Source organism: Balaenoptera ricei, chromosome 11 (assembly GCF_028023285.1).
Source record: "Balaenoptera ricei isolate mBalRic1 chromosome 11, mBalRic1.hap2, whole genome shotgun sequence".
NCBI classification, from domain to species: domain Eukaryota; kingdom Metazoa; phylum Chordata; class Mammalia; order Artiodactyla; family Balaenopteridae; genus Balaenoptera; species Balaenoptera ricei.
The window spans coordinates 52214136-52336031 of NC_082649.1; the positions used below are offsets into that span (position 1 = coordinate 52214136).

A 121896-nucleotide genomic window follows, 5' to 3' on the forward strand; every position below is an offset into this window, starting at 1 on the left:
GACTGGAAAATTGATTAGAAACTTTCCGAAAAGTCAAGTACTGATTTTTCTTTTCCTTGAAAAGAAACTATTTCGGGGACTTCCCTGGTGGCGCAGTGCTTAAGAATCCGCCTGCCAATGCAGGGAACACGGGTTCGAGCCCTGGTCCAGGAAGATCCCACATGCCGTGCGCCACAGCTACTGAGCCTGCGCTCTAGAGCCCACGAGCCACAATTACTGAGCCCACGTGCCATGACTACTTAAGCTGGCGCGCCTAGAGCCCGTGCTCCGCAACAAGAGAAGCCACCACAATGAGAAGCCCGTGCACCGCAACGAAGAGTAGTCCCCACTCGCCGCAACTAGAGAAAGCCCGCCCGCAGCAAGGAAGACCCAACACAACCAATAAATAAATAAATAAATAAACTATTTCTACTGCAATTTCTAATGCCAACTATGGCTTCCTCTAAGTTTTCTCCTTTTTTACAGAGAACTGTATTTGCTTCCCAAACAACAAAAAAATCCAGTGAGATACACACCTGATATAAAAGTATCCACAAGTCCTTATAGTACCTCTTTTTCAGTGTTCCTACTCATCTCCAAAAGAGCAAGGACAGGATAGGAAAGACAGCATTTAGTTTTTCATGAAGTGTAATTATTAAAAGAGATTAATCCTGGAAATTATGCTTTTCTATGGTAGTCCTTAATGCTTATGGATCAGGAAATAAAAGAGCCCACTACTCCACAAACATAACCAACCTATATAAATAATGAAATTACTCACACTGTGAGGCCGAGAGCATACTCCATTCTCTGTTTTGGATTTGCAAAAGCGAAGGTATAAGTTCGTGTGTCTTGGGAATGAATGATGCATAAGTTTGAACCATCAGGAGGGTTTTTCATCATAGCTGAAGCCATTTTATCATGTAGAAATTCCTTTTTCCTATTTTACGTAACGAAAGGCCATTCTTAAGAATACGTGGTCCGACAACTAACACACTCTCAGGATTTGTTACTTGTCTGTGATTTATACTGACTCTGCCTTCTGTGATCACCTGATACCCTCAGGGACCATCGGGAATGGCATTTACTTTGCAGCAAATCTAGGATGCTTGTTCCAGGGTCAAGAACTAATTCAGAAATGAAGCTTCTTTCAGCAACTCTTCTTTCAGCAACTCTTATAACCCTCGATCGCACATGACCTCCAGTGCATCTATGCTGCTAAAGGGTTTGTGTGCACCTTTTAGCAGAGTCCAGCGCTTCTTGTTCCTCAACGAGCTTTGTGACTTATGCAGCAAGTCGTTTTTGAGGACCCCGCTTTTCTGGCTCTTTGACATGTAGCTGCATTATGTGGTCAATCTCTGCAAAGGGCAGAAAAGTGAAGAGCTTCAGGGACCTTTCTACCCAATCATCTTGCTGCCTGACAAAAAATCGATACCATGAGCCAAACAGCGTTGCCAGCAGACTTTCCCAGTTTTGCTCCAGCTGTAATTAGAGGAACAGAGATTCCAAATATTATACATCTTCTCCAGTCAACTTGTGGATGAACTCAGATTCGGACATGATATTGTTTAGTTGATCAGATCCACCCAGCTGGACCCGGCATCCATAACGATGGAACATGTAGTAGAAATCAGAGGCCTGGAGCACCTGGTATTAAAACTCGGCCAAACTCCTGCCTTCGAGGCTCTTGAGGTTCAGCCGCGCGCCCATGCGGAAGTGGCCGAGCACTGCCGCTAGGGAGTCCACCTGGGGCTGCTTCCGGTACCAGGCGGGGTTGTGCAGCACCATGAAGCTGCCCCAGGTCTGCCCATTGGTGAACAGCCGCTGGTGATGAGCCTCGAGCCCTCGGAGCAGGCGCGCGCGCCGCTTCACACAGGCTCCGCGTCCAGCGCCTAGCGCTCTGCGGCGCCGCAGCTTTGGTCTCGCGGGCGCGCCATGGCTCCGCCCACCAGCGTGGTCACGTGGGTGCGCGCTCGCTGGAAGGGAGGCCCCAAAGCGCCAGCAGGTGCCCTACAGGAAGCCAGTCCGCCGCGGGGTCGAAGCCGCCGTGGATGGCCTGGGGAAAACTGCTTGCCAGGCCGCGGTCAAAGAGCTGGGGGAGCTCTGTCTTCGTTCCTCTCTCTGGGGAGAATTCCTTGAACCGACCCCGAGCCTTCTGCACCGCCAGCAACCCCTGGGCGCCCAAGTGGGCTTTACACAGCCCCGGGGCAAGACCCCTGACCGGCCTGGGCTCCCAAACCACCGGCCCCAGGAAATGCACCGCAACAGGGGCGTCGCCATCCTGGCCGCAGCAGGAAGGACATGCTGCCTCATGTGGGTTTATTTTTTGTTTTTTTTTCTGTTTGTTAATTTTTATCTTAGATTGGAGTATAGTTGATGTACAACGTTGTGTTAGTTTCAGGTGTACAGCAGAGTGATTCAGTTATGCATATATATTTATGTTCTTTTTCAAATGTTTTTCCTATTTAGGTTATTACAAGATATTGAGTATAGTTTCCTGGGCCATACAGTAGGTCCCTGTTGATTATTTTATATATCGTAGTGTGTGTATGTTAATCCCAAACTCCTGATTTATCCCTCCCCCCAGCATCATGTGGTTTTGATGAGAAATAAGATCACATGTGTAGAGACTCTTGGCAAATTGGCGAATGCTACCCCAATTTTATTTTGAGGTCTGACTAAAGATTGTACACTTCGCCCAGAAGTAGAATTTTATGTACAGAATTGTTTTTTTTTCTGTAAAATATTCATGTAGAAGATGTGAGTTGAAAACTTTAAAAAGTTCTGTGGTAAAACGATAATCTCATTTTCTCTAGTTGGAGAAAAATGTCTTATGGGTGTTCCCTATAAGAGAAGCAATATGTTTCGTTGGAGCAGTTGGCTGAGATGGAAGAAAGGCAAGCATAATAAAAGGTGCCTATAAAATCAGTCAAGTAAAACATTAAGTGCTGGAAAAAGAGCTCAGTGTTTTAATTGTCTTTCAGGAGTTTGTTCTGGGTGTGCAGGCAAAATGATAACGGCAAATTTCAAAGGCAGCCTCTCTGAACGACTTCCTCTGAAATCCTACAGAACTGGTAGCATTCTGATAGTCTCTAGGTGAGAAATGAGGACGCAGAGCAGGTGGTTGAATGTTATTATGACTTGGAGATAAGCATATGCCTTGGCAACTCTAAACAAGAACCAGTGAGTCTGCTGTCAACTTCAGGAAGGAGGCAGCCCTTTGAAATGCCTGCAGCGCATGCTTTCCCAGTGATTCAGCAGGTTAATAATTAATAACATCTGAGTCTTGTGCAAATGATTACACAAGAGCACTGCATCCCACTATGAATTCTTCACCCCTGATACACTCGGGCCGAGTGTTTTGTTACCAAATACTCTCTGCAATCATTCTTAGCCATTAATCTAAAGTTTCTGTGTTTGTAGAACTGCTGTGAACGGACCAATTTGTCATTGACAAATATTTGGTTACCTTCGGTTGATGAGAGAAGTTGGAAATGGATCAGAACTCCAGGTCTTGCCACGTCCTCACTACCAGGTAACGCTTCACAATAAAAGTGGGTCTCAGACCGAATTCTGCTACGTGTACAAATATTTGTCAGCAAATCAGCATTGGCTTCCTCTGTGGGAAGGCAAAGACTCTGCTCTCAGTCCTTTCATATATTCTGAAAGTATTTTGCAGGAAATGGTCACTCCAGGAAAATGTGACCATTTTCTAGCAGTGGAATTCAGTTAATCTGAGATCAGGGGTCAGACTCTCCCAAAAGTGGCTGAACACAGGATACTGGGTGAGGTCCAGGGCACCACTCCTTTAAGCCAATCTCCATATCCTGAGCACCAATTATTTCACCAATGAAAATTCACTTCTGATCTTCTTTTTGTCAGTTGACAAACCCTCTGGAGTTAATCAGAGATAAAGATGGCTTGGGAATTCCCTGGCCATCCAGTGGTTAGGACTCTGTGCTTCCATTGCTGGGTGCCTGGGAACTAAGATCCCACAAGCCATGTGGTGCAGCAAAAAAAAAAAAAAAAAAAAAAAGATGGCTTAAATAATGGCAGAAGCTGCTTAGGGGGTACAGTCTTTTGATAAGGGCTTCCTAAAAGCTACTATTACCTTCCCAATACTTATCTTTAACTAGGGTACAAAATTTTTACCAGAAAATCTCAAATAGTCATTGAATCTAATTAGCACACATGCATGTTTTATGCTCTGAGCTGTGTAATAGCATGAATTTGAAGTACAAATTAAATGTAGCTCTTAAAATGGTTACTAATCATTTCTCTGACACCAGCTAAATAAATCCACCTTAAGATACTTATATTTTTTAAGTCATTGAACCTGTACTGTTAAGCGATTTTGTACTTTTGTGAAACGAACAGTTAGAACAGTTTGTTGTAATTAAAGTAATAACTTTTGTTTGATTAAGTTTCCAACTTTCAAGTCTTGCAATATGTTTTAGTTAATAACTATTCAGTTGAGTGATTTTGAAGATTGGAAAATAATGTCAAAATGAGAGGGAAGTTGTCCGGCATTTCTTAGGAAGCAAGTATAGTCAGCCCTCTGTATCCACAGGTTCCAAATCTACAGATTTCAACCAACCACAGATGAAAGAGACTTGAAAAACAATTCCTGAAAGTTCTAAAAAGCAAAACTTGATTTTCCTGAGCTGTGGACAACTATTTACATAGCATTTACATTGTATTTACAGCCATTTACATAGCGTTTACATCATATTAGGTATTATAAGTAATCTAAATATGATTTAAAGTATAAGGGATGATGTGCACAGGTTATAAGCAAATATTAAGCCATATTATATAAGGGACTTGAGCATCTGAGGATTTTGTATCTGAGGGGGTCCTGGAACCAATCCCCTGTGGATACCAAAGACAACTGTATTGTTAGATAAAAAGATTTAAAGCTGTTTTGTTTTAATTTTACCTTCTCAAAAACTTAAGAATTAGAGATGGATGTTTTACTAGGATAAAACTGATTAACGTAATTGTCAAACACATAAATCCTTTCTCCTGGGTGAAATCTATCCTCATTTGTACCATTTTTACTTTGGGAAGCATTTTTCAGCATTTTAAGAGGAAGTTTATGCTGGTGTTTAGATCCCTTGACAAGCATTTCTAGCCTCATTTGGTCATCAGGCATTGAGGGCACCACAGATTTTATTTCCCAAATTCACAATCTGCAGACTCTCAGTTCTTGAATATTATATATTATGGAGTTTATTCAATGAATCATCCTCTCATTCACAGGTATTTATTAAGCAACAAATATGGATCAGGCACAGGAAGCTAAAGCTATGAGAAACGCAGTCCCTGCCTCAAGAATGTCACAGTCTAGTGGGGAGACCTGGAGGTAGCTGGTGTGATGGCAGTAGGTGACAAAGTTGCTGAGAGCCTGGGCTCTGCAGCCCTCTTGCTGGGCTGGAATTCTGGCTCTGTCATGACTTAACCTCCCTGGGGTTCAGTATCCCCACCTGTAAAATGGGTACGATAAGTACCTACACTATCACCTGCATAGGACTGTTGTCAGGACTAAAGGCAGTTATTCATGTTAAAAACTCAGAACAGGATCTGTCACATAGTAATGAATGTGTGGACAACACGTGTTGGCTACAGTTATTATTAAGTGTAGGGTACTTGGGAATCTGCTTCCGCAAGAGTCCCTCTGGTTCATCCAAGTCAATTCAGACACCAATTCCCTCCAAACTGAACTCATTACCTTTCTTATCTAGGACTTCCCTTCATTCCTGGTCATGACTCTGGTAAGAGTTGTTATTTCACACTTCTTTTCCTCACAGAGTCTTATGCCCTCAGATGTATCTTTCAGACTTCCCAGTCACTAATTTGAAAATCTTATATGATTATCTCTGATCATCTCCCTCCCCTGATCAAAATCTCCTTCGATGTCTGTCATCATCTTGAGTATAAAATACAGACTCTTCAGTCTGACATGAAAAACAGGGCCTCCCAGAGCTCAAGTTATCCTGGGTCCCTCTTGGGTTTTGAGATGCCTTATTCATGTGTAAAAATGGAGAACTGCTAAAATAAAATCTCAAAATTTTGGTACATTTACATGTTTGCAACATATAGTAAACAAATACAAATGAATATCTATTTATTTATGACAACAAATGCATAAACATACAATTGTGTAATTCACAAGATAATTGGAAAAACCTTACAGATCTTAACTGATAGTTGATGTGGTTCATATTTGGTACACAGGTTGACAGCCATTGGTGACTGGAGCACCTTCCTCTTTCCATATGATCGGTGAACTTCTTTGTATTAGTTAGAAATGATTTTTGACTGGGACTAATGAGTTGCGCAGTATCAGTTTATTACGTCCCTTGATTCTGCCATCTGGATTGGACTCACCTTGCTGAATCTGTTCCCTCTGCGTTTGCTGCGGCTGGAACATCCAAGATAGCTTCGTTACTCACATGTTTGGTGCTTCAGCTGGGGGGCTGGGGTATCTGGTGGCTGACCAGCTGTCTCCTTCTCCATGTGGTTTCATGTGGCTAGCTTGGGCTCCCTCACAGCATGAAGATCTCAGGGCATGTAGACTTCTTACCTGGTAACTGGTTTCTGACAGAGGAAGTCACTCTTTGAGACTAGTCCTAGAACTGGCGCTGTGTCATTTCCATCATATTCTGTTGGTGAAAGTAAGTTACAAAGCCAGCCCGTTCAAGGAGAGGGAAAATAGAAAATAGATCCCATCCCACCTCTGGATGCGGGAAGCAACATGCGAGTATGGTGAGGGGAGGAAGGGATCGCAGCCATCTTTGAGGACTTTCTACCCCAGATAACGTCCGCATGGAGATAGTTACTGTACTGATTCAGTGGGTCTACTCTGATACTTTTGGCTTCCCTCTCATTGTTGAAAGTTTATTGCATCTCTTCTGTTTCAGCCTCCCCTAATCATGTTCAAAGGTAGGAAACAGAAGTAGTGAGGGGCACAGTGGCTTTCCTTGGTCGCTTCTTTCTAACCACGTAGAGAAGAAAATCTTTCTCACAAGCCCCGATCAGATTTCTTCTTATATTTCTTTGTGCAGAATTGGATCGTATATCTACCTTTAAAAGGATGGGTCCTTTCCCTGAGATGTAGTTAAATTTACATCCTAAACAAAATTGGACTTCTGAGAGGAATATGGAAAGGGGAGAATAGATTTTGTGCAAGCAAGTAACGATGCTGGCCATGTTCTGTAACTGCATATATAACCAAAATTGTAGAACAATTATATAATTGTATATAATTTCAGATAACACTGAAATATCCAAATTAGATATTTACCATCTACTGTCCGCATAACAAACCCCATGCTAGTGTTTGACCATGAGAACCCTTTGCCCCTAGTGGGAGAAACTACATAGACATGAGGCAAAGAGCGTGAATTCAGGGAGGGGTGCAGAATTGGGGCCAAAACATTCCATCTAAAATCCCCTCAAATTTATACTCCAGGCATTCTGAAACCTTTGCATTTCCTTACCCACTCCAAGCTCGCACGTCTTGTCTTTAAACTGCTGATCTGTGTACCTGTAGCATCCTTCCTCATGCCTTCACCTGACCATCCTTCAAGATTCAGCTCAAAAGGCATTTCTTCCCCTGGGCCTTCTCTTATTCTCAGGCTGGGTTAATGGCCTCTGTTGCCTGCCTTCTCCCGTGGTACTCTGAGCTCATCACTACTGTGATAATCGTATTATCAGATTTGTTAATACTATTTGTTTACTTATATATGTTTCACATCAGATCATAAGGACAGCCTAATGCCCTGCAATTAAGGCTAGGAGTACATTTTCTGAGTCCTCATATCGTCAGCACTTAAAGAGTATTTGGGTCACAGTAGAGAATCAAATGCTGGTTGACTAAATAAATGGCTGGACAGTAGCTTGACATTCTATCCTGAAGGCAATGGGAAGCCACTGGATAATTTTAAATGTGATTGTTATTTTTGTATTTTTGGAGGGGAACATTTTGGTAGCAGTGAAGGATGTAGTAGAAGGGGTGAGGCTAGAGAGGCAAGAAGATCAGGAAACTGATGTAAGACTATATGAAATAACAGGAGATAGAACTAAAATAATGTCAGTGTTGAGGATGAGAACAGAGCAGACTCAAGCGATATTTAGAGAGTAAAGAGATAGATCCTAATTCCCAGTTAGTTCTGGAGGGTAAAATAGAGGCAAACTCTTAGCTGATTTTTATGTTTCTGCCTTGGGTTACCCATTGAAGATAGAGCCTTTTCTTGATGTCAGGAATGTACCAAGGGGCGGGTATTCTGGAATCCAATTTTAGAATAATGAGCATGTGGTACCAGTGGAACACCCATGAAGAGAGTTGAGTAGGCAGTTGGAATAATGGTAGCTTAGGTGAGAAATCAGAGCTTGATAATTAGATTTGGAAATGATCATAGATTAGTGAAGCCATAGAAATAGCTGTGTTCCCCAGGAGGAATGAGAGAAGGGGCAGAGAACAAACTTGGTAAGAACTAGCACTGACCAATGAGTGGAAGAAAACAAACCTGTAAAGATACTGAGAAGGAACATCTGGATAAGCATGTAGGAAATGGGGTGGGCTAGTTTGCTAGGGCTGCCATTGCAAAATACCACAGACTCGGTGGCTTAAGCAACAGAAATCTGCTTCTCACAGTTCTAGAGGCTGGAAGTCTAAAGTCAGGGTATTGGCAGGTTTGGTTTCTCTGGAGGCCTCTCTTCTTGGTTTGTAGGTGGCCTCCTTCTTGCTGTGAGTTCACATGGCTTTTTCTCTGTGTATTCACAGCAGCATCCCTGGTGTCTCTTCCTCTCCTTATAAGGACATTAGTCACATTGGGTCAGGGTCCTACCGTCAAATATAGTCATGTTGGGTAGGGCTTCAACCTGTGCATGTTGGGGGATACAGTTCAGTCCATACCATGGGGATACAATAGCAACATGGCAGTCAAAGGAAGGAGGTGACATGCTAGTATCCAAGGCACTAGACAAGGAAGCTTCCGATTGAAATGTGCCCATGAGTTTTGCTGGTTGCAGACAAGGTGTGAGCTAAACAAAAGGACTTTCCACTGGACAAGGGGCTGCAGTGGCTGATTAATGAGTAAGAGATGAGGAAGCAACAGCAAAGGGTGGTCTGATCATTCCAGAGTCATCTCAAAGTACTAGGGTGACCAGGCCCATCAGCCACCTGATCAGTTTATCATAGAGTGGAGACTCTGGAGCTGGACAGGCCTCATTCACACCCTAGCTCGGGTCCTTACTAGCCCTGTGACCTTGGCCAAATAGTTAATCTCTCTAAACCTCAGTTTCTTAGCTGGGAGGTGAAGAGTAACGTAGTATTGTGAGGATGTGCTCCAAAATGTTAAGGGATTATCTTTGGGTGAAAGGGTTAAGGATCCTTTTTATTTTCTGCCTTTGGCTTATCTGTATTTCAGATTTTTTCTACCTAAAGTTAACATACATTACTTTTGTAATTTAAAAAAGTTATGTTTTCTCCAAAAGAAACTATTCATGCTTTCTGTAAACGTGTGGCAGTTTCTATGAATATCTGTGATGAATTGCAAACAAGGAAATGGATTAGAGAGGGACTCTCGTTTTTCCCTCTAGTGAAGACAAGAAACATACGTTGAGTACTGCAGGGCACAGAATGGGGTTCACAGTTGAGAAAACAATCTGTGCTTTCAAGGACTTTACAATTAGTGGGGTAGAATTCCCCCAAATAAATGAGTAACGATAATGCACTCCATGCCAGAACAGGACAAACATTAAAAAATAGGTTAAATAAACTAAATGCTTCTGGGGTTCTCCCTGGGGGAGGAGGGATGACATTAGGCTGGAGGAATCACAAAATGTTTCCTGGAAGAGGTAGCATGCTGGATGACCTGAAAGGTGGGGAGCGTTCCCTCACAAGTTCACTGTTGTCTCAGTGCTATTGGTCTGCTTCACAATGGAAGGAAAATTAGCCCAGAGATAAGAGATAAGGATGCAGAACGACCAGTTCACATGGAGAGGAATCTCCCTGTCCACTGCTTTAGTTGCCAGTAACCTCAACAGCCATATGTCAGAAAGCACAGGGGAGTCAAAAGTTCTTGCCTCATCACAACCGGGAGATGCAGGACTTACAGTAACCACATTTTGATCCAGTCCAGTTGTTTTCTGTGTGTGTGTTCAGAGTTTGTAAAACTGGAAAAACGAAGATATTCCAGCTGTTTAACTTTCATTCCAGTTGGTTTTTATTGTTTTACAATTTGATGAGAACTTAAAAATTACCTTCCTTGTTTTTCAAACCCTGAGTCACACTTTTATCTTTTTGTTTCCATCTGCAAAAGGCCCAGTTTTTGTGATTGTATCTTAACTGCCTGTGTGAATACACAGAAAATTATATTAAGTTAAATATACAACTATATGTGAAGACCATGGCTTAAGGGTATCAGACTGCTCTTTCAGTGAGAATTCCTAAAGGAAGTTCATATTGACAAATTTGTAAGATTGTCAACTTGCAGTATACACGAGTTTACGTGTCTCTGATTGCACTTCAATGCTCTTTGAAAGATGAGTTTGCACTTGGCAATGCCAAAGTCAGACTCTCAGTTTCACAGGAGATTGAGGATGAAATTGGAAATATTAAAGGCAAACAAAATTAAAATCAACATTAGTCTTATATGATGACAGAGACCACCAGTTAAATATTCCACCCTGGAATCAAATACCTCAAACCTGGCCTCTAACAATGTAAAATATCTGTTCTTTGCAATAAATATAGAAAAGAAGGCCTTTGGAATCAATTGGGCATTTATTTGCCTCAGTGTTTCTGGGAGTAAGGAAGTGTATGTATACTGTCCAGAGGAACTGGGTGAATTTAGAAAAAAAGAAAAACAAAACCAAACCACAGACTTCTCCATTTTTAAGAAAAGGAAGTAGTATGACATCATCCTCGGCTAAAATCTAGCCTGTTTATATCTCAGTTTGTTAGGTAATAGAATGCCTTTTCCCGAGTTATAAAATAATTAGGATGATTAAGTACAATTTTCTTCTGAATCTTGATTACCTCATTCATTCATTCATCCAACATATGTCTATTAAACACCTATTCTGTGCTAGGTCCTGGGAATACAATAGTGAATGGAGGAAAAGATATAATTCCTGTCCTCAAGAAATTTGGACTTGATTTGGGAGAAGGGAAAGGAGGTGTAGTAAGTGCTAAAAAGGAGAGGCATATGGTGCCAAGTGGACCCATAATAAAATGTCTATTCAGGGACTTCCCTGGTGGTGTAGTGGTTAAGAGTCTGCCTGCCAATGCAGGAGACATGGGTTCGAGCCCTGGTCCAGGAAGATCCCACATGCCGCGGAGCAACTAAGCCCGTGAGCCACAACTACTGAGCCTGTGCTCAGGAGCCCGAGAGCCACAATTACTGAGCCCGTGTGCCTGGAGCCCATGCTCTGCAACAAGAGAAGCCACTGCAATGAGAAGCCCGCGCACCACAATGAAGAGTAGCCCCCACTCACCGCAACTAGAGAAAGCCCGCACGCAACAATGAAGACCCAATACAGCCAAAAACCTAAATAAGTAAATAAATAAATAAATTTATTTAAAAAAAAAAAAGTCTATTCAGGGAGGTCAGGGAAAGCTTGCCCATCAAGGAAGTCATGATTCACCCAAGGAAAACCAGGAGAGGGCTGGGTGGAAGGAAGGACAGAGGAAGGGAAGTGTGCCCCAGGGGAAGGGGGGAGGCTCTGTGTGGGAGGAACACAGGGGTGCATTCTAGGAATGTGGAGATCCTCTCATTGGGAGAGGAGAAACCCAAGGTTACAAGAGAGAAGGGGCTCAAGGCACCTTCAAGGATCTCATTTCTATCCTCTGTCTCAAGAGCAGTGGGAAGCCATCAAATGATTTTAATAGAAGGGTTGGTATAATCAGGTTTGCCTTTTGAAAATTTGACTTTCGCTAGGTTTTGAGAAATTGAGTGAAAAGGCCCAGAATGGCCCTGATTGGGGGTGAGTGGCTGGGAGACTCCTGCTCAAGGGGTGGTGGTGGCATGGGCAGGGCCTGTGGAGGAAATGGGGAGAAACAGATTTTGAACTCAACTTTCCTCCTTTGCTCAAGTGGCTTTGGCAAGGAGGTTGGTGGGAAGGAAGATGCCCAACCCTGCTGATTTCACCCCACTTCCTGCATCCTAAATTCAAGAGCTAGGAAGTGGTCTTTTCCTAAAAGTCAGCTTCTGTGTTGGGTGGAACAATGGAGACAAGACTTAACTTCCAGGATCAAGCAAAAGAACTCTCAGATTGACAGGGAAGATTTCAGGGGTTGGGTTTCCAGGGAGAGCTAGTTGCCTTTATTCCCAGTAAGCCTGGCCACCTGCCTCTGCAAACAAGCTTTGTCTCAGATAAAGGAGTGTATTGTGTAACCTGCTGGAAGATCTCCTGACCAGAGAGAGGGCTATAGTGAATCTAACTCTTTGAGGGGGCTGGAAGTAGGATGAGCATATGAGTCAATATCCCACCAAGACACATGGGAAAGAGACAGGGGGTTCTGTTAATAATTCAACTTTGAAACAGATGTACACCAGGATAGTTTGGGGGCAAACCCGGTCACCTTAGCAAGAAGAGAAAGTTGAAAGTTCGTCCTGTTCTGCTCCCACCGATGTCCCCTTTTGCAGGGGAGGGGCTCAGAGTTCTGTCCCTTCACAGGCAGTGTTGGAAGGCAAACCCTGGCACTTAGCTGACTCCCAGGCCACTTTTACTTTCACACTTTCTGCCATACCTGATACATTCTGAAGATAACATTTCCCATTACCATTATCACTCCGGGATGGCTTGCCGTTTATAATTGCTCACTGAGTCACCCCCAGGAAGAAAGAGGCGGCTCAAAATGGGAGGCACCACCTAAGAGCTTATCAGAAATGCTGCCTCTTAGATGTACTGAAGCAGAATCTGCATTTTAACAAGATTTTCAGGGGGTCCATGAGCACATTGAAGTTTGAGAACAGACTTCTGGACTTCCACCTACAGTAAAATAAACATTTTACAATGTGATGGTTTAGGCATACACAATTGAAACAAAGTTTAATGAGGAAATACTTTTACTACTTTACTTGAAAAAAAAAAAGTGCTCACAACTTAGACTTCAGCATCCACTCTTGGGTCGCCACTTGGAGTTTGAAAACCAGCTCTGAAGCACTTAGGAACAGCCCGAAGAGGGTTGTGGGGAAGGGGAGGATGCTGGTGGGGGCGCTTTGGAGAGCGCAGACACTCTCTGCGTTCAGTGACTTTCTGGAACGTGTGCACTTAGTGCTCCGTAGTCAATCTTCGGAGCGGGAACGCGCGAGGCCGCTGAAAGTTTGCCAAAGCCCCGGAGGGGCCGGTCCCGGGGACGTGATTGGCAGCTGCGAGGGAGGGCGAGGACCGGGAGCCGAGACGGGGAGCAGGCTCGGGGCGGCGAGAGGTCCTGCCCAGCTGTTGGCGAGGAGTTTCCTGTTTCCCCCGCGGCGCCCGGGCGAAGTCGTGAGTCACTCGCGCGCCCGACCCGACGACACTCCGCGCGCGCACCCGCCGGCCGGGCCGGCCTCCCGCGCAGCTCCCCTCGGCCGCCGGGCCCCCCGCGCCTCGCCCACCGCCACCCTCTGCGGCGCCACATCTGGCCGCACCGCTGCCCCGCGCGGGTCCGCAAGGCGCGGCGCGGAGGCGCGGCGTGCGCGCTCGGGCCGGTCTATGCGGAGCGGCGGGGGCTGCCATGGGCCGGGGGCTGCTCGGGGGCCTGTGGCCGCTGCACATCGTCCTGTGGACACGCATCGCCAGCACGATCCCGCCGCACGTTCCCAAGTCGGGTGAGTGGCCCCCGCCCGGGCTTGGCGCCGGGGTCCCCGGGGCCCCGCCGGGCTGCGCTTGACAGTCGGCCCGGGAGGCGGGCGGAAGCCGGGACGTGGCCCCGGTGCCCGCGCCCCAGCACCCTGCGCTGGGACGGGTGCGTTTTTCTTTCCAAAGACTAGGAAAGTAGTCTCGGCGGGGGCGCGGGGCGCGCCCGGCCCCCTTTGTGCGGGCAGGAAGGGCGCTGCGTCCCGGGCCGCCCCCACCCCCGGAAAGGGAAGTTTGAGAAGTTGGTGATCGGCGGAGGCAGGACGCGGCCCGGGCGGCCTCCGAGCGAGCGGCGGGCACACCTGGTCCCCGGCCCGGGATCGCCCAGTGCCCCGAAAGGGCAGGGCCCCCATCCTCAGCTCTTGCCCAGGGCCACATGCCCCGGACCTGCTTTTTGGCCCGGAGTTGCTGCAGCAAAGTTTCAAGGAGAAGGGCGATTGCCAAAGGAAACTTGTCTCGCTCCACTGCAGGCTGGCGTGGATGCGGCAGGGAGTGGGGCTTGTCAGGTGGAAGGCGGAGTATTATTTACTGAGTGCCTGCTAGGTGCTAGGTGCTGGAGATGTTGCCTGGAGCAGGACAACCCCGTCTTGCGGTCTTGAAGGTTCTGTGCAATTGTTTGGTGTAAATGAAACCGGAAGGGTTAAAATCATAAATCCCCCTGCCCACCTGATCTTGGTGTCTAGGAGGTTTTGAGGGGAGAAAAATGCAGGAATTGAACTCTTAAGTATTTGTTATGTAAAGTACCGAACCCATGAGACCTTAGAAGTTAGAAATTTTGTAGCTCTTTGCTACAGAACTGAGAACCTGCATCTGGGGTCTGGTAATGGAGTCTTTGGAGTTTTGGGACCTTTCTGGGCCTCAGTCTCCTCATCTGTGAAAGGACATGGTTAGATTTGGATCATTTTACGTTCCCTTCATCTTTAACATCTTTTGTCTCTCTACTCCTGTTTGGTAACTTGGAGATGCCCTGTGTGGATTTGGGATGAAATGTGGAGGATCTGACAGCCTCCGTCACTCTGAGGCACACGTTCTGTTTACCAAGGGCCAGAGGCAGACTTACCTTTGGTCTTGTCTAAAAGAAATATGGACCAGTTTCTACACGGGACATTTCACAGTTCTTGAAGTGGATTGAGAATTTTTGAAAGTTATATTTTTTTACTGAAGGTGGCATGGAGATGGGAGTTTTCAAGATAATGAGGAAGGACTATTGTAAACAAAAAAATCCTAACACAAATTTGAGTTCTACAGTCTAATAAAGTTCCACTGTTTCATCCTTGGAAGCTTTCTTACTTTGCAGTACCAGATGTTCGACTCTCTGATTATATACCAAACTCTTAAGAACTGAGTTATATTTTGCTAATATTTTAAACGGCACCCTTAATTTTCAGTGTACCTTAAAAATCGTTAAAACTTTGGTTTTAGATTACGAAAGAAGGAAATTAGCGGGCCCTGATTCTGTTAGTCTTTGCTTAGGAGGATAAGATTTATGATTTGCAAATTCCAGACTCAGTAGTTCATGAGTCAATCTCAGTTCATCTATATACACACTTTTAAACAATTAGCTTAAAAGCCAACTGGCTTTTTATTTGGGCTTTTAAACAGTGTTACAAAAGCCACAGATTTCATATTTTTATGGAATTAAAGCCACAAAATGGTTGAACTAAGGAATCATTTTGGATTAGTATTCATGTGAAATTACATTTTGAAGATAGTTGAAGGTCAAAGGTAGCTATAATGGAGGTGGGAAACCTAATTCCACTTGCATTTCATTTTCTATGGAAGTAAATGGTTTCAGGATTTTCCTAACGTAATTGGTAATCTGTCACTACATTTTTCAAAATATATTAATGCATGGTAAGGTAAGAGGAAATGAGATTGTTCACAGCCTTCTCTTAGGTTACTTAAAAAATCCATCTTATATTTAGTATATTGACAAGTGAGCCAAGGACTTCAGTATAAGAGCAAACTTCACTAAGATACATACTTAAAGATATTTTAGTTTTTGTTTTTGACTTAGTAGATTCACTCTTCCTAAATGCCCAAAATTAAGCAATTGCTCTTTGGGGGAAAACTCTAAATGTTTGACAACTCTTCAGATCTGAAAACTATAACTTTTACTTTTCGAATACCTAACAGGAGATCCTTGTTGAGGACTCAATGTTGGTAAAAGTGTTGTACGGATAAATTTCTTCCCCCAAATCACTGCTGATTTTGTCAGGGTTCTGGAAACTGCTAGGTCCAGAATTTGATCTTTGGTCTGTTTGCTTTTGTTCCCAGAAAGCACATTTTTTTACCTCTAGGCCATTTATTTTTAACCAGTTATGGTTTCTATAAGATACTCATCACATTTTGGATTCCTTGCCTTTATTTATTTATTTATTTATTTATGTATTTTTGACCACGTTGGGTCTTAGTTGCTGCGCACGGGCTTCCTCTAGTTGCGGCGAGTGCGGGGGCTACTCTTTGTTGCGGTGCGCGGGCTTCTCACTGCGGTGGCTTCTCTTGTGGAGCACGGGCTCTAGGTGCATGGGCTTCAGTAGTTGTGGCACACGGGCTCAGTAGTTGTGGCGCACGGGCTTAGTTGCTCCGTGGCATGTGAGATCCTCCTGGACCAGGGCTCAAACCCGTGTCCCCTGCATTGGCAGGCAGATTCTTAACCACTGCGCCACCAGGGAAGTCCCTCCTTGCCTTTTTTTCAAGGTAACACCCCACCTTGAAATGATGAGTCCTCATTGCTGTCTGTGGAGCCGGCATACCTGCTACATGGTCTCCATTTCAGTTATCAACACAACTTTAAAAATTTTCTTTTTTTTTAACCATATTTTTCCAATTAAGAATGACACTTCATTGGTGCCATTGCAGAAAGTGGCCATTACCCATTTCTTTCTTCTCAACAGTATCTATAGAATGTCACTTTTTGCCAGGCAGGAGGCTCAGACCTGGAAACAGTATTCTGAGTGAATAAGACAGGTCTGGTCTTTGCCTCCGTTGAGTCTAACATATGGGGGGGGGGGGGTGGTGTTGAGGCCCAGAGAAGGATGTATATTTTAACCCTGTGTACTTGGAAGCATTATTGACTCTAGACCCCTTTGTCAAAAGCCCACTCTGTTGGGTGTTGAGTGTTTCCTTCCATTCCCTCCACTGTCCCTCTGAACGTGTTTTTCATTGATCTATTCTTTTCTGTGCCTGCCTAATTCCGGGCCCCCAGTTGGGCCACCTCACTTTTGTTCAAGCTGCTGTCTGTCTGGAACTCCTGCTACCCTGGATAATTTAGATTCATCTTTTAAGACTTGACTTAAGTGTCATTCTTAAGCAAACCTGCTTTCAACGCCCTGGGTGGAGCTAAAGGTTCCCTCCTCCCGGGGGCAGGCCTCTCTTTTCGCTGCTAACAATAGTAAGACAGAATTAGCTCTTGATGAGACTCCCTTACCCATTCTCTCAAAGGCACTGGGTTTGTCCCACTCATTTCTCTGTCTCCAGGGTCTCTGGCAGTGCCTGGCATATCACTTAGCACCCAGGAAATGCTGAGCTGAGCCTCCGTTCATCCTCCTAGAGGCACTGAAAGTCAGTCGAGCATTTCCACAACCAGGCAGTCACTATTTGTTGGGTGTTTGGTCTGAATGGTAAAATCTTAACTGAGAATAGTTTGGCTTTGATCTCAATAGGCAATTTGGCTGTTTTATACTGTGTTATTGGTTCTTTTATTCTGATGACCTATGGAAAAAGATGACAAACATGTCAGCTTCTGACAAACATGATGGAAAGCTGCTAGAAGTTTTCATCCAACCTCTTTAGCTGTACATTTGAATTCATGTAGGGCAGTCAAAGCCATTGCAAAACTTTTTCAAAGTCTTACCAAAGACATTTGCCAGTGAATACTGAATCTTCTCTCTCTCTTTTTTTTTTTTTCTAGAAGGTTGTTGAAAGGAGACTTTCATTAAAAATGAAGTGCCAAAATCTAAACTTAGCTTTGAAGTTTCTTTTTTCATCAGGGTCTTCTGTTTTGGTTTATAAGCAGTGAAGTGAGTTGGTCTAAGGGAAGTGCAGACCTGGGGCAGCTGCTATCTGCAGAAGAGCAGTGTGGCTATTATTTAGGTCTGATGCAAACCACCGAAACAGTTTAAAATAGGGTGTGGAGGAAAAGTCCTTCCTGGCTACAGCATGACATTATTTAGCCAATTTCCACAGAAAAGCATAACTCTGTCACCTTGTTGGCTTCTGCCCTCGGGGGCCTTCTGTACAGCTTCAGCAGATTAACTCATGATTTTCAGTAGAAATGATTTAGCAGATAGGTATTAGCAGCAAGAACGCTCACCATTTGTTTTGCACTCCTTCTTTCCCTTGTAATATGTTGCTTCCTACCTACTTGTGGCTTCTGACCAAGGCAGGATAACGATGATTCTCCTTCTTGCCTGGCGTGTCATGAGGGTTGGGAAGCCAAGCAGGTAAATTGGCTCATCTCAAGGACAAGTGGGGAGAAGGGAGAAGTAACATTTGAGAACCTGTTCTGAGCCAGCTGCCTGACATTATTATCTAATTTAATCCTCAGAAGAAACCGACAAGATAATTTTCATTACCTTTATTTTATAAATGGAGAAGATAAGAGTCTGCACAAGGCAACTTGACGTTTGCCTCTGTGTGTGTCTGTGTGTTTTCTAACCTTGTCTTCCTTGTGTTCTGCTCGGCCCTTTTCCTTGGTGTATCTGTGTGTATGTGTGTTGGGATGGAAGTTAGGGAGTGAGTAAAGGGATATCATATTCTAGAAAGGGGAACTTACCATCTAATATCCATTCAGTGCCCCTGAGATCATGATTTGCTTTGCTTGCATGATCTGCCTCCTTCCTGATTGTCACCTGATTGTCATTGTCCTACAGAAAATCAGGATAGGGTAGAGTCTCTTTGCTCAAGAAAACTCTGCTGTTCCTAGTCTGATAATGGCGTCATGGTGGTGGGACCCACTGCGGGTGACCTGTGCCTTGACCATTGACAGCAGCTGGACATGCGCTGTTTTCAGAGATATATACTGGCAACCCCAGATTCCAGGCATGTAGGACCAGCATCTGTGTACAGTCCTCGAAGAGCTGCTGGGGAGGGTGGGAAGAGTAGAATTTATCCAGTATCACAAAGGGGGATGATTTTGAAGAGTAGAATTTATCCAGTATCACAAAGGGGGATGATTTGACTTTTAGAAAACTTGTAGGTGGTTAATATTCTTCTCCTCCCAAAAGGATCTGTCTTTTATTTGCCATAATCAGCTTTTTAGGTCTTGGCACTCAACATGGAGCAACTGCCTCCTTGCCTGTGGTCAATTTAGGATCTCCGGCTTGGCCTCTTTAGGGTTTCCTAGCGTCTGTGTTTTGTTCACAGGGCTGAAGCTATAGATCATTAGAATGGACTTAGCTCAGGGCAATTGCATGTGATGGGTGAGATTGTATCTGGGGAAGGCTGCCTGCTCTCAAGATAAGCGACTCGTTTTTATTTTTGCTCCTTTCTGATGAGATATTCCGCCCCCCCCCCCCCCCAATTTTTCTGCTCAGTTAAAATATAGGCCTAGTATACAGGCAAAAGGAGCCTCTGCTCTGGGATTTAGAGGGCACTACTTTTATTGTTCTCTGGTCAGCCTCTGTCTATGGGGTGAGGAGACTCCTGGGCCTCTGAGTTCAAAGTCTCCCCTTTATAGATCAGTTTCAGGTACCTGGAAACCCAAAATATGCTGCTCAGATGGCCGTGGACCAACTTTTACAGCCTACATGGACCTTTGGACCCATCTTCCTGAGGGCCATTGTAGCCACTGGTCTGTGGGCCTGAGGGGTGGTGAAGGGACAGCTGTGAATGTGTGGGGTGTGGGGGTGTGTGAGTGTTAAAACTTGGGTGTTTTACATGTTACAAGGTCCCTCTTGGTGCCGGATGGAGCAGCCACTGGAAAAAGGAAGGTAGGTTGTTGGCCGGGTCTGGGACAGTGTTTCCCCAGTTCCAGGGCTGGTCTCTGAGCAGGTCAAGAGTTTGAAGTTGAACTTGGTCTTTTCTAAGACGTTATGGAGGTGCATTTGTCAATCAGGGTAGAAGGATAAAACCTATTTTATTGAACAGTTTGTCAGTGTGATTTATAACTTTCAATATTCTGACCTGTGGTCTGTGGGCCACCATTTGTCCCCCCGCCCTGGGTCTTCCAACACTGGGGATTGATCTGCACCAACAACACGCCTTTGCAGAGGTGTTAGGTACAAAATTAGTTATTGTTGATTATATCATATTTTCCCCGGAGTAGAGAGATTGCTCATTAATGAAAAAGCTAAGAGTTTGGCTGTAATCATAGTGTCGTATTTCCTTGGGGAAATTCAGTTTTTCATGGCTTGTCTTTTCCTGCAGGAAACTTCAGCTGTATTCATTTGACTTGTTCTATCCAGGATTTCACTTACACTTACAGTTTCTTTAAGATTTCCCAGTGCCTTGGTTGCATTTTCTCTGGGTATTGGGAACATGAGGCAAGGTGCAGCTTATCTGGACGTCTTCTTCTCTTATTGTAAATGTTTTATTTGAGTGATCCATGGCCTTCTCAAGCCTTTTTAAGGAAACAAGAATATCAGAACAGATAAAGAAGTAAAAAGCTGTTAGGATACTATACAAGGTATAGGATTGTGAAAACTGTGCATCGCAGGGAGCTGGGGGCTTGGCAGAACAACCATGAGTGTCTTTGAAGGAAAATACAGAGTCAGGTTCGTATTTTCAATATTTGCCACTTTATCTGTTAAAGTTGTAAATCGTCATGGAGGATTCATTTGCTGTGGCAGGAAATTCACTCTGCTGCTTTGTGGATGACCGCTGGTGATCCTAAAACTCTGCAGAACTTTCCTATGGAAGGAGATGACAGTGGCTCATGCCCCTCTGAATGGTGTTACTATCTTGAGGAAGCTTCACTCGAGAGATTTTGTGGGCAGGTTTCCTGATAATGCATAGTAATGATTGTAGCTGCACTAACTGCTGCTGCCTGGACCATGCTGAGCACTTCACGTGTGTTATTTAACCTCCAAACAGCTCTGCAAGGTCGACTTCATAATGCTCATTGTAAGTCCTCTAGAGATCAGGGAAATTAAAGCCACTCAATTAGCAAATGATTAGGCTGGGGTTGAACCTGAGATGGTCTGGTTTGGGGACCTAGACCCTAAGTGCTAGGCTCTACTGCACCAGGCTGCCTCGATTGATACAAACCACTTCTCCATTATAGCGTGGGTGCTGGGAGACTCTAGGGGTTAAGAGAAATAATGGTAAGATCCAACATTTTTCTAATGCTTTGGTGTTCTTCATACGTTATCCCATGTAATTTGTTTAGGTAAATAAAATAACGTTTGATCCGTACACCAGGTAGTCAAATGTTAGGCCTGTCTTGTGACCTTGATGGGAAAAATGAAATATACACATCAGGTGATGCAGTCCTGCCTGAATCATGGCATAGTTATGCCATCAAGGAATTTAGTAGGTATTCTGAATAGAACAGGCACTTTATTTGGAAGAATTGGGGGAATTCAAGGATGCATAAGTAGGTGGGGGATATATATGGTGTGCCAAGGTGGATTTACCATGATGTGGTTGGAACCTCAAGGCTTCTCCCTGGTGCAGGCCCCCTCCTGGCTCTGGGAGGGGCCCTGGCAATGTGGTTAACGAGTGTTATCAAGGTAGAGAATATTTAAGACATCTTGCAATGCCCTGAATATTACAGCTCACCTGGAAAAGCAACTTCATAGAGGTTTTCCCAAAACATTTATATGACATTACTTATAATGAGTTATGAAGCTGGAAAAAACTTCCAAGTTATCTCAAGAATAAATTACAAATTCTGATCAGCAGTTCTAGAGGAAAGATTGAATTATTTTAAATTTTCCCTAAAGAGAATATCGTGAAATATCATTGGAAGAGGTGATCAAAGAGAATGTAACCAAAAAATGTAGCAATAATATTTCAGAGGTGTATCAGGCAGTTAATTAATAAAAATATTTGTTTTCTTTTAACTTTTTTATTTGTGGTATCTGCAGCCTCTTAAAATTTGTAATGTGTAAGCTGCCACTCTAAATTCTAACTATTCTCTTTCATACCTAAATTTCTATTCTTAATTTTTATATTCTTTTTCTTAACGAGTGCCCCTGAAATTTATAAGCTTCGACTTCCACAATACCTGACTACATGCCTAATGGCAGGATTTGCTGGTTGGCTTAGAAAATAAATTCAAAGTGCTCCTCACCGCCAACCCCATCCAAATACTCTGGGGTCTGCATTGTTACATCACCAAACCAAAACGCTTTTTTTTCCCCTAACCTCTTCATCATTTTCCTAGTTTAGAGGCCCCATACCAAACAGAAAAGAAGTTGCAAATGTGTAATGATCACAAAACCTTGATCTTGAATGCTCTAATCCAGCTCTGACCCTTAGTTTGAGATTAAGAATCTGCCTCGGAGACAGCTGGTGAAGATTAAACCCTGTCATACTAGCAATCAAGGTGTCTGGGGGACCTGGTTACCTCCTTTGGTCTCCCTGGGTCTCATTTTTCTTCTGTGTATAGTGACAAGCATTGAACTAGATGAGATTTTTACCTTTTTATGTTCCCAAATGTTTAATTCTGGATGTTAGTAAAGGAAATCATTGTTGTTGACTTAGAAAACATAATCCTTAGCTAATCAAAATAGAAAACTATCGAAAGTCATCACAGGTTGGAACTAACAAATACCACAAACATCCAATTGGAGTTTGTTGGAGACAACTGCTGTTTAAAAAAGAGAGAAGCCACGTTTATTTTGGAATGTTCCTAGTGCAGGTGCCTGAGCAGACGTCCTAACTAAAGGGCATGTTTACTGCAGCTCCCACTTTCTCCTTGCTGAAGAAAGGCTGTCTTGGTTTGGGTGGGAATACCATTTCCCTCTGGTTAATTACGGTGTTTGCATCCTCTCCTTTCTTTGAGCTGGTGAGAATGTCTGTGAAGGGTTTTCCTAAGTTAGAGAATTATGAAATGCTTTGCTATGTCTAGGAAAAGAAAGAAAGCCCTAAAGGAGCGTCTGCGTTTTTTTGGGAAAAAAAGGAAACTTGTCTGAATATAGTCTTGTCTTGCCTTTCAAAAATTTCTCCACCTCTTTTCTTAAAATATTCTCAGAGAAGACAGAATTTGCTCCACATTGGCAGTTTTCAGACTGCTGTTTTAGGCAGGGGAGTAACTGTGAGTCCTATAATCGCATTTGTATAGTCAGCAGTGGAGGACTCTTCTAACTATTGCTTTGAATGACGGTCTTGTTGCTACAGCTCACGTTTATGTTTTATTCTCTAAAACCCAGAGTATTAGGCAAAAAAAAAAAAAAAAAAAAAAAGAGAAAGACCATATGTGAGAAGGGACAAAAACACCCAAGAGTAACATTTTGTATTCACTATTCTGGAATCCCTTGAAGTTCATTGTTCCTAAAATACTTTCTAACACTCTCAACACACCCTGGGCACTCTTACTTTTTTTCTTATAATTTCTTTCTTGTCACCTCCTATTTATTCTAATGAGCAGCGGGCCAGCCAGCCTTTTCCTCTGTTGCCCTCTTCTGTTTTCCATCCCCTCCTCCTGCAGCCCTGCTGGCTCTACTTTCTCACTCTCCAGGAGCCTCATTCTCCTTTTCACATCTACTTTTTATGACTTAGAGTATGCCTTGAGGCCCGAATCTTGAGCTCAGAAATGATGCCTTTCTACCATCCCCTGATAACAGCCACTAAAGATGCTCCAGCACTTTACTACTCAAAGGGTGGTCCAGCCGCCAGCAGGATCCGCATCACTGAGGGTTATGGGAAATGCAGAGTGTCGGGCCCCTCCCCAGACCTATGGCATTGAATCTGCATTTTAACAAGACCCCCGAGTGATTCGTGTGTGCATTGAAGTTTGAGAAGCACTGTTGTAACAGCATGAAAACCTTTCCACAGGGGTGTCAAGTGCAGAGATTTCAGTGTGTCAGGTCAGACTTGTTTCTGTCACTGAGGAAGAGAAGGATTCAAGGAAGGGTAGCTGCCCATTTTATGAAGGTGCTTCGACTCCTCCTCAGCTACAGGGCCCATTTTAACTGGGGGTAAGTAATGCTCTAAGGCTAGCAGGAGAGAGATTTGCTGAGGGCGAGTCAGTTAACGAGTGGGTTTTAACCCATCTCTTTTCCCAAAGCATCCTTCTAGGCTGCTTCCTCCACTCAATGTCCCTTGACCACCAAGTGTAGCTCCCAGGAATCCTTTTCTCTGCTGAACTCACACCATTCATCATGTTTACTCCTTAGGTGTTTAATCACAGACCACCTTGACATCTGTAGGCCTTAAATCAGTTTGGAGCTATTACACCTCGGCATTTCTTAAAATATGTCACACTCCCTTGTATGCAAAGTATGTCTCCAATAAATTACTGAATTAATGTCAGGATTTTCAGGAAGTGGTTCTACTTTTCAACATTTTAAAAAAAAATCTTCTTCTTTTGTCTTGAGAATGTTATTTGGTCAGTGCTCAGTGAGGACTCAATTTTTCTTGAATCCTTCAACATTAATTTTAGACTGTTCTGAGAGCCCCATGGCTGGCTTTCTCACTGATGAGCTTCTGTATTTTACTCAACATAAGGCCATGTTTGCACCTCAGTTACTTTTGTCTTCAAGAATTATGGGTCCCTGTCAGTTGCAACAACCGGTTCTCACAACTACTTTCTGATTTTTCCAAATAATTTTATTTCCTGACTTTTTTTTTTTCTCTTGACATCTTACTTGGCAAAAACAAAGACAGAAAATACTTCCCATTGCAACCTGGTCTCATGTTGCTTCTTGTTTCATCAGATCTCAACTTCAACTTATCAGAATAACTTTCAGATTTTAATACCTAGAGTCTCTTCATCAGACATTATTTACAACAGGAACATAGTTACAGGAAATGCAGTTTTGCTCTTATATTATGCTACCACAATGCAAGTCTGAGCTCCTGTTTTCTGTCATCTGTAAGGATCTCCTCGTTGGTTTCTGCCCGTGGACACCCTTCATCTCTTCAATACACAATACGTCGCCATCAGTTAACTCTGCCCCTCAGATGTCACGTTGAATAGGTGACCTGCTGGAAGCCTTCTGGGGATCCTCTGCATGGATCCTAGGTGACTGCGTGGCCCTTGCTTCCTTTTTGAGGTCAGGGCATCCCTGGCTCCTAGGACACAGAGGAGGGCCCCAGCGTAAGTTAGATCACCGGAGGCCTGGACGGTGCCAGCCTCTCCCCCAGCCCCCTTTCTGCCCTCGTGCATCCTCAGGCCCTGGTTTTACTCAGCTTTTCTAACCTGTGACTCCTCTGCTCCCCACGATTTTCCCATTCTCTCTTCATGCCCTACAGCACCTCTGTTCCTTTGAGCCAATGCTTGGCCGAACCCCACTTCTTCTGTCAGGTCTGCAGTTGGATTTGTCCTATTTCTCCCCTTCACAGCCTCTCCATCAGGCCTGGCTTCCTCTCGGGCGGCCCTGGTGGGAAGCTCCCTGTGGCTGGACGTGTGTGTGTTTTAACTCCCTTCCTAGGAGGAAAGCTCTTTGAGGGAGAACAGTCTGTCTGATTCTTCCCTGGCGCTCAGCATGCATTGTCACTGAAAGATTGTTGCTGTTTGGAATTCGTTGCTTTTAAAGGCCAGGGACGGTGCTTATAAATGCAACATGGGGGTGACAAGATTTTTTTTTTTTTTTGCTAGACTGCCTGCCTTTCCCCCAAGTGTGTTTTCAAGGGCTTTGTTATTTATAGCCACGTGTGGTGGTGTGTGAGAGAACCGTGGGCTTGTGGGAAATCTCGAACGTTCTGATTTGTGTAAGTTGCCCTTTACAGTGGAGGTTTTCTGTGTGTTCAGCCTTTATTTTCTGTGAGTTCAGGGGAGCTGCAGTCTGTGGGTGGGGAGGGCTGTTGTTTTTCCATCCATCACAGCCTGCCTTTGATTCATTTATCTTCTTGTGTGCATCTTTTAGAGGGCTCAACGTGTTATGACTGCAGAGGCCAGGAAAAGTCAGAAAGCAAATCACACCACCTGACCTAGGATGGTGTTTTTTGTTTGGTTTTTTGGTGTTTTTTTTTTTTTTTTTTTGCCAGTCCTGCCTTTCATTTTCTGACTCGCAGGTTATTTCCTGTGTTGGGATGGCTGGAAAAGGGGCCGTTGAATAGGGGGGTATTGGGGCAGTGGAGAGCGGCTGAAGACATCCTTCCGCCTGCCTGATGCAAGACATCCCACATACAAGGGGACTCCTGGTTGCACTTTTGGGCAAGCCCTGGTAAAACAGCACATGCTCAGGAGACTTAGGCAGGAAGGCTGCCTGAGGTGGGCGCTTAATATGGATGGGTCTCCAAAGAAGTCCTGGAAGGTCTCAGCACCTCCGTCACTGTGGCCTCCACAGCCCCCTGCTGTCTAGACTCCATCACTAGTGCGCTTCCTTGGTCAGCACGGCTTCCAGACACGCCTCCCCCCCCTTCCACCTGAGTCATCACCCCTGAACACCCCTCTGTGGAAACTCTGGGGCGGACTTCATAAAATTATGTAGACATGCATTAGCAATGCCCTCTCTGCTTTATCCATGGGGGAAAAGGAGGCGAACTAAGAAATTTGTGTCTTAATGTTTCTGTGGCACTGACTAGGCAGAAAATACTTTTTTTTTTTTTAATTTAATTTAATTTATTTTTTTATACAGCAGGTTCTTATTAGTTGTCTATTTTACACACATCAGTGTATACATGTCAGTCCCAATCTCCCAATTCATCCCACCACCACCTCCCACCCCACCACTTTGCCCCCTTCGTGTCTATACGTTTGTTCTCTACATCTGTGTCGGCAGAGAATACTTTTAGTTTGATGTACTGTTGGTGAGCTCTCAAAACTGTTGAAAACATGAATCTTCCAAGATTTTGATGGTGGTGTTGGTGGGGATGTGTGTGGCAATTATAGAATCACTTATATTTATTCAGCACTTTGCAAAGCAGTTTGTCAAACTCAGAGTGTTTCCTGTTACCAGTTTGTGAATGAGATGCTTCTCATGTCTTCAGGCCCCAGGAGGGAATCTGGTTTCTTAACAGTTCGGTGGTTACTTCTTGAATAACTGTTGGAGCCCCAACAAACTTGAACCCCCTCTGCTCTAAGCCTATTGGCTTTGCTTTTCTTTTGTGTAAAAGCAATGGACTGAATGTTAGGTGTCTATGTTACTTGTGTTCTGCCAGTCAAAGCAGTTTTGTTCTTCTCTGTATGTCTTTATTTACACATTTAGCTTTAAGTTCTGGAAAATGAAGCCCCAGACAGTACTTGACCTCTGATACAATGGTCTGTTTTGATGATGACCCGTACTCTAAAATAATTTATGTTCAGGAGAGTTTTTGGAGCAAGCCCCTGAAAAGTCTTGGCACTTTTCTTAAATCATCTTCCCGGGTTACACAAGAAGCCCATGGAAGCAGACATGGCCATCATGCTTTCTCAGTTGAAGGGTCTTGAAGTTATAAGAAAACCAAGAGATGAGGGTGGATAGTTGAGGATTGTGCTGGTTGAAAGCAGCCGCATAAACCTCAGGACACTACTGGCTTGTGTGCCTTTTATCAGCAGCGACCAGGGCTGCAATGGAAGGACCCTATTTCAGCAAACATTTCTGCCAACCGCCTTCTGGTGCGTATCTCTTGGGAGCATATACTGTGTCTTTCATTGTTAAAATAGCTGTTAAATGAAAATTAAAAGCACAACAAACGTTGTAAAACTAGTCATTTACTTACTTGTCCAGGAAGATGGAAAACTAGTGCCAGGGAAACAGAAAAGAGAAGTGATTTGAATAACTTTACTATCATTGAGACTGATGGGGGAAAGAACACCAGTGGAAAAAATCTAGTCAGATAACTTTGAAGAAAACATATTGACCATGTCTGATTATAATAGTTTTTTAATAATCCCATACGTTCATAGAGTGCTTTGTTATCTGTAAAACACTTTCCCTTGCCTGTCACCTGTAACCTTGGAAACAACCCTCTGAGATGAGTCTAGTTATCCCATTTGACATACGTGGAAACGGAGGCCCAGAAAGGTGAAACCACCCGAGGCATCATAAAGTGTCATTTGTCTTTTCATCATTTTACTGTTTTTAGTCATTGTATTCCCTCGCCGCTTAATTTCTAAGTAAATATAAGATCAAAACTCTGGTCCCATTGTGTTTTTATGTTTCCGTAACAAAAGAGGGGACGGAAGGGTTGGCATCAGAAGCCTCGTTGTTTTGCCTTGAACCTGAGAAGCCGCATTTAGGACTGGAGCATTACCTTCTGCCAGACATTTCTTTGAGGGTTTTGTCCACCAGTCTTACTGGAGTTCAGACTATGTCGTGAGTCATTTTCTTTTTCCCCTTTTCTTGTGGGGACAGTTTCTCTTTTAAACACCATGCGGTCTGCTTTCTGAGGGTTATGTCACCATTATCAGGAGGCAGATGTTGCCATTTATAAAAACCTGTGGCCATTGCCCCAGTCCTGTAGGTTTGCTCTTCCCCAGAGCTTCAAGGTGCATGACATGGTCAGGGGTATGGGGGTCTTTATGTAGGAAGGCCCAGAGGTGAAGGACTGTCTGGGGTTCCTTCACAGATCTTCTTAAAGATGGATGTCTGAAAAAGATGGAGGGAAGAACAGAATTGTTTAGACTGGCAGAACACGAGTGACATTAGACATGTAATGTTTGGTCAAATTACTTTGATATTAAAAAAAAAAATTACTTTGATATTAAAGAAGTTATACCTTGAGGAGTAGCGAAGACTGTGCCTGTGACTGTGACATTTTGAAAGGATTTGGTAAAAAAATAACCTCTTGGCAGAAGCATTATTCAGGCTGCCAGCACGCAAAGCTAATTTAGATTCCTGCTTCCTGCACCGTGCTCTATATAAATGTTATTTTCCCCACAACATAAAAAAAGAAGTTGGGTTGTGTTGTTGTTTTAATTAATGTCGGTTAAGGAAATGCATTGAAGCAGCCCTGTCTGTCACATGGACCTCTTTTTCTCCCCCACCAGATCCCTCAGGATGACTTCCTGGACTCGGGACCACAGATCATTCTGATCCTTCCTCCTCAGTGAATGTTTCCTAGAACAGATGAGCTTCTTTACATAATGACTGGGTTCATGAATTTGTATTATAATTGGAGAGATTTTCTTCAAACTATAATACATTTCAGTGTTACCTTTTATGCACTTTCTTTTTTAAAGGGATTTTGTAGTAAATCCTCTGGAATAATACCTTTTATATAATCCTTTTAAAAATTATTGTTTTTACATACTGATTCCTGTTAATGCAAATGTAATTGTACGAAGGAAAATACTCACATTTTGAACATTTCAGAAATGATCCTTTTTTAGACCTATCATATAGATGGTGCTCAATATATGTTTGTTTAAATAGAATGAAAAAGAAAAACATCCCAAAGACTAGGAAGAGAAATTACGTTGCAGGAACATGTTGACTTAAAACTTATCTTTTGTGTGTGTTTTATCTACTTAGCTTTGTGATTTTCTGAAGGAAAAGCTTATCTACAACTGTTAACTCTGATCTAAGGAACTGTGTATCTTATTAACTTCTTTGCTAGTTTCTCTAAAGGGAGATACACTTTCTCACGTTCGTCTCCTTGAACTCGCTGTTCATTTTGCCTCATGGGGTCAGAACACTTGAGAAATTCAGCTTTCTCAGGAAGCCTGCTCCTCAGATCTTTCAAACAGACCTTCCTTTAAGCTTATTGTCCCCTTGGTGATTGGCAGAGGATTTCCACCCTTTAAATGATAGTAACTTGTAAAATCTGTGCTTAAAAATTAATCTAAAAATGATCTTCCTGGAAGGAATTTGTACAATAGCAACCGAATGCCTTGGGGCCATTGTGTTTATGATCCCTGCCTCATCCCAGAAAGATTTTTTATGAGTCACATAAGATTGCTTGGGTTGGACTTGACCCTACCTGTATACATTTATAATAAGGTACAGTATTAATGCAGTCTGTGATTTTCCTAACAGCAGGCCGAGTGGGGAAACATGGCTGGTAGACCTGGCACCTCTGTCCGGTACTGCCATGCCTCTGTCTCTACGCCCTAAGTTTGTCCCCAGTGAGTTCTTCACTCCATATAGAATAAATCCTCCCTGAACAGTATTTATTTTTTTAATTCTGGCTGCACATTAGAATCATCTAAGGAGCTTTTAGATGCCTGAGCCAAACCCCTAAAAGTTCCGATTCATTTGCCCTGGGGTCGGGCCCTGGCATCAGTATTGTTTCAAAAGATCCCCAGATGATTCTCATGTGGAACCCACTCAGCTAGGTTACAAATGGAGAATTTGACCAAGGGGCTTACTTGATGTCTCCTAGCAAAGAAGTACCATTTTTCAGGTTCAAAAGCTCACATCTTCTGACTTTAAATCCTGTATAACAAGAGCAAGGTTTTGTTATAGAGCTGTAGGAGAATCAAAATCCCTTTAATTCTGGAAACTCACCTGCAGAGTGGGGTAAATACAGGCCTACCTCACCATAAAGGTGGTTAAAAGTCAAGGCCAAAGGAGGCAGAACTCTCTGGGTTGGGTTGGAGATTGATGACCTTCCAAAGGGGGAAATGGTTGACCTGCATCTGAAGGGCTAAGTACCACTCAGTGGCACCACTGTCCATTTGTTAGCCGGAGTCACGCTTCTGCGTTTGCCGCAAGGAAACAGGGGAAGCTGGGAAGACGCCTGCCTGTGGTGTGTGCCCGCCGAGCACACAGAGGCCGACCTCCAGCGCCCAGACCGCAGCCAAAGTGGGCATCAGGCCTCCTTGGAGAAGCCATTCTCCTGGTCACAGTCAAGCTCACAGCTGCTGGCAGAGGCGCTGAACTCTTTCCGGGGCCTGGGCAGGCACCTTGGGGGTGATCCCTTGGCCTTGCACAAGTAGATCTTGGGAGAAGGTAGAAATGCCAGGGGTGAGGAAGGCAGAAGGCGTTAACATATCAAAGGGTTTCTGATAATGGGTTTTTTAGCAGAAAGGTAATCAGATTATGGGGGCCTTCAATGCCAGGCCATGTTGTTTAGGCTTAATTCTCCAGTCACTAGCAAATCATAAGTAGGGGCATGTCATCCTAAAACCATTGCAAGGCCAGGAGTGTGTGATGTTCAGGCAGTGGACCCCTTTCTTCTTTTCCCATCATGCTCCTGCAATGAGCAGAAGGCAGGGGGGCCCGTCACAACCTCCCTACGCATCAAGTCAGCTCCTGGACCCTTATTTCTGACCCCATGGTGGGGCTAGGGTTCCACCAGCAGTAGCATTTCATGATTTTTTTAAAAATATATTTTTAAAAATTGTATTGGAGTATAGTTGATTTATAATGTTATGTAATTTCTGCTACACAGCAAAGCAATTCAGTTATCATATACATATTATTTTTTATATTCTTTTTCATTATGGTTTATCACAGGATATTGAGTATAGTTCCCTGTGCCATACAGTAGGACGTTGTTGTTTATCCATTCTATATGTAATGGTTTGCCTCTGCTAACTCCAAACTCCCAATCCTTCCCTTCCCCAAACACTTCATGATTTTTTAAAACAATAGTTCCTTCATTGCACCTCAGAAGATATATAGGGAAGCTCTGAAGAGTCCCAGAACCTTTGGTACCCCCACCTATCCTCAGGTTCCATCTAGACCTCACTCCACGCACAGCCTGCTGACTCCTCTGAAATATGGTGTGAAAAAACAAACAAGGAAAAAAACAAAACAAAATAAAACAAAACAAACAAAAAAAACAAACAAGGGCACAGATTCATTAATTCCAAGGGAGCACTTTCTTTTACCAAGTCTCACTCATAGATATTTTCCTGGCATGTCTGCACCACGGGTAACTCAAACATACACTTCATACTTTTAGAAATCTAAAGAATTTAGAGTTTCAATTGAGGAGAGCCTCAATGGTATCCTTTTATTATATCTGATGCCATTTGAATGGGCCTGAGCCCTGGGAGGTTGGTTTGATTGTACAACATACATAACCCTCTGCAAGGAATTCACTAGGGTGGAGAAGAATGCCAATAGCCCAGAAACGTGGTATTCAGGGAGCTTTTTACTTCATAATCTCTATGATGTTATTGGGACAAATTATGTAGCTGTCTTGGTGAGCAGCCCTGTTTAGTAGAACTTTCTGCAGTGGTGACCATATCTTATATCAGCACTGTCCACTGTGGTAACCATTAGCCACATATGGCTTGAAATGTGGCAGGTGCAACTAAGGAACTGAATTATGTTATTTTATTTCGATTAACTTAAATGTAAATAGCCACATGGGGCTATTGGCTACCATAATGGACAGGACAGTCATATCCTTGAAATTCCCATTCTCCTCAAGTCTTCCAGTGAGGATAATCAGGTCATTTCTTAGGGGAACAGATTGAATTATTTGCACCTTTCCATTCCTGTCCTTTGGAATTAGAGACTGTCTCTGTCCTGGATCCATGATATCCTAATGTTTATGGAAATACTCAATAGCAATACACTCTAATTATAATACCTTCTTTTCAATACACACTAATTATAATACCCTCTTTTATTATTATTTATTATCTGTGTTTTTAGTTTTAATCTTTAAAGGGCTGGACAAGTAGTGTTGTCTTGCAGGAGAAAAATATGCTTAAGGTCTCTGCCCATGGAGAGCTAGGGATCATAAACCATTCCTGCTGGAAAACCAGGTAGAGAAGTTAAAGAAGCAGGTAGAAATCTCAGGGAGAAAACTTGCTCTGAAGGAATGCTTTTCATTGGGATCAGCTTCCTTCAAAAGCGTCCAGTGGAAGTGGCTTCCCGGAGGGCACTGGGATTTTTCCCCTGTGAATAAATTCTCCCCCCTTGGTCACCTCTCTGCTGTGTTCTTCTGGGAACTCACCCTTCTTTGGCATGCTGTGACTTACACCCTCCCAAAAACCTTGGGAAAAAAAAAAAAAAAAGGCCAGTATTTTTCCTGAAATGTTCATTTCCTTGCTGTAGGCTTATGTGGGCTCTGAATGGAAACATGATCTGTGTGCCTCACTCTGGATTTGGTTCCAGCCGTTGAAATGGGGTTTAATAAGAACTGTTTGGTACCTTAGGAGTCAGACAGGCCTTATTTCGTGAGCAGTGTATTGTCTTGGGTAGAGGGGTTTGCATCTTGAGAGGTGGCGTCAGCTGACTTGAGCCCTCCCAGGTGCCAGCTTGTTGCAAACCTAGTTTGGTCCATTTTTTCTCACTTCTGGAACCTTCTGCGCTGCCGCTCACAGCTTATGGGTTTGCTCTGGAACTCTAGTCCCTATCCCTGACTGTCTTCTGTCCCTCCCTCACTTGTAATACTGCAGATGGCCAATCGTTTAATATAAAACACATTCCTTATGAAGTCAGGATAGTCAGGATGGAGCTTTAATTTCCAAGGACATCTTAGCCAGTATGCACATCTCTCCTGGGGGACTTCTTTTCTGCTTCTGCCCTGCTTCTCCTTCCATATCCCTTGGAGCCTTTGATTTCAGAGCTCCTTGGAAGCTGAGGAACCCAGGTTTTTTTGGATTTCTTTAGATCAGTGTTGTCCAGTTGACCTTGCTGCTGTGATGAAAAATGTTCTAAATCTAGCCTGGCCACATGCGACTACTAAGCCTTTGAAAATGGCTAGTGCTACTTAAAACTGGAGGTGTGATTTTATTTTACTTTAGTTAATTTAAATCAAAATGTCAGCAGCCGTGTGTGCTCCTGGCACCAGGTTACACAGTGCAGCCCCATATAATGTCCTTGAACTTCAGAACAGTGCATCGGAAAGAAGCACCTTCTCATGGCTGCCCCCGGTCCTCCACCTTTGTGAGCCAGCTCTTCCTGGGAAAGAAACTCCCTTTGACTTCTTTTTAAAAAATGTTATTGAAGGGACTTCCCTGTGGCACAGTGGTCAAGAATCTGCCTGCCAATGCAGGGGACACAGGTTTGAGCCCCGGTCTGGGAAGATCCCACGTACTGTGGAGCAACTAAACCCACGTGCCACAACTACTGAGCCTGTGCTCTAGAGCCAGTGAGCCACAGTTACTGAGCCCACGTGCCACAGCTACTGAAGCCCGCGTACCTAGAGCCCGTGCTCCACAACAAGAGAAGCCGCCGCAATGAGAAGCCCACGCACCGCAATGAAGGGTAGCCCTTGCTCTCCACTACTAGAGAAAGCCCACGCACAGCAACGAAGACCCAATGCAGCCAAAAATAATTAAAAAAAAAAAAAAGTTATTCAAGTATAGTTGATTTACAATGTTGTGTTATTTCTGTGCAGCAGTGATTCAGTTATACATATATATACATTCTTTTTCATATTCTTTTCCATTATGGTTTATCACAGGATGTTGAATATAGTTCCCCATTCTGTACAGTAGGACCTTTTTGTTTATCGCTCTGACTTCTGAACTGACTTCTTTATACAGCTAATGTTGATTAACCAATCCTCGAGGTTTTCATTTTCTTTAAACTCTGCCATGACTACTTATACCCTCCATGCCTGGGTCCAATACATCTTTTACCCCTATTTCCTCTGTGAGCATATTTTTATTCCTGTTCCAGCAAATATGTATTAATTTTTTACAAATGAGAGGAATTTATCAGGAGGGTAGAAGGTTTCTCTTGGAACCTAAGGAAGGGATATGAAACTTGACTTTAGAAGACTAAGGGAAACAGAAAACTGGAAACAGTAAGTGTTTATGGAGGACCAACTACCACGTGCCAGGCAGTGTTCACGATTCTAGAGCATGAAGTCCGTGTGTACAAGTGAGTAGAGAGTGATGGTTGTCATACCCCTGTCGGAAAAAGGCAGATGTCTGGGGTAAGAACGTTCTGGTTGGAGGGAACAGCAAGTTCAAATGCCCTAAAACTAGAGGCTGCCTGTCACCTCCCCACGCCCACCGTCTCTCATCTTTACTTCTCTCTTTTTACATTTATAGACACACGTTTTTATATTGGACTCCACAAGAAATGGAGCCAGACTACAACTCCATTGGTGTTGGTAAAAAGATAGGACTAAGACGGGTAAGAGACTGTGAAATGGAGTCAGAAGGTACTTTCTCGGTCACCCCCGGGGCCATGTAGCTTTTTACACATCTTGGCCTTCACTCCAGCACTGGGTAGGTTTAATGAATGAGATTATTTGACTGCAAATCAAAGACGCCAAAGTTAGCTGCATACAAGGGCTTGCTTAAAAAGTCTTCTGAAGAACTAGAAAGTATTGTAGTTTGACTTCCTAATCAAAGGTAATTCACAACATTTCAAAGTTGAAGTTGCGTACTCCACCCTTAGCCCTCGTACTGAATGGTATTTCAGTATGTAAAGGTGGCCATCGCCCATAGCTGGGAGCAGCCCATTGGATTCCAGTACCAAGTGAGAAGACGCACTTCCAGGGCTTTGTGGTTCTCATTTTTCCGTATTAAAATGACTGCTGGATGAATAAAGAAGATGTGGTACATATATACAGTGGAATACTACTCAGCCATAAACAGAATGAAATAATGCCATTTGCAGCAACAAGGATGCAACTAGAGATTATTATACTAAGTGAAGTAAGTCAGAAAGAGAAAGACAAATACCATATGATATCATTTATATGTAGAATCTAAAATATGGCACAGATGAACTTATCTACAAAACAGAAACAGACTCACAGACATAGAGAATAGGCTTTGGTTGCCAAGAGGGAGGCAGGGGTGGGAGTTGATGAGCAGATGCAAACTATTACATATAATATGGATAAACAACAAGGTCCCACTGTATAGCACAGGGAACTATATTCAGTATCCTGTGATAAACCATCATGGAAAAGAATATTTTAAAAAATTTATATATATATAACTGAATCACTTTGCTGTACAGCAGAAATTAATGCAACATTGTAAATCAACTAGACTTGGTTAAAATAAATTTAAAAAGTAAAATAGGGCTTCCCTGGTGGCGCAGTGGTTGAGAATCTGCCTGCTAATGCAGGGGACACGGGTTCGAGCCCTGGTCTGGGAAGATCCCACATGCCGCGGAGCAACTAGGCCCGTGAGCCACAGCTACTGAGCCTGCGCGTCTGGAGCCTGTGCTCCGCAACAAGAGAGGCCGCGATAGTGAGAGGCCTGCGCACCGCGATGAAGAGTGGCCCCTGCTTGCCACAACTAGAGAAAGCCCTCGCACAGAAACGAAGACCCAACACAGCCAAAAATAAAATAAATTAATTAATTAAAAAAAAAAAAAGTAAAATAAAATAAAATGACTGCTAGGATCTATCTTGACCCTACTGCAGCCTGTTGACAATCCAACATCATCATGTAAATGCTGCTTTCTCTTCTCAACAGCGTGAGTGGGACTGTGGGGGCCGGGAGGGCTATTGACTTCTCACTCATTGGAAGATAGCATCGCACAGATCGCAGCTACATACCTCCCCAGAGCCCTTCACACTGTTTACTGCAAATAACAGTAAGGTCATGACAGCCACGAGTGCTGCCCAGGAAGGGCAGAGACCACCTCACTTTCTCATCCAGCTGCACTGTGAGAAAACAAGCCAAGTTGCCCAGTTTAAGGGCAGATTCTCAGATTTTGTTTCAGATTTCCTACACTTTGTTGTCCTTTCTTGAAGGCTTAACAACGCTTGAAACTTGTTTCTTTTTCGTTTCACTTCCTCTGCTTGAACAACATGCAGGGGGAGGTTTAAAAGTGGTTGGTGTTATCTTAGAAACCAAACTGAATCTGAGCATGCTTTTTGCTCTTCTTACGCCAGTGAGTCAAGGGTCGTTTGGCTGCTGCTACTCCATTAAAAGTACCCCCTGCACACGAGTTCTAAAACTGGGTCCCTGCTAACATAATGCTGAGACTAGGAGTGCTTTTTACTTTCACTTCCTTAAAATTGGCTGTATTTCTTTTCCTTCATTTGCATTTTGGGGAGAATCAGCCTTAAATAGATGGCATTGTGGTTGGAGCTTGATTTTGAATTTTGGCCTTTAACTCAGCCAACGTTTATGGACCCCCTAGTATGTGGCCGACCTGGGCTGAGGCTGTCTGTCCCGGAACAAGACAGGTGACAGTCCTGCCCTCATGAAGCTGCCAGCCTCTGCCTGCCAGCCTCAGCTAGTTATTTAAACACTTCCCTGTTCTATAAATGGGAACAGTCATACCAATGTTTCATTAACTGTTTGCCACACGTAATCAAGGCATTGAGCAAGCAAAAGGCTGTTTTTGTATAACCATACCTGTTATTAATAGTTATCATTCAAGCTGATCCCAGAGAATGGATCCAGGGTAACCACAGATGTTTCAAATGCTGAAGGTTGTTGTTTGAAACTTTACAGTTAAAGTGTCTGTTCTAAATCAGAATTTCCTCTACATCCCCTGTAAAGTCAGAGGAAATGCCTACAGGGGCTGAATGGAAAGTGATCCTCTGTCACCTGACAGCATTTTCCTTCCTTCCAACCTTATGATGCACGAATGACACTGTACTTTTGTTCTTGGAAGACTGGTCAGCTGCCCTGATCAGGTTTAAGTCTATGCACATGAAGGGGGGATGTGGTCCTTCATCAGCATGTCGAGAAGTGGCACAGAGTGGATTTCTTCATTAGCAGAGAAAACAAAACAAAATGATAGTCTTGAAGCCATTTTTCTTATATAAACGGAATCATGGCATCTCGTGCTATTTAAGTAGGGGTGCCAGGTCAGTGCTGGGACATGTTTGAATTACTCAGCTTTCATGACTTTGGGGGTGGAATTGTGAATGTTTTCCAAAATGAAAAGGACCTTAAAAATCATCGTGTTCAACCCAGTATTTGACTGGCAGAGGAGGGGCTAACTGCCCTGGAGCTTGGAGCCAGCTCACCGTCATCTAGAGCTTTCTCTACTCCCAGCCTGGACAGTTCTCCAGTATGACTCTGAGAGCAGTAGCCCCTCATTAATTTTTACGAGACTAAATGGCCTCAAGGAGAAGAGATTAAGGACTGTTGCTTTCCATACATCTGAATGGCATTCCTTCTTAACTAGACACTTAAAAATCTAGTAAAGTTGCTGCCGGTGTCCTCCAGTTTTCTGGTCAGCTGTGAATCTAAGTGTCTTGGTTTTGTTTCCTTTCTTTCATTCTCAAAGAAAGCCAAACATAAGCTTATTTCAACATGTTAGAATTCCAGAATCTTAAGACGCCTCCTTGCCTCCCCGTCTCTGAGTGTCAAAACTCACTAATTTTATCAGCACATTGTCAGGTAACATACTAGGTGTCGCAAAGCCAAAGCAGATCAGCTCTGGCCTGTTGCATGCTGTGCAAGGGTCAGCAGAGGATTGGAAAACTGAACTTGATCTTCAACTTACTGCCTATTTGCGAGACCTAAGCTGGTTATGACCAATATTTTAAAACCAGGTTATTTGGTTCTAGAAGGGTTGTTTAAAGACCCTAAGCACTCCTGGGAACTTTACAGTAACAATGACTGATTTCATTCTATCTCTTTGAAAGCTTTGGATCATCGCAGTAACAAAAGTTATTATATTTCAGTTTGTTTACTCAAATGTCCTGAAAGATTTCTTAGAAGTCATCAAACTGCTGCATTCTACTGATAAGTGGGAATAGATTTACCAGACTCTTAATTGTCTTGTCATTGGCATGCCTTTCCTGTAATTTCCTTTTGGGAGAGAGAGCATTGCCTGCCCTGTTCCTTTTCTCGCCAGGGAGTGCTTATGTGGCACTTTTTACCGTCTAGACAGTTTTCACATGTACATCAAGCATGTTTTCTCTTTGTCTTGACCCTAAAAAGTACCATTTCATAGATCAAGAAATGGAGGTTACAAGAAGTTAAGTGGCTGGCCCCCAAACCTGAACTCACACTCAAGTCTTTGACTTGAGAACTCTTGGACTTTACTAACCTGCCCTTATTACAGATGTATCCTAAAATAAAATAAGTGAAGTAATTGCAGAGAACCAAAGCTGTCTTCCAAGAAACATACTGCTCTCCCACCCCTACCTGCTCCCCTCAACTCCAGCTGGCCACACTCGGTCTTTGCCTTCAGCTGGAATGAGTGTACAGCTCTGCTCTTAAACCTCTAGGGAAATCTCTGTTTTCTTGTTCATATCAGGAGGGATGAGGGCTTGCATATGACCTGTGGCTTTGTCTCTCCTTGGCTGTCTCTCGTTGACGTTCCATAAGTTACTTCACCTCTCTGACCCTTAATCATCTATAAAATGATGATGACAAAATTACATGGCATTTGTGATGAGTAAATGAACTAATCATTACAGCACTTAGCACTGGACTAAGCATTTGGTCTGCATCCAGGAAATGGTGATAATAGAAATTATTATCGTTGTTATCATCATTTATCCCACACAGATCTGATTTCTAAAGTAGAAAATTTTCCTTTTCCTTGAACTGAAATGTGAGTATCCACATTAGAGAATAAAATGCATATTGGAAAATATCCATATTAGAGAGTTAATCATGAATTTTTACATTCCTGTGAAACCTCTAATATGGGAAGAGAGAATTGAATGGGCATGTTAAATACTCACTAATGGTACATTCAGGTGGCCAAAGGGGCAGGGGGTAGGAGACACAGAGGAGCGGTGGGGATGAGGCCGACTTAAGGAGGGGGCACCGCCCCTCCCCGCCAGATATGGTTGTCACGGAATGATGTTGCCCACTGTTGCCCAGTCTTTTTATTTTCTTAAGTGGAGTTGGAAATCCAGCTTTTCATGTGACATCGCCTCATTTTCAAACTTGGTTCACATTTGAAAAAGAAGAGAAGTTAAGCCAAATGATACATCTGGGGGCTGTCCGCGCCCACCACCCCCGCGTAGCGATCTTGGCTGGGCTGCAGCATCTCCCAGCCTGGTCCAGCCCCAGGCTCCTTCGCTGCCAGAAACCAAGCCTCTGAGACTCACCATCTGAAGGAGTATCTCTCCCGAGTGCAGTAGTGTTTCGGCCCTTTTCCAGATCACAAATATGGGAATCATCTGCTTTGACTGATATTTTCACATACTTCATAAAACTGTAATTGAAAAACCTTTCCGGCACCGGGCCTGCATCAGGACACTGCAGCCCATTTTGGAAGAGAGGTAGGGAAAAACCACCACAGAAATTTAGAAATGTAAAGCTGGATCTCACAGGAGATTGATATTCCGACCAAATTCCTTGCTCAGTTGAAACAAACGGCTCAACCCAGATGCCTATTTTTCTGATTCTCAAATAGCTGCTACCTTTTAAAAAAATCCCTTATCGGATTTTGTATTAGTTCTGGCATTTTGCATTCAGTGGCCTCAGCATTTTGAGTTAAAGTATTGTTTAATTCCTAAATAAATAACTTAATGGAAAAGCATATCTTTGGGTAGACCGTTTCCAAAGTTCTTTTGCTAAAAATCATTTTTGTGCAAGTTTTTTATTTCCTGTAGGATCATAAGCATCCTGAAAAAAGAACCATGCCCTATTCTGTCCAACCTTTCCATAAAGGGTTAATTTGAAGGCTCTTCCAGAGCAGATAAATAATGCATGTTTGTTTATGTTGGCTAATATTTCTGGTAAGTAACAAATGATTTTAGCTGAATTGGAATGCGATAATGCTCCATAAATCTTGTGCTCATTATCTTGCCTCTATCAGACTATTTACCAATGTTGTTTTGACTGTCACTAAGAGAGTTAGTTAATCATCTTTTATTTTCAGTGATCTCTGGGTTATTTTCCTTGTTGCTACAGCCCACCATCCAAGTCATATCAACTGAGGGAGAATTGTTTTCTCAGTTACTATTACTTTATGTAAAGGGCCAACTTTAAAGCCCTTCCTAGCGGGAAAGTTATGATTTTGACAGACTATGAATTAGCGCCACAGTCTAATCTTCACTTGATGAACTATCCCGTGTGCATTGATATGGCTTCATTTTTTCCAACTTGTTTCCTCTTTTCCTCAGCCCCAGCCCTGCATGCTCTTGGGTTTGGGCTCATTTCAAAAACTATACAGTTAGGATTTGCCAGATAAATGCACTGTTAAAATCAGCTTTCTCAATGATAAACTAAAATTGGCAAGTATGGATGGTGGCATTTGTTGCAGACTGCTCACCTCTGTCCAGCTCTCAGAAGGGTGTTTTATGCATGAGATCCCTGTTAAAGATGAAGGATCTCTATTAAAGTTGAGAGTGCTAAAAGTGTTTCAACTCTTTGAACAGGGCACAAGTGCCTGTATTCTGAAATACTGCCTCTGGCAACAATATAGATATTTCCATCTGCAAGAATCATTTTAAATGTTTGGGTTTTGTCACCTGATATGTGACCTGATTCTGGGACATATATCAAAAAAAAAAAAAGCGAATTCAACAACTTGTTTGAGAGCTCAAACTGCATTTCATTGCTTAGTGATCCAAGAAATTCAGGGATAAGTAAGAAAACAGAGCATGCCTATTTGGGAGCTATTTGGAATTAGAGGGGCTGGGGAGTGTTAAATAGGGAAGATGCAGGTGAAACTCCTGCTCAGTTATTTTATGTTTGTCACTGGAAAAAGCAATTATTTTTCCATTCAGTTACAGCTTGTTTTATACTATATATAACTCCTTTAATATTTCCTTGTAAATCAAAATTTAAAAATCCTAGTTCAAAGGCACAATCAAGGGACTTCCCTGGTGGCGCAGTGCTTAAGAATCTGCCTGCCAATGCAGGGAACACGTGTTCGAGCCCTGGTCCGGGAAGATCCCACATGCCGCGGAGCAACTAAGCCCATGTGCCACAACTACTGAGCTTGTACTCAAGAGCCCACAAGCCACAACTACTGAGCCCGCATGCCACAACACGCTGAAGCCCGCGTGCCTAGAGCCTGTGCTCCGCAACAAGAGAAGCCGCTGCAATGAGAAGCCCGCACACCGCAATGAAGAGTAGCCCCCGCTCGCTGCAACTAGAGAAAGCCCGTGTGCAGCAACGAAGACCCAACACAGTCAAAAATAAAAATAAATAAATAAAATTTAAAAAAAGGAACAATCAAGTTTTCCATTTAAAGTACTGTATTGAATTAATCCCTTTGAAACATCCCTTAATTCCTTAATTTGCTACAAATTTATGTTTATACAGTTCTTCTTAAAACCATCCATAGTGAACTGTTAAACTTATGAGCCAAAAAGGCTAAAAAAAAGAAACCCTTAAAGCTAAGTTCCCTCAGTTGAACAAGTCAAAGAGGGTGGGGAATTATACACATAAATGCACACACACACTCTCACACTCACACACACACCTCTGCCTCCTTTCCAGGTCATTCACAGTTACCTATATAACAGTGAATTTAGGCTGGAGTTTTATTAAGAGGGTCTCCAACTGTCCAGATTCAGTGGTTTATTCACCAGCCCTTGACTTTTAAGTTTTTAAACCAGGCATTGAGTTTCTTCAGTTCATTTTTAGAAAGGAATAGTCCTATTATGAGACTAGATAGACAAAATTGGATTCTGTTCTTGCCTGTTGTGCTCCTGCTGGGACATTTTTTATGCCTCGTCTATCTTCTTGCCTGTTCTAAATCCAGTTTTGGCCAAGCCATGCTATGACCTGAGTACACACCTCAGACATCGTGTACCTCACCTTCTGTCCATCTGTAAAACAGAGGATGCGTGTTTGTTGAATAATTTGCTGTCTTCAGAGATCCTGCCCCTAGATTGTTTAGATCCCCTGTTCTGCTCAGCCTCTCCTGGTCTATGCTCTGTTCCCAATCAAATGCCTTTCTGTCCTCTTGTGCCTCTCAAAACCAGACTCTGGCCTCCCAGTTACCTTAGTGGTGGTTTCTCCAGTACTGATCCTGGTTCCCAGAGACTTTGGGGGACTTTCATTGGAGAAAAGCCCCTCCTTTCCTGCTTTCAATATGCTTATAATTATTTAAGGGATGAGGGTTAAAATACAATTTAAAAACTAATAAGGTATCGCCTTGTATTAGAAGTTCCAAGTATGCAATAGAAGTTCAGAGAAGGGAAATCTTCCTAAAGTATCTTTGACTTAATTACGAGGGTTTTTTTTGTTTTATTTGTTTGTATTTAGCAGTTGGCCAACTTATTTGACTCGCTGGGGAATGGCTTTCTTTCATGACGAGTCATGAAGGGCCCTGTGAGTTGTTTGAGTGGCTGCTTTGTTCTGGAGGGGATGGCGCGTGTGACAGGCCAGTAGACTGGTCCCACCGGGTCTCGGGGGCCATGGGTGTCTGTTGCCAACATCGCAGACCATGGCGGCTGGCTGCCACATGGTTGCCTCTGTGTCTGACTCTGAATGCCAACTACGATTAAAAACCTTCTTGCGGAGAACAAGTCTTTCCATTGTGGCCCATGTGGTGATCAGAGCCTCTGGGCCCACGATCGTTTACAAGGCCAGGAGCAAGAGAGGAGCAGATGGAAAGAACTGTAAGAGGAGACCATGCCTGGAAAAATGGTGAGGAGGAATCGGTATTCGATTTTGCTAGATCCAGAATGAGTGGAGAAAGGGAAGTCATGGCCAGCCGCAAACTGGGTTCTCCGCCGACTTCCTGCCCAAAGTATGGACAGGCACGAGCGTCAGCTGAGGACAGAGTCGCTGTCCTACCCTGGATGGTACCTGCGAGCGCCTGGCGAGGCTCTAGTGCCCTGGTCTTTCATCACGCACGAATCTGGGGGTTGCTGGGAAGGTAGATGATTGACAGCTACAATCAGTTGACTTTCTGGAAAGTAGATTACCCTCAGTCATGTGAATGGGCCTCCTCCAATCAGTTGGAAGGCCTTACAGGCAAGAACTGAGGTTTCCTGGAGAAGGAATTCTGCCTTAAAACTGCAGCACTGATTCCTGCCTGAGTTTCCAGCTTGCCGGCCTGCACTAGAAACTCCAGACTTGCCAGCCCCACCATTGCATGAGCCAGTACACTCCATACACATACCCCAGCGGGTTTAACATATTCCCATGGGATCTGTGTGCTTGTTAATATCTGAGGAGCACTGCTCTGAGTCATAGTCTCGTTTGCCAGTTGCCGTGGATTATTCTTTGAGATGCTCCACTTGGTTATATCAATTTTAATGATCCTGCTATGAAATTTATAGCACAAAGCATACATCCACAGGTGTTTGTGGAACAAATGAATTCCTCAATGCCCCCAAAACATGCCATAAAACAACAGTAGATAGATGCAGGAATTCAAAGATACGTGAATGCATTTCTGCCGAAGTGTTTGGGATTATATCTGGAATTTTGAGACTTTACCTAATAGTTCAGCTAATAGTAGACACCATTCCAAAGTTATGAAGTAACAATTTGTATACAAAATTCCTAATATTTATCTGGAATAATCTAACCTTTATTAGGCTGCTCATCTATGACCTTCAAAGATAGTAGTACTATTCCAGAAATAGACATAGCTAAGCATTTACTTAGTTCTTATTCTCAAGACTCGAAACCTCTATCTCTAGGTAGTGAGTTGGGGGAAAATGTGCCCTAAAATGAGGAAGGCAGTGTGATCTAGACTGAAGGTCTTGCTATTACTCATGGGTCTGTTTGAAGAGAAGTGACATGTGATGGGCCATGTGTTACTGTCATATGCTGGAGGAGGCCGCCCTCATTCACTTCCTTTACTGGATGGCTTTCCAGGTGAGAGATCTTGTCATTCTGGAGAACGTTACGAAGAGCTCATTTGCCTGTTATAGGTAGAAAATTCCCTGAGGATGGTCAGTTGCTCACAGAGCGTCCCTAGGCAGGAAAATACACCTTAATATGAGATCATCTTAACTGAAGACACTTAGGAGAGTAATTTTCCAACCTGCGTTGGAAGGAATTTTGAAGTTGTTTGGGGTTGGCTATAGGGTTCATTAGGTGGTGTTTGTTATGCTGTTGTTTAGAGGAATATCTTTGTCCCTGGCTACTTACGTGCATGCATTAACTCTTCATTCCTTTGGCTTCACAAAAATTATGTATTAAGCATACGATGTTGTTTGCTATGACAGTAGCTTTTTCTGTGGACTGGAATGCACAAGAGGCAGTTGTAAGTGGAGTGAATCACCATCCCCCCCACATTCTGCCCCACTGGCCCTGCCCCCCACTCTGATTAGCCTTGAACTATCCAGCATGTTCTCAGTGACCTGCGAGGACTCCGGGGTGGGCCTCAGATTCTTCACCTGGGGCTATGGGCTTTCAGGGAATCTGTGAACCGGCCTCTGAAGCCAAGAGCAAAAGCTTGTATGCATTTCTCTCTGTCCCCTCGCCCCAAAGTGAGCACTTAAAGCCTTTATCAAGATTAGGTGACCCCCAGTAAAGGTGAAGGGAGCCATGCTCCTGCACTTACCTCTCTATCCCACCACTGCACCTGTTCACAAAGGACAACACTGGCCTTAAGCGGAGCCTGGATGCTATTTGCTGGTGGAATCATCCAGATCAGGAGCCTCCTGGGTCCGCTAGTAGGGAGTGCCTGGTGGGGTGGGGGCATGGCAGTGACTATGCCCTATGTCAAGGCTTTCGAACTTTTCCAATTAAAAAAAAAGCTGGTCAAGCTACAAAGTCTGCTCACCTTAGCAGCGGTAGCTGTTACTGTAACAAAGGGAAAAATGGGGCCCGCTCGCTGGGTACTCAGGAGGCTCTATGTGATAACTTAGCACCTTGACTAGCACATAGTAGGTGCTTAATATGGACAAGTTCTGTTGTATGCGTCCCCCTCCCTCCACATGCCTGTGCCTCCGCGTGTGGAGTCAAGTTGTCCTTTTGCCTTTTCCCCAGAATTCAGCCGTGAGATTTCTCTTTTTTGGCCTCTCCATCTGGCAGCAGGGCTGTGCATCTGCCTGTCTCCCGGCCCCCTGAGCTCTGCAGCCTACTGGACCCTCTTTCTTCTTCTTTCTCTCTTCTTTCTTTTTTTTGATGACCCTTTTTTGTCTCTTCCCTGTGGATTGTGTTTTGCAGGCATCAGATCTGAAGCACTTGCACTTGTCAACATATCTGTGGTCGCCGCTGCAGCTCCCAGCACCAGTCACATCTGGTTTTTTTCTCTCCCATCACTCCTGACTCTGCCACTTTTGTCACACTTCTTAGCTTTTGTTAGAAAAGGATCTGCCAGCCCAGGGAAGGACTCCTTTCCATCAGCAGTGTGTCAAAGTGCTAATCACGTGGCTTTAGGTGTATGTTTTTCACAAGGAAACATCTTCCAGCTTTATTGAGGGGCTACCCCACCACTGTCACATACATTATATATGCGTTTGTGTGTTGGGGGCTGGGAGGGTATTTTTGTGCTGATTTGTTTTGTGCCAGTTATGTCGTTTCCAACTAATTCCAGGTCAGGGTCTCAGCCTTGGTTGCACGTGAGAATCGAGAATTGTCTGAGCAGCTTCTAAAAGACCTGGTGCCCAGGCCACCCTCCAGAATAATTAAATCAGCATGTCCGGGGGGTGGGGCTGCTTCATGAGTTTTTAAAGCGCCCTAAGTGATGGATTCCAACATGGCCCCAAAGTTGATAACCACTAATAGAGGCTAAAATCCTAAAATGCCTGGAAGGCTGAATTCCAAGTCTTGGAGGCTTGATTTTATATTTAAAAACAAAGCTTTCTAACCAGCAAATAGATGTTTGTCTGAAACTACTCTATTAAAAAAATCAAATAAACAGAACATGGCCTAGCTTTTTTTTGTTTTGTTTTGCCTTGCCCATGTCTTGTAGGGAAGCCTGAAGGGTTAAATTAGCTGTTTCACAAATGGATCCAAATCTAACCATTGTAGAAAATATATATATATTCATTGTTGTTTTGGTCCCAAATGGAACACAAGATTCAGAGAGCATTGTGGCCTGTATTTTTAGCTAAGCTTAGTTAGAGCTCTTGGTTTGGGAGACATTGAGAATTTCAAAATAGTTTGTTACCTAAAAATACACTTCCTGAAATGAACTTGAGGCCTGAGAGGGATGAATGGGTTTATTTTTTTGCTTCTATATTTAATGTACCACAAGAAAGCAAATCTTAAATTTATATAGGTTTATATTTTTAGAGACCCAGGAAACAGGTGCTATGCCCAAGCGACAAAGACGTCTGCGTGGCAAAGTGTCGGTGACAGAAACTAGAATTCATGGGCAGGGAGCGGCCATGGGAGGTCTTGGAAGCTGTGCATCCGGACTTAGGCTGGAGCGTCCTTAACACAGAAGAGGATGAGGAGGATTTGCTCAGGCCTTTCCAATGGTGACCCTGGGAGAAGCACCCTCCCGCTTCCTGATGGAGTCTGGTCTAGTGCCCCCTGCTGTCCGGGTGCTTAATCTTTCCTAGTCTAGCAAAGAAGTGTCTTTGAGTTCGCGTTTGTTGACAATAGCCTGGTCTCACTCTCCAAACTCATGCCTTTAGTTACCACCATTGCCAATGGAAAAGGATCTCATTGAGGAAAAAAAGAGGGAAGGGGTGTTACACCTTTTTAGCGCGTCTCAGCATGCAGACATGTGTTGCCAAGGACAGTTTGTCTTCAGTGTGTTACTGGTGAACGTGAGTGAATATTGCGTGTATCATCACACTCCCCCAAGGGGAGGGAGGAAGCTCTCTGTCCCTTCCCACCTGGCGCCAAGGCCAGATGTGAATTTCTTGTGTTCATTCCTTCGTGTATTAGCTAGTCACCATTGATTCAGTACGTTTGTTTGGATGTCTTCTATGTGACAGCCCCTCTTCTTGGCCCTGGAGAAGCAGTGTTGGAAACAAGGCAGAGAAGGCCTCATGGAGCTTGCATTTTGGTGGTTGGAGCAGAAGCCAGTGAGTGATGGAGATTGTGCAGAAGATCAAACAAAACCCTATGTTGGTTCCTTGTGGGCTGCTTTAGGATGAAGAGGTGACATTTAACCAGAGATCAGGAAGGTGACAAGAAGGCAGGCAAAGGGCACAGCAAGGGAAAGGCCTGAGGAAGACAGGAGCTTGGCTTCTTCCAGGAAAGGCCCGTGTGTCTTAAAAGGTAGTGAGTGAAGAATAAGAGGGTGGCTGGTGGCGGTGGGAGGGATGAGGTCAGAGAGGTTGCCGACAGCAGACCCTTGAGGTGGAGCTTGCTGGCACTAACCTGTGGGACTCCAGGCCTCACCTGTGTGTGTGTGTCAAGGAGACACACCTTATCAACTGAGTTGGCTCAAGGCAACAGGAAGCAGTCAGAGCCAGGCTCTTGCAAAGAAGGCCCCGATAGCTCTGTCGGGTGTAGGTCAGGAAAGCGATGGCAAAGTCCCCTGTCACCCCCAGGGTCTCCTCCGAGCTGGCCGACCCCCTTTCCCCCCGTCACAGCTCTGCTCCTCGTGACCCCTCTCTGCCCATGAGGCGGTGACTCTCGTCTGGCTCCCATGTCTTCCGTGCCTCTCTTTATTTTGGGTTGCCCTGCCCTGGTCTGTTTTAGTGTCCATCCACCAGCTAAACTATAATTTCCTTAAGGGTACGTTCCCCAGCACCCAGCGCCATGCAGTGGGGCGACGCAACCTCTGTCTCTGGATTGAATGGGGAGGCTTTTGTAGAAAGAGTGCCTTATGACGATCACTGACAAAGGCAAGAAGTTACCAAACCTCCTCCACCCCAACCATCTCCACCCTGCCCTGGCTTTCATTACAAAATTCTAATCTGATGTGGAAGCATTATGTGGCCTTTCTCCGCATTCATGCTTCTGACACCAGGTTCATTTGAAATTGCATCGTATCAGGAATCCACTGGCAGCTGATTATGTTGGTTAATCACGTAATGCATCTCTTTTCCCTCCCAGTTAACAGTGACATGATGGTCACTGACGACAATGGTGCCGTCAAGTTGCCGCAGTTGTGTAAATTCTGTGATGTGAGATTGTCCACCTGTGACAACCAGAAGTCCTGCTGGAGCAACTGCAGCATCACGGCCATCTGTGAGAAGCCGCAAGAGGTCTGCGTGGCTGTCTGGTAAGGCTGCCCTGTAACACCTTTCTTTCCCCTTTTATACGCAGTGTGCGTTCGTGGTACGTAGTCACGTGTCTCCATGCCCGAAACTTCGACATCTGTCCCGTTCCCTTCCCTTTAGACCATCTCCTTTTCAGTCGTTCAGTGTAATTTCTAGAGATACTCTGTACATTTTCAAATACACACATGTACCTTTACTATTTATAAGTCTGGAAACCATTCCTTGTGTCCAGGAGAGGGATTTGCCACTTACTAGTCATTTAATTGAGACCCCTTGGGATCCCCGTAGTGACGCCAGGAGCTTTGTTCTTCTGACGCAAACTCAGTCCTGTCTCATGGAGATGAAAGGTGGGCTGTTGCAAGAGGGACGCACTTTTCAAAAATGGGGGAAGCGACTCGGCATCAGGAGACAACCTATTCCTTAGTCAGAAGCCTTGGCCAGTGCCTCACACCACTGCTGGGCCAAACACAGCGTCTTCCTCTGGGAGCAGGACCACATCTTCCTCTTGGAGCAGATTCCCTTCTCTCCCTCCCTCTCTCCACCCCTCCCTCCCCTCCCTCCCCCCCTTCCCCTCCTTCCCCCCTCCCTGTCCCTCTCCCTCCCTCCCTCCCTCCCTCCCTCATCCTCCCGTCTTGCCAGGCATGCACACACACAGACACACACACACACAGACACACACACACACACACACACACACACACACACACATACACAGTGGGTGCTCATGAATCATTTGATTAACTCATAGTTATGAATTGGGAGTATGAGCCAGAGATTAAAAAAAAAATAGAGATCATTAAGAGAGTCCTTATTTTATAAAAAACTACACATTCATTAATGAAATATAACATTTTGAAGCCTTATTCTGATGGTTTCAATTTATCAGCTACTTTTTTAAAGTAACCTCTGTGTCTCCTGGCCATTTGCAAATGAGAATGTAAACCCAGATATCTTGCCCGCTCCTTTTGGAAGGCGTCTTTTGAGACTTTCTCCAGACCGTTTATACTCAGCCTTGATGATAAATCTGAAACCCTGGCACATTTCCCTATGTACCAGGACATGAATTAGGTTCTTAAGAACTAAAGGAATGTTAACAGCAAAGATCTGTCACGGCAGCTTGCCATACCTGCCAGCTGCACTTGTGTCCAGCTCTGAGCGGTGCTTTTGAAACAGGGATTTTGACAGAGATGGTGTTCAGAGCAGAGGCACGAGTGTGATCAGAGGTTCAGAAGCGTGCCATCTGAGGGCGGGTGGGGGCAGTTGGCCACGGCTAGTCCAGTAAAGAGGATGTGGGCTCTGTTGAGAGATCTGAAGGGCTCTCAAGTGGAAAATACAGTAAACTTGTTGTGCAGAACTCTGCAGGACAGAAGGAGACCCGTAACATTTACAAGGGGACAGACAGACTTGTACTCAGGATCAGTTGAAACATTTTCTCAGTCGTGGTTTCCTGCCAGTGGGACAGGCTTCCTTCTCTGGAAGAGTCAGACCAAGTTCAAGAGAGGACGGAGGACCACTTGTCAGGTTCGGGGCAGGAAGCCTCAGACCCCAGACCAGGTGACCCCAGGCTCCTCTTCCTTTCTGTTTTCTGCTGACTGTCTTTACTTAAATATCCACTGGAGGTGAGAACATACTTCTGCACCCAAACAGGCTCTTTTCATTAAAGGTAGTTTCCCTACCCCAGTACAAGTCCAAGGGGTGGAGTGTGAATCACGCGTCCCTGGCACTGAAGCTTTGCTGTCTCAGAAGATGCGGGCATGTGGGGAAGCCTCTCTGTGCCCTCTGTGTCTCAGCCCTGAAGATTAAATACAGTGAACGTTATTTTTACCTTTCTGGGCAACGACACATTTGGATGTGGAGAGAGGGAGGCGCCAGGGATGTTGTCCTGCACCCCCGCCCAGGCAGCACTGAGGCGCTCACCCTGGGCTGAGGGGTCACCCCAAGCCCTCCAGGGGTGCTCCTCCCCTCCGCTCCCCGAGCTGCTTCACTGGAGTCCGGCAGGTTCAGCCTCTCTGTACCAGCAGCCAGCATCCCAGGACTGGTTGCTGCAGCGGCCCAAACGCCTGACCGCTTTGCCTCAGCTTGGGACAGCTCTGATGGGCCATCCCAGCCCCCAGCTGCCCACAGGTCAGCAGAAGCCTCATCGCGACCCCCTCCCCGCTCCGTGCAGCATTGCTGCCTTTGGTCCCTGCAGGGAAATCTCCCTAGAGCTCCTGCACAGGGATCCAGAGATCTCACAGCCTCAGAGTCTGCGACCGGGGCACGCACACTCGGACACCAGGCTATCTTGGGAATAGCCCAGTGGGGGAATAAAAGACTCTGCTCTCTGTGGTGGTACTCTCCCATGATCAGTTGTAGTGTTCTTTTCATTTCCTCGCTCGATTCCTCGATTCATTCATTCACTGAACTAATGCCAGTTGTGTACTCTTACCACGTGAAATGCTTAAGTCCTTTTCAAGGATAGAAATATTTTGGAACCAAAATTAATTTTCATAACTGGGGTTCTTTTGTCGCAGATATGGACAGCCTCTTCAGTAGCAGGGCAAAGAAGACTGTATTTATTTCACTGTATCCTCCCTTTGTGTGCTCCAGTGTACCCACAGATGTTTTGCACAGTGGGCCCCACCTGTCCGGGAGACCCCGTTACAGCACTGAGTGGAGGAAGCAGTTGAGGGCCTTACGGAGCCTCAAGCACTGTGGTTGAGTTTCCTCCCTCTGATTCTAGTTCTATAGGCAGCGGGGGGTGGAAGGCAGGGGGCTCTGAAAGAGCTGCCCCAGGGCTGCAGAGCAGCTTTCCTTCGTGGCTCAGTTTCTTCCTTGTCCCATCCCGGGGCCTCTGGAGGCTTCACAAGGCAGGGACCCCGTGCTTTTCCCTGGGATCCCGGAGGACTCAGCACGGCTTCATTCTGTTACCAAAACCAAACACAAACCCCCACCTACACAGGCGGGCACACAGCTATGGGGGCAGGGAGGGAGGTCCTTTTGTTTCATGGCCACTGTTTTTGCCGAGACCTTCCAATAGCTTGGGGGTTAAGGATAGGTAGGGGTTTTGGTGGTTTTTTTTAGGTTTTTTTTTCAAAATTTATTACTTTTTAATTTTTTATACAATCTTTAAAGATAATGCTCCATTTGTAGTTATTACAAAATATTGCCTATATTCCCATCCTTGAGCTTGTCTTATACCCAACAGTTGGTACCTCCCACTCTCCCCACCTCCCCACTGGTAACCACTAGTTTGTTCTCTGTGAGTCTCCTTCTGTTTTGTTACATTCACTAGTTGTATTTTTTAGATCCCACATATAAGTGATATCATATACTATTTGTCTTTCTCTGTCTGACTTATTTAACTTAGCGTAATGCCCCCCAAGTCCATCCATGTTGTTGCAAATGGCAAAATTTTGTTCTTTTTATGACTGAGTAATATTTAGCTAGATTCTGTCCAGCAAACTAGAGATGCAATGCTAGCTTCACAGTGCGGTCAGGATGGAAGGTTTGGAGTCACCCCGAGGACCTAGCGATCTCCTGTTTCCCCACGCCCTCCCTTTAATGATTTAATTAAGGCATAACGTGTAAAGTTCTCTGACAGGTTTGTCTCCAAGGAAAGCCCTCACGTTATGATCCTAAGTGGGTTCTGAGATAAGCAAAGGAAAAACTGAAGTGCGTGGAAAAGCACAGGACATGACGGGACAACCTGTAAGTGATGGAGAACAGGAGGCAGCGCTGCTGTTAGAAACAATGTCCTGATGGAGACACAGCCCAGACTGCTTCCCTGTGGGACCACACTCACCCCCTCCTTCTCTGTACCCCAGGAGAAAGAATGATGAGAACATCACGCTGGAGACGGTCTGCCATGACCCCAAGATCGCCTACCATGGATTCGTCCTTGACGACGCTGCTTCTCCAGAGTGTATTATGAAGGAAAAAAAGGGGTCTGGAGAGACTTTCTTCATGTGTTCCTGCAGCTCCGAAGAGTGCAATGACCACATCATCTTCTCCGAAGGTGAGTGTTCCTCTCGGGATGGTCTGCAGGCTCAGGGCACATCCCTTCCTGGCGGGTGCTGGAGGGTGGGCTCACACTGGGGACCAGGCCCCCTTCACCTGCTGGAAAGAGGGGCTTAAGGGGTAGCAGGGTTGGCTCTGGTCTGTATCAAATCTGGCTCCCGGGGCCCACATGATGATTTGTCACTGAGAAATAGTTTGTGTCACCCAGAGCAGTGGTTCTCAAAGCGCAGGGCCTGGAACAGCAGCAGTGGCATCACCTGAGAACTTGTTAGAAATGCAGACTCCGGGGTGCCACCCCTGACTGTGGAACCAGGAACTCTGGGTGCAGGCCCAGGGTGATTCTGAGGCAGCTCAAGTTGGAGAACAACTGGTCCAGAGTTGGGAGGAGGCTGTATGATTCAGGAGGGAGACTTGCTTTAACTCAAGTTGTTGTGTGTACATACTCCTAGGATTTGTCTGAAGGGGAAAGTACATTAACCTCAGTAATGATAGCCTGTTGGATGCACACTTGTCTCTATCCATCATGCATATTGTATTGGCCAAAAAGTTCGTTCGGGTTCTGTAACATCTTCCACAAAAAGCCAAACGAACTTTTTGGCCAACCCAATATTATCCTTCCCTCTCTCCCTCCTACCTTCCCTCCTGTCTTCTATCTGCCCATCCATCCATCTGCCCATCCATCATCCATCTGCCCATCCATCCATCCACCCACTTTTCCATCTCTCCATCTGCCCATCCATCTCTCCATCTGTCTATGCATCCATTCATCTATCTGTCCCTCTGTCCATCCATCTCTCTGTTCATCTATCCATGTATCTGTCCATCTGTCCATCCACTCAAACACCAGTCCATCTGTCCATCCATCCACCATCCATCTGTATATCTGTCTGTCCATCTATCTGTCCATCTCTCCAACTATTCATTGCACCCACTCATCCATCTTTCCATACAAATAGTTGATCATACTATAAATATTACCTGGCAATATTATTTTTTCACCCACCCACTTTTACTTCTCTTCTAAACAAGCAATATAGGTAGATATATTGTACACCTTTTAATTGTTGTCCAGAATTGCATAATATGGCATACCTTCTATGAGTGACTTAACCATTCTTAACTTATTCCCAAGTAAGTTGGTAGCTTATTTTAGGTGTCTCCAGTTTTCCACTTAATGCTACATTGACTATCTTTGTTAAAACATCTTATACATTTGTGCTAGTATTTCTGCAAGACAGATTTCTAGAAATGAAATTTCTGGATCAGAGGTATGCACATTTTAAATTTGGATAGCCACTATTAAATTGTTCTCCTCCCCCAGAAGATATATAAGCATATGATTTTCCATCTACTTTCTCCAGCTCTGGAGATTATAAGCCTTTTAATTTTTCCAGGCTGATGATGCAAATAATATTCTCTTGGTTTTAGGAATATAAATTCAGCATGGGGAAAGGTTATTTTAGCCCCAAATAGGTCCAATTCAATAAAAAATCCTTTTGGAACACAAGTGCTGGGTCGACACACTATCCCTGCTACTGTGTGTGTCCCGACTGTGGAAAGTGATGAGTCTCATGCTTTGTGTATGGTGCTCATGGGCAGTGCAAACCCACCTCTTTCTCTCCGTGTGTCCTTCAGCCAGTTTCCCTCCCTTCCTGTTCCACTCCCCACCTGTGCCAAGTTCTCAGTGTACAAAGGCAGGCATGTACATCTTGTCAGCGCAACACTTTCCAAAATCACTCCCCTCTTCTGTTTTTTCGTCCTACAAGCACTCCATGTCTCTCATTTTCCTTATGTAATTTGAGTTAGGAGGGACATTGTAACTAGATTAAATCACACTAAAACATGGTAACCTTGATATCCTGGTTTACCACGTTAACCTTCCCCAAGTACTTCACCTTTAAAAACAAGGCCCAGGCTACGCCAAGGGAATTAATCCCTAATAGTGGAATATCCAGACATGTTTATTACCATCTATGAAACTTTTCTCTCCTTTTGCATACTGGCTTATCCACAATGGAAAAATTTATTTCATTCAAAGGGGACAAAAGTTGATAAATGGCTTGCAAGTTGGATATATTTTATATATATGTATATTACTATAAGCTCTTAAGGTATTTATGATTTCAGTTTTCAGTGTATTTTCAACTCATGTGATAATCATGGGCCCACATTCATGTTTTCCCTCTTATACATTATCAGACTGTTTGTTTCTTTATGAGGTGAGATAATCAGCATAAAGATGGTTTCTCATTGTACAACTCAAGAAATTCAGCACAGCTGATGACTCAGATATTTGAGTGATTTCAGAGTCTTCTAAAATGCTCCAGGGAGTATGCTTAAAAATAACCATCTCTCTTCTCTCTATTTGTTGTAGGGGGATATTTTCCTCCCCTACAACATCAGGTATTAGGAAGAACACTTTGGGGTCCATTTCTCTTATTGCCACCATCTCTTCTTTATATTAAGGAATGAAAACTTTTTTTTTTAATTGAAGTATAATTGACTTACAATGTTGTGTTAATTACTGATGTACAGCAAAGTGATTCAGTTATGTACATATGTGTGTGCATGTATATATATATATATACATACACACACACACACACACACACACATATATATATATATATACACACATTTTTTAATATATTCTTTTCCATTGTGGTTTATCATGGGAGTTTTTTAAAATTGGGGTATAGTTCTTTTACAATGTTGTGTTAGTTTCTACTGTACAGCGAAGTGGAGTTCCCTGTGCTATACAGCAGGTTCTCATTAGTTATCTATTTTATACATATTAGTTAGTATATATATGTCAATCCCAATCTCCCAATTCATCCCACCCCCACTTTCCCCCCTTGGTGTCCATATGTTTGTTCTCTACTTCTGTGTCTCTATTTCTGCCTTGCAAACAGGTTCATCTGTACCATTTTTCTAGATTCCACATATATGTGTTAATATACGATATTTGTTTTTCTCTTTCTGACTTACTTCACTCTGTATGATAGTCCCTAGGTCCATCCACATCTCTACAAGTGACCCAATTTAATTCCTTTTTATGACTAATATTCCATTGTATGTATGTACCACATCTTCTTTATCCATTCATCTGTTGTTGGGCATTTAGGTTGCTTCTATGACCTGGCTATTGTAAATAGTGTTGCAATGAACATTGGAGTGCATGTGTCTTTTTGAGTTATAGTTTTCTCTGGGTATATGCCCACTAGTGGGATTGCTGGGTCTCATAGGATATTGAATATAGTTCTCTGTGCTATATAGTAGGACCTTGTTGTTTATGCATTCTACATATAAAAGCTTACATCTGCTAATTCCAACCTCCCAGTCGATCCCTCCCCCAACTCCCTCCCTCTTGGCAACCACCAGTCTGTTCTCTATGTCTGTGACTCTGTTTCTGTTTCATAGATAGGTTCATTTGTGTCATATTTTAGATTCCACATATAAGTGATATCATATGGTATTTGTCTTTCTTTTTCTGACTTACTTCACTTAGTATGATAATCTCTGGTTAATCCATGTTGCTGCAAATGGCGTTATTTCATTCTTTTTTCTGGCTGAGTAGTATTCCATTGTATATACGTACCACATCTTCTTTATCCATTCATCTGTTGATGGGCATTTAGGTTGTTTCCATGTCTTGGCTATTGTGAATAGTGCTGCTGTGAACATAAGGGTGCATGTATCTTTTTTGAATTATAGTTTTATCTGGATATATGCCCAGGAGTGGGATTGCTATATCACATGGTAATTCTATTTTTAGTTTTCTGAGGAAGTTCCATACTGTTTTCTACGCTGCACCAATTTACATTCCCACCAACAGTGTGGGAGGGTTCCCTTTTCTCCACAATCTCTCCAGCATTTGTTATTTGTAGACTTTTTAATGATGGGCATTCTGATTGGTGTGAAGTAGTACCTCATTGTAGTTTTGATTTGCAGTTCTCTAATAATTAGCGATGTTGAGCATCTTTTCGTGTGCCTGTTGGCCATCTGTATGTCTTCTTCGGAGAAATGTCTCTTTAGGTCTTCTGCCCATTTTTCGATTGGGTATTTTTTTGTTGTTGAGTTGTATGAGCTGTTTGTATATTTTGGAAATTAAGCCCTTGTCAGTCGCATAATTTGCAAATATTTTCTCCCATTCTGTAGGTTGTCTTTTCATTTTGTTTATGATTTCCTTTGCTGTGCAAAAGCTTGTAAGTTTGATTAGGTCCCATTTGTTTATTTTTGTTTTTATTTCTATTGCCTTGGGAGACTGACCTAAGAAAACATTGGTACAATTTATGTCAAAGAATTTTTTGCCTATGATCTCTTCTAGGAGTTTTATGGTGTCACGTCTTATGTTTCAGTCTTTAAACCATTTTGATTTTATTTTTGTGTATGGTGAGAGTGTGTTTTCTAACTTCATTGATTTACATGCAACTGTCTAACTTTCTCGGCACCACTTGCTGAAGAGACTTTTTCCCATTTTCTGGCCTTCTTTGTCAAAGATTGACTGCAGATGTGTGGAGTTTTTTTTCTAGGCTCTCTATTCTGTTCCATTGATCTGTATGTCTCTTTTTGTGCCAATACCATGCTGTTTTGATTACTGTAGCTTTGTAGCATTGTCTGAAGTCTGGGAGGGTTATGCCTCCTGCTTTGTTCTTTTTCTTCAGGATTGCTTAGGCAATTCTGGGTCTTTTATGGTTCCATATGGATCTTAGGATTATTTGTTTTAGTTCTGTGAAAAATGTCATGGGTAATTTGATAGGGATTACATTAAATCTGTAGATTGCTTTGAGTAGTATTGCCATTTTAACAATATTAATTTTTCCAATCCAAGAGCATGGGTTATCTTTCCATTTCTTTGAATCATCTTCAGTTTCCTTTATTAATGTTTTATAGTTCTCAGCATATAAGTCTTTCACCTCCTTGATCAGGTTTATAAGGTGGGAAAACTCTTGAAGCAATTTTTATTTTTCTACTCCAAGTCAAATAAGATGGTGAACACAAAAGCTCTCTGGAGTGTTCTGTGTGGTATTTTTATTAGGACAGCACTCTTTTCTTGTTGATTTCTGATCTACAAACAATGGATAATGATTACTTACATCTTACATTTTTCTTAAATATGTGAGGGAAAAAAAGTTGAGCCACAAGATTTACTCTTTAAATGTAGATCTTTATTTTCAGTGCTACTATGAATGATAGCTGACATTCAGAGGGAATGTAGTTGCTGTGTTTGTTGCTAAGCCCCTTTGATGGCCTGGCCTCATTTAATCTCATAGCCACCCCATGAGGTAGGCACTGCTAGTATCCCCATCTTATGGATGAGAAAAACAAGCTCAGAGAACTGTAACACCTTGTCCAGGATCCCATGACTAGTGGGTGGCATAGCTAGGATTCATAATGGGCTGTGTATAAAATAAAACTTCTGTGAGGGTTTTTCCCCCTTCCTTCTCTTTTTATTTCCTTCTTTCTTGCACTCTCTCTATCTCTGTCTTTCTAAACAGATAATATATGTACATATTAAAAAATTCAAATTCGACAAACTGGATACAGTGAAAAGAAAGCCTCCTCTTGGTCTGTGATCATCCATTCATCCAGAGAGATTTTTCTGCATGGAACTCTGCATGGAAATCCTAAACTTGGTAAATCATATCATTGAGATTTTTTTTAAAAGTCAGATTCATTGATGTATAATTTACATAAAATAAAATCTACAGTTTGAAGATACTATTTTCACTGAATTGTGACTAATGTATATAGCTGTGTAACTACTACCACAATCAAGATACAGAACATTTTTGTGACTCCCAGTAAATTCCCTTATTCCCTTTTTCCATCATCATTGGGATTTTATCCTCATTTTAGAAATTTGGTTGCCTTCTTCCTGTATTTGGTGATTTCCATTTACTTAACCGAGGCCATGACCTCAGTCCTCCGAAGAATGGACAGGTGGGACAGCCCAGCCTCAGACAACAAGATACCACTGTGTTCCTTTGCCTCTATAGGCACCCAGGCCTAGTCTACCAAAAAAAAAAAAAAAAAAAAAAAAAAAGGACAAATGCCAACTCTTTGCATTATTTAGCACCGATTTTCTCTCCTGCTCCATGTTGCTTGTCTGTACGCCTGGCATGAAGCCTGAAGCCTGGCAGATGGTTTGGGGGAGGATGGGCCTCTACACAAGCCACCAGTCCTCCCATCTTCACTCCTTTCAGGTTCCCGGAGGTTGGTGTGTAGTGATGGCTTGTTTGCCTCTGGCCTTGTTCACCTTGTCGAAGCACCTCTATGTTCTATACCTGAGAAATGTGCAGAGAATGTATTGAAGATACTGAAGATTCGTTGAGATAATCGTCTTAAGGCCCAGAAAGATGATTAGATTACTGTCCCCAGGTGATGATGGCAGAGAGCCAGGAACACAGAAGTTAGGTGACTTGCCTGTAGTTACTCAGCTAGTTAGTGGCAGAGCTGGGCTACAGGTTTGGTCTCCAGACTCTCACCAAGGTCTGTGTCCCTAGTACAGGGTTTGAAGTCTGTATTCCGAGGCGCATCAGGGGCTGCTCTGAGGAACTGAGGGAGAAGGGAGTAAATCAGCTCTCCTTTACCTGCCATGTGTACCAAGCTTCAGCAGAAGATATGAATCACAGAAAGGTGTTGCCAGCTTTCATGAGTTTGAAACCAATGTTCCAAAACAAAGGAATTAAAGAGACCTTGCTGTCTTTCTTTTTGAACCAGGTACCTATCTTTTCCCCCAAAACCCCCCAGTGGTGCCTTGTGTTATGCCCGGTGGCTCCCTGCTTCCCTAAAGTAGATCAATTAGAATGAGGCCGGGGTCCGTTCTTCCAGCTGCTCTCCAAAAGTCAGGTCTCCCTGTCCTGTCTGATGATTCCTGCTTGGTGAAAGATGTGTAGAATTCTGAGGAAGTCATTATCTCCCCCTGAGCTCACCAAGCCCTACAATTCTGGTTAGAAGAGAAGGCATTTGTCTGGGTCCTTATTGATGTCTTGGTGACAGCTGTCAGTCAAACAAGCCCTGTCAGGCTCCTGGACCAAAGTGAGCCCAGGATGTGGGTGGGGACCCCAAGCTAACGGCTCCCTGTTCACTTGCAGATGACATGTCCACTTCACAAAGTCATGATGTGGGTAGGATCGCTCATTAAGCCTTGAAGAATCCAAAAAACCACTCTGTTTTATTCATTTCATAAATGGTTTCCAAGTGCAGTAAAGATGCTTCATTTGCAGAGTGCCGGGCAAGGAGATGATTTCTGCTTGTTTTAGGTACGAAATAAACAGTCTAGTGTAATGGTTAAGAATGGATCTGTGGTGGGTTTCCGGAATTTTAAGGCCCATTCTACCACTTGTTTGCTTTGCCACATTGGGCCAGTTACCTGATGTCTCCTAGCCTGTAAAATGGAACTGAAACGGGGGGTGGGTGGGTTGCGGCTAGATTGTTACATGCAGTGCTTATGACAGCGCCCCATCTGTTAGCTGCTGGCATTATTTGGGGGTTTATATCCGATGGGGACTTTTGCTCACCCTGAGATGTGAAGCCAGGCCCGTCCGGCCCTCTGGTGTGTGCCAGCACTGAGGTCTGTGGTGGAGACTTGACCACAGTGTGCAGCAGGCCACTCAGACCTCCTGTGTATGGCGCTGCAAGGGTCGGTACCGCGCTGCAAGAGTTTGGGAGGGGCTTGTGTTGCTATAACTCGTGCCTCGAGCAGCTTCTGTCTTCTCCACGTGCCTTCACAGAGGTAGGGGGAGCATACCGAGTCCACAGTGTGTAATCAAACCTAACCACATCCCTCCATCGTCGGATAATATCACACATTAGGCGCGTTGTTCCTATTTTGACGCAGAGTCACAGTAGGAGGTGGCTAAATTCGAGTGGGAGGACTCACAGCGCCGTTCAGGTCAGTGCTCGGGGCGATCGCAGTTCTGTCCTTGCCAAAGGGCTTCACTCCCTCTTCCTCTTCTCAGCAGAAAGCTGCTTTGGGCCGCGTGGCCGCCTCATTGGATGGCTGTGCCTCTGTGGACCACTTAGTGCGGGTAGTGATACCTATGGCCTCGGGATGCCGTGGGGATTGAAGGAGGTGAAGCTTGGGAGGGCCAGCGTGGCAGTTGGTACACAGTAGGTGCCTCCATTCTCCCTCATTCCTCCGGATAAGGAGTGCACTCTTTGCTGGGGAGAACCCCTCCTCTGAATGGGGAACCCTCGCTACTCCAAGTGTCCACAGACCAGCCGCAGCATTGCTGGGCAGCTTGGTAGAAGAGCAGAACCTCAGGGCCCTCCTGGACCCACTGCATCAGTATCAGTGTTGTAACAGTGTCCTTGGTGATCTGTTCTCACACTGAAGTGTGAAAGCGCTGGTGTGAACTCACCCAGCTAGGAATGGAACCGGAGAACCAAAGATGGGTCTCGTTAGCTTCATGCTGGTAACTTGCCCAGCTGATCAGTCAGCCCAAGAGGAATACATTTGGTCTTAAACCTGGTCATTTGGAAATGAGCTAAATATGCTTTACTCCGTCCTTTCGTGTAACAGAACTCCCCACTGAAATGGGGGTGTTTTTCCATAGCGATAGTGAAGTCATTTTTTGTATGCGTTACAAACTTTGTGCCGGCCTGGAGCTCCGCGTAGAGAAGATGAGGTGCCTTTTCAGGAACATTTCTTTGGTTTCCGTGATAATGTTCACATACTTTATCTATGGGATCATACTCTACTATTTCCCAAAGCAAGAAGATATGTAGGAATACCTTCAAGAAGCATTTCACAAGATGTTGTTCTGAACTGGATCTGTTGATACAAGGGAGTTGTTTGGTAGCCCGGGGGAGCCCCGGACAAGGAATACGGAGGCGTTAAAAGGAGTTCGCCTGAATCGGTTTGCTCTTCAGTTGTTTGTTATCATCATCTGCTGGGTTAGGATGGTAACTTGGCAGATTGAAGGAGGTGTGCTTCTGGACTGCTCCCAGCTCCCAGATGGCTGGATCCCTGGCCATCCCACCTTTCCTCCTGACTTACAGCTGAACTGCTTCTTCTGGAAATGGCAAGTCTCCATGGCCATGAGGGAAAGGCAATCAGCATTAAACTCAAGCCTGGACTCTGAAAAGTTTGGTTTCAAGGCCAGAGTCCCACCCCCTTCCTTAGCTGAAGTGCAGGGGAGCTGGCACCATGCCCAAGGCCCAGACCATGGAAATCCCTAGAACAATAGTAGCGATGGTCTCTGCCCTGGGGTGAGAGCCTCCTGTGGTTGGTCCACCTGTGCTAACTGCTTTCAGGTGTGTTGCCTTGTTTCCTAGAGTCATAACTTTTTTTTTTTTTTTTTAATGTTTCTCAATTTTGGGTAATTCTCTTGGCTTTGTTTTCTTTATTAATTAATTAATTAATTAATTAATTATTTAAATTTTTGGCTGTGTTGGGTCTTCGTTTCTGTGCGAGAGCATTCTCTAGTTGCGGCGAGCGGGGGCCACTCCTCATCGCGGTGCGCGGGCCTCTCACTGTCGCGGCCTCTCTTGTTGCGGAGCACAGGCTCCAGACGCGCAGGCTCAGTAGTTGTGGCTCACGGGCCTAATTGCTCCGCGGCATGTGGGATCTTCCCAGACCAGGGCTCGAACCCGTGTCCCTTGCATTGGCAGGCAGACTCTCAACCACTGTGCCACCAGGGAAGCCCCCATAACTTTTTTTTGATGTCACGTTCTAGCATTTTTTCAAATTTATTGAGGTATAATTAACAAATAAAGTTGTAGATATTTAAAGTGTACATCATGGTGACTTGATATACACATACTTTGTGAAAGGATTCCCTCCATCTAGGCAGTTCACACATCCATCACCTCACATATTTTCCTTTTTGTCTGTGTGAGAACATTTAAGTTCTACTCTCTTTTAGCAGATTTCAATTGTACAAGACAGTGTTATCAACTATAGTCACCATATTTTACACTAGAGTCTCATCACTCATTCATCTTAGAGCTGAAAGTTTTACCTTTTTACCAACCTCCCCCTCTTTCCCCCACCGCCCCCAGCCCATGGCAACCACCATTTTACTCTGTTTCTGTGAGTTTGCTTTTTTTTTTTAGATTCCACATGTGAATTATACCATGAGGTATTTGTCTGTCTCTGTCTTATTTCATTTAGCATAATGTCCTCAAAGTCTATCCATGATGTTACAAATGGCAGGATTTCCCTCTTCCTCATGGCTGAATACTATTCCATTGTATATACACCACATCTTCTTTATCCATTCATCCCTTGGTGGACATTTAGGTTGCTTCCATGTCTTGCCGGTTATGAATGATGCTGCAGTGAACATAGGAGTACAGATAGCTCTTTGAGATCCTGTTTTCATTTCTTTGGATAAATACCCAGGAGTGAGATTGCTGGGTCATATGGTAGTTCTATTTTTAGTGTTTTAAGGAATCTCCATACTGTTCTCCACAGGAGCTGTATCAATTTACATTCCCACCAACAGTGCAAAGGGGTTCCCTTTTCTCCACATCCTTGCCGAGACTTGTCATCTTAGTCTTTTTGGAGTCGTAACTTTTTTTATGCTGAAATGAAGCCCATGCAATTAGCTCGTCCAAACTTTTCATTTTACTGACAAAGAAATGGATTTCTAGAGAGTGGTGTGAACTTCCCAAGATTTCGCAGTTGGTTCTCCACCATTTGTCCACAGGAGAGTTGGAGAATCTTGTCTCTTTTTTCAGGGAGTACCATCAACCCTCCACGTTCAGGTGTGTGGGGGGTGCCTGTTAACAACAGTCTTACCCCCATGTGAGGCTGTGGACACAAGCCTGAGTGCTAATCTGTGCCCAGACTCCCCATTCAGCCAGTCCTGGGCAAGCAGCACAACCAGAGGCTGTACCATTCATGGGCTTGTTAGGAACGAGCTTTATAAATGACGCTCAGCAGGATGCTCATCTTTTGAGAAGATCGTGCTCTCCCCAGTGAGATTTTCTGGGTTCAGATCTCAGCTAAGCCATTTATGAGTTGTTCGTCCTTGGGTGAACCAATTTACCTTAGTTTTCCCCTCTGAAAAATGGGGATAGAAATAGTGCTCACTTTGAATAGGATTTTTGTGAGGATAAATGTGTTTATTCATGTAGGGAACTTAGAATAGTACCTGGCACAGAGCAACTATGCAATAAATTTTGGCTGTAAAGAGTTACTATTATTCCCCTAGATTCAAATGTCTTGTCTTTGGATTTAGCCAGATGAGTGAGGCACTTTGTACCAGTGTTGTGTTGCATTCTCCCTCCTGAAAATTCCTTCTGCTGACTCGTCTGTAAGTACCATCCATCATCAGCAACAGTCCTGTGAATCAGAGGGACAGGTTCACGGTAAAGAACGCTGCTAAGGAAGCTGTTCTCTGCATTGTATTGTCACCTTGCTGAGGAAGCCAGGAGAAATTTCTCTCAGCTCTCTGCTTTGGAAAGATTATTCCCCTCATGAGGACATACTTGCTTCTGACCTTAAGGACACTTTGAAGCATATAGAGCTTCAAGTAGAGCAGGGATCAGCAAGCTTCTTTGGTAAAGGACCAGTTCATGAATCTTTTGGGCTTTGCAGGCCAGAGAGCCTCTGTTGCAGCCACAGGCAGTATGTAAACAAATGGACGGACCATGTTCCAGTAAAACTTTATTTACAAAACAAGGCTTCAGGCCAACCCCTGATATACATGACCATGTTTTGTTGTATTTCTCCCTACCAGAAAAGCTCGAGTCATGCTTCTAGCAAATATGTGGGCGTGTACTTTGCATACTGACATCACCCCTGCTTGCCTGTTTTCCTACATTTACCTTCCATTTGTCTCGATCCCAGCTCCCATTTTTACTTTTTTTTGGTCTTCCCCCCACTACTGTGTCTATCTCTAGGTTGCATGAGATTTTTTTTTTTTTTTTTACAGGATGGAACTGTCAGTAAATACGTCAGTTATATCTAGTTAACTTAGGAACCAGGACTCTAGAAACCACTCTGACTCAGAGCTCACCTGCTGTGGTTAAATGCTCCTGGCTGACCCACAAGCTGCCTGCAGGCCCCGCAGGCCCCGGAGAGGCTGAGAGCGAGGAGACGAGCAGACAGGGACCCCTGGTAGCCACAAAGTCTCCATCTTTCCTTTCTCATTGTTGTCGAGTTTCTTTTAAATGAAAACAGCCTCTTTGGTTTGCAGGCCTAAAGCTGGCAGGAAGACAAATGATTTTTTTTTTTTTACAATATCAGACACGCGGTTTCCTGTCTCTGTTTAACTGGCTAGCAGATCATCTCAGCCAGCTGGGTCCCCCTGGACCTGTTGTGACCTTAATAACGTTGCTTCCCGCCATCCAGCAGACCCACTCCGGGGGTGCATCACGCGCCTTGCCTACTCTACGGACTCCTCTTGGCTTCTGAGTCGGGGAGGGCTTGGACGTGCTGCCTCCTTCCTCTCCAATCGCATTTTGTGTTCGTTCTGCTCCAGCATGCGGCAGCTGGCTCCTTGGGGGAAGCTCTGAGTTCCTGCGTGTAAGAAACCAGCAGAACGATGGTGCTCTGGCAGCTCTGGGCTCTGGGTGTGCTGCTGCCTTTGAACTGTGCCCTCACGACTCAAAATAGCTGGCTCGCCAGCTGTGCTTTTTTGTTTCAAGAGAAACAAACCAGATTTACTTTCTGGTCTCAATGCAAAAGGAAAAGAAACCTAAGTGTGGAAATTTGGTGGAGAAAAGTTGTTAGAAGAGGAAGAAAATTATGCATTAAAGTCACTCGTCTCATTCCGGGGAAGAGAAATCAGTTATTTGAGGGGATGACTCAGTGCTGAAGGAGACTTGGGTCGTGAATGAGTTAGAAGCATCCTCTGAATCCCTGAATACAGCCCCATGTCTGGCCAAGGAAATCATAAAGATTGTGCATGCCAGAGGGCACTGTGACTCAGTCCAGTGAGGCTTAACGTGTATTTGAAGTGTCTTCAGGCAAAGCAACTGGCTTCTGTAGGTTTTTTTTTTCTTTTTCCCCTAAGCAGCAAAGTAAACAAAGATGCTCTGAGGCCAGATGTGGTTGCCAGCTGTGAATATTTCTACCCTGGGACCTCATCCTGACGTGAATCACAGCCGAGTGGAATCCATTAAGGACACAGTCTGTCTCGAATCCCATCCCCTAGATGTGAGTGACCAATTAATCAGTTGAGCCAGCAAGGCTGGCGTTGCTGCGAAACTGTGGTGAAACGTCTGCAGTCTCTGCCCTCATAGCGGCCTTCTCGTGTTCTGTAAACAACACACAGATGGGTGATGGCAAAAAGGGTCCAGGAGATTGTTTGCTACTTTCCAAGTACCTCAGTGTCCCACCAGTGGAAAAACACTGGAGCTAGCTAACCACTGGGAAACTGACCCTCATTTCCTCCCGTCCTGAACTCCAGAGGCTGTATTTACCTCCAGTTGGACATCCGCTGACTGGCTCTTGGAAAACCTTTTCTGATCCTCAAATAACTCTTACACCTTGCTAATTATGTAAAATCTCAGTGTTCCCAGCAATAATTATGCCTTATAAAAACTAATATTAACTTTTAAAGAAACAATTCATATTTGCTTCTTTACTTTAAAAAAATACATACACCTCATGCCACTGGCTCCAGTGTCAGGAACAATGGATCCTAAATTTAGTGATTAAAATTCCTTCCACGCCTTCTCTTTTTTCCCAGGTCCCATCCCAGTCTCCCGTCAGGCCGAAGTCGTTGTTCTCGGCCTTGGCTGCACATTGGAACCACCTGAGAAGCTTTAAAAATGACTCATTAACTGGGTCTTAGCCCTGCAGTTTCAGATTTAATTGGTCTGGGGCCTGGTGTCAGGATTAAAAAAACAACCCGCCAAGGTATTCTAATATGCAGCCAACGTTGGGAACCACTGAATTCAAGACAGTTTGTTCTGCCACATCTTTTTGTATTTTTCATCATGTTCCCCATATAACTTGAAAGAGGATGGTAACAATTAGAGAGCAGTAACCACCACAGGAAGTAGCTAAATTCAGCCCTCGAGGTTAGAGGAGAAGAAAAACAAGCAAACTCACACCTGGGTCCCCCCCCTCCCTGGGGAATAATAGGATTCCTTAATACAGGATGTCACTGTGCTTGCCACACTTTACAAGCAAGTACCTCAGAACAAGGCCACGGGCCTCGCTGGGTAGGCATCTGAGGTTTTAGAACTGGTGAAATGATACATTCAGGGCAGGCACAGTTGCAGCCTGAAGGTGTGGATGGCAGGGTCTGGGTGCCAAAACCCAACCACAGTGTGGTTCAGGGTGAGCCAGAGAGAAGGCAGGAGGTGTTTTGGTGACGTGACAGGTATTGATAATGTGCATAACTGATGTGCTTTTCTAAAGCCGGCGGGTCTCCCTGTTGGAGAGGATAGTGGGGTAACTCAAGCCCTCTCTCTCTGTTTTCAGGTTTCCTGAAAACATGAAGGGCCCCTAGACGGGGTGGAAGATATGATCCAGACAGGCAGCCGGGACAAGAATGAGAGAATCGGGGCAGCTGGGGGATCTTAACAAAGCCCAAGCTAAGTTAGTGGTCAGAGGACTCTAACACAGAGAAGGAAATGAAAAAATCCTGCTCCAGAGAGCACAGGTCAGCCCGTGGAGGATAGATGTTCATAGGACGTGTCATTGTGTTGTGGGCAAAGCCTGGCACGTTTCAGGCTCTCTCTTCATGTGGGAAGGACGATCAGCACAGGGGAAGGAATGCCTAACGGCAGGGACAGGATCAGGGTTCTAACTGCCTGAAATGACCGAGATATGAAACTGAACAGATACACGTCAAGCCAGGCCTGTCTGTTCACACAGTTGATGGCAAAAGAGCAGCTTGTCAGAAAGCTGGCTTGGCATCTGCTCAGGCGATAAAGACCCGGGGGGTTAGAGGTGAGTTAAGGTCATTCTGAAATTGGGGTGACCTGCTGGAGGGAATCAAAAGGAAACGAGAGCACACAAACCAGCAGTAGTCTGCGCTCATTGGTAAGAACCGTGAGAGTCCTACTGTTACCTGTCTACACGGATTACGTCCCACGTATTGGAGCTGGGTCTGGTGAAACGTCACAGAGAATCTTGAGAAGCAAGAATGATTTCAGAGACCAGATCACTTTATACTTAGACCCGGCACGTATGGGGTGCCTGCTCCATGCTGGCAGGCGGGAGTCTGATAAACGTGCCAGACTTTAGGGTCTGATCAATAGGCCTTTTTAGGAGTGACTGAAGAAGACAGAGATGTTCAGCCTGAAAATGAGATGATTTAGGGAAATGGGTTAAATGCCAAACAGCATTTAATGGGAAATGGGTTAAATGCCAAACAGCAGTTTGAGAGCTGCCATCCCATAGAAGAAGGAGTCATTGCATTGTCTTTTGCTTTAGAGAATAGCACGAAAGCCAGTAAGTGGACTTCCGGGAAGGCCATATTTGATTATAAAGAATATATTTTAAAATATCCCAATGTTGAGACTTTCTCCTAATAGGTCTATTGGAGTTAGATTATGGTATGATTTATAGAGGAGTGGAGTCCCTCTGCCGTAACACTTATGACAGAGGTTTCCTCTGTACCTTTCAGGAATATTCTGGAAGAGGTTGTCATACTGGATTAGACTACATGTAAGACCCTTTTATTGGGGAGAGAGGTAGGGAGGAAATAACCTAAAGGAGACTCTGCAATGGGATGTGAGGTGAGGCAATAGCTTAGTTTTGAAATATGTACAATGGGAATAAAACAATCAAATGGACTGGAAAGAAGAATTCTTCCATCATTTGGGGAAAATGTATTCTCAAAGTCTGTCTAGAATGTCAAACAGTGCTGTCCATATGCTGGAAGTTAAATTAAGCCCTGCATGCCCGGTGAGCTACTGTCCTGTTGTTTAATTAAAATGATTTTTTATTGTTTGCCTGAATTTAATTGTTACTTTTTCTTGAGATGATGGATGGGGAATTATATCTCATTCTACACTCCTCTTGAAGTTCATTTGACTAGAACATTCTTACGGACCACTTTCTCATTGGCTAGCCCTGAATACAATTGCCCTAGGGCTTTGCAAGCAAGTCCACTGTGAATTTTCTCTGTAAGAGGGAAACAACTCTGTGGCAGAATCCCAAGGGATGTTTGCTAAAGCAGTGCTTCTCAAACTTTACTGTATAAATGAATCTCCTAGAAAACTTTATAAAATGCAGATTCTGCAGTCAGCAGTGTAAGACAGGGCTGAGATTCTGCGTTTCCAGTAAGTTCCCAGATGCTGCCTGCTGATACTGCTGGCCTGGAGGCACCAAGAGATCCCTCTTGTACCGTGCCACCAGAAAATATGCAAAATATTGGAACTCCCGAGTTAGAAAGTATGTATACAGTATGATGGATTGGGGTGTGTGTGTGAGTGAGAGATGGGGCAGTAACAGAGGAAAGCTGATAGGATGTGGAGTGTCACAGAATAAGGAGGCAATTTGCTTTGCTCCTTAAGAAATCCTGTATCTCTCCCTCTAGGGATCCCCATGTGTCTGTGCCCGGCTAGGGCTGTGACTCAGTAATGCTCCCTTTGTCTGTCAAATGAACATACTTGGAACATAGCCAGTAAACGTCTAGCGGATATCAGTACCTTTTGTTCACTTTCATCATTTTCTTTATTATAACTGGGTCCAACTTCACTAGATGTGATAAAACTGAATTTTGTCTCTGGGAAAACAGAAACCAAACCAGACAGCCAAAAAGCATCTGCCTTCCCTTCTCTCAGCGCAGCCAGACTGACTCCCTCCAAAGCCTTCTACCTGTTTTTCTAAAAAAATTGAAGTATGGTTGATTTACTTTAAGGTGTACAGCAAAGTGATTCAGTTATACATATATACATATATATTCTTCTTCAGATTCTTTTCCATTATAGGTTACCAGAAGATATTGAATATAGTTCCCTGTGCTCTACAGTAGGTCCTTGTTGTTTATCTATGTTATATACAGTAGTTTGCATCTGTTAATCCCATACTCCTAATTTATCCCCTCTCCCGCACTTTCCCCTTCGGTAACCATAAGTTTATTTTCAAAGTCTGCGAGTCTGTTTCTGTTTTGTAAATAAGTTCATTTGTATCATTTTTTTAGATTCAACATGTAAGTGATGTCATACGATATTTGTCTTTCTCTACCTGGCTTACTTCATGTAGTATGATAATCTCCAGGTCCATCCATGTTGCTGCAAATGGCATTATTCCATTCTTTTTTATGGCTGAGTAATCTTCTGTTATAAATGTACCACATCTTCTTTACCCATTCTTCTGTCAATGGACATTTAGTTTGCTTCCATGTCCTAGGTATTGGAAATAGTTGCTGCAGTGAACATTGGGGTGCATACGTCTTTTCAAAGTATGGTTTTCTCTGGATATATGCCCAGGAGTGGGATTGCTGGATCATACGGTAGCTCTATTTTTAGTTTTGTAAGGAACCTTCATACTGTTCTCCATAATGGTTGTACCAATTTACATTCCCACCAACAGTGTAGGAGGGTTCCCTTTTCTCCACACCCTCTCCAGCATTTATTGTTTGTAGACTTTTTGATGATGGCCATTCTGACCAGTGTGAGGCGATACCTCATTGTAGTTTTGATTTGCATTTCTCTAATAATTAGCAATGTCGAGCATCTTTTCATGTGCTTTTGGGCCATCTGTATGTCTTCTTTGGAGAAATGTCTATTTAGATCTTCCACCTCTTTTTTAATTGGGTTGTTTATTTTTTTGATATTGAGCTGCATGAGCTGTTTGCATGTTTTGGTGATTAATCCCTTGTCAGTCGCTTCGTTTGCAGATGTTTTCTCCCATTCTGTGGGTTGTCTTTTCGTTTTGTTTATGGTTTCCTTTGCTGTGCAAAAGCTTCAGAGTCCCAAGTTCTTAAAAACCAACTTATACTACCTCTAAGTATACAGAATAGTGTCTGTAAATGTTTTCTTTTTTTTTTTTTTTCCAGCCACACCACATGGCTTGTGGGATCTTAGTTCCCTAACCAGGGATGGAACCCAGGCCCTTGGCAGTAAAAGCACAGAGTCCTAACCATTGGACCACCAGGGAATTCCCGGTATCAGTCAATGTTTGAATTGCAGAATCTGCTTTGATTATTCTTAGGGCTTTCCATTGCCTGATAAAATATTAATTGTTTGAGCCTAGAACTATTTTTTTTCCTTCAAATTGTCAAAAAAGGCAACTTCTCTGTGTGCATTGAGAAAATCATGAAATCGAATCTCAGCTCAGTGTGGTGTCTGGACATATCATGGTTTAGAGGCAAAGAAGTAATGTGAAAGTATATCACTTAGATTGTAGACTTGGAAAACTCAAGAGAAGTCCTCTTCCAAGAGCTGCGGGGACTTCAGGATTTGAAGTGCAGTCTCTGTTGTGTAATATCCTGCACAAAATGTGGCCTTAAACCCCCGGCAGCAAACACAGCGTGGCAAAGAGAGATGATTTGGGGATATACAGGAGACTTGGGATAAAAATCCTCAAATAAGCTCTTTTTTTTTTTTTTTTTTTTTGAGAAGCTTTTCTTTTTTTTCTTTATTTATTTCTTTATTTCTTTATTTCTTTATTTATTTGGCTGTGTTGGGTCTTCGTTTGTGTGAGAGGGCTTCCTCTAGTTGCGGCAAGCGGGGGCCACTCTTCATCGCGGTGCGCGGGCCTCTCACTATCGTGGCCTCTCTTGTTGCGGAGCACAGGCTCCAGACGCGCAGGCGCAGTAGTTGTAGCTCACGGGCCTAGTTGCTCCGTGGCATGTGGGATCTTCCCAGACGAGGGCTCGAACCCGTGTCCCCTGCACCAGCAGGCAGATTCTCAACCACTGCGCCACCAGGGAAGCCCAAATAAGCTCTTTTAACAAAATGTACTCTGTGGACTTCCCTGGTGGCACAGTGGTTAAGAATCCACCTGCCAATGCAGGGGACACGGGTTCGATCTCTGGTCTGGGAAGATTCCACATGGTGCGGAGCAACTAAGCCCGTGCGCCATAACTACTAAACCTGCACTCTAGAGCCCACGAGACACAACTACTGAGCCTGCGTGCCACAGCTACTGAAACCCACATGCCTCAGCCACTGAAGCCCACATGCCTAGAGCCCGTGTTCCGCAACAAGAGAAGCCACTGCAATGAGAAGCCCATGCACCACAGTGAAGAGTAGCCCCCGCTCGCCGCAACTAGAGAAAGCCTGCATGCAGCAACAAAGACCCAACGCAGCCAAAAATAAATAAATAAATAAATTTATTTATTTAAAAAAATGTACTTTGTGTTAGTCTCTTTGGAAATATAGGGTTTTGGGACTGAATGTAAGAGTGTTTTTAATATTGTGAACTTCCTGTCTTCCCGATATCAAATCATCCTTTAAATATAAATTATCTCATCAGAAAAGCGGCCACCTGTCAGTGGATCTGTGTGTACAGTAGATGAGCGAGCACAGTGACATCTGGAGACTAAGAAACACTGCCCAGGTGTAAAGGACCAGGCGAGATGAGGCTGTCGATGTATAGACCTTTTTTACCTGGTACGGCCTCCCTTTTGCCTTACTGTGCTGGTTGGTTGGGATCTGTAATTCATGTTGACTAGAAATAGCTACAGTTGGCCTCAGTGCCTGAACCGTTTTTCAAAGGAATGCATTTAAAATGTCCCCATTACAATAAGGTTTGCTGAGGATTGTTGGTATATATATTCCTTACGGAGGCCTTTAGCTTTGTCATATACTTTCTCTATATCTACTGAATTGATCATACAGTTTTTTTCTCATTTAAATTATTAATGTGGTCAGCGATAGGAGTTGTTTTCTTTGCATATTTGTTTTTAATTTAAAATAATACTTTTTATTTTATACCCTCAACTGGATTTGGGTTGCTGCCATTTTTATTGAGAATTCGTTTTTTTAAATCATGGTACACGAGTGAGATTGTTCTGTAATTTTCTTACATTGTTTTTGTCTGCTTTTGGTTGTACTATTTTCAGAGAACGCTTTTCCTATTCACTGAGTTTGTGTGACACTGAAATAACCTACTTCTTGAGAGTTCGGTGGCTCTCAGCTTCATCTAGGACAGGTGTGTGTCTGGGGCTTCGAGGGGAACACTGTTGCTCAAATGTTTTCGGATACTTTTTCCCCCAATTTTTACTGGAAAAAAATTAAACTTTCTGAAAACTTGAAAGAATGGAACAATGAGCCCCTGTATACCCTTTCCCTTTCTCTCTATTTACCATTTGTTAACATTTTACCACCTCCTCATTTCTATGTGTGTGGGGAGGCACTGGGGGTGGGTGTGTGGGTGTATTACGGTCCACGTTCAAATTTCCCCAAAGCAGTGGGGTTGCTGCTCTTCCAGTCAAGGACCACGCGTGGCATTTGGTTATTTTGCCTCTTCAGTGTGTTTCTTGTTCTTTGTGACTCTGACTGGAAACAGGTGGGCCATTGATTTTATAGAGGCACATTCTGGATTTATCTGATGGTTCCCACTTGTTTAGACTACGATTAAACATTTTTCTAAGATTTCCACTGGCATTTTTATTGTAGGAAGTTTTTTTAGGGGGTTGGCAATTCCACAAAAATCAAATTCTGATGTGTATTCAGTCATTGATACTAAGAAATTTGACAGTAAAAGGCTTAAAGATAAAAAAATTAGGGTTATACTGTGGAAGATTTTTAATTACTCAATTTCTTTAATGTTTGTAAGATTATTCAGGTTTTTCTTGGGTCAGTTTTAGTAAGTTACACATATAAACTTTTAGGACTTTGACCAATATTGTTTTAAGTTTTCAAACTTACTGGAAAAGTTTTTCAGATCCCTTGAGTCTTGGCTGTGCCCGTGATTCTGTCTCCTCCGGGCCTTTGCCCTTGGCTATGTTTATCAGTCTCACCGAGGTTTACGGGTTGTGTTGATCATGATACAACCCATTCAGGGTGTTGTTGATTCTCCCTCTTGTAACTTTGTTTTCTATTCCACTGATTTCAATTTTTATCTTTACTCTCTCTTTCCTTCTCTTTTCTTTGGTTGTGTAATCTTGTCCTTTTTCTAAATGCTCGTATTGAAGCCTCTGTTGGCCAGAGATCCGGGGAGCGGCTGTCAGCATCCCTCTTGAATGACACTGCCCCTCCAGCTCGCCACTAACTGGCACAGCAGCCTGCTCTGCAAGGACCGCAGCTCACTGTACACACAGGCTTCCATCGGCACGTCTAGGAAATGGGAACTGATTCAGATCTAGCAGTGTGGCTGCAGGGGTTCAGAATAATCCACGTGAAACCCAGTGTTTGGCATTTAGTAGGTTCTCAATAAATGAATGCTCTGCTTTTAAATATTACAATTAACTTGACTTAATTAATGAGTTGAGACAGGAAATTCTCCTTTCCCACCAGCGTATCTCTCTTGAGCACAGTTTCCTTCTTTGGATCTCAGCCGGTTGCATATATATCCTGTTGCTTTAGATGAACATGTTGGCGTGTGAAAATCTCTGTGGTTAGTGTGTCACTGCCAACTTCAAGCATCTCTGTGGTTGTCTTGCAGTGTTCACTAACGCACTGAGGTGTACAGAAAACGAGCATCTGTATCCATTTCTGTGTCTTGGATAAATTACTATCTTGGTAAATTTTTGCCCAAACTCTTCATTGAGTGGAGGAATTGCAGAACTAATTCAAATATTAAAGTAGGAGCCCATCTGTGAAATTCAGCTCTGTTAATTTGGTTTTTATCAAGATGCATTAACCAACCCACATAGGCATTTTTACTCTTGGCCTTAATTTAATGTCCTTTTTACTATGTGATTTTTTAAAAAAGAAAAAGAATTATAGAGATTCAGTTTTAAGTTCCTTTTAGGAATCAGTGTTGGATTTGGGCCTCACAGAGGACTTGAAAGAGCCTGGGAGCTACATGTTTCCATTGTGTTGCATGTTGTGTGCGCACCTGTGTGTGCACGCCTGTGTGTGTGTGATTAGGCAACTTATTTACTTTTAAGTCACTCTGGAGGAACCTATACCAAGGAATTTCCCCTTGAGGTTTTCTGCCAGTTTGTGTTTTGTTTTTTTTTAATGGCGTACTAACATTTATCTTTGACATTTGTCCTTAAAAACTGTTTATTTATCAAGATTCTGACATTTGCAAATGGCTCCTTATTTGCAAGTCAGTTTGGCTCCTCTATGTGGGACACATTTGGTTGGAAAATTTTGGAATTATTAAACGGGCCTTTGGTTCATTGCTAGGGAGACATCTTGGTGGCGTGGAAAGAACAAGGGCTCTGGAGCCACTCAGACCTGCGGGAAACAGGCTCTTCTCAGTTTCTTTCTTTCTTTTTTCCCCTCTTTCTTTCCTTCCCTTCCCTCCCTCTCTCTCTCTCTCACTCCCCCTTCTGCCTCTCATTCCCCCCCCACTTTGCCTTTCTCTCTCTCTCCCTTTCCCTTCCTCCCTCCCTCCCTCCCTCTCTCCCTCCCTCCTCACCCCTCTCCTTCCCTCCCTGCCTCCCTTCATCAGTAGTTTCCTCTATAAACCAGGGCAGTGAACAGAACCTGACTTGGCTGTTGAAGAAATAAAGTGAGATGCTGCTGATAAAGTGAATGATCTGTGCCCAGTTCGATAAAGCCCATGATAGGGGAGTTATCTCTGTTGTCCTTAAGAGAGTTCAGAGAATTTCCCGTCCTTTTCCACTGCAGAGCTCCCCTCACACATGACAGAATCCGCCCTTGTCCGTGGGGCACACAACATATCACCCCAGGAGGGTCCGTCATTGGCACCCGTTTCCTTCCTTACTAACTTCCCAGAGAAACAGATGAGTCTGGAAATCTCTGCTCTAGGAAATCCTGGCAGAGAGGCTAGGGCGTGATGCCTTCACTCTGCCCAGGGCTCTCTGGTTTTATGTGTGTGCCCTGGACTTCTGGGACGTCTGGCGAAGCCTGTGGATCTCTTCACAGTGATGTCTTCAAATGCATAAAATAGAATACACAGGAGTTCAAAGAAGATCAAACATAGTGTAATACAATTATCAAATATTTTATAAAATAAATTTGTGATGTAGTAATATTTACTTCTATAGTAATGGTTTAAATAACAAGATCTAGCATCAGATCGAACAAATTGAAATGGCTAAGTGATGAATATAAAGGATTCACCGAGGCCTCTGCAACACACGTAAAGTGGCATGAAAATATCTGTGGTTTCTCTTGGTGACAAAGTCACAGGTGTGGCTAATGCTGGGAAATGTGAAATTTTAGTTAAAGGTTAGAGAAAATAAAAAGATGTCATTTTGCCCGTTTAAATTTACAGACTCCCAGAAGTCTATCTCTGGAGCCCAGGCTAAGTCTGCTGTTAACAGTGGAGAGCCGCGTGTGTATGAACTCTGGAAAAGTTCTCCTCGTTTGTAATGCCCCCCAGAACTCTGTGTGGCTCAGTGTTACATAACAAGGGAGTGTCATGTGAACATCACCTTTTGAGCACTGGTTACCTGTGTGCCCAAGAAACAATTCATGGAGAGTTCCATATCTTGAGTGCCCTACATTCTAGGTCCTACGAAAGATTTTAGGGTTCTTCCTTGTGTAAGACTTTTACTTCCCAGGCAGGGAAAAGATGCATATTTGCAAGAACACTAGTCTACTCTGGTTCTTAGTTAAGAGCCAAGGGGAACAGTCTGCACACCCGACACGTTGTCTGAGAACTGCCCATAGTTCAGAGTTAAACCTTAGTGGACGGCCGTGAAATCACTTAGTCCAGCCCCCAGTGAAGAAAACCACTTTATCAAATTGAGAGCTTGTATAAAGTCATTCTTAATCAGCTCCCACTGATGTGAAGTTTAGAGACAGTATGGCATGGGGTTAAGAGCAGGGGTCTCTAATCAAACAGAGCTTGAGAAATTATTTAAACTGTCTGACCCTTAGCTTCCCTATCTGAAAAATTGGGTTTATAATAATAGCAGTATCTACCTCATAGGGTTTTTCTTTCAATTAAATATAAATGTCATATAAAACTATTGTCACACAGAGAAGTACATAATTTGTATTCGATAATTACGAGTTTCTGTGTAACTGGGGGCTGGCAAAAAGAAATATTTCCTGCTGGTCTCTGAGTAAAGGAGAAGCTAGCTTGTACCTACTATAGCTATAGCTGTTGGTTTTTCTAGGAGCAGCTCAAGGGTTAACTCTGAGAGGGTGTGGGTGGCTTCTGTTTAGATAAAGCCACATCCCAAAGCTTCCTTTCAGCCTGATTTGCTATTGTTCGGGTTTTTCACCACCTCTTTGAAGTTTCAAGTTTGACAGTTGTTAATAGATAATTCCTTCCCCACCACATTTTTACCTGTAGGTTTTCAAAAAGAAATCAAAGGAAATTTGAGGGGAAAGTAACACTTTGGTTTCTGACATTGAAAGGGGGATTTCTAGAGTCTTCTTCAATTAATAAATTAAAGGAGATTTCTGTTTTTGTGTTTCCCTTAGCCTGAAGAAGACTAGAAATCAGCAAGGAAGACCCTTTTACATATATGGACAGGAATTAGAAAATAAAATTATCAGTGATACATGAACAGTTCATTTGGATGTTTTACACCCTTTAATGAATTGGAGACATAGCTAAGTAATTATGCAGTTAATATTTAAAATTTTTTCGTTGTGTTGTTTTCTCATACGTAAAAGAATATTCACATTGGACCAGAATGAAGTCTCTCCAAATTCTGCCAATGCATTGCAGGTTGTTAAAATAACACCAATAGAAGAGGGGCTAGTAAACTTTTTCTGTAAAGGGCCAGGTAGTAAATATTTTAGGCTTTCTGGGCCAGATATGATCTCTGTTGTATGAACTACTTAGTTTCTTTTTGTATTTAAACAACCCTTTAAAAATGAAAAATTCACAGCTCTTGAGGCTGTACAAGAGCAGCCTGTAAGCCCCGGGGCCATAGTTTGCCAACCCCTGCTGTAGGGCATAAAGAATGGGAGGGATTTTTTTTTTAATTGAAGTATAGTTGATTTACAATGTTGTGTTAATTTCTGCTATACAGAAAAGTGATTCAGTTATACATATATATATATACATTCTTTTTTTTCATATTCTTTTCCATTATGGTTTATCACAGGATATTGAATATAGTTCTCTGTGCTATAGAGACCCTGTTGTTTATCCATTCTGTATATAAAAGCTTACATCTGTTAACCCCAGCCTCCCACTCCATCCCTCCTCCACCCCCCTCCCCCTTGGCAATGTTCTCTATGTCCGTGATTCTGTTTCTGTTTCATAGATAGGTTCATTTGTGTCATATTTTAGGTACCACATGTAAGTGATATCACATGGTATTTGTCTTTCTCTTTCTAACTTACTTAGTATGATAATCTCTAGGTCCATCCATGTTTCTGCAAATGGCATTATTTTGTTCTTTTTATGGCTGAGTAGTATTCCATCATTGCATATATGTACCACATCTTCTTTATCCAAGAATGGGAGGGATATTGTCCCACAAAAGTAATTATTCATTCAGCTTCTACGGGAAACATTTGCTGAGTACCTAAGTGCCCCGCCCTGAGTCAGCTGCTGGGTAGAGAGTGGTGATCAATATGTGTGGATTTACCCTTGTAGAGCTTACTTTTTCATGGGAGGAACAAGCAATCAGAGAATCAAACCCATTTATTTATAAGACATTCTATGTTGTTAAAGACAAGTGGCCACCTGGAGAAGACACGCCCATTGGATAGTTCAGATAGTAGAGGTGGAGTTATAGGAGGGGAACCTTATTTTCTGCTGCATCTCAGTATCATTTCATCTGTCCCCCCAGTCTTGATCTCCAGGTTCATTCTTTGCTGGACAAGAGAGACCATCCATACTTCTGCACAAGATCTTCTGTTTCATTTGTAGTTCCAATCTTTCTTGTAATCGTTTTGTCCCACCACACTGAAGCCTCTAGTCCCACCTTCCCTGGGTCCCACTCAAGCCTGACAGTGTAAGAACTTAGGTTTTCAAGATTCAATCACCAAATTGTTTCCTTCTTCCTATTCTTTAAAATTTTATTGAAGTATAGTCGATTTACAATGTTGTGCTAATTTCTTCTGTACAGCAAAGTGACTCAGTTACACATACATATATATTCTTTTTTCATATTCTTTTCCATTATGGTTTGACACAGGTTACTGAATATAGTTCCTTGTGCTATATAGTAGGACCTTGTTGTTTATCCATCCATATATAATAGTTTGCCTCTGCTAATCCCAAACTCCCATTCCTTCCTGCCCCTACCCCGCTCCCCCTTGGCAAGTCTGTTGTCTATATCTGTGAGTCTGTTTTTGTTTCGTAGATATGTTGATTTGTATCGTATTTTAGATTCCACATATAAGTGATATCATATGGTATTTGTCTTTCTCTGTTTGACTTACTTCATTTAGTGTGATAATCGCTAGGTCCATCCATGTTGCTGAAAAATGGCATTATTCTTTTTGATGGCTAATATTCCATTGTGTGTGTGTGTGTGTATACACACACACACACACACACCACATCTTCTTTATCCATTCATCTGTTGATGGACATTTAGGTTGTTTCCATGTCTTGGCTGTTGTAAATAGTGCTGCTATGTACATAGGGGTGCATGTATCTTTTTGAATTATAGTTTTGTTAGAGTATATGCCCAGGAGTGGGATTGCTGCATCATACGGTGACTCTAGTTTCAGTTTTTTGAGGAATCTCCATACTGTTTTCCATAGTGGCTGCACCAATTTACATTCCCACCAACAGTGTAACAGGGTTCCCTTTTTTCTGCACCCTCTCCAGCATTTGTTAATTGTAGACTTTTTAATGATGGGCCTTCTGACTGCTACGAGGTGGTACCTCACTGTAGTTTTAATTTGCATTTCTCTAAAAATTAGCAGTGTTGAGCATCTTTTCATGTGCCACTTGGCCATCTGTATGTCTTCTTTGGAGAAATGTCTATTTAGGTCTTGTGCCCATTTTTTGATTGGGTTGTTTTTGTTGTTGTTGAGTTGTATGAGCTGTTTGTATATTTTGGAAATTAAGCCCTTGTCAGTCACATCTTTGCAGATATTTTCTCCCATTCTGTAGGTTTTCTTTTTGTTTTGTTTATGGTTTCCTTTGCTGTGCAAAAGCTTGTAAGTTTGATTAGGTCCCATTTGTTTACTTTTGTTTTTATTTCTATTGCCTTGGGAGACTGACCTAAGAAAACATTGGTACAATTTATGTCAAAGAATTTTTTGCCTATGATCTCTTCTAGGAGTTTATGGTGTCATGTCTTATATTTCAGTCTTTAAGCCATTTTGAGTTTATTTTTGTGTATGGTGTGAGGGTGTGTTCTAACTTCATTGATTTACTTGCAGCTGCCTAACATTCTCAGCACCACTTGCTGAAGAGACTATCTTTTTCCCATTTTATATTCTTGCCTCCTTTGTTGAAGATTAATTGACTGTAAGTGTGTGAGTTTTTTTCTGGGCACTCTATTCTGTTCCATTAATCTGTATGTCTCTTTTTGTGCCAATACCATGCTGTTTTGATTACTGTAGCTTTGTAGTATTGCCTGAAGTCTGGGAAGGTTATGCCTCCTGCTTTGTTTTCCTCAGGTTTGCTTTGGCAGGGTCTTTTATGGTTCCATATAAATTTTAGGATTTTTTGTTCTAGTTCTGTGAAAATGTCAGGGGTAATTTGATGGGGATCACATTAAATCTGTAGATTGCTTTGGGTAGTATTGCCATTTTAATAGTATTAATTCTTCCAATCCAAGAGCATGGGATATCTTCCATTTCTTTGAATCATCTTTAATTTCTTTTATTAATGTTTTGTAGTTCTCAGCATATTAAGTCTTTCACCTCCTTGGTGAAGTTTATCGCTAAGTTGTTATTTTTTTTTTTTTTTTTTGATGTGCTTTTAAAAGGGATAGTTTATTTACATTCACCTTCTGATATTTCATTGTTAGTGTAAAGAAATGCAAACAGTTTCTGTATGTTAATCTTGTATCCTGCTACCTTGTTGAATTTGCCTATTCGTTTTAATACATTCATGTATCTTCCTCCAAAATAGTGATTTTTTTTTTTTCTTTTGGTTGCTGGAATTCTGATGTTTGGGGGTACTTTTCATGTTTTTAGTGGCATCACATAGATGTAAGACCTAAGGCTTTCATCTAGAATAGTCAGTGGAAGTTGGCATTTCCACTTAGAACTTCCCTTAAGAATAGGTAGTTAATCATAGGGCCACTTGACATCGTCTTAGTTTCATTTCTCTCTGTGCTTCATTAAGTGAAGGCATCAAATACCATTTAGGTAATGGATTCCCTTTGAGAGATTATCTCTGTTCCACCTGGACTGTATTCTCATCACTTTTTAAAATACACCGCCAGTGGGTGAATACTGCCAATTATATAATTATGAATCCATCCTTGGACGTGATGTCTGGTCCCAAACCACCTACCCAAACTTTCCTCTCTCTTCCTTTGTGCACAGTTGTCAGTTTGGGACTCCTGCTCTTCCTCAGGTAGATCCTGTATTCTTACTTCTTCACATAACATTCCTTCTGCCATCACTGACTGCTTCCCATCCTTCACTGGCCAGCACACAGTCCTTACCACTGTGCCATCCCTGTCTCTCTGTCTTTCCCACACTCCAGCATAGATGGGGGCACGCATTAGCTTCCATCCCAGACTGCTGGATGTTGCCAGGCAGGTGTAGACACATCCTAACTTCTCTGCTGGGTCATCCCCGCTTTGAGGGCTGTCCCATCCCCTAGTAGGACCTCAGTAGTGCTGTGTTTAATGAATGAATCTAGCTTCTGAGCATGAGGACTGCTCCTTAGTGGGCACCTTTGAGAGAAAATGAATGGCTGATAAAGTAATAGAATTCTGGCATCCGTTCCCAGTGGAGACAGGCTAGCACAAAGCTCTCCCTGAACTATAACTATGTTTTCCTGACTCTTGCCCACTGAGCATCTCCATCCACGTTCTTCTTCCCAAGAAGAAAACTATTTAACCAGAGCCAACCAAGGCCAGCTCATGAATCAAAGTTTGAGGAACAAGACATTGTAGTTACTTAGCTGGTGATAAGGGCTCTTCTCCATCCCCCACAGAGCCTGCCTCAGTGGTCCCAGTCAGGAAACTGGCCTGCACTTCCTGCTATAACTTCTCTCACTAATGTTTCCATTATTGCTACTAAATATCCCTGTTCTATGAAGCTATAAATCACATGACACTGAAAAGAGAAACATTAGGGGGATATAAGGTAACTGACTTCCAAAGAGACCAGTAGGCCCAGAGCTGATGTTTCGTGGTAGCCTGGGTGTTGAGCAGAACAGGACAAGTTAGAGTTTACAAAAGAGCACAGACTGCGGCAGGACTGTGGCTGTCTCTTTGTTTTCACCAGATACCATATACATGAGCACTTTGGAGGCAGGAGTTGTCATTTTCTATATTCCCAAAACCTCCTGCAGTGCTTGGAGCTTAGTGAACGCTCAGTAAATGCTTCATCCATTTATTCAACACTTAATAAGGCCCTCATGTGTGCTAAGTGCTGGTTGCAGTCATGGAGAAGAAAGGCATGGTCCCTGGCAGCATGGAGCGCTCAGTCTGCTGGGGTGGGGAAAGTAGGGAAAGGCAGATATGAAACCAATAAATGGAGTCATAGTTATTTAACTCAAATTGTGCTCACTTGTTGCACAGGAAAAATGTGGCATGCTATGGGAATATATAAAATAGAATGTTTTCCTAAATTTCCTTTAGGGAGTGACGTTTAAGCTGAGTTTTGTGGGGTTTTTTTGTGGGTTGTTGTTTTTTTTGTTTGTTTGTTTGTTTGTTTTTAGCAGAGAAAGATTTATTGCAGGGCCAAGCAAGGAGAACAGGTAGCTCATGCCCACCACCGCCCCCCCCAAAAACCCCGAATCTCCCGAAGGGTTTCAGCAAAGCATTTTTTAAATTGAAGTATAGTTGATTTACAATGTTGTGCTAATTTCTGCTGTCCAGCAAAGTGATTCAGTTATACATATTGGTACATCCTTTTTTTTTAATATTCTTTTCCATTATGGTTTATCCCAGGAGATTGAATGTAGTTCCCTGTGCTATACAGTAGGAACTTGTTGTTTATCTATTTTATAGGTAATGGTTTGCATCTGCCAACCCCAAACTCCCAATCCATCCCTCTCCCACCTTCCCTACCCCTTGGCAACCACAAGCCTGTTCTCTGTGTCTGTGAGTCTGTTTCTGTTTTATCGATAGGTTCATTTGTGCCATATTTTAGATTCCACATATAAATGATATCATATGGTTTTTGTCTTTATCTTTCTGATTTACTTCACTTAGTATGATCATCTCTAGGGCCATCCATGTTGCTGCAAATGGCATTATTTCATTCTTTTTTATGGCTGAGTAATAGTCCATTGTATATATGTACCGCATCTTCTTTATCCATTCCTCTGTCGATGGACATTTAGGTTGTTTTTATGTCCTGGCTATTGTGCATAGTGCCAGCAAACCATTTTTAAAGACCAGGGCGTGGGAGGGGCATCCCAGGGTATGTGATTAGCTCGTGCACAATTCTCTGATTGGTTGATGTTGAGTTTTGATTTCTAAGATGAGTTTTGAGGGAAGAGTAGGAGATATTGACTAGATGGCCAGAGGCAGGCAAGGCTGGACAAGTGCACAATAGCATCCATGCCTGTAATAAAAACTCACCATATGTTGTCCACAAAAACTATGCTGAAGGTAAAACCTACGATGCTTGGGGTGTGGACCACTTCCTTCCAGTGCACACCTGCTGACCCAGCTCCTTCTCTCCTTTGTTTCCACCTCAGAATACGCCACCAACAACCCCGACTTGCTGTTGGTCATCTTCCAAGTGACAGGTGTCAGCCTCCTGCCGCCGCTGGGCATCGCCATTGCTGTCATCGTCACCTTCTACTGCTACCGCGTCCACCGGCAGCAGAAGCTGAGCCCGGCCTGGGACTCGGGCAAGCCGCGCAAGCTGATGGAGTTCAGTGAGCACCTGGCCATCATCCTGGAGGATGACCGCTCCGACATCAGCTCCACCTGCGCCAACAACATCAATCACAACACAGAGTTGCTGCCCATTGAGCTGGACACCCTGGTGGGCAAAGGGCGCTTCGCTGAGGTCTACAAGGCCAAGCTGAGGCAGAACACGTCTGAGCAGTTTGAGACCGTGGCCGTCAAGATCTTCCCCTATGAAGAATATGCCTCCTGGAAGACGGAGAAGGACATCTTCTCGGACATCAACCTCAAGCACGAGAACATCCTGCAATTCCTGACAGCTGAGGAGCGCAAGACGGAGCTGGGCAAGCAGTACTGGCTGATCACTGCCTTCCACGCCAAGGGCAACCTGCAGGAGTACCTGACGCGCCACGTCATCAGCTGGGAGGACCTGCGCAGGCTGGGCAGCTCGCTGGCCCGTGGCATCGCGCACCTGCACAGCGACCACACGCTGTGCGGCCGACCCAAGATGCCCATCGTGCACAGGGACCTCAAGAGCTCCAACATCCTGGTCAAGGGAGACCTCACCTGCTGCCTCTGTGACTTCGGCCTCTCCCTGCGGCTGGACCCCACTCTGTCTGTGGATGACCTGGCCAACAGTGGGCAGGTAGGGCAGCCCCGGCCCCCTTGGGCCCCTCCCCTTGCTACTGGCACCCCTCCCTCTCATCTCCATCAGCCCTGCACTCTGACACTGGTCCAGGGAATCCAGTTAATCCTGACTGCACCCCGCTCTCGTGCCAGGGTACCTCTGCCAACAAGCAGCATTTCTCTCCCTGGTTCTCCAGATCCTTACCAGCTTAGGACAGGCATTTCTCCTTGAGTCAGTCCTCATTTCTCTCCCTGGTTCTCCAGATCCTTACCAGCTTAGGACAGGCATTTCTCCTTGAGTCAGTCCTCATTTCTCTTCCATTTGGACATTATTTTCCTTTGCTTCAAACACTGCTAGTACTGTATCTCTATCTTTTTCCTGTCTTAGGGTTGTACTCAGCCCTTGCTACTCTGTAATCTTGGTCCTTATATTGGTTTTTTTGGTTTGTTTTTTTTTTTTTTTTACCATTTTAGAAGGCAGTCTCCTTGAAGTCCAAATCCACATCTATTTGGTCACATCCATCACAAGGCCTTGAACAGGGAAAGTGACCAATAAGTATTTGTAGAGTGAGTGACAGACTGGGTGAAGGAAAAGTTCCTCTTTTGAAGCATCTCACAGATTAAAATTGAAACCTTTTTGGTTAAGGAGCTATCAGATACTAACATTACCGTCATTCTTTATGTTTTACACGCCAGAAGCTTGGCTGTGGATTAGAGTGAAGTGTTGAGAGTGCCGTTGTTTCCTCTAACCAGGCTGAGGGGAGTGCTTTTGAAGCATCTAGTCACTGCTCAGGCAGCTTTCCGGGTCCATGGCCACACATCCAAGTGTAGAGATAAACATGTTGAAACACGGACAGATTACTGTGCCAGGGTAACAAGTCATGCAATGACCTATTAAAAAGAAAAATTTCTTCTAATTTATGCCAATAAGAAGCGTTATTTGGGGTGATATTATCAACTCACTTGACGTTCCCTGGATCCTTGGGAAGATAGGACTTCACTGTTATTTAGTCAATCTATACAAGCTACATTATCAAACATTCAAGTGATTTTTCTTCCCCAGAAGCATTTCTTCTATGTTCCTATGTATTGCAGTGTTTTCATACTACCAGTCATCGTTCAAATAAAACTACATAGCATGCCCATCAAAATTATAAAATGACCAGGTTTGGGCTCTTAATGGAAATACTTTCATACAATTCAATTTAGCAGAGATTTTATGTAATTATACGACATGCTCGGCACACTAGAATGTGTAATGGGGTAAACAAAGAAGATTAAGACAATTCTCAAGTGACAAAAAATTAATGGTAATTATTATTTCACCACAAATCTTGGAGTTACAAGGGTGAAAAAATATTTAATTTGCAAAAACAAAAATCAGCATCAAAAATATCACTGATGTGGTCACTCAGGTTCTCTGCAAGGATGTTACTGTATACGTGATACGATGACATATGTCACGGGGCTAAACAAAGCAGCTCTGGGGTTTGGCATTTCCTTATTGTGGCATTTTTTTCTTTATATTCATTAAAGGGTTTTCAGGGAGAGAACACCTATTTTTTAAAGAATAATTACATAAGCTGTACCTTTCTGTGCAGGTCTCGTTACTTTTAAAAGCATTGTGCTTTTTAAAGGTCAACTACCCGTGTAGGGGACAAACGTCAGCTATATTTTGAAAATAGGTATGCAGCTGGAATTCAGTGATGGGCCTCAATGTCTGTTTTTGCTTTAGGTGGGAACGGCGAGATACATGGCTCCAGAGGTCCTAGAGTCCAGGATGAATCTGGAGAATGTCGAGTCCTTCAAGCAGACGGATGTCTACTCCATGGCCCTGGTGCTCTGGGAAATGACATCTCGCTGCAGCGCAGTGGGAGGTAGGCATGGACACCGTCGCGGTGCAGTGGTGCCTCACGCGCCTTAGAGCGTGATGTCGCGCTCTTTGCTTCAACACGGTTCCAGGGATACAGAGCACTCATTGAGATCTGGTAGGACACAGCTATTCCAGAACGATCTGGAATGGTGCTAAAAAGCCTAGGTTTTATAGCTGAAAGCCAGGTTTGGAGCATAAAGCATTTTATCTCCTTTCCTGAAGTTTATAATTACTTTTCTCTTGACCCATCACGCCACAGATATTTACATATCTGGCAAGAGATGAACACTAGTAATATTCATAAGAATTATTTCTGCCTATCAAATGGGTACCATGATTCAGAAAAGTATCTGACTTTTGTTTCATTTTGTATTTTAAGGTTTTTCAGAATTATATGGTCCAGGAACTGGATTTGACTCAAAATTTACTTTTATGGACATAACTTTCCTTTGTTGAACAAAACAAGCAAAATGGTTTGACATATTTGTTTAGGTTTTGAAAAATCTAGTGAAGAGAGGTTATTGATGAATGCAGTATTCTTCAGGGGTACAGGGGGCTGTCATCGTTTTAGAGAGCATTGTCCCCTGATCTTCTTGGAGATGGGATTGGCTGATGTCTACATCACTTTATCCTTTTCTGACCCTGCTCTCAGTGGTTTCTGTCAGGGTCTTAGGTCTCACCTTAGAAAATTGATATATCCCAACCTGGTCCTGGCTAGATGCTAAGTCAAGCCAAGCTAACTCCAATTTTAACCCTTTGTTTTGTAATAATGTTAGACACACAGAATCACTGCGTGAGTAGCACAGGGAGTTCCCATATGCTCTTCACCCAGCTTCCCCTTGTGCTAACACCTTACCTAAACCAAGCACAGCTGTGGAAGATTGGACATTGACATTGGTACCATGTCTTTAATTAATCTATAGGACTAACTTGTATTTCCAAGCCCCTAGTAATGGGGAACAGGATCCACTCCAGGATTCCACGTTACCTTAGCCACCAGGCCACCTCAGTCTCCTTTGATGTGTGGTGGTTGCTCAGTCTGTGTTTCTTTCGTGACCTTGACACTTGGGAAGAATTCAGACCAGGTATTTTATAGACTGTCTCTCACTTTGGGTTTCTCTGATGTTTTCTCATGATTAGATTGAGAATGTGCATTTTTAGGCAAGAATACCACAGAAATGATGTTGAGCCCTACTCAGGGTGTCACATGCGGGTGGAGATGCCAGTGTGCTGTCCAATCTCATCACGTGGTGAAGGTGTCTCCACATTTCTCCCTGTAAAGATACTACCTTTTCCATTTGTAATTAATACAAATCTTGTGGGAAGGCACTTTGACCTGTTTCTACTAAACACCTGTTTAGTACAGAGACTAACCTGTTTTTTACCATAATTTTACTTGCTAATTCTAGGGTCCATCAGTAGCTCTTGCAAGCTACAATTATTACTGTAATGTTTGCCTAATGGTGATTTTCTGTTTTTCTTATCCCTTCTACATTTATTCATAGATATTCTGCTTATGAGATATCTGTCCTTTCTCTCACCAACCCCTTTTATTTGTTCATTTTACTATGTATTTATATGAGTATGAAGTTGTGGATATTTATCGTATTCTATGGGTATTTAATATTATCAATATTTATTTTGTTGCTTAGATTATAACAGCTTTGGTCACTGGGCTAAACTACCTAGCATTTTGCTCCAGGTGGATCTGGTTGGCACCATTTCCTGCTCTGATAATTCCTCCTTTTGAGAACTTTCTTAGCTGACTCTCTAGGATGGGTCCTGCTGGGAGCCTTGCTGTCCCATCACCTGTTTCCCTGGGTCCCTGCATGGAGATGGCACTTCCTGTCTGGCTGACCCTGTTATTTTCTGGTTTCCTGGCTGAGATATCTTCCCCCGTAGCACTTCCAAAAGTAACAGTTTTTTCTTGCACAGTGAAATTTGTTTAATCAAGTTTCAGCCACTGAGAATCATTTTCTGCTTGAAAGCTTTGACAGCTCGAAAATGAATCCTCAGACCAGACCAGTGTGAGTTGTGTCAGAAGAGACAATGATGCTGTTGTCATCGTCTCAATAAATTTACCTCGTCTTCGGTATCTCTCTTATCCTTTCAAGCCCGTCATTCTATAAACGTGAGCTGGAAGACTGTGTCTTCCCCTCTGGCAGTGCCGCCAGCTTCTTAAGGCCTGATGTGAGCTCCCTGCTTCCACGGTTATCAATGACTGACGCCCTTTCCTGTTGATATTTGCTGAGTGTGGAAGAATTCAGGCTAATGGGGAAGAACCGAGTTCACCAGCTTTTACAAGGTCTAAAAACGGATACAGTATAAATAAGTTTTCCCAAGGAAGGAACAGGGTCCCATTTGTTCAGCAAGCCTCAAAAAACCTTTCATAACCTTTAGGATAAGAACAGACAGCTTTAGGGAACCGGAAAGAGGCCATCCCGGTTTTCATTTTGTTTGATCTTAAGCCCACAGTACTGTTCCTCCCATCTCCGCTCAGGCCGCAAAAGTCAAAGTTCTTTGTCTATCCTCACTTTCGTCCAGCAGACAGCCCTTCACTTGATTAAGTGCGTGAACTCATGTATTAAACCCTTTCTTTTGCCTTCTTTTAAAAGTACTGTTTTTTTCTGTTTTGTTTTGTTTTCTGTTTTTTTTGTGTCTGTGCTTCAAAAACCGTGAAGGCAGATTTTCAGCCTAGTCTTAATTACAGAGACTTTTCTTTTATATTTAAAGAGCCCCTTAGAGGGTACATTAAAGTTAGTACCTTCTAAGGGAAGTTAGGGGTGTTCCCTCTAACCTGCTGTACAAACACAGATGGAAGGACAAGTATTTCCATGAAGAAGCTTGCTGTCTACTGATGAAACAGACTTTTTTTTTCCTCCTTTACTTTTAAAAACTTTGCACATTCAGACACATTTCTTACCTTACACATAAAATAGACAATATCCCTCTAGTTGATATTACACTTTAATTTATACAGAGAGAGGGCAGGATATAAAAGGGCTTTCCTGAGGCTTAAACTTCTTTCTGTGACTTGAAATACAGCGTATGTAATTACTATTTTTCGTGGACAGTCTCATTTCAGAAAAGGAAATGTGGAAAATGCTTACCTCAGTGTGATGAGTTATAGATTGATATTTTATTTCACAGTATAGATCCACTGATATTCTCTCCCATTTATTCTGAGTAGCAGGACATCTAACTGAATGAAGCAGGAGACTAGGCATCAAAGGACGGTCTTGCAGGAGGAGAAGGTGAAATCCCAGCTTTCCTGACTCGAGTGACCCTGTTCTGCTCTCAGGGCTGAGCCCCAACTCTTGGCGTGGAGGCCCAGCAGGCCTCGCCTGCTTCTCGCTGCCTTTATCACAGGCCTTAGTGCTGGGCGTTGTCTCGGACTGTTTACTGGGCCTGGAACACTGAAGGAGACTTTTTTACAGGCGAGGCAGGGGACAAGGGACTGAGGGCCCAGATTGGCTAAAGGGAGTTCAACAGTAGGGTCAGGCAAGGAGGGTTAGGTCAGCTTTCCAAAGGAACAATGAGCCTAAGAAGTGTCCTCTCTGTGCAAGAAGGACAGAGGAAACACAAACAAGAGACAACACAACACTGGAGAAGCCGCACTCTTCTCAGGTGAGAAAATGCAGAGGTGGTAATTAATAGCACCCTTTGGAAGCCAGCTGGTCCAGCTCCCTTACCACAAGATTCCACCTAGGAGCTCAAGAGATGGGTTGTCATAATTGAAGAGAGTCGTCAAAAGGGAAAGACTTTCTGGTAGAAGTAGGTTTGGTCCAGATGAAGAAGGCCACCGAGAAACGACAACTACCGTTACATAAGCAATTGCTTCATGGAACAACTCATTCCATCTACCAAGGACTCTTTGAAGGGTGTGCTGTTACTAGCCCCATTTTACAGATGGGAAAACTGAGGTTTTAGGAGGTGGGAAAGTTGTGGAGACAGGCATCAGAGCCCTGTTGTCTGGCTCTGGCCCACAGGCCCTAACCTTCCTAGTACAGTGTTGGCCTGACCAATGGAGAGCATGTGTAGCCCGTGGCAGCTAGGACTACCATTATTAATTTTACAGAAGGGGGTAGTCAGTGCTACTCTGTGTATTGTGGCCTTTGACTCGAAGCCTTTCTGGAAGCATCTGGCAAGACAGTCACACACTTGGGGAACATTCAGTGATGGCCTCACTTCTGAACATTTCCAGTGGTTGACTTTCCTCTCACCTCTGGGTGAGTCTCTGTTAAAAGAATCCCAAGGCTATTAAATGCTGTAGTGTGTTACAGCCTCAGTGCCTTAAAGTCTGAGATAACTTCCTTATCCTTATTTCTCTGAAGATATATCTATTCATTCTTTCATTCACTAAACCAATATTTATTGAGTACCTACTGCATGGAAGGCATTACTCAAAGTGCTGAGGGTACAGAGACTCTCAGGAGATGGCAGAGTAGAAGGATGTGAGCTCACCCCCCTCACAATAACACCAAAATCACAACTAACTGCTGAACAACCATCGATAAAAAAATGCTGGAAGCTACCAAAAAAGATATACTACACCCAAAGACAAAGAAGAAGCCACAACAAGACGGTAGGAGGGATGCAATCGTGATAAAATCAAATCCCATACCCATCGGGTGGGCAACACACAAACTAGAAAATAATTATATGGCAGAAGTTCTCCCACACGAGTGAAAGTTCTGAGCACCACATCAGGCTCCCCAGCCTGGGGGTCTGGCATCAGGAGCCCCCAAAGCATCTGGCTCTGAAGGCCAGTGGGGTTTGATTGCAGGAATTTCACAGGACTGGGGAAAACAGAAACTCCACTCTTGGAGGGTGCACACAAGGTTTCGTGCACACCAGGACCCAGGGGAAAAAGCAGTGACCTCATAAGAGCCTGGGCCAGACCTACCTGCTGTTATTAGAGGGTCTTCTGTGGAGGTAGGGTGTGGCTCCAGCTCACTGCAGGGACAAAGACACTGGTGGCGGTAGTTCTGGTGAGTACTCATTGGCGTGAGCCCTCCTGGAGGCCGCCATTTTCTCACCAAGACCTGGCCCCACCCAACAGCTTGTAGGCTCCAATGCTGGGACCTGGGCATCCACCTCAGGTCAAACAAACAACAGGGTGGGGACACAGCCCCACCCATCAGCAGAAAAGCTGTCTAAAATCTTCCTGAGCCCATGGCTTCCTGCTAAACACACCCCTAGACACAGCCCTGCCCACCAGCGGGACAAGACCCAGCTCCAGCCACCAGTGGGCAGGTACCAGTCCCTCCCACCAGGAAGCTGGCACAAGCCCATTGAACCAGCCTTATCCACCAGGGGGCAGACAGCAGAAGCAAGAAGAAATAAAACCCTGCAGCCTGTGGAACAGAAACCGCAATCACAGAAAGTTACACAAAGAGATAGCAGATGAATATGTCCCAGATGAAGGAACAAGATACCCCAGGAGAACAACTAAGTGAAGTGAAGATAGGCAATCTACCTGAAAAAGAATTTTCATACACCACAATCAAGTGGGATTTATCTCAGGGATGCAAGGATTTTTCAGTATCTGCAAATCAATCAGTATGGTACACCACAATAATAATTTAAAGAATAAAAACCATATGATCATCTCGATAGATGTAGAAAAGCTTTTGACAAAATTCAACACCAATTTATGATGAAAACTCTCCAGAAGGTGGGCATAGAGGAAACATACGTCAACATAATTAAGGCCGTATATGACAAACCTACAGCTAATATCATGCTCTGAGGAAATGCTTTCAGCTTTTCACTGTTAAGATCAGGAACAAGACAAGGATGTCCACTCACCACTTTTATTCACCATAGTTTTGGAAGTTCTAGCCATGGCAATCAGAGCTGAAAAAGAAATAAAAAGAATCCACATTAGAAAAGAAGGAAAACTATCACTGTTTGCAAATAACATGATACTATACATAGAAAATCCTAAAGATGTTACCAGAAGACTACTAGAGCTCATCAATGTATTTGGTAAAGTTGCAGGATACAAAATTAATACACAGAAATCTGTTGCATTCCTATACACTAACAACAAAAGGTCAGAAAGAGAAATTAAGGAAACAATCCCATTTACCATCGCATCAAAAATAATAAAATACCTAGGAATAAACTTACCTAAGGAGGCAAAAGACCTGTACTCAAGAAACTATAAGATGGTGATGAAATAAATCAAAGATGATACATACAGATGGAAAGATATACCATGTTCTTGGACTGGAAGAATCAATATTGTCAAAATGACTGTACTACCCAAGGCAATCTACAGATTCAATGCAGTCCCTATCAAATTACCAATGGCATTTTTCACAGAACTGGAACAAAAAATCTTAAAATTTGTATGGAGACACAAAAGGCCCTGAATAGCCAAAGCAATCTTGAAAAAGAAAAACAGAGCCAGAGGAATCAGGCTCCCTGACTTCAGACTATACTATAAAGCTACAGTCATCAAAACAGTATGGTACTAGCAAAAAACCAGAAATATAGGTCAATGGAACAGGATAGAAAGCCCAGAACTGAAACCACGCACCTGTGGTCAATTAATATACAACAAAGGAGGCAAGACTATACAGTGGAGAAAAGACAGTCTCTTCAATAAGTGGTGCTGGGTAAACTGGAACGCTACATGTAAAAGAATGAAATTAGAACATTCTTTAACACCAAAAATAAACTCAAAATGGATTAAAAACCTAAATGTAAGACTGTACACTATAAAACTCTTAGAGGAAAACATAGGAAGAACAGTCTCTGACATAAATTGCAGCAATATCTTTTTGATCCGTCTCCTAGAGTAATGGAAATAAAAACAAAAATAAACAAATGGGACCTAATTAAACTCAAAAGCTTTTGCACAGCAGAGGAAAACATAAACAAAATGAAGACAACCCACAGAATGGGAGAAAATATTATTTGCAAATGATGCGACCGACAAGGGATTAATCTCCAAAATATACAAGCAGCTCATGCAGCTCAATATCAAAAAAAAAAAAAAACCCAATCAAAAAATGGGCAAAAGATCCTAAATAGACATTTCTCCAAAGAAGGCATACAGGTGGTGAAGAGGCACATGAAAAGATATTCAGCATTACTAATTATTAGAGAAGTGCACATCAAAACTACAATGAGATATAACTTCACACCAGTCAGAATGGCCATCACCAAAAAGTCTACAAACGATAAATGTTGGAGAGGGTGTGGAGGAAAGGGAACCCTCTTGCACTGCTGGTGGGAATGTAAATTGGTGCAGCCACTATGGAGACCAGTATGGAGGTTCCTTACAAAACTAAAAATAGAGCTATCGTATGATCCAGCAATCCCACTCCTGGGCATATGTCCAGAGAAAACCATGGGTCAAAAGGATACATGTACCCCAATGTTCATTGTAGCGCTGTTTATAATAGCCAAGACAGAGAAGTAACCTAAATGACCATCAACAGATGAATGGATAAAGAAGATGCGGTACATATATACAATGGAATATTACTCAGCCATTAAAAAGAATGAAATAATGCCATTTGCAGCAACATGTGTGGACCTGGAGCTTATCATAGTAAATGAAGTAAGACAGAGAAAGACAAATATCAGATGATATTGCTTATATGTGGATTCTAAAAAAAATGATACAAATGAACTTATTTACAAAACAGAAACAGACTTAGAAAACACACTTATAGTTACCAAAGGAGCAAGGTTGGCCGGCAGGGGGGGATAAATTGGGAGTTTGGGATTGACATATACACACTACTATATTTTAAGTAGATAATCAACAAGGACCTGCTGGTGGCTCAATGGTTAAGAATCTGCCAATGCAGGAGACACGGGTTTGAGCCCTGGTCCGGGAAGATCCCACATGCTGCGGAGCAACTAAGCCCGTGTGCCACAACTACTGAGCCTGCGCTCTAGAGCCCGCGAGCCACAACTACTGAGCCCGCGTGCCACAACTACTGAGCCCGTGTGCCACAACTACTGAGCCCGCGTGCCACAACTACTGAAGCCTGCACACCTAGAGCCCATGCTCCACAACAAGAGAAGCCACAGCAATGAGAAGGCTGTGCACCGCAATGAAGTGTAGCCCCCGCTCGCTGCAACTAGAGAAAGCCCGCATGCAGCAACAAAGACCCAGTGCAGCCAAAAATAAATTAATTAATTAATTAAAAAATAATAATAATACCTGAGAAATGTACAGTATGACCTCAAAGGGAAAAAACATACTAAGCACAGGGAACTCTGCTTAGTATTCTGTAATAACCTATAAAGGAAAAGAATCTGAAAAAGAATAGATATATGTATATGTATAACTGAATCGCTTTGCTGTATGCCTGAAACTAACACAAATTGTAAATCAACTATAGTCCAATTTAAAATAAAAATTAAAAGAAAATGCTAAGGATGCAGTAGTGAAAAAAAAAGAGTCCCTGTCCTCAAGGGACTGGGTGTCTAATGAAGAACTACTATGCTAGAAAGACAAGTACTGCATGAATAGATATGAAATCATAACTTAAGGGCTGGGGGTGTGTATGATGATTGCAGAAAGAAAAACAAAATAGAGTTAGGGGATAGCTAATAACAGGGGTTGTTATTTCAGGCACTTGGGTCATCTGAAAGTATAGAAAAGAGAAACCAAGAAAATAGGTTTTTCAGAGTTGCTTGAGGAGGGAACAAATGGAAGGAGGTGGCCAGTGTGTTACTGTTTTATAAAGAAGGAGGAAAGCCATGAACTCACCATCCCTCCAGGACAAATCAGGAGAGTTGTTCTCTTCTACAAAGAAGTCTCTGTCCTGGCTTTCGGCTTGTCTGGTGTCCATGCAAGTGTTTGCACCGTGTGTGGTGTGTGGGAAGCGGAGGAAGGTGGGTCCTTCAGGGCCCCCTCTGGGAGCACAGCAGGCACAATAGTCACGTCACCCCAGCCAACCGGGCCCCCAGGCTGGCTGACTTCCAAATCCCTGGCCATGTCGGCCTTTGAATAGCAGCTGACACACAGCAGCCAGCTGAGCAAGTATTTTCACAAGAGGAGAAACACAACCCCAGCTTGCTGCAGCCTGTAAGGCAGACAAAACGTGCAAAAGAATCAAAAGGAAAGGAGGGAAGAAAAAAAAGAGGGGTGGGAGAGGAGTGAAGAGAGCCCGGGATCGCAGCCTTCATCTTCCTGCATTTCCAGGCAGGATAATTTGGAAGGAAGGCAGATATAAAAGTCAGGGTTGTGCTCAGGGGAAAACTGCCAACAACTTCACGGCTCTATGAAGTTGGAACCACGATCAAAACAGCAGCTGCAGACCAGATGCTGACTTTCAGGGAGTGAGCATCTCCGCTGCCTGGGTCCCCTCTGAGCTCCAGAGCCGGAGACGGCAGACTTTCTCCTGAGAGCCTCCAGCCAGACAAAGAGATGCTGTGGGGCCGGGATGGGGCGGTGGCCCTCAGTGAAAGGACTGCGGGGAGGACGGGATGGGGGTGGGAAGAAAAGCAGAGAGATCTAAAGGTTTCTTAGAACAGAGACTGTGTGAGGCCCTCAAGGAAATCCCAAGGTCCCCGTTGCGCCTGTAGGGAGGCAGCCAGCTGAGGCGCGAGAGGGAGCCTGGTCCCAGCAGGTGGTCCTGCCGTTGCGAGCAGGGCGTCTGCCTTGGGTTGGGTGCCTCGGGCCCTGGAACCAACGCCCCACGAGTACCGAAGGAGGACTGTGTTAATGATGGCCAGCACTTGCGCTTTCTCTTCTTTTGTGGATACAGAAACTGAGGCACAAAGAGTTGATGTCTCTTTTCCAAGTCCTCATCTCTAGTTTATGATGGGTCTGGGGTAAACACAACGAATAATACCCCTACTTATGATGCACACCGTTAGCACTTCTTTTTAAAAGTGCTAAACTCGATCTTACTCTCTAAGCTGTTTGCTTTTTTTTCTTAGAGGCATTTCCAAAATTTTTAAAAGATGGTATTTATTTTAAAAGATGGCACTCTCTGAACTAACCCCACTCACCTTTTGACTTGCTTTCTCTGCAGTTCTTCACATTATTTGATCAAAGGCACAAAAAGAAAAATGCAACAGTCTCATTTTTCTCCATCTCCACCACCATCAGCCTTATCCCAGGGGGAGCTCTGAAGCATGAATTGCACAGTAGTCATCTCCTCTAGAGGCAAGACAGACTGTTAGAACTCCTGTGTTGACCCAGCAATCCCACTACCGGGCATATACCCAGAGAAAACCATAATTCAAAAGGACACATGCACCCCAATATTCATTGCAGCACTATTTACAATAGTCAGGACATGGAAACAACCTAAATGTCCATCAACAGAGAAATAGATAAAGAAGATGTGGTACCTATATACAATGGAATACTACTCAGCCGTAAAAAGGAGTAAAATTGGGTCATTTGTAGAGATGTGGATGGACCTAGAGACTGTCATACAGAGTGAAGTAAGTCAGAAAGAGAAAAACAAATACCGTATATTAACGCATATATGTGGAATCTGAACAAATTGGTCTATACGATCTTATTTACAAAGCAGAAATAGAGACACAGATGTAGAGAACAAATGTATGGATACCAAGGGGGAAGTGGGGGGGATGAATTGGGAGATTGGGATTGACATATATACACCACTATGTATAAAATAGATAACTAATGAGAACCTGCTGTATAGCACAGGGAACTCTTAGTGCTCTGTGGTGACCTAAATGGGAAGGAAATCCAAAAAGAGGGGATATATATATATATGTATAGCTGATTCACTTTGCTGTACAGTAGAAACTAACACAACATTGTAAAGCAATTATACCAATTAAAAAAAAAAAAAAACTCCCATGTTAATTCATCATTGGCTACAGACTGCCCTCCAGGCCAGGAAGCTCCCATCAACCAAGGGTAATTCTCCATAGAAGGGAGAAATTGTGACCCCTTACAACTCAGCGTTTGCAGCAGCTCGGGGCTGGTGTTCTTGGCTTGGTAAAGGGGGTCTAGGCAGGCTGCCAACCACATCTGCTATGGCAGCCAAAAGAGTTGGAAATGGAGAGTCAGTGGACTGATACATTGTCTAAGGAGCAGTTTATGTCATATGCAAATCATATTACACATTATATTATATTATATTATATTATATTATATTATATTATAGTATATATTATATTATACATACCTCAGGGCATGGCACTAAGAGAGCATCATTATTTGATTAGATTGAATTACAGGATAGCTCTGGAGGGGGACATGGAGGTCATCTAGTTCAGCCCACTCATTTTATAGAAGAGAAGATTTAGGTCAGAGTAAACCCTTACTGGGAGCTTAGCTCTTGCTTGAATTCAAGCCAGCTCATATTTATTGAAAGCCTACTGTGTATAAGGCACAATTTCAGCAGACACAAAACTCAGCCTCTGCCTTAGGCCTTAGGAGTTTACAGTCCAGTAAAAGATAAGGGACTAGAAGAAAGAAAGAAGGTGTATAAATACTATGCAAATCAAAGTTCAGATCTCACCCCAAGAGCAGTACAGATTAAGTGCTATGGGCACTTGAAGGCAAATGCAGACACACAGAAGGATGGTTTGTGCTTGTTTCAAAGTGGTGGAGGAGGGGAGGCCTTCATCCCAACTAAGGAAAGAGAAAATACCCTGCCAGCTCTTCTAGTTGGGTGAGGCGGGAAAAGATAAATATGCAAGTAAGGTTCTGGGAAAGGGGGAAGATCAAATAAACAAGAACAAGCCATCTCTTTTCAAAATGTCATTTCGCCTTAAATGCCTCTTCAATTCTCAGCCTGGAAGGGCAAATTATTGAAAGTTTCACTCATTAAACAGGGTTATTTTGAAGTAAAGGCCAAAGGTACTATTTATTTTGGAGGAAAATGGCGAATCCAGCCCACTCTTCCCTTTTGGCTCAGGCATGTTTCAGTACTGGAGTGATTTTATTTTCTAAATTGTCCTGTGATGCACTGACATGGGTATTGTCCCACCCACTTAAATTAGTAGATGTTCTAATATTCACCCAGAGTTTATGCATTGGCCACTTTGGACAGGATCTAAGATTAATTCATTCATTCGCTCAACAAAGCATTTATTGAGAGCCTGTTGTATGGGAGGCCCTGCCGTGGGTGCCAGGAATACAAGCATGAGAAAGGGACTCTGAACCTGCCTGCGGACGCTCACCGTCTGGTCGAGTGAGACAGATAAGCAGTGGCTGTACACCCTAAAATAGAGCTCTGCCCCCAGACGTCTAATAAAGAATGGCTCTGGGGATATTCAAGGAAGCTTCTATAACGATACCGACCCTAGAACATGAGGGGGGATCAAGATGGCAGAGTAGGAAGACCCTGAGCTAACCTCCCCCCATGAACATGGCAAAACTACCACTACATATAGAGCAGATCTCTCTGAGAATGACCTGAAGATTAGCAGATCAGCTCTTCTACAACAAAGGCTATAAAGAAAGAACCACACAAAGTCAGGTAGGAGGCGAGGACAAGTGATCTCGTCCAGACCCACACCCCTACTGCATGACCCAGAAGAGGAGGGAGTATCACAAGCTCAAGGATCCTCCCTGGGAAGCAAGAGGTTCGAGCCCCATATTAAGCACCCCAGCCCTGGGGTCTGGCACTGGAAGATGAGTCCCCTTGGCTGGTTGGAAAACCAGTGGGGCACACCAGAGGACTGTAAGAAACCGAGACCCCACTCTTGAAGAGCACAGACAGATTTGCTTGCTCCCGGCCCCAGAGCAGAGGCAGCATCCCAGGAAAAGACACGGTCCATGCTCACTTCAGATCCAGCTCTCCCACCAAAGCCACAAAGGGCACATGCAGACTGCATAGGGATGCACACAAGGATATGCCTTCAAGATCAGGGTAGATAACTTTTTCACTTAATTTAAGAGAGACAAACAGAAATAGTCAAAGTGAGAAGACAGAGGACTCTATTTCAAATGAAGAAACAAGATAAAACCCTAATGAAACACAGAGAAATAATTTACCTGATATAAAGAATTCAAAGCAATAGTAATAAAAATACCTTGATACAAATGAAAATAAAAACACAACTTTTCAAAAATCTATGGGACATAGCAAAAGCAGTTCTAAGAGGAAAGTTTATAGTGATACAGGCCTACTACTTCAAGAAACAAAAATCTCTGACACCCTAACTTTCTACCTAAAAGACTTAGAAAAAGAAGAACAAACAAAGCCCAAAGTCAGCAGAAGGAAGGAAATAATAAAGATCAGAGAGGAAACAAAATAGAGATCAAGAAAACAATAGAAAAGATTAATGAAACCAAGAACTGGCTTTTTGAAAAGAGAAACAAAATGGATAAACCTTCAGCCAGGCTCACCAAGAAGAAAAGAGAGAGGACCCAAATAAACAAAATAAGATATTAAGGTGGAGAAGTAACAACTGATATCACAGAGATACAAAAAAATCATAAGATAATACTACTAACAGTTATGCCAACAAATTGGACAACATGGAATAAATGGACAAATTTCTAGAAACATACAACCTGCCAAGATTAAATCAAGAAGAAACAGAAAATTTGAACAGACCAATCACTGGAAGTGAAATTGAATTTGTAATTAAAAAACTCCCAGCAAACAAAAGTCCAGGGCTGGATGGCTTCACAGGTGAATTCTACCAAACATATAAAGAAGAGTTAATACCTTTATTTCAAAAACTATTGCAAAAAAATTGAAGTGGAGGGAACACTTCTAAACTATGAGGTCAGATTTACAATTTACAAATTCTAAGAGGTCAGCATTACCCTGACACAAAAGCCCGACAAAGGCATTATAAAAAAAAGAAAATTACAGGCCGTTATCCCTGATGAACATAGATCTTCAACAAAATATCAGCAAACTGAATTCAATAGTACATAAAAAGTCTCATACATCGTGATCGTGTGGGATTTATTCCAGGGGTTATGGATGTTCAGTATCTGCCAATCAATGTTTTACAGTACATTAACAAAATGAAAGAATAGTCATATGATCATCTCAATAGATGTAGAAAAAGCATTTGACAACATTCAACATCCATTCATGATAAAAACTCTCAACAAGATGGTATAGAGAAAACACACTTCAACTTAATAAAGACCATTATGATAAAGCCACAGCTAAATAACATTATACTCAATGGTGAAAAGCTGAAAGGCTTTTGTCTAAGATTAGGAACAAGACAAGTATGCCCACGGTTGTCACTTCTGTTTAACATATTATTGGAAGTCTTAGGCACAGCAGTCAAACAAGAAAAAGATATAAAAAGGCATCCAAATTAGAAGGGAAGAAGTAAAACTGTCACTGTTTGCAGATGACATGAAACTATATGTAGAAAACCCTAAAGACACCATCAAAAAACTATTCGGAGTAATAAATGAATTCAGTTAAGTTGCAGGATACAAGATTAATATACAGAAATCTGTTGCATTTCTGTACACTAATGGTGAACTATCAGAAAGAGAAGAAACAATCCCATTTATAATCAAATCAAAAAGATTAAAATACCTAGGGATAAATTTAACCAAGGAGGTAAAAGACCTGTACTCTAAATACTATAAGACATTGAAGAAGGAAATTGAAGATGATACAGATTAATAGATATCCCATATTCATGGAATAAAAGAATTAATATTGTTAAAATGTCCATACTCTTCAAAGCAATCTACAGGTTTAATGCAATCCCTATCAAAATACCCATGGCATTTTTCACAGAACTAGAACAAATAATCCTAACATGTGTATGGAACCACAGAAGACCCTGAATAGCCAAAGCAATCTTGAGAAAAAAGAACAAAATTGGAGGGATCACACTCCCTGACTTCAGATTATACTACAAAGCAGCAGTAATGAAAACAGTATGGTACTGGCACAAAAACAGACATATAACACAGCTCAGTGGAACAGAATAGTGAGCCCAGAAATAAACCCACACACTTTCGGTCAATTAATCTACAACAAAGAAGGCAAGAATATACAATGGGGAAAAGACAGTCCCTTCAATAAGTGGTACTGAGAAAACTGGACAGTTAAATGTGAAAGAATGAAATTAGAACACTTTCTCATACTACATACAAAAGTAAAATGTATATGTGTGTACACACAACACACACACAAAATGGAATATTAGCCATAAAAAAGAATGAAATTTTGCCACTTGCAACAACATGGATGGTCCTGGAGGGTATTATGCTTAGTAAAATAAGTCAGACAGACAGAGAAAGACAAATACTGCTTGATTTCACTTACATGTGGGATCTACAAAATAAAACAAGCAAAACAGAAACAGACTCACAGATACAGAGAACAAACTATGGTTTGTTGCCAGAGGGTTAGGGGTGAGGGGGTTAAGAGGTACAAACTACTAGGTATAAAATAGATAAATTACAAGGATGTAATGTACAGCACAGGAAATATAGCCAGTTTTTTATAATAACTTTACATGGAATATAATCCATAAAAATATTGAGTTACTATGTCATATACCTGCAACTGATAAAACATGGTAAGTCAACTAACTATATATACTTCAATAAGAAAAATTAGAAGAAAATCAGCAAACTGAATTTCCCTTAAAAAAAAAAACAAGAAAAGATTTTGTCCTTAGTTGAAACCTGAAGTCCTAATGAAGTGTTTACATCATCCTTCATTATTTTCTTTTTAGCAAGTATCACTGAAGGAAAGTTACCTTTTTAAATTTTGTTTGTTGGTGTTATCAGTCTCTCTCCTCTGTCATCTAAAACAGCATTTCTGAACCTCTTTTTCATTATTACTATTGCAAGGAGCCTTTGTAGACATTTTTTTCTTAATCACTACTCCCCATGATTTTTTTCCCTGTGGGAAAATTATACATGATATAAAGTTCACCAGTTTAGCCATTTTTAAGTGGTTACAATTCACAACTTAAGTGGTACAGTTCGGTAGCATTAAGTACATTCACAGTGTCGTGTAATTATCACCATTATCCATTTCCAGAACTTTTTCATCCTCCCCAACTGAAACCCTGTACCTATTAAACAATATCTCTCTACCTCTTCTCCCCCCATCCCCTGGCAACCACTATTCTGCTCTCTGTCTCTGTGAATTAGCCTGTCCCAGATACCTCATATAAGGGGAATCATACAATATTTGTCCTTTCGTGTCTGGCTTATTTCACTAAGCATAATCTGTATTGTAGCATCTATCAGAATTTCATTCCTTTTTTTATGGCTGAATCTCTCCGAGAAATTTAATACCACGTATTAAATCTATTTATGTACTGTCGACCTTTGTAGGGCTACAAACTATTGTAATATGTAAGATTTTTCTACCTCCCAGGAACCAGGATCGCCCCCATTGAGATGTCTGCATTAAAACCTGAATCCCCTGACCTTGTTGGTCTTGTTCTCCGCTCTGTCCCCAGCTGTTAGGACATCGTGGGCACTCAACAGTCATGTGTTGAATTTCTCAAGCTCCTTCCACAACCCCTCCTTATATTTGAACCCACAAGAATTAAAAATTGCCCTTAGTGTAATCACAGGTGCATCACACTCAGTGTCTCAGCTGTGCACACCCTTCTCAAGCGCCCTGTGTTTGCCTGCTCTCTCCAACAGAAGTGAAGGATTATGAGCCTCCATTCGGTTCCAAGGTGCGAGAGCATCCCTGTGTCGAAAGCATGAAGGACAACGTGTTGAGAGATCGAGGACGACCCGAAATCCCTAGCTCCTGGCTCAACCACCAGGTAAGGAGTGACTGTTGCGAAGGGCAAGTGAAGTTCATCCAGAGTAATATCTTAGGTAGGAGAGAATGCCTGGCTATTGGGCATCAATCTGAGGCAGGTCCCTTTGTTTTCCATGAGCCTGTTCACTTTTCTTTATAAAGAAGTTTCAGTAAAGTGGGATGACCTTGTTATTGCATGTTCTACCCACCATTCAGAAAGGGCTCACACAGAATCATTTGACGGGCATTTGTCATATTGTCCAAGCCGTCTTGCTTCTGAGTTAAAATACTTTGTTTGCAGCCTGTGCCACTCACCTCGTATAGGGAGTTTATGTTTTGTTCCCTTCTGCGTTCCAAATGTTTTCTTCTGGGAATCTTCAGCTCTGGCAGGAAATACTTAGTGAGAAAGAAGGGGTGTTTGTCAGCCAGCTGGCGCGCAAGGGGCTGCTGCGCGCTCAGGCTGCGGCAGGTGTGTCGAGAAGGAGGAGGCTGGGATAAAGGAAAACACAGAAGAGCAAAGGGCAAGGGAACAAATAGGAAATCTGTCTTTCCAGAACTTCCTAATGGCTTCTTTTTTTTTTCTCTTTTTAAGCAGTGGTAGATAAGACCGTCCATCCAGAGCAGGGCAGTGGTTCTGACATACAGGGAGACCTATCCAAATTCCCCTCATCAAAATGCCCCCAATCGGAGGAGAAGAAGGAGGTTGTGAGAGCGGGGGACTGTCAGGCACGGCAGGGAAGAGCCGTGAATGAGGGAGAGGGGCCTTGTGCCCATAGCTCACTGACAAGACTGTCCTTTCCATTGACGTAAACCTTTTATGGCCGCCTTTGGCTGAATTCCCTTACCCAGGGAAGGCTGGGGCTAAGTCATAGGTTTCCTAAGGGCAAGGCAAATAATTCAGATAAGAAACAGAAACCACAAGTCAGGTGCAATCGAGGAGACAGATGGAGCAGTGCCAGCCCTGGCCAAGAGCCACTTCAGCGGACAGACCCTGATAAAGCCGGGGGAGAGCGTGGACCAGGCCATGGCCCAGGGCTTCTCCCTGGGTTTCAGGAAAGCCTCTTTGACTTTGAAAATGCAAGACTATTTTGTGTTAACTCTGAAATCAGAAGGCACTAGTATTGTTTCTTTCAAACTCTTGCTGCCGCCTCTGCTGTACAGTTCTTCTAATGAAGCCATTATTCATGATGATAAAATTCTGGAAAGAATTTGCATAATACATTTTTTCTCTTAATGAGATTTGTTGCCCTATTTATTTCAAGTTAATGCTTAATATTTAATTTAATTTACTGCCTGTAATTACAGTGCCAGAATAAAATAAATGTTACTTGTGTACCAACAATAACACTCCACTCTTAACAAGGCCATCAATCAATACCACCAATTAGGTGAATTACACAATTAATTCAACATCATGAACTCACTCACAGGGCGGGAAGGGAGGGTCAGGTTCCTAGGTGTGTGGGGAAAGTTGTTGGTTAGACTGCAAACAGGAAAGTGCCATTCTCAGGGCAGAGTTGGGATTGATCCATCCCACCTGGCCACTCGTGTGAGGGGACACCAGTGATAGGGTTGGGCCTCTGATTGGCAAGAGCACAGTCTGTTTCCACCTATTGGGCTATCTAGTTAATCCGTGCCTGCTTTATTTCCAAAAAATGACTGGAAATAAAAATATTTGCAATGCAAAATAAAAATTACAGCCATGAATGAAGACCCTTGTCACGCATTGTGGGCAGCATTTTCTGGATGGGCCTTTTGAATGGGGCCTTTATGGGGTTAGGTTGAACTCTCTGAAACAGCCTGCAGGACCTACAAAGACAGACAGGGTCCAGCCTGATGCAGGAGAGGAGGGGCCTAGCAGAGGGTCTCCTCAGCAGCTGCTGGAAGATGGGACTTGAACCCAGAAAATGCAACCAGACCAATGCCTGGACTTCACTCAGATATTCAGTCCTGTTTACATAGGAATGTGTATATGATTCCAGCTCTTAAGACTCTCTGGAAAAGGCAAAACCATTAAGGCAATAAGCAGATCAGTGGTGGTCAGGGGCTGAGGGGGAAGGAAGGAGGGGTGACGAGGTGGAGCACAGAGGATGTTTAGGGCAGTGGCCTTCTGTGGATACTGTGATGATGGACACATTTGTCAGAACCCACGTCCGGTACATTACCGTGAACCGTGTTCTGGTTGACTTTGGTTGATAGTGACGTGTCAGTGTTGGTTCACCGATTTTAACAAGTGCACCACACAGACGCAAGGTGTTGATGGCGGGGGAGGTTGTCCGCGAGGGTGGAGGGCGTATATGGAAACTCTCTGTAATTTCCACTTGATTTTGCTATGAACCTAAAACTGCCCTCAACAGTAAAGCCTAAAGCTGTGCCGCTCCCCACCAAACAGAAAGGTGTGAGATGGCATTAGAAGCCCACTTCACGGGAATTTTCAGGATTGGGGATGCTGCTGTGCCCCAGAAGCCTACTGGGGGGCCTTGTGCTGTGTCTTCATTTCCCCACTTCCTATGATCGGATGGCCCCGGCACGCTGGCCGCCTGCAGCTGCAGTCAGGTGGTGCTGGGGCCTGGCCTGCAGGCGGGGACAGAGCGATGGCGGCAGAGACAGGGCAGGGGCTGCCTTGCCCCCAGGAGCCGCCAGCCCCTCTCAGAGGCCTGTGGACCCTCTCCCCCTGCAGGGCATCCAGATGGTGTGCGAGACGCTGGCCGACTGCTGGGACCACGACCCCGAGGCCCGGCTCACGGCGCAGTGTGTGGCCGAGCGCTTCAGTGAGCTGGAGCATCTGGACAGACTCTCGGGCAGGAGCAGTTCGGAGGAGAAGATTCCCGAAGACGGCTCCCTGAACACTACCAAGTAGCTCTTCCGGCGGCCGGCCAGTGTGGCTGGCCCTGTGGCCAAAGAGCAGAGGCAGCAGGAAGCTGCCCCTGGACGGTGCTTCCTGGAGCCCCGGGGCCGCTCCCTCCCCCCGAGCTGGGGAGGGGGTGACAGGAAGCGTCCTATGTCTTTGACTTTGTCATAGGATAAGCTGTGTTAGCACTTCCTCAGGAAATGAGATTGATTTTTACAATAGCCAATAACATTTGCACTTTATTAATGCCTGTATATAAATATGGAATAGCTATGTTTTATATATATCTATATATGTCTATATCTATCTATACAGCCATACTCTAGAAAGAGGTGAAGAAAAAGATCAAATATGCCCAAGAAATGGGTTGGATGGGCGAGCTTGGCACTGAGCACAGAAGGAAGGGCTCTGGGGCAGCCTCAGCACTCGGCAGTCACTCACGTGCTAGGCCTCTGAGCACACAGGGGTTGGGGTTGGGGGTGGGGGTGGGGGGGCGCGGTCTTTGCCTTCAGAGAGAGGCTCCAGGTCTCAGAGCCTGCTGTGGCCAAGTTGCACTTGCTTTTGCAAAGTAATAATTCCCTGTACTGGGTCCTGTTCTGGCCATGGAGCTGATTGGAGTCGCACTGTTTGGGGACCAGACCCTGGGGTCCCCGTGTGCCATCATCTCTCCTGGACTTGTCACCGGAGCTTCACGACCCACCTCTGGTTTGTAAAGCTCCTTCCTCAGCTAGTTCAGAAACTTTGCCCCATTTCTAATTGCTTAAATGTTTTAAGCCCCATGTTTTACCTTCACAGGCTACAGAAAAATCAGGACACATTTCCCCACCCATGAAATTGCCACGCCTTCTACTAATGAGAAATTGTTATTTTTAAAAAAATTCCCCTCATACCTATGTTACTGTTCCCTGTTTCCTAAAAGGGAACAGGTCTCCCTTCCAGGTTCTTTATGTTTAGTTTTTTTACCACTCTTGGTTTCAGTCTCCAGCTTTCTATGCAACACTAGTAGGTTCTATGCTCTGGGCTTCAGGGGACTCGAGCACATTTTGGCCAAGGGGAAAGTATTTGAGCAGCACAGCACTGCCACAGTCAGGAGTCTCCTCAGGCACTCTGAACGTGTGTTTTGCTTGCCCAGCACAGTGTTTAACAAAATCGAGGCACTTTTTAAATACTTGGAGATTTTGCAAAAAAAAAAAAAAAAAATTTGGATCCTCAAGTAAGACTAGAGAGCAAATGGTTTCCAGTTCTCTCTGGGCCACATCATTCACAGACGCAGGTGTGGACACTCTTAGAAAGCTGCTCACTTCCGCCATGAACATTTGTGTTTTCCACCCACCCCCACCCCAGTCTGGGAATTAAACCTGCTTCCAACCAAGGGCCCCTGTGAGAAATGTGCGTCCACGCACTCCTTCTCTGGCTATAGAGTATGATTCTGATTACCTTCCTGGGGTTAAGATTTGAAGCCGGCCTTCTTTTGGACTACCGGGGACCTCCTCTGGGTGGTCCCTGTTAACCCAAATCTCGTTTGCTTGTATTTTAAGAGCTTCCCCCTCTGCTTTCAGAGGGAGCCCTTTACTCCAAGAAGCTGTCGTCATAGTTACTGGTCTCAGTCACACCTGCCTTGCCCAACCTTTGCAGAATTTGAATGTGGGACACCGGAGTCCCATGTACAGTTAGGAAATCTGTGTCCACGTGGACAAAAACAAAGAATGTGCTTTACTACTCCATAGGAAACTCGTTAATCCACAGACAAGTGTTAATGCTGCAAATAACAATTTTTTAAAAATGTTTTTGAAGCTTATTTTGAAGCTTATTTTCAGCCAAATAGGAATATTGGAGAGGGACTGGCAGTGACCAGCTCTACTTGGGTTTTGGAAGGTCTCATCTCATTGGGGTTTTAGCAGATATGCTGAAGTTTGGGATTAGGTGGAACTTTTAGGAACCCTGCTCGGTGGGGTGGGCTGAGAGAGTTAAGGTAGTTTGACCCGCAATGCCACGGAAGTGCCCAGAAATCCCCTGCACTTTAGGGCTGGTGAGGCCGTCCCAATAGCTGTTGCTCATTGACCTCTAGTGGTGAATTTCTAGAATACTGGTCCATTATGGGATCTTCCAAGAGTCAAAAGAGCTTTATCACTTCTGGGTGGCCATCAGCATAAACTGGAATGTAGTGTCAGATGATACTGGGGCTTGTTTTATGTTTGTTTCCCTTATTCAAGAAAAAGACCAAGGAATATCATTCTGTAGTTCCTAAAAATACTGACTTTTTTCACTACTCTACATAAAGGGAAAGTTTTATTCTTTTATGGAACACTTCACCAGTACTCATTTATTAAAATAGGAATGTGAATGCTATATACTCTTTTTATATCAACTGTGTCAAGCACTTATTTTCATTCTATGCATTGTTTGTCTTTTATATAAATAAAATGTTTATTCGATTGAATAAAACAAAAATACTCAGGTCAGCTTCCTGCCTCCTGTTCCTATTCATAGAGGCCCACGAGCCTCATTTGGTTATTTTGCAGTTTGTGCACAAAAAGCCACAAGACAAATCCTCTCCAACTTTTCCATATTCATTGTCTTCTTCAACTGACAGTGTCAGGTCCCTGTTTTTAAAAAAGCAGTCACTTCAGTACTGTGAGACGTCGCAGATGCTGGTGGTGGCTTGCCCCTTATCCCAGGTCCGGCACAGTGTCCCTCTACATCCCCGACCACCATCTCCCCTGTCCCCGGGTCCCGGGAGCGGCCCGTATCCACACATGGCTTTTCGTGGGGTGCGTAGCTGGCTCCGCGCATGCCCACTTCTCCTTCCCCACTCCTCACAGTAACAGGCTGCCGCTATCTCCCCACCTCCCCCCCCGCCACGCCCCCGCCCCCAGCCCCCAGCCCCGGCCATGTGTCACGCTTCCTCCCTCTTCCTTTCTACCCAGCCACCCCATTCCACTTGGAGCTTTTTCATTGAGGTATAATTGACATACGACATTGTACGTTTCAGGTATACAACATAATGATGCAATATTTGTATGTACTGAGAAATGATCACAGTAAGTCTGGTTAACATCCGTCATCATACAGTTACAGGATTTTTTTTTTTCTTGTGATGAGAACGTTTAAGATTGACTTTCTCAGCAACTTTCAAATTGACTTTCTCAGCAACTTTCAAATATGCAGCACAGTATTATTAACTATCGTCACCATGCTGTCACACATTACATCCCCAGGACTTATTTATGTTATAAACTGTAAGTTTGTACCTTCTGACCCCCTTCACCCATTTCATCCACTCCCCACCCCCTGCCTCTGGCCACCACCAGCCTGTTCTCTGAATCTTGTTTTGTTTTGTTTTGTTTTTTCCAATTCCACATATAAGTGAGATCATATGGTATTAGCCTTTTTCTGACTTATTTCACTAAGCGTGATGCCCTCAAGTTCTGGCCATGTTGTCACAAATGGCAAGATTTTATGTTTTTATGGCTGAAAAACATTCCATTGTATACATACACTGCTTTTTTTTAATCCATTCATCCATCAATGGACACTTAAGTTGCATGGTTATCTTGGCTTTCGTAAATAATGCTGCAGTGAACGTGGGGCGCAGATATGTTTTCAAGTTAATGTCTTCATTTTCTTCAGATAAATACCGAGAGGTGGAATTGCTGGATTGTGTGGTAGCTCTATCTTTAACTTCTTGAGGACTGTCCACACTGCTCGGTCTCCGTAGTGGCTGCGCCAGTATGTGCATTCCCACCAGCAGTGCACCCGTCCCACAGCTGCAACAACCAGAAATGTCACCAAACACTGCCACATGTCCTCTGGGGGACAAAAATCGTCACTCTCAGCTGAGAATCACTTAGCTGGATGACGGGGTCCTGTACTACTGTGGGCATTAGTTGTAGTGCTGTCTTAACTAGTAGCTTGGCAGTTTTAGAGGTTACTAATTTTAGCAGTTTCCTGCTCCTCCATTTACCACCTGTGTGACCTGGGCAAATTACTTAAGCTCTCCATGCCTCAGTCTAATTATATGTACAATGGGATTTCACAGGCTTCATCCCATACCAGTGACCACTGTGGTAAGGAATACTGGCAAGGCTTTTGGTGTTGCGTCTTGAACTTGGAGAGCCTTCAGTGCATACTGGCCAGTATTCGGTTGGTTTAGTGTGCCAGGGCTGCTTTCCAAAGAGGCCGATGCTGAGATACATCCGAGAGGGCGTTACCAGCACAGAGAAGTGGACACACTGCAGGCCTGGAGCACAGGGAAGCTCCTGTCCTGGGTGAGCACTGGTCATCTGGGGAGGACGCCCATTCACTGAGCACCTGCCGAGGCTAGGTCCGTGAGGTAGGTACTGTGCCCATTTTACAGATGAGAAATCACACTCGGAGGACTCCAGTAAGAAGCCTAGGGTCTCACAGAGGTAGGTCCGCTTGCAAAGCCAAGTTGTCCTGGACCTCAAATTTGAAATAATAATTTGGAATAATGCTTGGTTCTTTTCTCGTATTGTCTCCTGCCCAGCAGGATGAGAGGGCTGCACCACCATGAAACATCCCCATAGCACCATCACTGTTCTCATCCACCGCCACCCCCCGGGGGTCTGTCTGCACAGTGGGAACAAGGAAGGTGTGCTCTTATCTCTATTGCTCCACTTGCTTCCACTCACGTGAGAAGTGCTGTCTAAATTCTTGCCGAGAGCACAACTGGAGGACGAGTGAATAGTGTTGCCTAATGTGTGGAGTGTGCCCACTCCTTCAGACGGTTTCAGATTGTGCCAACCTTTAAAAACATTATTTTAGTGGGTCTGTTTTTATTTTAACATGTACTAGAAAAAATAAACACATTTACCCTGGGCTTTCACAAATATTATTGCTTGAAATATAGCTGGGTTTAAAAACTTGAATTGACTTTTAAAAATGCATTAAGTAGATAACGGTCCTTATTTTTGGCAACTGCAGGGGCTGGGAATATGAATGATGAGGTTGGCGTGCTCCCCACAAGGAAGCAAATCCGTATGAATTGCTAACATTCATGGAGCACTCGGGAAGCACCAAACATCATTCTCTGTGTTTTACCATCTTTATCTGCTTTAATCTTCACCACCAACCTATGAGGTAGTCTTACTTCCATACGAGAGGTGAGGAAACAGGCAGGGAGCAAGGTATTACTAAGAGTCCCACAGTGAGCAGTCTTAAGGCCAGGATTGGAACTGAAGCAGTCAGACTCCAGAGCCCGCATGTAGACCTTGAACACAAGATGAAACTGGAGTTGAAGGGCAAGGTGGAGTCCTGGAATGCTCGAGGTATGATTCTTTAGGGTCAAATCCACAGGAGGAAGATGCAGTGCACACTGGAGGGGCGAGGGTGGCCATCAGGGAGCAAAAGTCATTCCTCAAAGGCACATGGACTCTGGGCTCCAGCCCAAGTGCTCCAGCCAAAACAGGAGCCAAGGTCCTCTGACGCACCCCCTACAGGCTCCGTTTTACCCGGGTTATTTCAGTCCTGGCTACTGCAAAGTCGGGAGCATTCCCGGTTGGCAGTAAGTCTCCAAGTGCCCTCAGCGGGGTCCTGGTCCTTGCACCCGTCAGCAGCTTTGGAATGCAGGCGCTCTCTGTGCCTGGCAGTTTCTAGTTTGCAGTGGTGGTTTTTGTTTTAAGCTCGCTATGCAAATGACAGGGTGTACACTAATAGTCTAGTCCTGAGGGAAAACCCTTCCCAGGGTGACAGAGAAGTTTTCATCTATGCAAGCGTGTCCATCCTTTTTCACAAAAGTCACCACAGTTGGCATCCGCAATTCTGTTCATTTTCCTTCTGAAATAGGCTGCCTAATCGTTGCTTATCACATTTCCAATTAGTATTTCTTTTTTTACTTGGATAATTATAGCTCCAGACTATGGGTGTGGGGCTATGGCTTTCGGGCCTACTTTGCAAACTGCAGATAAAGACAAGATTGTGAACCTTCCCCCATTACATGGCCTGCCAATCAGCCTCACACGGTGTAATTTAATTCTAATACACCTCCTGATCTTTGGTGCATTTAAAAATAGCTTGTTAATAGTCTTCCTATTCTAATTAAGCTAAAACTGCACATGGCGTGAAATGTGTGTTCTCTCTCACTCTTTCTCCACACACACACACACACACACCCCTGATCCTAAAAACTCACTCTGCGTGCAGCCCGTGCAATCGGTGCTGCTGAAACTGTCCTCGAATCTTCCCCCCTCCATGCCTGCTGTGTAGACAATAGAGTAATGATAGCCCTGGTGCTGGTGTGTCACCAGAAAGATGAAATGCCTTTGAAATATCATATTTTGTCTAAATATTCATAACAAAATCATTAAAATTGGGACCTCTGGAGTCAGATCTCCTTGGTTTGGTTCAAATTATTGTCAGCTCCACAATGACTGACATGGCATGAGCCTTTTAATCATTTTATTACTTTGGTTTCTTACCATGTAAAATGGGTAATGACAGGACCTACCTGAGAGAGTAGTAAGAATTACTATAAAAATAGAGTTACTGTTTTCAAAGTCATTAGAACAGAGACTGGTGCACGTAAGCATTAATTATTATTATCTACTCCAAAATGAAGTTGTGATGTTGTCAAATTTCAAAGACATAATGTCTCAACATCCCTAATTATCAGAGAAATGCAAATCAAAACTACAATGAGGTATCACCTAGCACCAGTCAAAATGGCCATCATTAAAAAGTCTACAAACAATAAATGCTGGAAAGGGTGTAGAGAAAAGGGAACCCTCTTGCACCGCTGGTGGGAACGTAAATTGATACAGCCACTTTGGAGAACTGTGTAGAGGTTCCTTAACAAAAACTAAGAACAAATCTACCATATGATCTGGCAATCCCACTTCTGGGCATATGTCCAGAGAAAACCATGGTTCGAAAAGATACATGGACCCCAACATTCACTGCAGCATTATTTACAACAGCCAAGACATGGAAGCAACCTAAATGCCCATGGACGGATGAATGGATAAAGAAGATGTGGTATATACATACAATGGAATATTACTCAGCCATAAAAAACAATGAAATCATGCCATTTACAGCAACATGGATGGACCTAGAAATGATCACACTAAGGGAAGTCAGACAGAGAAAGACAAATATCATATGAGATTGCTTACGTGTGGAATCTAAAAACTGATACAAATGAACGAATTGACAAAACAAAAACAGACTCACAGACTTAGGAAAGAAACTTAGAGTTACCGAAGGGGGAAGTTGAGGAGGGGGGAGAGATAAATTAGGAGGTTGGCATTAACACATATACACTACTATATATAAAATAGATAATCAATGAGGACCTACTGTATAGCACAGGGAACTTTATTCAACAGTCTATAATAACCTATGTGGTAAAAGAATATGAAAAAGAATAGGTACACGTATATGTATAACCGAATCGTTACTGTACACCTCATAAAAACACAACATTGTAAATCAACCATACTCCAACAGAAAATAAAAATTTAAAAAAAAAGGAAAGAAATGCCTACTCTATTCTCCTCAGGCCTTGGTGACCTGGGCTGGTGTCACATCCCCTGGAGCCTGAGCAGGCTTGGGTCCCAAGGCTGGGCTCTCATGGGGTTGAGGGAGCTGGGGAGGATGTACCAGCAAATGAGCCTCCCTTGGACCTGTAGTGCCTGGTCCCCTCTGGATGGGACCACAAGCTCCAGATCCAGGCAGGCCCTTCAAAAGCTAAACCAAGCCAATTGCACCCAAAGAAGGGTGGACCCTCTGGTCTGGAAGAGCTTTGAAAAGTCACCTGGTCTCCACATCTCCTGGTGGTGGGGTTCCCACCTCTATCCTCCTTCCTTACAGTTGCCCCACCTACAGATGACAGCACCCTCAACGTAGTGGTTTTGCAGGGTTGGGGTTTGTCTGGTGGGTGAAGGGTAAGGGGGAAGAAGTAATGAGACACAAGCCCTCAGGAGTTTCTTCTAGCACATTCCACTCTGATAACCCAGGAACGTGAATTTCCTAAGGCTCTGGTTGCCCAAGTTGCCAGAGTGGGGCATATAGAAATGCTGCTGCCTTGTAGGCATTTCTCATAACAAAAACTTTAAAACTGGTGCTTATGGGTACTTCATCTTAACAAGACCTGCAGGGCTATAAATATACCTGCCCTCAAGAAATGTCCTGCAGTAGGTAACCAAAAAGGAATTCAAAACAGGGCCAACTTTCAAGAAGCCAATTTCAAGAGGTAAATTTTACTCACACTGTTTAAAAAAAAAAAAAAAAAAGCACATGAAAAGATGCTCAGCATCGCTAATGATTAGAGATGTGCAAATCAAAACTACAATGAGGTATCCCCTGACACCAGTCATCAAAAAGTCTGCGAACAATAAATGCTGGAGAGGGCATGGAGAAAATAGAACCCAACTACACTGTTGGTGGGAAGGTAAATTGTAACAGCCACTATGGGGAACAGTAGGGAAGTTCCTTAAAAAATGAAAAACAGAGCTACCATAAGATCTGGCAATCCAAAAAAAAAAAAAAAAAAAGATCTGGCAATCCCACTCTTGGGTGTATATTAGGAGAAAACCATAATTCAAAAAGATACATGCACTCCAATGTTCATGGCAGCATTAGTCACAATAGCCAGGACATGGAAGCAACCTAAATGTATATTGACAGATGAATGGATAAAGAACTGGTACATAGAGACAATGGAATATTACTCAGCCATAAATAAGAATGAACTAATGCCATTTGCGGTAACATGGATGGACCTAGAGATTATCATACTAAGTGATGTAAGTCAGACAGAGAAAGACAAATATCATATGATGTCACTCATGTGGAATCTAATTTTGAAAAAAATGAACCTATTATAAAACAAACAGATTCACAGATTTCAAAAACAAACCTATGGTTACCAAAGGGGAAACGTGGCAAGGGGGATAAATTAGGATCTTGGGATTAACATACACACACTACTATGTATAAAATAGATAATCAACAAGGACCTACTGTATAGCACAGGGAACTCTACTCAGTATTCTGTAATAACCTATATGGAAAAGAATCTGAAAAAGAATGAATGTACATATATGTATAACTGAATCACTTTGCTGTACACCTGAAACTAACACAACATTGTAAATCAACTATACCCCAATAAAATTTTTAAAAAAGACATAATGTTCCACAAATCATTGGGTAAAATGGACTCTTGAGGAAGATGAGCCATGTCTTCTGTATAAAAACTTGCCCCTAGCTCTGGTCTGTGGAGCACTCCTAACTACTTTTGGTTTTTTAATATGTTTCAGTTTACCTTTTAATACACATGAATATACCACAATTTCTTCATTCACCTTACTCAAAGACACTGGGTTTTTTCCAATTTTTTTTTATAATTACAAAGTGTTGAGTAGACAGTACGGATCTATTTTATTAGAAAAAGGAAATGATATCAAAATTAATTAAAAGAAGTAAGATGATTTAGATTATAAAATTCATTGAAAAATATACAGATTGAGCCTGACTAGTGAAAAAACAGGATAAGGAGCAGAAGACGGCATAATTGTGACACCTCCCCCCCCAAAGTGAGAAAAGCTCTACCAGTTTAAATGCTAACAAATTGTATGCAGGATCTGTATGCTGAAAACTACAGTAAACTGATAAAAGGAATATAAAAGACCAAAATAAATGGAGTGCTATTCTGTGATCATGAATTGGAAGACTCAATATTGTTAAGACATCGATTCTCTCCAATTTGATCTGTAGAGTCAAGACAATTAAATCTAAACCCTAGCACTTTTTTGGGTAGATATCAGCAAGAAAATTCTAAAATTTATGTAGAAGTGCAAAGAAACTAGGATAGCACAAACAATTCTGAAAGCGAATTAAGTTCTATCTACTTTGAAGACACACTATAAAACTATGTTGACCTAAAACAAATAGACTGCCATTTATTTCTCCAGCAAAAATGGGTTTACTCTGGATCCTCAAGAGATTGCAATTTGGAGTCTGCAACCATGGCAAGTCACATGCAAGTCCCCTGCACAGCAAGGAGAGGAGAACTCTTTTAAAGAGAGGTGAAGGAGGAGTGGGAGGTACAATCTATGGAGTGAAAGATAGGCTCAGTGATGTATTATACAACATGGGGGATACTGCCAACATTTTGTAATAACTGTAAATGGAAAGTAACCTTTAAAAAGTGTATAAAACTTTTTTAAAAATTAAAAAATAAATAAAGGGGGAGAAAAGAAGTTAAAAGGGCCATAGTAAACAAAGAGTCGGCTGGAGGAATTAAGATTTTGAAGAATAGTGGCTTTTCATTGGCTGAGTTGTGACAGTCTCTCATTGGTTGAGCCCTTGCCAGACATAAAGAGAACGTCTTTCTTCTTCCTTTTGGGCTCTGCTATGGTCATAAGATGTGAGAGCTTCCCCTTCTAGTATCCTGACTTTATTTTAATTGAGGTTTCGGTTTACGGCTACAATCATCAGAATAAACAGCCTAGATTCGAGACAGAAAATCAATAAGGCAACAGAGATCCTAAATGATACAATAGAATAGTTAGACTTAATTGATATCTTAGGACATTACATCCAAAAAATGAAGAATATACATTCTTTTCAAGTGCACATGGAACATTCTCTAGGACTGACCATGTACTAGGGCACAAAAACAAGCCTCAACAAATTTAAGAGTACAGAAATTATTTCAAGCATCTTTTATGACCACAATGGCATGAAATGAGAAATCAACCACAGAAAAAGAAACGAGAAAAAAACAATTATATGGAGACTAAACTACACACTACTAAAAAACCAATGGGTCAACAATGAAATCAAAGAAGAAATTTAAAAATACCTTAAGGCAAATGACAATAAAAATGCAACCATTCAAAATCTATGGGATGCAGCAAAAGCAGTTCTTAGAGGAAAGTTCATAGTGATACAGGCCTTCTTTAAGAAACAAGCAAAATCTCAAATAAATAACCTAACCTACCACCTAAAAGAATTAGAAAAAGGAGAACAAACAAAACCTAAAGTCAGCAGAAGGAAGGAGATAATAAAGATCAGAGAGGAAATAAATAAAATACAGATAAAAAAACATTTAAAAAATCAATAAAACCAAGAGCTGGTTCTTTGAAAGGGTAAACAAAATTGACAAACCTCTGTCCAGGCTCACCAAGAAGAAAAGAGAGAAGACACAAATAAACAAAATCAGAAATGAAAGAGAAGAAATCACAACTGTTACCAGAGAAATACAAAAAAACATAAGAGAATACTATGAACAATTATATGCCAACAAATTTGACAACTTGGAAGAAATGGACAACTTTCTAGAAACATACAAGCCCACCAAAACTGAATCTAGAAGAAATAGATAACTTGAACGACCAATCACTAGAAATGAAATAGAATCTGTAATTAAAAAAAAAAAAAAAAAAAAAAACCTCCCTACAAACAAAAGTCCAGGACCAGATGGCTTCACTGGGGAATTCTACCAAACATACAAAGAAGAACTTATACCAAACCTTCTCAAACTCTTCCAAAAGACTGAAGAGGAAGGAACACTCTCAAAGACATTCTATGAAGCCACCATCACTCTGATACCAAAACCAGACAAAGACACTACCAAAAAAAGAAAATTACAGGCCAATATCTTTGATGAATATAGACGCAAAAATTCTCAACAAAATACTAGGAACAATCCAACAACACATAAAAAAGGTCATACACCATGACCAAGTTGGATTCATCGTAGGGTCACAAGGATGGTTCAACATACACAAATCAATCAATGTGATACACCACATCAAATAAAGAAAGGACAAAACCCACATGATCAACTCAATAGATGCAGAAAAAACATTTGATTAAATTCAACATCGATTCATGATAAAAACCCTTATGAAAATGAGTATAGTGGGAACATATCTCAACATAATAAAAGCTATTTATGACAAACCTACAGCCAATATAATACTCAACGGTGAAAAGCTGAAAGCCTTCCCCCTAAAATCTGGAACAAGACAAGGATGCCCACTCTCACCACTTCTCTTCAACATAGTATTGGAAGTCCTAGCCACAGCAGTCAGACAAGAGAAAGAAAGAAAATGTATCCAAATTGGAAGGGAAGAAGTAAAAGTGTTATTATACACAAATGACATGATACCATATATAGAAAACCCTGAAGATTCCACACAAAAACTACTAGAACTGATAAATAAATTCAGCAAGATAACAGGATACAAGATTAACTACAGAAGTCGGTTGCATTTCTTTACACTACCAATGAAATATCAGAAAGGGAATGTAAACAAATAATCCCTTAAAAATCGCATCAAAAAATACTTAGAAATAAACCTCACCAAGGAGGTGAAAGACTTACATGCTGAGAACTACAAAACATTAATAAAGGAAGTTAAAGATGATTCAAAAAAATGGAAAGATAACCCATGCTCTTGAATTGAAAGAATTAATATTGTTAAAATGGCAATACTACCCAAAGCAATCTACAGATTTAATGCAATCTCTATCAAATTACCCATGCCATTTTCCACAGAACTAGAACAAATAATCCTAAAATTTATATGGAACCATAAAAGACCCAGAAGTGCCAAAGCAATCCTGAGGAAAAACAACAAACTAGGAGGCATAACCCTACCAGACTTCAGACAATACTACAAAGCTACAGTATTCAAAACAGGGTGGTGTTGGCACAAAAACACACATACAGATCAATGGACCAGAATAGAGAGTCCAGAAAAAACCCCACACACCTACGGTCAATTAATTTTCAACAAAGGAGGCAAGAATAAACAATGGGAAAAAGTCTCTTCAGCAAGTAGTGCTGGGAAAGTTGGACAGCTGCATATAAATCAATTAAGTTAGAACACACGCTCACACCATGTACAAAAATAAACTCAAAATGGCTTAAAGACCTAAACATAAGATATGACACCATAAAACTCCTAGAAGAGATCATAGGCAAAACATTCTCTGACATCAATTGTACCAATGTTTTCTTAGGTCAGTCTCCCAAGGCAATAGAAATAAAAACAAAAATAAACAGATTGGACCTAATCAAACTTACAATCTTTTGCACAGCAAAGGAAACCATAAACAAAATGAAAAGACAACCTATGGAATGGGAGAAAATATTTGCCAACGATGCAACCGACAAGGGCGTAATTTCCAAAATATACAAACAGCTCATACAACTCAACAACAAAAAAACAAACAACCCAATCGAAAAATGGGCAGAAGACCTAAACAGACATTTCTCCAAAGGAGACAGTTAGCCAGTAGGCACATGAAATGATGCTCAACATTGCTAATTATTAGAGAACTGCAAATTAAAACTACAGTGAGGTACCACCTCACACCAGTCAGAATGCCCATCATTAAAATCTCTACAAACAACAAACGTTAGAGATGTGTGGAGAAAGGGGAACCCTCTTACACTGTTGATGGGAATGTAAATTGGTGCAGCCACTGTGGAAAACAGTATGGAGTTTCCTCAAAAAACTAAAAATAAGAGATGCCATATGATCCAGCAGTCGCACTCCTGGGCATATATCCAGAGAAAACTATAAGTCAAAAAGATACATGCATCCCTATGTTCATAGCAGAACTATTTAAAATAGGCAAGACATGGAAGCAACTTAAATGTCCATCAATAGATGAATGGATAAAGAAGATGTGGTACATACATACAATAGAATATTACTGAGCCACCGAAAAGAACGAAATAATGTCATTTGCAGCAACATGGTGGACCTAGAGATGATCATACTAAGCGAAGTAAGTCAGAAAGAAAAGACAAATACCATATGATATCATTTATATGTGGAATCTAAAATATGACACAAACGAACCTATCTACAAAACAGAAATAGACTCACAGCCATAGAGAACAGACTTATGGTTGCCAAGGGGAGGAGGGGTAGGGGAGGGAAAGAATGGGAGTTTGGGATTAGCAGATGCAAACTATTATATATAGAATGGATGAACGACGAGCTCCTACTGTATAACACAGGGAACTATATTCAATATCCTGTTAGAAACCATAATGGAAAAGAACATAAAAAAGTATATAAATATATTTTTAATATATATATAAAGGTATATATATATATATACACATATATATATAAAACTATATATATAGTCACTTTGCTGTATAGAATACAACATTGTAAATCAACTACACTTCAATAAAATAAAATAAAATAATAAAGAGTCCAGAAATAGACTCTGCAAATATAGGCAACTGATTTTTAATAATTGATGGGGAAGTCTAATATTATAAATAAAATCTTCTGCTAATGAATAAAATCTAGCCACAAAGGTGACAGTTTTATTGTTGACTAAGCATTAAACCAGAGGTTATGTGCAGCTCAGGTAATATGCTAAAGAGATGGTAAAGACAGAAAGAAATCACACAGGATTAGGCACATGAGTGTTTTTCCAGTGGTTTAGCTTTAGCCCCAGGAGGGATGGAACAGGCCCAAATGTCATATAATCTGCTTATGAGTAATCTCCAGGATTGGCACTTCACCCTGGATTGTTCACATTAGGACACATGATGCAGAAATTCCCACCTAGACTTGATCATGTGGCTGCAACTATAACGCGCATCCAGCGCTTGCAGGAAGCGGAGAATCTCAAGCAGATCCTTATCATTTGCACACCAGATTCGAAGGAATGTGTGTGCTCCTGCCTGACAGACCAGCAAATCCCTCTAATGTGAATATAAGACCTCCCCAGAAGCCATGCAGATGGAGGTATGTGGTTCTGCCCCAAGGATGTGAGAAATACCAAAATTTATCCTCTAGAAAAGTCCTCTCTGGAGACCCAAATGTGAGAGGCCTTAGAGAAACACGGCACTTGGGTTTTAGAACACAACCTAATAATCATTCAACTAAAAATTCAACTCACGTGTTGACTTAAGTAGGATTGGAAGACATATCTTTAGGCTTAGCACAGGTTCTCCAATGTGACAGTAGGGTCCTCTTCCACGGGCAGGGAGGTGAGGAGGTAGTGAAGTCCCTCCAGCATCGATGCTCACCCCCTGCCCCACCCAGCCCACCACAGAAAGGCCTCCCCCTGCAGAGAGAACAACTGTGTTTCCATTACGGTGTAACAACCTTCTCATCCCTTGGTCTGCAGCAGAACATGACCTGCCCATAGAAGAGCCTTCAAATAACAGAAAAGAATTGTTTAGGACTCACTATTCACCTGGGTTACATTTTGTGGCTATTTGTATTCTACATTGTTATCAGCTATCAGTCAGAATTGCAGAATATGTCAAATATGAGTGGGTCCCAGGCAGTGTTCATAAAATGTTAACCAACCTGTAACTTGTGATTCTTAAAATGAATGTGGCTTTAGCCTGACATTCTCTTGTGAGAAAATATTTAGAAATCAAAATCATGCTTCTCCCAAGAAGAAAAGTTTTCTCATATAAGTCAATCTAAATTCATTTTTAGGGGGAAACTTTTCTCTTTTCCTGCAGGGATGCATATACTAACCAGAACACTTGACATTTCAGTTTGTAGCATGTGTTTTAAGATTAAAGGTGACTTCTGTTGGTGGGAATGTAAATTGATACAGCGACTATGGAGAACAGTATGGAGGTTCCTGAAAAAACTAAAAACAGAATTACCATACAATCCAGCAATCCCACTACTGGGCATATACCCAGAGAAAACCAGAACTCAAAAAGACGCATGCACCCCAATGTTCATTGCAGCACTATTTACAATAGCCAGGTCATGGAAGCAACCTAAATGCCCATCAACAGATGAATGGATAAAGAAGATGTGGTACATATATACAATGGAATATTACTCAGCCATAAAAAGGAATGAAATTGGGTCATTTGTAGAGACGTGGATGGATCCAGAGACTGTCATACAGAGTGAAGTAAGTCAGAAAGAGAAAAACAAATATCGTATATTAACACATGTATGTGGAACCTAGAAAAATGGTACAGATGAACCGGTTTTCAGGGCAGAAACTGAGACACAGATGTAGAGAACAAACATATGGACACCAAGGGGGGAAAGCGGCAGGGGGGTGGTGGTGGTGTGATGAATTGGGCGATTGGAACTGACATGTACACACTGATGTGTATAAAATTGATGACTAATAAGAACCTGCTGTATTAAAAAATAAATAAAATAAAATTCAAAAATTAAAAAAAAAAGATTAAAGGCGATTTAAGAGCTTTTTCTAAGACATGAGTTAGTTATTTTACATTCATGTATCCAGGTGTTCCCTAAATAAAGAAGTTATCATCTCCAAAGGCAAACTAAATGCACCTACCTGCCAACCTTCCTCACAGCCACGATTATTTATTAATTACTATGTGCTAAGCCCCCTATGGAT

At 43.0% G+C, this 121896-nt stretch overlaps 1 protein-coding gene, 2 long non-coding RNA genes and 1 pseudogene across 4 annotated transcripts; 2 read left to right on the top strand and 2 right to left on the bottom strand.

Annotated features, from left to right (window-relative positions):
• Nucleotides 1-878: 878 nt before the first annotated feature.
• On the bottom strand, nt 879-2259 carry LOC132374070 (tyrosine--tRNA ligase, mitochondrial-like; annotated as a pseudogene).
• Nucleotides 2260-13624: 11365 nt separating this feature from the next.
• On the top strand, nt 13625-107972 carry TGFBR2 (transforming growth factor beta receptor 2). Its single transcript, XM_059939063.1, has 7 exons — nt 13625-13802; nt 48485-48653; nt 52458-52648; nt 83357-84156; nt 85873-86014; nt 102581-102708; nt 105367-107972. Exons 1-7 carry the CDS (start codon nt 13709-13711, stop codon nt 105544-105546), a joined length of 1704 nt encoding a protein of 567 aa, XP_059795046.1. The 5' UTR covers nt 13625-13708; the 3' UTR covers nt 105547-107972.
• Nucleotides 64754-95022, bottom strand: LOC132374819 (uncharacterized). 2 transcript variants are annotated; one of them, XR_009505766.1, is made up of 3 exons: nt 94751-95022; nt 91822-91869; nt 64754-64810 (listed from the first exon to the last, which is right to left on the bottom strand). It is a non-coding gene; the product is annotated as an uncharacterized LOC132374819 (long non-coding RNA). The 2 variants fall into 2 exon arrangements; XR_009505765.1 differs by lacking the exon at nt 64754-64810 and adding an exon at nt 89118-89426.
• LOC132374820 (uncharacterized) lies at nt 65326-68515 on the top strand. The gene is made up of 2 exons (XR_009505767.1): nt 65326-65764; nt 67040-68515. It is a non-coding gene; the product is annotated as an uncharacterized LOC132374820 (long non-coding RNA).
• Nucleotides 107973-121896: the final 13924 nt, after the last annotated feature.

Coding starts and splice junctions, on each gene's coding strand:
- TGFBR2 (XM_059939063.1), top strand. CDS start 13,709: ATGGGCCGGGGGCTGCTCGGGGGCCTGTGGCCGCTGCACATCGTCCTG. Junction 84,157..85,872: donor ACCTGGCCAACAGTGGGCAG/GTAGGGCAGCCC, acceptor TTTTTGCTTTAG/GTGGGAACGGCGAGATACAT. Junction 102,709..105,366: donor GCTCCTGGCTCAACCACCAG/GTAAGGAGTGAC, acceptor CTCCCCCTGCAG/GGCATCCAGATGGTGTGCGA.